Source organism: Phyllobates terribilis, unplaced genomic scaffold (genome assembly GCF_046119375.1).
Source record: "Phyllobates terribilis strain yellow unplaced genomic scaffold, ASM4611937v1 Scaffold_2__4_contigs__length_985480577, whole genome shotgun sequence".
NCBI lineage: Eukaryota > Metazoa > Chordata > Amphibia > Anura > Dendrobatidae > Phyllobates > Phyllobates terribilis.
The window spans coordinates 166528384-166672562 of NW_027362762.1; the positions used below are offsets into that span (position 1 = coordinate 166528384).

Sequence of the window (144179 nt, forward strand, 5' to 3'; positions counted from 1 at the left end):
ACTCTGTTAGTTTGCTTGGTCTACGGACCTCTATGTTCTATATATTTTGTTTGTTCGTCTGTCTGCTACTATTTCTGTTAGGAGGTGTCCCATTTTCCTCCCAGTCCTTAGTACTTGTAGGGATTCCTTCCCCACATCTATAGGTCTCCGTACAGACTAGCTTAGGACTTTAGCAGGTCTGATCGCAGGATCAGGTTCCCTGTTACATCGTAGGGATTCAGCTGAGTTCTATCGTAGGGACAGATCTCCTCTCTTTCCTTAGCTCTGGTAGCAGAGCATAACACCTTCCTCAAAATGTCTCCTCTTCATTCTGTCCCCCTCACACTATGCTCCTCATGCTGCCATCTATTAATACTATCTCCTCACACTGTCCCACCATACTGTGCCCTCACACTAACTACCCCTTCCATAGTCTACAATAACACTCCCTTATATCTTCTGCTCTATGAAGTGCTTGTCTTTCCGCTGTCTTTGTCTCCTTTGCTGCGCAGCAGTGAAGTCAGAAGTGTAATAACATCATACCGCTGCACTTCAGATGGGAAAATGAGCACTCCTCTTCCCTTGAGTGCTTACATTAATTTCTTTAATTCTATTTGCCTCTGACATATGCTGATGCAATTGAATGTAGACAGCAGGGTATCGGCCTTCTACAGGTGCCAGGAACCAGCTGTCGGTTTAACAACCTCAAAGCATCACTGTCTAGAAGACCCCTTAGACTGTTGTTTAGAGCAATATGGTTATCTTGGCTCATGGCAGAAGTAGCCCTGGGCAGCATGATAACATGCATAGGCAACTTCTTAAAGAGGACCTGTCACCAGGTCAAAAGTAGACAGTTTTTGCATTTGCATTACTTCCACTGCTCCCCTGAGTGTTAAATTTTTGTTGATTCCAAAGATATGGGCCTTTTAATTTAGTGCTAATTTTATGGTCTTTACCAAGGGGACATTGCTCACAGGAAAAAAGAGAGCAGCTTAAACATATGCTCCCAAAGAATCCTGTGAGTAGCACGCCCTTGGTAAAGACTAGGGTTGAGCGAGTATGTTCTGTCCGAGTATGCTCGGGCTGAGCTCCGAGTATTTATAGCTGCTCGGTGATATGGTTGAATCGCTCCCGTGTGCATGATTTGTGACTGTTTGACAGCTTTATTACATGTGAGGAATGTGTAAGAAATAGACATTTACATGTACAATGTAAATTAAGAAAAATCATTACTAAAAGTAACATTATTAATAATATGTTTACTTGGATAAATCAGACATGAAATACACAAATAGCTTAACATTTACTGTATATTTTACTGAACATAAAAAACGGCAAATTCAATTTGTGCAATTTTTCAATATATGTACTATTTTGCCCATAGGACAATGTCTTAATCAAGACATCCGCTATTTTGAACAAATTTCACGGAATGCAGGTGAACGTGTGGTAGGAGGCACCAATGCAGTAAAGAATGCCTGGCCCTGGCAGGTTGGTATTCACTTTTATGTACTAAAGATGATACATTATATACTATGAAGATTCATTTTTGTAAGTTGCTTCTAGCTTGTTATCATTCATTTCTAGTAATTGAAATCAGTTCTTGCGCTGACTTTCTGGTGAGCTTGTACTAATAAACAGCAGCCAATCAGAAGAGGCTGAGCTAAATAGTAAAGTATCAGGAAAAGTAGACAATCAGCTGTCTAAGCTTCCTTTCTATGAAGGTGCATCTCTCACACGAGCATATAACTCGGACGAATCTGATGTTTTATCGGATAGCACTTGGACCAATGTTATTCTATGGGGCAGTATAGAACTGCGTTTTTTTTTCTCATGCCGATTGGCATGAGAAAAGAAACGCAGCATGCTGATTGTGGCTTCCCAAATCAAACCACGTGCACCCATTCAAGTCTATTGATTCATGTAAAACATTGGACTGCACTCAGATGTCATCCGAGTGCAGACCGATTTATACGGACAAAGACAATGGAGAAGATGGAGAAATTAAGTTCTCCACTCCAAGTCTTCTCCACACCGGTGATACGATTCTCTCATCCGAGACAATCAGATCACAGTAAACTGACACTCAGCTTAAACTCTCATACAGTTTGAGCAGAGTGTAATTTACATAATCGATCCGATTTTCTCAGAAGAGAAAATCATTGATCGTGTGACCGTAGCCTGATAGACATAGTTGACCTGCTCTGTCACAAATAAGCAAACATAAAAGTAGTTAAGCAGTTGAGAAAATAAAAAGCAGATAAGCACAATCCAAAGGGATGTTTGACACAGTATGAGGATTAAGAAAATGATATCTTTTTCCTATACCACCAAACTTATACTTAAAAAATTGTTTGTCATGAGGCTGAGGCTCAGTGCCCACGATGCAGAAATGCTCCGGATTTTTTCTGCATCTCCCTGGCAGGATAAGCGCATGCGGATTTTACATGTGTTTTTCCCGCCAGGTAGAAGCGTTTGTCAAGTGTTTTTGCATGCATTTCTGCATGTGGGTTATCAAGCTCTTTTCCAAGCAATTTTAGCATCACTTGGAAAAGTGCTTAACAACTTGGTCACACTATATAAATCCATGCAACTAGCATGGATTTATAAAGTGTGACCAAGTTAATAGTTTAAAAAAAAAAAAAAAATGGTAAAAAAAAATAAAATAAAATAAAATTATACTTACCCTCCGATTGCCCCTGGTCTCCTCAGCGATGCGTCCTGGCTCCCCAGTGGTTCACGATGGTGTAAAAGGACCTTCCATGATGTCATTTAGTCATGTGACAGGTCACACGACCGCTGACGTCGGTGGTATCGTGACCTGTCACATGACTAAATGACATCATGGAAGGTCCTTTTACACCACCGCGAACCGCCGGGGAGCCAGGATGCATCGCTGAGGAGACCGGGGGCCATCGGAAAGTAAATATAATGTTTTTTTATTTTAATTCTTTTTAAACTACAGGTACTATGGTACCCGGGTCTGGAGGAGAGTCTCCTCCAGACCCGGGTACCATCCGCACATTGAATCGCTTAATATCCACATGTGTACATGTACTCATGCGGATATTATGCGATTCAATGCAAGTTAATGGCGACGATCACGCCGTGTTTCCGCAAAATTAATGGACATGCTACTGATTTTTCCGCAATGATAACCCGCAGCGGAACTTTCCGCAGCATGTGCACAGCACATGCGGATTATCATTGGGGACAATGGGGCACGTATTACCAAGAGTTTTTTAAGCGTTTTCGCTGCGGAAATTCCGTGGCAAAAACGCTTGAAAAACGCATAGTGGGCACGCAGCCTAAATGTTCCTTAGCATAGATGCCGTACTCCTAGGAAAGCCGTAAATACAATCACTATCTACTTCATTAGATATGGAAAAAAGATTTTCACAACTCAACAGAAGACTTTTATTCTACTCTATTTGTCTTCTACTTTAAAATGAGTATAACAGAATGTATGATCCACTTAAGTAAAAACATGGCATCAATTCATTTACATCTTAATAGTAAATGTTTTAATGTAACAAGGACAATTTTTTGTTATCTCTAATTTCTTAGTGACCCTTCCTCATAAGTCTGCATAATGTACAAGTGTATGAATCCCTGTCTGGTTAGGATACTGGTGTCACTCCACTAGAGCACGAAATCAAAATAAGAACACTGTCTATAACAATACTGCATACTCTAACATGTTCTTTATTATTGGCTTTCTCCAGGTATCTCTCCAGTACCTGTCCGGTGGTTATTGGTACCACACCTGTGGAGGCACTCTCATAAGTGCTAACCGTGTGATGACCGCTGCTCATTGTGTAGACATGTAATCACAATTTTTATGATTTGTTATTATTATATTAATATATATTGTATACTCAAAATTATTTATGCAATTTCATGAAAGGCATATATAACAGACGTGTAATACTACAGAACCTGATCAGCAATGGTTGGCTATACACCTAAAATTAGGGTCATACACAATGTAGCCCATCAAATACCCAATAATTATAGACTAAAATGCCAGATGATGGACATGGGCCATTTTTTATCAGTTTACAGCAGCTTTGGAGAAACTGCAAAATGTAAATACTGATTTTTTTCTCCAATTTGCAAAGCTAAAGTTTCAACTACAAATTTTTAATTAACAAGAATTCAACCACAGTACGTCTAACAGGTATCCATCAGACAGCTGATTATAAAAAGGCATTACTTAAAAAGAAAACTTCATCTTATTTCATGCTGTCAGCAATGGCACTACATGGCAAAGAAATGTCACAAGACCTGAGAAAGAAAATAATTTATTTACAGAAGAAAGGTGACAAGTAGATCAGCATAGCTTTATTGATCAGTCAGGATACTGTAGCAAAAGTGATATAGAACATTTTACAAAGATGGAACTGCAATCTTTTCACAGAAACATCTAGGATGACCATGAAACAGAAAGAGAAGCGTTTACTGATGAGAAAGGTTGAAAAAATTTGACATGCAAGTTCACTACAGTTAGAAAAAGAAGTAGAAAGCCTTCCCCGGTGGGTGTTTCCAGTGACACAATACAGTGTACACTGAAGAAGAATGGCATGTATGGGTGCCATCCACTAAAAATACCTCTCCTAAAGTCAATGCCCAAAAAAAGCCACCTCCAATTTGCCAGGGCATATGCTGAAAAATATGAAGACTACTGGGACTCAATACTCTGGAGTGATGAGACCAAGATAAATGTTTTTGGAACTGATGTTTTTAAAACTGTATGGTGTCATAAAGGTGAGGAATACAGAGAAAAATTCATGGCGCCTACAGTAAAACATGGTGGTGGCAGTGTCTTAAAGAGAAACTGCTCCATATTGAAAGAGAAGATGCTCCATCACTCCATGGCCTTGGTAGACATGCACTACGTGACAATTTCCCAAAACACATCTAAGGCCACTGTTGCATTTTTGAAGAAGAACAGGGTGCCAGTGATTCAGTGGTCAAGTGTCTCCTGACCTAAACCCAACTGAGACACCTATGGGAAATTCTGAAGAGACAAGTTGAGCATCAATCTCCATCCAATATCCAGGCTCTAAAAGAGGTCGTTCTTGAAGAATGGAAAAAGATATTGCAAGATGTCGCCAACTTGTTCATTCCATAGCTAGAATCATGGTGGTCATACAAAATACTAGATGTAGTAGTTTTACATGTGGAGTGTATTCATTTTTGCATCAACTAATTTGAGTAAAACAAAATTTTGTACTGAAATATACAATACAGACCAAAAGTTTGGACACACCTTCTCATTTAAAGATTTTTCTGTATTTTCATGACTATGAAAATTGTACATTCACACTGAAGGCATCAAAACTCTGAATTAACACATGTGGAATTATATACTTAACAAAAAAGTGTGAATTTGCCATTGTGCCATTTTATAGCACAAACCAGTTTTACTGTTGCATGCAAGATGTTACTACTTAAACTTTTCATGTCACTTTGAAAAATAACTGAAAGAACACTCACTAAATATAACTTTCTAATATAACTTTGTATCTCATCATCCTCTACAGGACAGCGGTCTTCCGTGTGGACCTCGGAGACTACATTATTGGTTATAATGATGGTACTGAGCAGTACATTTCCGTCTCTTCCATCAGGAAACACGCTAGCTGGAACCCCAACAATGTAGCTGCTGGGTAAGAAATTGACCTGTGTGCAAAAATGATTCAACTGCATGGGAAAGCACTTCAATGTACAGTATATACGTAAAATGCACAAATACCGAATTTTTTAATTCACAACATTGTCTGCACCAGTAAAGCAAATCTTTCCTATGAGAAGACATTTTGCCTCCAGCAATGTGAATACAGACAGGGCATGTGAATTATATATCTATGATTAAATCTCTCCGTGATGTGCAGGAAAACATTAGTCTCACCTCTCCTACAGATTCGACATTGCTGTCCTGTGGCTGGCCTCCAGTGCTAAACTGAACATTGCAGTGAAAGTGGCTACACTGCCAGCAAGTGGCGCTACCCTGGCCAAAAACTACAACTGCGTTGTCACCGGGTGGGGAAGAACCAGCAGTAAGTTTTTGTGTACAATATTTCTATACGGGGAGCTTGATTATATTTCAAGAGATTAAATGCATTACTTACTTATGTTCTTCTTTGCACTGAATTTTTTTTTATTGTTAATTTGGTTCCAGTTTCAGAAATTCCCTCTTTGCCAGCTGCAGTTTGTTTTAAAAACACAAACTTTGCTTTTCTCACCCTTCCAAGGTCCAGTGTTGAGTCTCCGCCGCTGTTCCTGGTGTCTGTTATTGTCTGCAGCATTGACATTAGCACAGCACTGCAGCCAATCAATGAGCTCAACAGCTCTGAGCGGCTCATGCTGTAAATTCTGGCAGAGCCACAGAGCTCAGTTATTGGCCGCAGCGCAGCAGACAATGATAGATACCAGGAGCATGGACAAGTAATCAGCCGTAGACCTGGGGAGGGTGAGTAAAGCAAGTTTATGCTTTTAAAATAAACTGCAGATGGGAAAGATGGGTTTTTCGAAACCTGTAGGGAACTCTCTAAACAGTCTGCATAAAAAATGTCCAATCATTTGCTGCTCCAGCATTTTTAATGGGAACCTGTCTCCATTTTTTTAATATGTAAACAAATTCCACCACCTCTATCTACCCCTTTACTGCATTACATAACCATGTATATCATTTACTGACTCCCCCTGTATATCCCCAAAAATACCATATGAATTTCTTCCGTGCAGTATGTATATTAGCATGGTCTGGTCTGATGGGTATCATCTCTGCGATCTCTGTGCCTCCTGTGACATAAAATAAGTTATAAATCATGGCACATGCCATTCTATGTCATAACTGGTTACATTCTTTACTTTTACTGCTGTTCACAGCAATTTTCAGAAAAAAGGTGAGCTTAGCAGTAGGTGGTGTGACTACACACAACCAACAAACTTATAGAATTTCTCACAAAAATTCCCAATTTTGGTGAATGGGTGGAAGAGGTTAACAATATTATGAAAATGGAAAATATTATTGCACATGATAACAATCGCCTCAAGGCTTTTCATCGGCAATGGACATGTTGGATATTATTCAGTGAGGGAAATGACCAGGCAATCTGGTTGTCAGAAAAAAATACTTAAAATAGAATATCATGGTAGATGTGATCTCCTCTGAAGTGCTCGTTTCCATAAGTCGTTGTTTTGTGGGGTTTCTTTGTTTGTCACACCCCCCTAAACCTGCTTTTTCTTCCCATTCCTTTTCTTTCCATCCTCCTTTCTTCTTTACATTCCTCTAGCACACACATAATTATTTGGTTCAAGTAAAAGCTTATATTAATGCTTCATCAAGCTGGTTATACTTATATTCTAATGTTTAACGATAACATAATATTAATAACCATCAACTTCTTTATTGTTATCATTGAACGTAATTGGAATGTTCTGTTTTCATATCAATGTTGTTAAAACTCAATAGAAATATTTAAAGTAAAAAAAAAAAAAGGATAGAATTTCCACCAGAAAGTAGCAATCTGACCAGCATTGTTCTGCAAATTTACAACAGCCCATGTCTGGCATAGAATTGTACTTCCGGCACATGCACAGTAAGCAATTCACCTAATTTATTAAAAGGGTCAGTTCTATACATCAGGTGCATCTTATGGCCCCACGTCTTACATTAAGAGGAGCGTGAAGTATGGCAGTCTTAATAAATCTCCCTCTGTGGGTTACCTTTCATTCCATTGTGGACACCATCAAAGCCATGTTTCAAATTTAGAATATTTCTTATGGGCCAAGTTATTACTAGTATTACTGATAGGTTTCCTCACATATAACACTTGATATTTGGGTGTCCCAACTATTGGACATTCTATGATCAACTTATTATTATGGAAAACTTTTAACAAAAGGGGATTATATCTGTGCATTACATATTCTAATGACAGTTTGATAATTGTTGCAAGGTACAGCAGCGAGATCTGTAAATGTAACCTAAATAACATGATACTATTATATTGAAATAATTATAATGAGAAACTGCATTTTTACACAGCCACTGGACCCGCTTCTGCTACTCTGCAGCAAGCCACGTTGCCCGTTGTAGACTACGCAACCTGCTCTCTCAGCAACTGGTGGGGCAGCACTGTGAAGACATCTATGATCTGCGCTGGAGGAGATGGGGTCAAGTCTTCGTGTTTTGTAAGTTGCATCTTCTTCCAATGCTATTCTTTGAAGGTTTTGTCTCTCCTTCAATAATACTTTGGATAACGCTGCAGACACGTTTTCTCCAGCGGTGCTCCAGGCGCGCCAAATGTCTGTGGAGAAAATCCATTTTGGCAGAAGATTTCATCAATTATAAGTTTATGCTTAAAACATATAACTGCTTTTCACATCTCCAAATAAGCCTACTTCACCGCTCTCACTATCCAACAATCTTAAACAACTTTTTGACACTTTTCATTCCCTCCTCAGTCCAAGACTGCAGGACCCAACCACCAACCTTAGTGCTGACGATCTGGCCAATTATTTCAAAGAAAAATTGACCATATCCGATTGGCAATTTTCCTACCGTCCCCTAATATCATGCATTCTCTTCCCTCCTGCACATCATCTAGCTCACTTCCTGTCTTTGAACCGGTCACAGAAGAAGCTACCAGGCACCTTGCATCTTCTACCCTACTACCTGTACCGCTGATCCTATTCCCTCACACCTCCTTCGCTCCCTCTGCCCAGCTGTCACCATTCACCAAACTAAAATATTTAATCTCTCTCTCATCTGGTATCTTTCTCTCCTCATTTAAACTCGTCAGCATACATCCATTATTTAAAAAACATCCCTCAACAAGAACTGTGATGCTAACTAAAGACCTGTCTCTAATCTCCCCTTCATCTCTAAACTTCTGGAACATTTGCTCTTCTCCCATCTAATCTGCTATCTCTCAGATAACGCTCTTCTTGACCCTTTACAATCCGGTTTCCACTCCTTACAGTCTATTGAAACTGCCCTTACTGAAGTCTAATGATCTATTAGCAACTAAATCTAATGGTCACTACTCCCTGCTGATTCTCCTGGATCTCTCCGCAGCATTCGACACTGTCAATCTCCAACTCCTACTCACTATGCTCCGCTCTATTAGGCACAAGGATACTACTCTCTCTTGGTTCTCCTCCTTCACTGTGTCTTTTGCTGGCCCCTCTTCCTCTCCTTTTCCCCTTACTGTTGGTGTTCCTCAGGGCTCAGTCCTAGGTCCCCTCCTCTTTTCTTTATATACTGCCTTTACTGGACAAACCATCAGTAGATTTGGTTTTCATTGCCATCCCTGTGCTGATGGCACCCAATTATACACCTCTTCTCCTGACATTACCCTCATATTACTACAAAATACCATTGATTTTTTGTCCACTATCTCTTACATCATGTACTCCCTCTATCTATAACTGATTTTGTCAAAAACTGAACTCCTTGTGTTTCCTCCCACTAATAATCTTCCTAAATCCCAAACAGCACTCTCGCTGTCTTGGAGTTATACTTGACTCAGATCTTTCCTTCACTCCCCACATCCAATTACTTGCTCACTTATGTCACATGCACCTCAAAAACATCTCTAGAATTCATACATTTTTTATCTTTGCCTCTGCAAAGACTCTTACTGTTGCTCTTATTCATTCTACTCTGGACTACTTCAACTCTCCACTAATTGGTCTCCCTCTTACAAAACTCACCCCTCTCTAATCCATCCTGAATGCAGCAGTCAGGATCATATTCCTGTCCAACCCCTACACCGATGCCTCTACCCTGTGCCACTCATTGTACTAGTTGCCGATCGACTACAGATATAAACTTATCACTCTGACCCACAAAGCGCTCCACAGTTCAGCATCACCTTATATCTCCTCCCTTATCTCTGTCTACCAACCTACCCATGCCTTTTGTTTTGCTAAATACATAAGATTAACATCCTCAATAATTCGAACCTCCCACTCCCATCTTCAAGACTTCTCAAGTGTTGCGCCAGTTCTCTGGAACGCACTACTCAAGCCAATTAGATTAATTCCAAATATCCACAGTTTTAAGTGTACCCTAGAAACACATTTATTTAGACTGGCCTATCGCCTCACCTCACTTATGTTACTATTCCCTTTTAGCCATTCAAAAACTTTTCCTCCAAATCTTGTCCCTTTTAGCATCTGTTTCCACACCCTCCATACACTTATTACCACTCTTTATCTATACTTGTACATATACTGACTGGTGACCGGTTCATGCAGTTATTTGAATATCCTATTTATTATATTGATGCCTTAACCATACAATACCATCACTTTTTACCATTTACCATTTGTGTATCTCCTATTTCCTCATAGACTGTAAACTAGGGCCCTTACTCCTCTTGGTATCTGTTGAGTTATGTGTTAATCTGTAATGTCTTTATTATCTGTACATGTCCCCTCTGAATTGTAAAGTGCTGCGGAAAATGATCCACAGAAATAAAATGATGATTATTGTCATTATTATTAATAGGTAAAATTGCAAAGATATTAAAAATCCTCTCCAATTGTAAGCCGAGTACCGAGGGGGTTCTCAGGATACTACAAAGTCACAGACAAGGAAGACGACCCAGACAGTTTATCCCCAGAAAATAAGTTTTTACTGAATCAAGAGGGAGCTATATTAAACTACACGCACAACGTATACAAATCCAAACACTCAGCCTAGAGTTGAGACTATTATGCTGTACGGCAGGGCAGCCCACAATATGTACTGCAGAATCTAAAAACTATTAATACTCGAACCAGGAACAATTTCAGGGCTGCCCGCGGTCAACACAGCAGTTTACAATCTTATAACTTCTAAATATCCCGGCTCCCCAAAGCGCTTAGTGTACACATTTACGTTTTAACAGCAGCTGCTCCAACAGGACTTTGGATCAGGGACTTTTACAATAGCAATGTTCATAGGTGCCTTTCAAGCACCTTACTATGTAAAACAAGTCTGTCCATAAGGTTCAAAGCTACTCAATTATATAGCACGTGAGGTATGGCCACACCGTACTAGATACTCAGGAGTCCAGCATAAAATAAAAAATAAAAGTCTAAATAACAACAAGCTTAGTGGGGAAAGTTCTGGCCTGCGCAAAAACACCGTCTAACTAACTGACTAGCTATATACAGGCCTCTGATCAGACTTTGGTTTAGGCGCCCAAAAAAATTAAGTTGAGTGCACGGTTACCCTCTACAATGATGCCGAGGGCCTTAAATCTCTTACAGACCCGGGTCTGACTCGTCAGGTGCTAGTAGGCAGCTAAGGGGGTTTCCTTCCCAAACGGGGGTATATCCATCCAGACGACCGTCACTCCTCACGTGGTCCTCCGGCTGTACTCGCCCACCTTTGCCATCTGCGGTCCTTTTCCATCCGACAAAATGGTGGCGCCGTCTCCTCTCTCTCCTCCTGCACTCACACTGATTAACTGGCAAAAAAAAACGTTGCAGAGAGTAGTAAGGAAACAGTAACCTCCTGTGGTCACATGATGCCATTGCAGCTTATACATATCATACATTAGCATATATAAATGGATGAGCTGATATCTGCAGGAAACAAAGTTTATATTCATGTGAACACTAGTGGGTCAGCATATATCTCCATCCCTGAAGCGCCGAACTGCTGTCCCACCATCCTACACATTCTCAATAACTTAAGGATTTCTAATTTTATTGAGTACAGTTCGTTGCCTAGATTACCAGCCACCCTCCAGTTTCAGAATGGCCGGTTACTAAGCAAAAAGCTTACACCATTTGAGGGGTCTATGCTGTAGAGCCTGGAAGCGCTGAAGTTTGTTGGATCATGGGAACCATGCACTTTTCCAATGCTGCAGAATCAATGCTGCCTCTGCTAGCAGCCTGAGTGCTTAATTTGGACTCTTAATCATTCAGAAGCACACTGCCCCCCGACTAACAGGAATGCAGGGGAGCAGCGCACTCCTGAAGAAAGAAATGAGACAAACCCTTCAATACAGAACTTCCAAAATAATTCTCAGACTGGATGAAATGTAATTTTACTATAAAACAATATATTGTTCTGTATAGTACACTACTGACATTTGTGCTTATTACTCATCACTGCACACTCAGGGTGATTCCGGTGGACCCCTCAACTGTGCCGTCAATGGTGTTTACCAAGTCCATGGTATCGTCAGCTTTGGATCTTCTCTTGGATGCAACTACCTTCGAAAACCATCCGTGTTTACCAAAGTCTCCTCTTACATCTCCTGGATCAACAGCGTAAGTGGCAGATATGAAAATTTTAGGTCATGCTTCCAAATACCTGCATACTGTATTATGCATATAATATTATGTCTGTGGAACTCACATTGAATTGCTGGGCTAAACACAAGAGATGCAATAAAACTGGGTGCACTGACGCCCTGAATAATGAATCCTATTAGTCTCTGTACAATAGACCTTGTAACTCAGCGGTATTACTCCATGTACAGATGTAGCCTTTCTTACAATGACAAAGGTCTCACAATGTCGAAAGATATCCAGGCACAGAAGAGTGTAACTCAACAGCCTAACAATACAAAGTCAATGGCTTTTGTTGTTTTAAGAATCGACTTTCTGCGCCGTCATCTTGTGTTAGCCTAAGAAAGGCTACATCTATATGTCCAACATAGCCACACAGCGATAAAGACAGGAGTATGGAAATAACTCAGTATCTGCTATAAGTTTCCAAATTTCATCAGATAAAATAATTGCAGCAAGTTAGAAGATAGTGCTGCCCGCCTGCTTCCAAGTCATTTACTTTAAAAATGGAGAATCTGGCTTTCCACCTGAAAGAACATCCACTTTTAGACTTTGAATTTTCAGACCGTGAGCTAGTATGATTTAGTGTATTTTGGGGGATTTAAGCTAAAGAGTTAAAAGATTGATCCGTTCTTGTAATTTAGAATGTCCCACTATAAAATACCCACCTTTTTCTTTTGCAGAACATCTGAATGGATCACTTCTTTCTACCAAAATGGAAACCTGACCCATCATACAGCATGCTTGTATTGGTTTAAATGAGAACAGCTTTGCTAATAAAAAACTTACTTCCAACAAATAAGTTTCATTCTTTTTTCCATATGTTATGCATAGGGTTATACATTTGACATCCCATTCAGCTTTTAAGGCAAACCTATCAGCCCTCGTAGGTTGGGTTCACACACGTGTATGCTAAATTGTCTCTTTTACGTCCAGAAAAAAACTGACTGTATTTCAGCCGTAGTGTCCTTTGAATGCAATTTGAATGCATCAATTTTTTACATGATCAATTTAATAAATAAGGTAATATACAGTTTCCTATCTTTATAATTGTAATTTATCCATGAAAAATGCATGATATACAGATGGAAATCCATAAGCGATTCCTATTTTTATGCAGTTCACATTTTTTTCAGTGCAGCCCTATGAGGCAGAAGTCTATTAAATGAAATGCAGGTTACTCTCTTTATCAATCAGTGATTGACAGTATTCTCCACATGTACAGCAACAGGGAGGAATATGTCAATCACAAGTGGGTGGAGGGACACAGCTTCCAGGTCTAGTCTTCAGAGATCTATCCTCCTAATTCTTTCTGTATAGCAGTTTATTTCTCCAAAAGATAGATGTGAAACCCCGGGACTGCTTTGCTGTCATTAGTACACATTGGAGACCTACCAATATTCAATTTGAATATGTATAATTCTGAAATTAATTACAACATGCCATGAGAGTGTGACACCCCAGGGGTCTGGTTGTCACAGTGATAGAGATATTACGTCTGAGAGCAGGTGGGAGGTCCTTTGGTCAGGGATCCTGTGCATGCCACACCTCCTGCCCAGCCTTGGGAGGGGAAGAACTTCCCCTGTATAAACCCGGGGCTGAGGCAGGGTTAGTGAGTCCAGGAAGAGTAGAGACAAGAGCAGCATAGGAAGCAGCAGAGTCACAAGGAGTCAGGGGCTGGCAGCTAAAGAGCTCGCCCTGACTAAGAAGATTCTTTACCGGACCCGGAGTCCGAGGCTGTGGGGACTAACTTCTACCCAGCAGCAGAATCCGTCAGGCAGGGGATTTCAGGTCCCCTGGCCCAGAAGCCCGAAGGCCCGGTCACACGCGTGGGACCAGCACCGCCATCGTGGAGCGGAAGCCATTAGAAGGCCCCGAGTCACCGGCCATACGGGTGAGCACCACACGGTACACTCAGGGACGTGGGCTACTTACATCAGCTTCTAGCAAGGTAGCCAGAAGAGTACAGTCAGCTTGGGAGGCCTACAACTACGCCTGGCCAGGGGAGATCCCATCTGCTCAAGGACTGACCAGGCCCCGTTCGCTAGCAAGTACTCCGGGAGGGTCTATCGTTGTTACCAGTAAAGACCCTGAACGCTACCATACCGTCTCTGAGTGGTTCCTGCTACCCCCATCATCCACGTCGGCTGCCCTGAGGCCATACCCCTCCCGTTGGGGGTTATACTATCACGCTGCACCATCCTTCCACCGGCCTCAGCGGTCTGCCCTGCAGCAGCAGCCCCCTGGCTGCATTCAACGGGTGGCGTAGTCATCAACCATTTTCTACCGCTAACAGACTGCCGTCCAGTTTGACTCCCTGGGCACGGACCGGGTCACCGCCACGAGACTACAACCCTAAACAGATCCGGCTCCGGGTAAGCTCCCGCGTGCGCAACGCAGCGCGACACAGGCCCAGGGGCGCGTCAACTTTGGCGTAGTCGGCAGCAACCACCGGGTACTGCGTGCCTGAAAAGCAAAGACTGTTCAAACTTACCAGTGGTGAAGATTCCCGCCATCCGGCGCCATCTTCAGCCTTCTTCCCGCCATCGGTGAAGTTTCCCGCCATCTTCAGCCTTCTTCCCGCCATCCGTGGAGTTTTCCCGCCATTGGACGCCATCTTGAGGACACCGCGCGGGAAGAAGAGGGGCGTGGACTCCGAAAGCGCGCGAGAACTGAAGCCCCGCCTCACGTCCGGACGTTGCGTAAGGTCCTGGAAGGAGCCCAGCAGACGCCGACGTCACAGGAGCGCGACGGAAGGTCCTCAACCCTGACGATCCACTGCGGAGCCGCGGCCTACGGAACAGGATCATCGCAAGGTAGGCCACGGTCCACTAGGGGGGAGGAAGATGTCGGATACGGAGGGGAGCTCCACTGCCTCAACCCCCGCCAGCGCTACCGCTGTTGCAGTTATGCCCTTCACCATGCCCTATATCCCGGGAGCAGCTTGGCTACCCCAGTACTCAGGGGAGTCACATACCCTGCATGACTTTAGAGAAAAGCTGGATAGCCTCTTCCAGGTGTACCCCCTCACAGAAGAGCAAAAAGTGAGCATCCTGGTGGCCCAACTAACTGGGGCAGCCAAAAGGGAAGTAAAATCCTGGCCACCTGGGAGGAAGACTGTCGCAGGGATACTAACCCGGCTGAAGGACACCTTTGATACCCGCACCTCAGCCGAGATTAAACTTAGATTCTACGGGTGCAAGCAGCGAGCGCATGAGAGTATAAGGGACTATGCACTCAACCTACAAGAGGCCCTGAGGGCCATTAAGCAGACCGACCCTAATGGAGTGGGAAACGAGGACAGGCTGTTGACCGAACAATTTATAGAGGGTTTATATTGCAATGCCCACCGCACCCAGTTGCGGGCAATGGCCTTACAGGACCCTCATCTAGAATTTGCACAGTTCAAGGACAGAGCCATCCGGGTGCTCCGAGAACCGGCACCAGGTGGCGTTGTGACCCACAGACGCCCCACTACCACTTACTACCAGGAGGCGGCGCCCTTGTCAGCAGGGCCTGTGGGAGCTGATGCGCAGGCTTTGGACAATGACCCGGCTCCAGACCTACACCATCAGGTCCAAGAGCTAGCTAAAAGCGTTGCTGCGCTAACCCGAACTGTGCAGTCTTTACAGGTTTCCACTCCAGGGAAGATCCAGCTGGCATCCGGACCGGAGGACATCCCGTGGCGTCGACCAAGGAGGACCCCACCGGCCAGAGGAAGACCCAGTGACCGATACAGCGAGGACGGACGACCCATCTGCCGCCGCTGCAATCAACCCGGACATATGGAAAGGTACTGTTCTTTAAGCGGGCACAACCTGGGGTAGAGGGCCAACCCCCAGGAAAAAGATCACCAGGCCCATCGAACTGGCGCGACAGATATGTGGGAGGACGTCCAGTCTTGCCTGTGGTACTGGATGGCATTCCCATGAGTGCCCTACTGGACACCGGGTCACAGGTCACCACCATCCCGTACGTGCTCTTCAAGCAGTACTGGAATGACTCGGATATTACCCGCTACCCTGACGACGACTTGAGTATCATCGCCAGCAATGGTCAGCCCGTGCCACAGATCGGATTTAAAGAGGTGACCATCAAAATTGGTAGAGTCGAACTGGCCGCACAGGGACTGATCATTGTAGATATTGACAAACATGAGAGTCACCCAAAAATAACTCTAGGAACTAATGTAATTGAAAATTGTCTTGCAGAGGTGATTTTCCTTTTACAGCAGGTTGCCAAGAATGCCAGCTCCGGCGAGCAGCGGGTGCTCCAGAAAGAGATCCGGGCACTGATGCAACGGCAACAAGTGGAACTCTCCGGCGGTGAGATTGGTAGCGTAAGAATGTGTGACCCTTTTCCTATTGCCATGCCCCCAAAAAGTGAAATGATGATTTGGTGCCGGGCAGCTATTGGTCTGAGAGGTAGAGATTACCAGGCAATGGTAGAACCAGTTTACTCAGACAGTAGGCCCACCATTTTGACAGCACGGGGGGTGGTCAATGTACGCCATGGGAGGGTGCCCGTTCGCATAATAAATATCGGGGAGAGGGAAGTGTACCTGCCCCGGTATGCCACGCTGGCCAAATTATATACCACTAATCAAAATTCTATACAATCTGTGGAACCCTTGCCTCCATCTCACCCGGAGGAAGGTAACGGCTCTAAGAAAGACATGGAGGACTGGTGTCAGCAACTACATCTGGGTACTGACTCCACTCCCTCACACCAGAAACAAGGAGTCTATCGGGTGGTTCAAGAGTATGAGAGAGTGTTTAGTAAACACCCGTTAGACTTCGGGCGAGTCAAGGGGGTAGAACACCGCATCCCCACGGGAGATCATCCTCCCATAAAAGAGAGGTATCGACCCGTACCCCCTGCACATTACCAACACGCCAAGGGGATGCTTAGAGACATGAAGGAGGCTGGGGTAATCCGGGATAGCTGTAGCCCCTGGGCAGCCCCACTAGTTTTAGTCAAAAAGAAAGACAACACCATGAGGATGTGTGTAGATTACCGGAAAATCAACCGTATCACACACAAGGATGCGTACCCCTTACCAAGGATAGAGGAGTCATTGGCTGCTTTAAGATCTGCTAACTTCTTCTCTACCTTGGATCTCACTAGTGGGTACTGGCAGGTTCCTGTAGCAGAGGCGGACCGGGAGAAGACCGCATTCACCACCCCGATGGGACTTAGCGAGTTCACCTGCATGCCGTTCGGACTCTGCAACGCCCCAGGAACCTTCCAACGATTAATGGAGTGCTGTCTGGGCCACAGAAACTTCGAGACGGTCCTGTTGTACCTGGACGATGTCATCGTATACTCCAAAACTTATGAGGACCACCTGAAACACCTGGCGGAGGTGTTCGAAGCTCTGGCGAGTTACGGCCTAAAGGTGAAACCCTCCAAGTGTCACCTCCTGAAACCAAAGGTGCAATACCTGGGACACGTGGTGAGCGCTGACGGAGTGGCTCCCGATCCCGATAAGATCACCGCAATCAAAGGATGGCCAAGCCCTTCCAGCGTAAAAGAAGTGCGGCAGTTCCTAGGGTTGGTAGGCTACTACCGAAGGTTTATTCCCGGTTTCACCAAAAAGGCGGCGCCTATGCAGGACCTCCTGATAGGCCAGTCCCGGAAGGCCAAGAACCAGAAGCCGCCCTTCAAATGGGAAGAGCTAGAGGAAGAGTCCTTCCGCCAGCTGAAGATGGCCCTCACGGGGGATGAAATCTTGGCGTATCCGGACTATAGCCAGCCCTTCATCCTCTACACCGACGCCAGTAACGTCGGGCTAGGAGCCGTACTGTCCCAGATTCAGCAGGGGAAAGAGCGAGTAATCGCCTATGCCAGCCGAAAACTGCGACCCACCGAAAGGAATCCCGAGAATTATAGCTCATTTAAGCTAGAGTTCCTGGCCGTGGTATGGGCAGTCACCGAGCGCTTTAAGCATTACCTCGCTTCTTCCCGGTTCACCGTATACACGGATAACAACCCGCTGACACACCTGGACACGGCAAGACTCGGTGCCCTGGAGCAGAGGTGGATGGCCCGTCTGTCCAACTACGAGTTCACAATTAAATACCGGGCAGGGCGCTCCAATACCAACGCGGACGCCCTGTCCAGGATGCCCAACCTGCCGGACGGAGGAGAAGATCCGGAGGGACTGGAAGAAGTTGAACTCCCTGCGTTCCACCGTCATGGGACTATCCAGTATTCCCACCGGGTAAGGAGTAAGCAGGCTGCTACGTTGAACCCCTTACCTCACTACAACTGGGCGGAAACGCAAGACAGCGACCCTGCCGTCCGACTGGTGAAGGAGATGCTGACTCGCCCGGAGGCTAGCCTGGAATCAGACGCTCCAGAGGAAGCCAAACAACTATGGGCAGAGAAGAGTCGACTGTTCCTTTACAAGGGGAAGTTGTGCCGCAGAATGGTTAACTCCAGGACGCATGAACTACTCTGGCAAGTAGTGGTGCCACGAAGAGACGCAGCCATGGTGATGGAGGCATACCACGACGGAGCTGGACACTTCGGGTGGAAAAAGCTGGAGTTCCTGCTGCGCGAGCGGTTCCACTGGGTAGGCATGAGGGGAACCATCGAGAAGTGGTGCAGAGACTGTGGCCCGTGCAATCTGAGAAGGAAGGACCGGGCCAGCCAGAAGACTCCCCTGCAGTCCATCGTCACCCGGCAACCGTTGGAACTGGTAGCCTTGGATCATGTAAAACTGACCCCCAGCAGAAGTGGCTACGTCTACGCGTTAACCATCGTGGATCATTACTCCCGGTTTCTGGTTGTCGTCCCCGTCAAGGACTTAACGGCTCGAACAGCAGCTAGAGCCTTCCAGCAGCACTTTTGCCGTCCACACGGGTACCCGGACCAAGTGCTGACGGACCAGGGACCTGCCTTTGAAGCGGAGGTCTTCCAGGAATTCTGCAATCTGTATGGCTGCCGGAAGATAAGGACGACACCCTACCATCCGCAAACTAATGGACTTTGTGAGAAAATGAACCAGGTGGTAATGGATCTTCTAAAAACGTTGCCCCTGGAAGAACGCAGTCTGTGGCCTGAGAAGTTGCCCGATCTGGTGGACCTATACAACCACATCCCGGTAGGTTCCACCAACTGTACCCCGGCTTACCTAATGAGGGCAAGACCAGGTAAGTTACCTGTTGACCTGGAAATGGGAGTCCTGACGCCCGAGGACACTTCACCAGAAACAGACTGGGACACAGAGAGGCAGCAGCAGTACCGGAAAGTACAGGAGAGCGTGGAGCGAAGTCTCTGTCAGGCTAGGGAAAGACAAGAGAAGACTTACAACCAGTATGCTCCCGCTGTTCCCCTGGTACCCGGAGAGCAGGTCTTGAAGAGGAAGAGACGGCTCCACAAGTTGGACGACCAGTGGGAGAAGGACCCGTACACCGTACTGCCCTCAAGCCACGAGAACCCGAAGGTCTGTACCATCAGTAAAGACGGAGGGGAAACCACAGCCATTGTATCCCGGGACCACCTGAAGAAGTGCCCCGAACAACTGAGGAACCCTGAGGAGGAACAGGAAGACCATCGACCCGTGGAAGAAAGGGAAGATATGGTTAGTACCGTGCTCGGGGACTTCCCTCGGTCTTGGACTCAAGTCAATGGTGCAGTTGTGGTACCCGTACTCACCTTCCTCCAACCATCATCCCAAGAACCTACGGAGCAACGGGTAGAGCTGGAAGAGCAGCCGGTCCAGGAGGCAGAAGACTCCACCCAAGCGGAACAGGAGAATCCACCCTCTGCTTATAGTGAGCCTGCCGTACCCCTAGTGAGACAAAGAGCCGGTAGACAGCTGCCCAGTTTACCCTTAACAGCTCCTACACCCTGTAGTTCAGGGCCAGACAGTCAGCTCCGTAGGTCCACTAGGGCCACTAGAGGCCAGTTACCCGCACGTTGGAGGATCTAAATGTTTAAGTTGTTTTACAATGTTTACCTGTTTATTGTTGCTTGTGTGTAATTTTGTGTTTCTAGTTGTTTTCAGGAGTCTTCGGTGGATTTACCGGGAATCCTTTGTATATAGTTGGAGCGTAACCCAGGATGGACTAGAGACTGTTAAGGACTCGGGGTAGGACAGACCCCTACCTGGTTACGTCTCCCTGTGTTGGTGAAATGGACACCTTTGCTTTTCTTCAAAGACTGCACCCGGTTGCGGACATCCGTGACCATCTTATTGTGTTTCCTTATTGTATTTTATTGTTCTTTGATATACCTTGTTATATTTTTCTAAAAAGTGTTTAGTCCCGGAGTACTAAATTTCACTAGGGGGGAGTGTGACACCCCAGGGGTCTGGTTGTCACAGTGATAGAGATATTACGTCTGAGAGCAGGTGGGAGGTCCTTTGGTCAGGGATCCTGTGCATGCCACACCTCCTGCCCAGCCTTGGGAGGGGAAGAACTTCCCCTGTATAAACCCGGGGCTGAGGCAGGGTTAGTGAGTCCAGGAAGAGTAGAGACAAGAGCAGCATAGGAAGCAGCAGAGTCACAAGGAGTCAGGGGCTGGCAGCTAAAGAGCTCGCCCTGACTAAGAAGATTCTTTACCGGACCCGGAGTCCGAGGCTGTGGGGACTAACTTCTACCCAGCAGCAGAATCCGTCAGGCAGGGGATTTCAGGTCCCCTGGCCCAGAAGCCCGAAGGCCCGGTCACACGCGTGGGACCAGCACCGCCATCGTGGAGCGGAAGCCATTAGAAGGCCCCGAGTCACCGGCCATACGGGTGAGCACCACACGGTACACTCAGGGACGTGGGCTACTTACATCAGCTTCTAGCAAGGTAGCCAGAAGAGTACAGTCAGCTTGGGAGGCCTACAACTACGCCTGGCCAGGGGAGATCCCATCTGCTCAAGGACTGACCAGGCCCCGTTCGCTAGCAAGTACTCCGGGAGGGTCTATCGTTGTTACCAGTAAAGACCCTGAACGCTACCATACCGTCTCTGAGTGGTTCCTGCTACCCCCATCATCCACGTCGGCTGCCCTGAGGCCATACCCCTCCCGTTGGGGGTTATACTATCACGCTGCACCATCCTTCCACCGGCCTCAGCGGTCTGCCCTGCAGCAGCAGCCCCCTGGCTGCATTCAACGGGTGGCGTAGTCATCAACCATTTTCTACCGCTAACAGACTGCCGTCCAGTTTGACTCCCTGGGCACGGACCGGGTCACCGCCACGAGACTACAACCCTAAACAGATCCGGCTCCGGGTAAGCTCCCGCGTGCGCAACGCAGCGCGACACAGGCCCAGGGGCGCGTCAAGAGCAACATCAAGTGAGTTATACAATGCGTGGGCAGTTTGCTAATCTACAATATAAAGATGAATTGGCTCAATCAAAGTAGATAGGAAAAGGCCAACAATGTGATGACAAAAATCTACCAAATTACTATTCTTCCACAATCCATGTGCATTATAGGAAATTATCACAATAACTACAGTGCCCTCTACCTGACGTTCCAACAAACACTGGTCTGAAATGAGCTATTACAAACTAAATAGTGTGAATAGGTACAGGTGAACAATGAGGTGCTAGGGTTGTCCCAGCTTAGTAAGTCATTATCTATCCACACAGCGGTTACTACTGCTGGGACTCTCATCAATCTTAAAGGGTGGGTCCATGGCCGTGCTTGCACTCAATTGCTCCATTCATTGTCTGTAGGACTGCTGGAAGCTGCACTTGGCTATCTCCAGCAGTCCCGTTGAGATAAAATGGAGCATTGGCTCACATGGGTGACCAATACTCTATTCAAACAGGGGACTTCAGAGTTCATTCTTGGGATCGTGTGCAGTCCCAGTGGTGGAACCATAGCAACATTCAATACCCGTACCCTAAAACAATAATTCTTCCCTTTATTTATCACTAGGGACAGATTGGGACTAATACTCAGTGCTGGCATTTACAAGCACACAGGCTTATGGTTATTCCATCCTCTTCCCGAGATTGGGCTCTGTATTATACATATTACCCTGCCTGTGGGAAATCAAGATTAGTTTTACTACAAGGCATATATTTCCAATAATACCGCTATATAAGATTTAATAATAATACTGAAATAATAATATTGTCTAACACGCCCCCTGGGCCGTGGGGTACTCGGCAGCCGGGCCTCTGGTTGCTGGGGGATATCACAGTGGCTGGCCTAGTCCGTGACCCAGGGCGGTCAGTGAAAAGGGGGATAGATATGGGAGATTTGGACAGTTCGTGACGCCACCTGTGGAATGCGGCTAAGGGGTGCCGCCGCTGCGGAGCAGTCCTCTGGAGCTGGTGTTAAGGCAGCAGGGATGGTGTGGCTCTCCACAGGTAGAGCTAGCTCCAGGGCAGCATGGGGTGTAATGGATGGTGGTGCAGGGGAGAGACGGCAGGACGGTCCCAGAGGAAAGACGGACACTCACACGGGGGTAAGCTTCAGTTGTTATGATCTGCTACAGAAACTAAGGAAAGGCAGGAGATCTGTCCCTACAATAGAACTAAACTAGATCCCTACGATGTAACGGGGAACCTGATCCTGCGATCAGACCCGCTAAAGTCCTCGGCTAGTCTGAACGCAGACCTATAGATGTGGGGGAGGGATCCCTACAAGATCTAGGGACTGGGACAAGTTGGACACCTCCTAGCAGAAATAGTAGCAGTCAAAGACAAACACACAACAAAAAGCATAGAGGTCCGAAGACCTAGCAAAACTAACAGAGAACGGCAATAGAGCAACAAGCTAGCTCAACAGTAGTAAATACAAATGAAGTCCAGCAAAGCCAGGAGGGCGGAGCCGGATTAAATAGGCAAAATGGTCATGTGACCAGCAAACTAAAAAAAAACTAACAGGAGAGTTGTAACAGTACCCCCTCTTCTAAGAGGATCCTCCGGATCCCCTAGGCCCAGGCTTACCAGGAAACCTCCTGTGAAACGCTCGGACAAGTCTGGGGGCAGAAACATCATCCGCCCTCACCCATGAGTTATCCTCAGGTCCGAAACCCTTCCAAGCGACGAGATACTGCAAACTCCCTCTATACCATCTAGAATTTAGGATGCGGGAAATTTCATATTCCCCGTCCTCCACCACCGGAGGAACAGTGGCAGAGGCGTCACCATCCGACACATCAGCTTTTTTCAACAGAGAAACATGAAACACCGGATTAATCCTCCAGGATGTAGGAACCTCCAGCCTAACAGCAGATTGGTTAACTATCTGAAGTACCTTAAAGGGCCCTACGAACTTGGGACCCAATTTTTTAGAAGGAATCCTCAATCGCAGATTCTTAGAGGACAACCAAACCATGTCACCAACAGCAAACAAAACCTCTTGCCGTTTCCTATCAAAGTACCTCTTAGATTTTTTGTTAGCCTCCTGAAGATTACCATGCACATCCGTCCAAACTCTCTCCTAATCACCGGAAAAACTCTCCTCCTCAGGCACAGCCGAAACCAATTTGGAGGATGACCCAAAAGACGGATGTCTCCCAGAACAGCAAAAAAAAGGCGAACACCCAGCAGAAGAGGATGTATGGTTGTTAAGAGCAAATTCAGCAAGTGGCAGAAACTCAGACCACCCCTCTTGATTGTCTGCCACAAAACAACGCAAGAACTGCTCAACATCCTGGTTCTTCCTTTCTGTCTGGCCATTAGACTCAGGATGATATCCGGATGAAAACGACAAATGAACTCCCAACTTGTCACAAAAGGCACGCCAAAAACGAGCCACGAACTGAGGTCCCCTATCAGAAACAATGTCAGTAGGAACACCATTTAGTCTGACAATTTCCTTGACAAAGGCCTTGGCGAGTGTCTTAGCGCAAGGTAGTTTGATGAAGGGAACCAAGTGACACATCTTTCTAAAACGGTCCACGACCACCCAGATGACCGTGAAACCTTCAGAGGGAGGAAGGTCAGTAATAAAGTCCATAGCCAGATGTGTCCAAGGTGCACAAGGAACCTCCAGAGGGCAAAGCAACCCCGCAGCAGGAGCATGCGAAGACTTGGATCTAGCACACACAGTACATTGGCGCACCCACTTAATGACTTCCTTCTGCCATCCAGGCCACCAAAAACTGCGACCCACAAGTCTCTTGGTCTCAGAAATTCCTGGATGACCTGCCAACCGAGACTCATGACACTCAACAAACAAATCTCTCCTAAAGGTCCTAGGCACAAACAACCTCCCATAGGGAGTGTTAGATGGGGCATTCTCCTGTGCTTTAAGAATCTCATCCTCCAAAGCGGAGTCCAAAGCAGCAATCACAACACCTTCTTGTAAAATGGTCTCCTCTTCCTCCTCAACACCGACCATGGGAGAAAAGCTGCGAGACAAAGCATCCGCTTTAACATTCTTGGTACCCGGGATGTAAGTAACGGAAAAATTAAACCGCGAGAAAAAAAGTGCCCACCTAGCCTGACGGGCATTCAAGCGCTTGGCAGCATCAAGATAGATCAGATTTTTATGATCAGTGAAAACCTGAACGGGAAATTCAGCACCTTCCAAGAGATGACGCCAGTGTTCAAATGCGAGTTTAATCGCCAGCAATTCCCGATTACCAATATCGTAATTAAGTTCAGTCTCGGAAAAATTTTTTGAAAAAAAGGCACAGGGAAGTACTCCATCCTTGTTTTCCTGAGACAACACCGCACCAACCCCCACCGAAGAAGCATCAACCTCAACCAAAAACGGCTTAGTCACATCAGGCTGCATAAGGATGGGAGCAGAGGTGAACCTCTCCTTTAAAAACACAAAAGCTTCAATGGCCTCAGAAGTCCACTGAACCGCATTAGCACCTTTCCTGGTGAGATCGGTCAGCGGTTTGACAATAATAGAAACATTTTTTATGAATTTTCTGTAATAATTGGCGAAACCCAAAAACCTCTGTATCGATTTCAAACCAATAGGCCTAGGCCATTCCTGCACAGCTTGAACTTTAACCGGGTCCATCTCAAAACCTTCACTGGAGATAATGTAGCCCAAAAAACTAATTCTCTGTACAGCGAACTCACATTTCTCCAGCTTAGCAAAAAGCGAATTGTCCATTAATAACTGTAATACCTCACGTACGCTCCAGACTCCAGATCCGGCGAATAAATCAAAATGTCATCCAAATACACCACCACATCTTTGCCGATTAAAGGTCTAAGGATATCATTAATAAGATTCTGAAAAAATGCTGGAGCATTGGTGAGACCAAAAGGCATAACCAGATTCTCAAAATGACCCACAGGAGTGTTAAAAGCAGTCTTCCATTCATCACCCTCCTTCATGCGCAATAAATTGTATGCCCCCCGGAGATCAATTTTAGAGAACCACTTGGCCCCCACTAACTGGTTAAATAAATCGGGAATCAATGGCAGTGGGTAAGGATTGCGTACAGTAATTTTATTAATCTCACGAAAGTCCAGACAAGGACGTAAACCGCCATCTTTTTTTTTCACAAAAAAAAACCCAACAGCCACAGGAGACTTGGAAGGCCTAATGTGACCAGCGGCCAAGCTTGTCTGTATGTATTCCTCCAAAGCCTTTCTCTCAGGAATAGTAAGATTAAATAAACGACTCTTAGGAAGAGTCGCTCCAGGGACAAATTCAATGGTACAATCATAGTCTCTATGGGGAGGCAAAACCTGCGACTCCTCCTCAGAAAAAACTCTCCAAAAATCCTGAATAGGTACAGGCAATTCCCCTCTATCCACAGCAGCAATGCGTCCGTTACAACACTTGTCATAACACTTAGGGCTCCAGGACTTAATTTCATTGGTAGACCAATCCAGTACAGGATTGTGCAATTTTAACCAGGGTAACCCCAATATTACTGGAGAAGGCAAATTATCCAATACCACCAAATCCAACTTTTCTTGGTGAATACCATTAATAGTGAGGGGAAATTCACAGACCTTGTGAGTAACACTCTTCAAGGGAGAGCCATCGACAGAAACCACAGCAATAGGAGATGACAAAGTTTTAGGTTCTAATCTAAGTTTTTCCAAGAATCCCCCATCAATCACATTCAGAGTAGATCCACAATCCACAAATACCCGAAATTCAATTAATTCATCCTGAGCAGCAGTAGTGGCAGATAGGAATACCCCCTTAGAATTTAAACAGGCAATACGAGCATGACTGACCATTTTTTTTTCTTTCTTCTTACGAAGCACACAGCTCTTAATAAAATGACCAGAGCTTCCGCAATAGAAACACAAGCCTTCAGAAAGTCGGCGGTCTTTTTCCTGAGAGCGGGGTGCCATCGCCCCAATTTCCATCGGCTCTCCATTGTCAGCACAGAACCTCTCAGGACTCGAAGCTGACATAGCAGAGGATTTGCTCTCATTAACCCTTGCACGCAGTCTCCTGTCCACCCGTATAGCTAATTGCATTGCCTCCTGCAAGTTTCCAGGTGTGGGATAAGCAATCAGTAAATCCTTAACCCTTTCACCTAGCCCTGCCAGAAACAAGCTTTTCAAAGCTGAATCGTTCCACCCTACCTGGGCAGACCACCGACGGAAGTGAGAACAATATTTTTCCACATTACCTGATCCCTGCCTCAAACGTCTTAATTCAGACTCAGCAGATGAGACACGATCAGGATCATCGTACAACAAACCCAAAGCAGAAAAAAAACTATCCACTGAACTAAAGCACGGATCACTAGGTTGGAGAGAGAAGGCCCATCCCTGAGGATCTTTGCGCAAAAGTGACATTATGAACCCTATGCGCTGTGATTCATCACCAGAGGATCCGGGTCTCAAACGAAAATATAATAGACAAGCATTTTTAAAAGAAAAAAAATCTTGTTGTTCGCCAAAAAATAGATCAGGCAGACGTACCTTTGGTTCCACAAAATGCGCTCCAGAACAGCTACTCACGTGTTGTTGGAGCTTGGTCACCTCCAGAGAGAGTCCCTGCAAGCGTTGAGCCAAATCTTGCACCGAGATCATGATGGAAAACTGGAGGTCTTTCCCCAGAGAAAATCCTTTCCTTTATTTATTTTTTTTTTTTATGGCTGGACTTACTGTTATGATCTGCTACAGAAACTAAGGAAAGGCAGGAGATCTGTCCCTACAATAGAACTAAACTAGATCCCTACGATGTAACGGGGAACCTGATCCTGCGATCAGACCCGCTAAAGTCCTCGGCTAGTCTGAACGCAGACCTATAGATGTGGGGGAGGGATCCCTACAAGATCTAGGGACTGGGACAAGTTGGACACCTCCTAGCAGAAATAGTAGCAGTCAAAGACAAACACACAACAAAAAGCATAGAGGTCCGAAGACCTAGCAAAACTAACAGAGAACGGCAATAGAGCAACAAGCTAGCTCAACAGTAGTAAATACAAATGAAGTCCAGCAAAGCCAGGAGGGTGGAGCCGGATTAAATAGGCAAAATGGTCATGTGACCAGCAAACTAAAAAAAAACTAACAGGAGAGTTGTAACATCAGTACCTTTACTGGTGATGCCGCAGGCACGGTCCAGGGTACTCCAGGTGAAGGGCGCACTTTTGGACTCTCCCCAGTGAGCGGGTATAGGGCCTCCAGATCCGTTGCTTTCCTCTCTAAGCTTCTGACCTGCCTGGAGCTAGGCCTAGCTTGGTTACTGTCTCTCTTAGCACCTGCTGACCTGGTGGTAGGGCCTTCTCTTTGGAGATCACTCTCCCTGGACGCTGGGACCTCCTTGACTCCTAGCCCTGGTACTGTAGCCAGCGTTTGGTGAACCTGGGACTTGTAGTCCTCCAGGGGTTCGGGTGGTTCCTACTGAGTATAATTGTCCCTGTAGGCGCGGACCCGGTGTCCAGTATATATATCGGGGTGAGCCTGGTATGCTCCTCTGCCCCCTTGCTACTTCTTCCTTCTCCTCTCGCCTTCGGCCCACTCAAGGCCCTCACTAGGCCTTCACACGTGCTGTAGGCCTTGGCTCGCCTAAGCACAGCAACCAGCTCGCTGCCTCTTCACTGCTCTCCGAGAGTCAGCACGCTCTCTGCTCACTCTGAGCTGTTTTTCTCTCTGTCTCTGAACACTAATCTGAAACTAAACTGAAACTGAGCTGCCTGGCTCCACCCTCCCTTTATATATCCCTCTCAGGGCTCCCTCTGCTGGTCTGAGGTGGTAGGGTGGAGGTGTGTGAATGTGTGAGGGCCTCTTGTGGAGAAGTCCATCCATGCACCCTTCTGGGTTCTGTGGCACCAATGCACAGCAGGGCTCCACATTCCCCCCTAGTAAAACTCAGTACTCCTGGACTGAAGCATTTTTCTCAAAACAGGTTAACAACTAACATTTCTTCCCTTTATGGGAGGCACTATTCTTGAACATTACAGGTAACATTATAATACAATAATTATAATTATAAATAACAATAAAGTTACAGCAAGTTCCGTAACTTGGTGTCCATTTCACCGATGAAGGAACATGAGGGACCCGCCTGAAAACCCTCAAGTAGGCCCTGGGCGTGGCTACAGGGCATAGGTGATCCAGGTGCTGGACCACGTCTTCGGCCACGCCAGATGGGTTTTTGTTCTGTGGTCACTTAAGGGGCACTCCAGGGAGTGCAACTATGTACATGACAGTTTTTGGGCTGCTCACAGTCCTCAGCCACTGAGTCCTTGTACCCTTATGAGTAATTAAATGCAACAAGAAAAGTGTCCATGTCACCTAAATTGTACATTGTAAGGCAAAAATACGTCAATACATACATGAAAATTACACAAGAACAATCATACCCCAAGGGGCAACTATTTATACTTTCAGAGTTTCTCTTCCTACTCTCTGTATCTGACAGAGGTCTGACCCTGCATGCTACGTGTTGACCTACGTAGTACTGGGATGCGTATGGTACTGGTGTTTGTACTACCTCCCATTCTGTCAGTTCTAGGTGTGGAGGGACTGCAAGACTGCCTTAACCTCTCTACGGGACTGGCAAGTGTACCATTCTTGCTCTGCTCCAACCGGGGATCCTTCTTCTGTGGATTCTTCCTGAGCAGGCTCTTCTGGGGCACCTACAGGTTCTACTTGCTGTGGAGGGTCTTCTGGCTGTTGGTAGAAGTGTAGCACAGGTATTATCACTGCTCCTCCTAGTTGGGGCCAATCTGCTGGGAAATCTCCTAATTCAGTATGTATTACTGCTTCTTTAGGCTCCTCCGGTACAGTGAAAGGCACTTCCTCCTGGGGCTTCAGTGGACTTGGGCACAAGTTCAGATGGTCTCTTGATACCGTTGCAGTTGTTCTTCCTAAGTCTTTGCTGATTAGACAAGTTTTCCTATTGTCGAACCTGGAATTCAACACAGTGTAAGGTTCCCTTTCCCACTGGTCGTCAAGCTTGTGGCTTCTTCTTTTTCGTTTCAGCACAACTTCTCCAGGTGTCAAGGGTTCAGCTGGTGCACTCCTGTTGTACTGTGCTTCCTGTTTGTCTCTTACCCTCTTCAGACTGTCCTCGACACAGGCTTGTACTCTCCTGTACTGTTCCTGTCGCGCCGTGTCCCAGTCTTCAGTGGACATATCTGCTTCGGGTTCTACTACACCAAGCTCCAGGTCAATGGGCAACTTTCCGGGTCTTGCTCGCATGAGATATGCTGGAGTACAATTGGTGGAACTCACAGGTATGTGGTTGTACAGATCTACCAGGTCAGGTAGCTTGTCTGGCCACTGGTTTCTTTCTTCTAGCGGTAAGGTCTTCAACAGGTCGATGACGATGTTATTCATCTTTTCACATAACCCATTGGTTTGGGGGTGGTACGGTGTAGTCCGGATCTTCTTACATCCGTACAGATGGCAAAACTCCTTGAACAATTCGTCTTCGAAGACAGTGCCTTGATCTGTTAGCACCTGCTCCGGGTATCCATGAGGCCTGCAGAAGTACGTCAGAAACGTCTTTGCCGCAGTTTCTGCCATCAGATCCTTGACGGGGGCGACCACCAGGAACAGGGAGTAGCGATCCACCATGGTCAGGGCATAGGAATATCCTGACCTGCTGGGTGACAGCTTGACATGATCCAGGGCCACGATCTCCAAGGGTCGAGTTGTCTTGATGGGTTGCAGGGGTGCCTTCTGGCTGCTGTAGTCTTTCCTTCTGAGGCTACAGGGTCCACAATCCCGGCACCATCTCTCTATGGAACTGCACATTCCAACCCAATATAACCGACCTTTCAGCAGGGTTTCTAGCTTCTTACAGCCAAAGTGTCCTGCTTGATCGTGGTAGGCCTCCAGCACCATCTGGATGTCGTCCTGGGCACTACGATCTGCCATACCATCTCATGAGTCCTGGGGTTAACATACCTTCGGCACAGCTTCTCTCTATAGATGAACAGCCGGCTTCTCTCATTCTACAGTTGCTTGGCTTCTGGAGACGCGTCCTTATCCAGGGAGGAACCTTCCTGGGTTATCAACTCTTTGATACGGCTGACAACCGGGTCGCTGTCCTGGGTCTCCTTCCAACTGTGGTGAGGTAAAGGGTTTAGTGTCTTACCACGATACCTCCTGGAGGTGCGCTGCTCGTGGACCATTCCATTACGGTGGAAGGCAGGTAGCTCAATCTCCTCCAGGTCATCCACTTCTTCTTCGGTGTCCGACTGGTGAGGCATCCTGGACAGGGCATCGGCGCTGGCATTCTTGTGGCCTGCCCAGTACTTAATGGTGAACTGGTAGTTTGACAGCCGAGCCATCCATCGTTGCTCCAAGGCTCCTAACTTGGCTGTTTCCAGATGAGTCAAGGGGTTATTATCAGTGTAGGCAGTGAACTTACTGGAGGCTAGGTAGTGCTTGAACCGCTCAGTGATGGCCCAGACCAGGGCCAGGAACTCCAACTTGAAGCTGCTATAGTTCTCTGGGTTCCTCTCGGTCGGGCGGAGCTTCCTGCTTGCATAGGCGATCACCTTCTCTCGGCCATTCTGCTTCTGACTTAACACAGCTCCTAATCCCTCGCTGCTGGCATCAGTGTACAGCAGGAACGGTTGGCTGTAGTCAGGGTAGGCTAGGATCTCTTCGCCGGTCAGGATCTCCTTCATCACCTCAAAGGATTCAGCTTGCTCCTTACCCCACTGGAACGGGGGGTTTCTGCCTCTTCCGGATTGTCCTACCAGGAGATCTTGCAAAGGCGCCGCTTTCTTGGTATAGTCCTTCACAAACCTCCGGTAATACCCGACTAGTCCCAGGAACTGACGTACCTCCTTGAGGCTCTTCGGCTCCGGCCATTTCTGGAAGGCAGTGACCTTCTCCGGGTCCAGTGCTACTCCTTCTGGACTGACGATGTGCCCCAGGTACTGTACCTTTCGCTTGAGCAGGTGGCACTTAGAGGGCTTCAGCTTCATCCCATACCGGGACAGCGACTCAAATACCTCTGCCAGGTGCTTCAAATGGTCCTCGTATATTTTGGAGTACACTATCACGTCATCCAGGTATAGCAGTACAGTCTCGAAGTTGCGGTGTCCCAGGCAGCACTCCATCAATCTCTGGAACATTCCAGGGGCGTTGCAGAGTCCGAACGGCATACTGTTGAACTCGCAGAGTCCCATCAGGGTAGTAAAGGCCATCTTCTCCCGATCTTCCTCAGCAACAGCTACTTGCCAGTACCCACTAGTGAGGTCTAGGGTGGAGAAGTAATTTGCAGACTTTAATGCAGCCAGGGATTCCTCTATACGGGGCATCCTTGTGTGTTATGCAATTTAACTGTCTGTCATCTATACACATTCTCATGCTTCCATCCTTTTTCCTGATTAGGACCAGGGGAGCTGCCCAGGGGCTACAGCTATCTCTTATTACCCCAGCCTTCCTCATGTCGTGCAACATCTCCTTCGCCTTCTGGTAGTGTGCTGGTGGTATGGGCCTGTAACATTCTTTGATGGGTGGATGGTCACCTGTGGGTATATGGTGTTGTACCCCTTTAATCCTCCCAAAGTCATGTGGGTGTTTACTGAATACCTGCTCGTATTCCTGAACCCCCCGGTGTACACCCTGTTTCTGATGGGCAGAAGTGGTGTCTGCCCCAACATGGAGCTGTTGACACCAATCCTCCACCTGGGTTCCCGGGTCATTATCCTCCACTTCGTCTGGTGAGGTTAAGGACTCCGCCGTGTGTATGGAGTTATTATCTACTGTGTACAGTTTGGCAACAGTGGCGTAGCGTGGTAATCTAACCTCGTCCTCCCTATAGTTTAGGAGGCGTATGGGCACCCTCCCATTGCGTACATCCACTAGCCCTCTGGCAGTCAAGAGTGTAGGTCTATGCTCCGAGCTAAGGGGCTCTACTACCGCCTGGTAGCTCCGTCCTTTGAGACCTATTGCTGCTCTACATCAAATCAGCATCTCACTCATCGGGGGAATCACAATTGGTATCGGGTCTGTCACCCGTACATTACCAATTCACCACTTGATAGCTTTACCTGTTGCTGGTACATAAGGGCTTGGATCTCTTTCTGGAGCACCCTCCTCTGCCCTGGTTTGGCAGTGTCGGCCATCTGTTGGAGCAAAAACAACACTTCTCCCAAACAGTTATCGATAATATTTGTGCCAAGTACCATATACAAGTCTGTATCATCAGGATTAGTCTCTACTACAATTAGTCCCTTGTCCTTCAGTTCCACTCTTCCCACCTTTACTGCCACATCCTTAACCCCGACTAGGTTAAGGGGAAGGCCATTGGAGGCATACACGGAAAGGTTTGGAGCTGGCGGGCGAAGTTCGTCTATGGACCAGAACCTTTTGTAGAGGACATCTGGCATTATGGTTACCTGAGATCCAGTGTCCAGCAGGGCAGGTGTCGCGATGCCGTCCAGCACAATGGACAGGAAAGGTCTTCCTCCCACGAACCGATGGTACCAGTTTGATGGGCCTGCTTGATTTACTCCTGGGTGTCGGCCCTCGGCCCTAGGGTTTGCTCGTTTGAAGGACAGTACCGCACTGTGTGGCCTGCCTTCTGGCAGCGGTAGCAGATGAATTCTCCTGGAGGGCGACGTTGGTCGTGGGTCCTCCCACGGGGTGGCGTCCTCCGCCGGGATGGCGTTGTCCTACTTCTTGTCATTCAGGGGACATCATCAGGGCTGTCGGCGAGTAGTATCCTTCCTTCCAGCTCGGGCTCCTCCTGTAGCTGCAGGGTGCTCAGGACTGTGGCCAGGGTTTTACTTAACTGGCGCACTTTAGAGCGCAGGCTGTCCAGCTCGCTAGGAGGCACTGTTTGCATCTTTGTTTCAGCCATTAGTGAAGGAGCAGTGGGTGCTGCGGGCACTGGGGTGGCCCCACCCTGGTAACGCTGGATAGCAGTATCTGATGTTTCCAGGGGTTGCAGACCCTTTATAGTCATGTCCTTAAGGGTGTCAAAGGTGGCATCTGGATGATCTAAGGCTCACCACCGTACAGTTCTGCTCTCTTCTTGGGACCTCAACCCCCGGATGAACTGTTCCGTCAGCATTTTATTTTCATTCTGTATGCTGGCTGCACTAACCTGTTTCATTGCCCGCAGGGCTTCCTGTAAGTGCCAGGCGTAGTCCCGGACACTGTCCTCAGGTTTCTGGACACAGTAGTAGAACCTCATCCGGAGATCTGTCTCAGTGTGGTCTTCAAACACAGTTTGCAGTCTCTTAAAGATGATGGATACCGATTCCTGGTCTGCTGATGGCCAGGTTTCAACTTCCCGCTCTGCGGCACCAGTCAATTGTCCCAACACGACAGCAGCTCTCTGTTTGCCAGTCAAAGAATACATATCTAGCACACCGCATATTCTTCTCTTGAATCCGGACAGGGTATCCGGTTTTCCGGTATACTGGGGGAGCCACTTCGCTCCAGGGATATACGGCAGGGCCATAGGTAATAACGCTGTCACGACCCCTGCTGATGTAGCAGCTGCTCCAGCCTGTGCAGCGCCGGGCGCAGGTTGGGCATCAAGAGCATTAACCGGTGCTCCGGCGGCTTGCTGGTCGTCGGCCATTGTTGCGCCCCCCTAGTGAACCGGAGCCTACCTTCTTCACTTTCTTTATCAGCTAGGCCACAGCTCCGCGGGCGACGGTCTTCTTCCAGGACCTTGCGTCGCTTGCGTCTGACGTCAGAGCGTCCTCTGGGCTCCTTCCAGGACCTGACGCTTCCTGGTTCGATGTCAGGGGCGGGGCGTGTCCTAGGCTTCGCGCGCTTTAGCAATTACGCGTCCCAGGTTCCCGCGGTTACGCCCCTCTTCTTCCCGCGCTGCAGCGCGATAATGGCGGCGATCCTCACCGCAGTTTAACACACAGTTCAGTTCAGTAAAGGCGCACAGTACCTGGTGGCAACGGGCACGGAATCCTGTTCGTGACGCCAAGTCTAATGCGCCCCCTGGGCCGTGGGGTACTTGGCAGCCGGGCCTCTGGTTGCTGGGGGATATCACGGTGGCTGGCCCGGTCCATGACCCAGGGCGGTCAGTGAAAAGGGGGATAGATATGGGGGATTTGGACAGTTCGTGACGCCACCTGTGGAATGCGGCTAAGGGTTGCCGCCGCTGCGGAGCAGTCCTCTGGAGCTGGTGTTACGGCAGCAGGGATGGTGTGGCTCTCCACAGGTAGAGCTAGCTCCAGGGCAGAGTGGGGTGTAATGGATGGTGGTGCAGGGGAGAGACGGCAGGACGGTCCCGGAGGAAAGACTGACACTCACACGGGGGTAAGCTTCAGTACCTTTACTGGTGATGCTGCAGGCACGGTCCAGGGTACTCCAGGTGAAGGGCGCACTTTTGGACTCTCCCCAGTGAGCGGGTATAGGGCATCCTGATCCGTTGCTTTCTTCTCTAAGCTTCTGACCTGCCTGGAGCTAGGCCTAGCTTGGTTACTGTCTCTTAGCACCTGCTGACCTGGTGGTAGGGCCTTCTCTTTGGAGATCACTCTCCCTGGACGCAGGGACCTTCGTGACTCCTAGCCCTGGTACTGTAGCCAGCGTTTGGTGAACCTGGGACTTGTAGTCCTCCAGGGGTTCCGGTGGTTCCTGCTGAGTATAATTGTCCCTGTAGGCGTGGACCCGGTGTCCGGTATATATATCAGGGTGAGCCTGGTATGCTCCTCTGCCCCAATGCTACTTCTTCCTTCTCCTCTCGCCTTCAGCCCACTCAAGGCCCTCACTAGGCCTTCACACATGCTGTAGGCCTTGGCTCGCCTAAGCACAGCAGTCAGCTCGCTGCCTCTTCACTGCTCTCGGAGCGTCAGCACGCTCTCTGCTCACTCTGAGCTGTGTTCCTCTCTGTCTCTGAACACTAATCTGAAACTAAACTGAAACTGAGCTGCCTGGCTCCACCCTCCCTTTATATATCCCTATCAGGGCTCCCTCTGCTGGTCTGAGGTGGTAGGGTGGAGGTGTGTGAATGTGTGAGGGCCTCTTGTGGAGAAGTCCACCCATGCACCCTTCTGGGTTCTGTGGCACCAATGCACAGCAGGGCGCCACAAATGCAATATAACAAATACCACCAGACTATAACCAACTATCACCAGCATATACAGTAGTGATAATACTAGCATATACTGTAGATCATTAACCAAAACCACTTTATTAGAACTGATATTACCACCATATAGTGACCATATAATGGTAATATCAGTTGTACACCAGTGATCTGCAGAGCTTATGTGTGTATACTCTACAGGTTCTCACCAGTAATGCTATTTATGATCATAGTCATGCATTTTCCCTTTTCTTTTCCATTTGGCTAAGAACTCTTCTTCCATTCATAACTCGTCCCTGCAAGATGTAAAACAGAGGCCACTTTGGCTTACTGCTTTTCCAGGACATTCCTCACATACCCCACCTCTACACACACCAAATAGTGCTATGACCAGTGCCCTAGACAGTAATAATAACCCTCTGTGCCTTATATACTAGTAGCAGTGCTCTCCTTTTGTGTCACACACATTTACAGTGCCCCCTAAGTGCCCCTACACTAAAATGTTCCCTCTTTACTTCCTCATAGTAATAATGCTCCCCTGTACCTCTTTATAATAATTCCCTTTAACACTTTATAATAATAATAATGGTGACTCTGTACCTCCTAATAATACAAACACCCCTGTGCTTTCTTATAATAATAATAATAATGCCTCCTATGTTTCCCCAATAATGATAATAATTCCTCGTTTTGTCTCCTTATAATAATGACTCCCAATGCCTCTTTATTTTAATAATGCCCTAAAGCAGGCGCATAGATAGAAATCACAGGGCTCCATAGCAAAAGTCCTATCAAAGCTTATAGGCACAGTTACAGAAGAGCATACCTCCCAACATTTTTTTAAGACACAGAGAGGGATATGTATTGCAAGGATAACACAGGAATTTTTCCCCTACTGAAGTCTTTTAGTGTTCTTACCCACTATGATACCGCTTCCATGGCCCCCATATAGTATGATGCCCAAAAAAAAGCCCCCATACAGAATTATGCTCCCACACTCCTCCACCTACAAAGTATGATGGCCCCTTAAACCCCACACAGTATCATGGTCAGCACTTCCCCGCTTATAATATGACAGTCACCCCTGCCCACAAAACAGTATGATGAGCACCACTGCCCCCCACACAGCATGATGGTCACCACAGCACCCCACATAGTATTATTTTCCCCCATAGCATGATGGTCTCCACAGCCCCCATACAGTATGATGGTTTCACCACAGTTCCCAACACAGTATGATGGTCTCCCACAACTCCAATACAGTATGATGATCCCCCACAGCCCCAATACAGTATGATGGTCCCTCTGCACAGTATGATGTCCCCCAGACAGTGTAATGATCCCCCACAAACACCCATATAGTATGATGTTGCCCCACAGCTCCCATATAGTATGATGTTTCCCCACAGCCCTCCTATACTATGATGTTTCCTCACAGCCTCCATATAGTATGATGGTCCCCCTCAACCCTCATATAGTATGATGTTGCCTCACATCCCCCATATAGTATGATGGTTTCCCGCAACCCCCATATAGTATGTTGTTCCCTCAAAGCCCCCATATAGTATGATGGTTCCCCACAAACCCATATAGTATGATGTTCCTCACAGCCCCTAAATAGTATGTCACTCTGGCAACTTTCACTCCTTTACAGCGCCGGCCTACTCACTGTGGTCACCGCTCTGCTTCTCCTCATCTCAGACCGTCTCACAGAGGTTGCCTCTTACAACATTCCCCTGCTGTTTCCACCTACCTATAGGGATGCATGGCTAGTCTCTGCAGGAATTTAACCCTGCTGTGTCCTGCAGAGATTAGCTTCCCTAGCCTATCCGCTGCCAGCAGGTGATATATAAGGTAGCTCCTCCCTCCATTTCTTGCCTGAACTTTGGTTTCAGTTTGTTTAGCACCTAGCTTCCAGTTAAGGCATTTTCTTGTTTATCTCTCCCGTTACCAACTTGGTTTCTCTTATTGTCCTGTCTGATCTCTCTGCTCCTGACATAGGCTTCGTACTTTGACCCTGTGCTGCCTGCCCCGACATCAGACTGTCTGACTACATCTCAGCCTGTGCCCTCAGTACCGCATATACCTGCCTTGATTAGCTGCTGCAGGTCCAGGCACTGCCCTGGAGTGGCACCTGGTAGCTATCCTGAGGCCCAAGTCTATGCTCACCATCAGAGGCTCTAGCGAAGACTAGGTAGCCACTTAGTCCTGCCTCTCCAGGGTATGCCCAGCCAGTGGCACAGTGGGTCCACACCACTCACCATCACATGTTCCCCCACAGACCCATATAGGATGATTGTTCCCCCAGCCCCTATATAGTTTGATGGTCCCCACAGCACCCATATAGTATGATGGTCCTCCACAGTCCGTAAAAAAAAAAAGTATACTTAGCTGATCCAGCTACAGCCTCCATGTCCTCTTCTATCCTATCTAGCTTGCAGTAGATGGGGGGTGGCACGATGCAGTAATATCATTTCGCCAACTGATGTCCCCCGAGGGGTGCCCACCTCCAGCAGGCTGCAGGTTGGAGTTGTCTTGCGGCCTCCTGAAGTTAAGTCCACAGCTGACAACAGTATCGACATCTTTACTTATACTGTTAATAGCGTTGCAATTGATGCAGCCCACGGCCGGACCGTCCTTTGCCTGATGGCCAGTTTGGCACTGTTTATCACACACCCCCAATTATTATCAGTATATGAGAAAAAGCCAAAGGTTCTCTATGTTGGATACCAAATCATGACTTGTTGGTATTCAAACACTGGAATCCTAACCTTTGCCCTCTGAAGTGGATTATGATCTTGCACATTTTTTAGTTTTAATGCTATTTGTAGCACAGTTATAGTTCTTTAGAAAGGATGTGTAAAAAAACAAATGAGTCCACTAAGGTCATGTAGGCAGCAAAGCACTCAGGATACCTACAGCTCTGTATTATGAAGTCTCAGGTTGCTGCCATATGGTGTCTTCACACTTCTAGAGGAAAATACCTCAACAGGAAGGCACAATTATTTTCTTATCTGTTTAACACATTTAATTATATACGCACTAACGACACACATAATGTCCATAATAGAAACTATATTTAATGGAAATTGATTTCACTAGAAACTATGCATTGACTAGAATTACAAGTAAAAGTTAAAGTAAGTCTGATAAACACATTAGGCACTGGAAATAGTTTGGTAACCTTTTTATCCAACCTTTTCACATATTTATTATTTTCCAATGGTGATATACTATTTGAAACAACATATTTATGTTATTTGCCCTTGAGGAAAATTGGAGACATTTTTTCACATTTTTGCCAACTGTTTAATCTACAACACCTGGTAATATTCTCACTGCTAATGGGCACTTTTCATTGGTATATAAAGGAAAACACTGCTGGTATTTTTTTTATAGGAGATTCTCGTGAAATCATATCACCATGTTGAGGCTTCTTGTACTTGCTACTCTTGTCCTTTGCGGTAAGTAACTAACCAAAAAGATTCACACGTAATAACGTTATCTCACATAGGGATAGGAAAATAAACTGAATGGCAAAAGAATTATAGCTCTATAACTGATCAGTGCCCTATTCATCTTGTTTATGGAAAGTAAATCCAGAAAACTCCTTATTATCAATGTCTGTATTATTCTACATGAAGGCTACTGTCATGATGATGACATCCGCTATTTTGAAGACAATGAAAATACACGTGTGGTAGGAGGAACTAATGCAGGAAAAAACTCCTGGCCTTGGCAGGTCAGTACTAAGACTCAATACGTGTTTAAATGTAACTAACTATACTTTTTACACTGTATATATATAAGAGGTTGCACTGGACTTGAACACTTATGGCCTATCCATACAATAGGCCATCAATGTCTGATCTGTGGAGGTGCGACACATAGTACCCTTCATAATCAGCTAATCATGCATATTTGCATGGAGAAAAAAATATTTTGTATTACAGTACCAGCAAAGTGGATGAGATTTTAGGAAATCTAATATATGCACAGCAGAAAAAAATCATTCCAGAAATTGACCAACAGTTCGCATCACAATGAGTTGCATCCATGGGTACATTGCAATACATTGGCATGGTTTATTAAATGGATAAGATGAGAGTTGAATAAATATTTAAATATAAATATGCCAATCCTTCTGGGTAAAAGTGTTGGCACAATGATAATAAGAACAACTGTCCAATTTTGTCTATATAATGACCTAGTTTATTTAAAGCCATATTAGCAGTTATTTTCTTAGCCAAAAGAGGGAATTTACTATTTTTATTGCCTTTTTCTAGGTTTCTCTTCAGTATCTGTCTGGTGGTTATTGGTACCACACTTGTGGGGCTTCCTTGATCCGCGCCAATCGAGTGATGACCGCTGCTCATTGTGTGGACAGGTAAAAAAAATTTGTGTGCCATCTGTTTTTTTCATACCCAAATAATATTGCATGGAAGTTCCCCAAGCTTCTCCTAGCAACCTATCAGTTACTTTTAAAAAGTGACTTTAAAAGTGCAACAGAAAAAAATATAATTCTTCTTCTTCAACAGAAATGTTTCTTTCCGCGTGGTCCTGGGAGATCACAATCTTAATAGTAATGATGGCACTGAGCAGTACATTTCAGTCTCTTCCATCAGAAAACACTCTTATTGGAACACCAACAATGTTGCTGATGGGTAAGTCAACCTCATCTAGCATTTTTTGTGTTTTGCTTTTACGGCATGCACTGTGCTGTAAAAATGACCTGGCAACATGATTTTCCAGGTCAGCATGATTACTATGGCACAAAACATGTGTAGTTTTTTATTATTATTTAAAAGAATATATTTTAATTAATAGATATTGTAATAAAATAAGTTCTACTATTAAGTGTTTTAAAACAGAATATTCATGTGCTGAGATAATCTTACAAATGTGCCCCTGCTTTGTACTGTTTTATTTTGCTGCATCCCACCATGCAGAGCTGCTTCAATTTTTGGGTGGCACATACCACAGCTCCTGACCAGGGAAGGAAGTGTTAGTTACTTAGGATAAGAAAGTATACAGACAACACAGCAGGGGCTCGCAGCTTCTCCTTTCTGTGAGGAAGAATACATTCCCTTGCCTGTTTTATCAAAAGAGTGAAAGTTTTTGCTGAATTACCAGCCCTTTAAAATCATCATAAATCAGACCGCTGAACTCCTACATCACTGACTTGATTCATGATGAGTACAGAGGGCTGGAGATGTAGCAGAAACATCCACTTTAGAAGATTACACTGATGCAATAGGAGCTAGCTCCAATCAACTCAGTTACTGAGTAACTCAGTTACTGTCAGGTACTGGATACATAACATAGCCGGTACACTTGCATGGAGTGAATTCAGCTCCTGAGCCCGCTCCATACATCGATAGTGCACAGCTGCTGTACATTTATGGCGCTCGTCACTAAGGGGTTAATTATGAGACATTGTTTTAAATAACCAGCGACAACTTCACAAAAATCCAGCATAGTCATTTAAGGTAGGTTTGATAGTATGGATCATTGCTCTATGACTAATTTAAACTGTTTTTCTATCTGTCTCCCATTTACTTTAAAGAGATTTTCCGACAACCAAATAAAAAAGCAGTTCCATCGTAGGTACCATATAATAGACTTTGTAGTGCAGGTGGAATTCAATCGCCTGATCCTTGAGTTCGGTGGGGAGATAAAATATTATTCAACTACATAAACAGTAAGAAGCTCAAAAATGATATTATTGGCCCCCTCAAAAATAGTCTGGGTGAAATGGTAGAAGAGGATGAGGGAAAGGCCAATCTATTAAATGCCTCCTTCTCTATGGTACTTACACAAGACATGACAGATGACATGATAAGGGGTATCATGAATTCTCAATTAAATGTCATCTGCTTAACCAAGCAGAAAGTACAGTGTGGTCTCAAAAACACTAAAGTAGACAAATCATCTGGCATTAACCCCCAATTACTGCAGGAATTAAAGAGTAACCATCATTTAAATTTTTATTTCCTAAATCAATAGCACACATGAAAATAAGAAACTTTATATTATATTGTATCAGATAAATCTACTTTTTTCTTCCCCAGGACTGATCATTCGTTTTCAAAATTCTCAATTTATGGTTAAAATCTGTATTCAGTGAAGACAGATTTTTATATTACTGAGATAGGAGGTGACACAGCCCAGCTCAATTAGCAAACACCTCAGATCACTTGAATTGGCAGGTGTGACATTGGTGCACCCATTCTCTTCACAGCTGAAAGCAGGTTCATATTGAGCACATGAGACAGATGTGAACGAGTCTGGAGATGCCAGGGTGAACCTAATGTTGTTCACAATATCATACAGTATGTCTAATTTGGTGGTGGATCAGTGATGGTCTGGGGAGGCATATTCTCGTAGGGTTGCACAAACCTCCATGTGATTTGCCTTTCCTTCCTCTGGATCAACATGTTATGTTTTCATAGAATCATAGAAGGTTAGAGTTGCAAGGGACCTCCAGGGTCATCGTGTCCAACCCCCTGCTCAATGCAGGATTCACTAAACCATCTCAGATAGATGTGTGTCTGTTTGAAGACTTCCATTGAAGTAGAACTCATCACCACCTCTCGTGGAAGCCTGTTCCACTCATTGAACACCCTCACTGTCAAAAATTTTTTTCTAATATCTAATCTGCATCTTCTCCCTTTCAGTTTCATTCCATTGCTTCTCGTGTTTCAACGTGCAAATGAAAATTAGGATAATCCCTCTACACTATGACATCCCTTCAGATAATTGTAGACAGCAATTAAGTCTCCTCGTAAACTTCTTTTTTGCAAGCTAAACATTCCCAGATCCTTTAAGACTGTGTGCTCACGATGCGTTTTTTAAGCGTTTCTGCAGCGTCAAAAACGCTGCAGAAACGCTTAAAAAACGCAAGGTAGAAGGCCTGCCATGTTCCCCAATGATGCTGTGCACATGCTGCGGAAATTTCCGCTGCGGATTATCATTGCGGAAAAAAACACAGTACTACCAATTATTTTGCGGAAGCGCTGCGTTTATCTTTTTTTGAAACGCAATTTATCATTTCCTGCAAAAATCCGTTTGTTAAGTATATTAGATCTTTTTTAAGATATATTGATGATATTTTCATCGTTTGGTCGGGTACCGCAGAAGATTTTACGGCTTTTGTTCAGTTTTTTGAACACCACAAATACAGCTAATATGAATTTTACTGCGAATTTTGGAGGACTTTTTCTTGATTTTCTGGACGTTTCCATTTCAATTGAAAATAATACCATTCACACAAAATTATTTAAAAAACCTTCAGCTGGTAACACTTTGTTACATTATAATAGTGCTCATCCAGTGCATATTAAATCTGGGGTTCCATACAGCCAATTTCTCCGTCTGCGCAAATTGAATACTTCTGACCAAACCTTTCTTGATCAGGCTTCAGAGTTGAAAAACAACTTTCTTGCTCGTGGTTATCCTAGACATGAACTAAATACCGCACTTGAGAAAGCACAAAAATTTACACGAGATAGTCTTTTATCAAAATGCTATAAGTCACCCTCCCATCATGCACAAATGGCTACTAAAAGGTTTGTTTTTCATTTCAAACATAGTCCCATTAATGACACGATTAAAAAAGCCATTTTGAACAATTGGCATCTTTTGGAGTCTGATCCAGATTTATTATCAGTGGCCAAAAACAAACCTACAGTATCCTACATGCGTAGTCAGAATATAGGAGACTTAGTCAGTAAACACAGACTTCCAGTGGAATCTAAAAATTGGTTGCAGAAAAACATTCCCTCCGGGAATTTCAGATGCGGTTCTTGCTCTTTTTGTAATCTGCACCTCACGACTAATCCCTTGCATATTGGCCCAATTATACATTTTGTTAAGGATTTCATTACCTGTAGGTCCAAGAATATTGTTTATGTAATTTTTTGTCCTTGTAATTTTTTTACATAGGGAAGACTATACGTTCTTTATTTATTAGGATCAGGGAGCATTTACATTCCCTAGAAACCCAAAAGGGCTCTAAAAGATTTATTAAGCATGTTACTGAATTTCATAATGCTAACCCTAAATCATTGAGATTTGCTGGCTTAGAACAGCTTCATTTTCCCAGTAGAGGCGGCAAACTGAATAAGCTGCTGCTTCAAATCGAAACTAAATGGATCATTCGCCTGAATGCTAATGGTTCATTGGGCTTAAATGATCGTCTGGATTTTTCTATGTTTTTATGATTCTGTTCTGATTTGTGTTTTTTTATTGTGATCATGTGTTCTTGTTTAATTTGCATATAAAGGATGTGATGTCATGTTTTGTGTGTAACACAGACCTGTAGAAGCGTCTTCATGTGAAACAGCTGTTGTCTGCTTTTTTCTTCCCTGCTCTCCCTGCCTGCCAAACTTTTTATTCTTATGGAATAAAGATACTGCTTTTAAGGACTGATGAGTGCAGCTAATTTTTCTTTCTTGTGGTTATTTTGGACTGTTTAAACTTTTTTATGAGCTTTTGCACCTGAAATGTTACCAAGTCCTATTTAGGTGTCTGCATTGTATATGTTCAGCTTTGCACTGACTATTGTAGCTGCTTGCAGGTGGTGCAGGTTTTCCACTTTCCTTGCTGTAAGACTGAGCCAGTTATGACTCCACCTAATGTCAAAGCGAAATAGAGGGGAAAAATAAAATTGAACCTTTAATGGTATATTGTAAAATAGTAAACAACACTTAAAAATTAGTTAAAAAATCTGAGCAGCTCTGAGGATCTCTGTTTAGTGTGACAAAGTCATTTGCAAAGTACAGGAGGGGAGATATGTTTCACTGAGGCTATTAGCTTCAGTGATGTGAAACCTGGAAGTATTCTCCTGCATGATATGAGCTGAGAGGGTTAATCAGCCATATTTAAAGAGCTTTGTTTTTTGTGAAGGGCCATGGTGCAGGTGGGAGGCCATTCACCATATCTCTACCCCATGGTGTGGTCTGGGGTTTAAATATTCAGCCTGCTGAGGCATTCAGTGTTCAGGGAGTCTGAGGAGGCAAACTCCGGACATGTTTGTGTTGAGCTGACCTGAACCACATGGAGTTGCTAAACTCTGAGCAAGCGGACCCCTGCTAACACAAGGACTGTGTTCTGTGTGACTACTTTGTTTTGTTTGTTATCCCGTTTTGCCCAAAGGGCTGTGTTTATTTTTATGGACTCAATATTGGTTTATGTCACATTTTAATAAACCAACAAGAGGTTTAAAGAGACAGCGTACCTGTGTTTACCTCTGTGTTCAGCTGAGTAAGCGATCTAACACAGTAGGTTCTACTTGTTTTGAACCATTCAGTTTTAGATATAGGGACAATTAAAGCCTATATGAGATTAGGATACACATATCACAATACCTCTTTATCTTATACAAAAGAAAGTCAATCTCAGCTATCTTCTTAGATCTGGGTGCAGATAACATAAAATATTACCATGCAGAATGATGTAATTTAGATAACAAAGCAGTCCTATCACATGGAAAACCTGTAAAAAAAACATCCAACACTTCTTAGTTTTTTTTAGTGCTAATGTACTTCTATCTATACAAATATGACAACACACAATTCATCTATAAAGTGTATCCAGATCAAATCCCAGCTAGCATGTATAAATCCATCATAGTATAATAACAAGTGCCTAAACTTGACATGACTCTTTGCTACAAACCCATGCTGGCTCTGGTTGATTACTATATTCTTATCCAAGTACTTAAGTACATGCTATTTAATCATTTGTTCAAAGATCTTTCCTAGTATAGAAGTTAGAAGTAAGGCTCACTGGCCTGTAATTTCCTGGCTCCATCTTCTATCTTCTTTCTTCTTTTAGATTTAACTAAGTGGACTTGTGTCTACTTTCCAACATAATAATCATAAAACTAGTAATACCTATAGTATTTTTATTTATTTATTATTTTACTCACTCATATAACAACATTAATTTCCACATCACTTTACCAATATCATCATCACTGTCCCCATTGGGGTTCACAATCTAAATTTCCTATCAGCATGTCTTTGGAGTGTTGGAGGAAACCGGAGAACCCGGAGGAAACCCACACAAACACGGGGAGAACATATAAACTCCTTGCAGATTTTGTCCTTGGTGGGATTTGAACCCAGGACCCCAGCGCTGCAAGGCTACAGTGCAATCACAAGATATGACATTATTTTCTTTAACAAGTATAATTTAGTTACCCGACCTCTCATGAATTACTACAGTCCTAAGTATGTTTCTTTTCTTTCTATACAGATATGATATTGCTATCCTGTGGTTAGCATCCAGTGCTTCCCTGAACAATGTTGTGAAAGTGGCTCAACTGCCAGCAAGTGGAGCTACCCTGGCCCACAACTACAACTGTGTTGTTACTGGATGGGGAAGACTCAGCAGTAAGTTCTACCTGTAAAATCTCTTCCCGTTTCATTCTGCTGTACCAAATAATCTGATTATGACGACTAACTGATGTATTGTACACAAAAGGACACATTTACTAAATGTGAAATCATATAAGAACTACATGTATTGGGTATGCTAAATGGACTTAGAGTGCCAATCACTTTGTAACTTTCTGCACATTTCAAAGTTTGCATTGTATGTGTAAGGGGTTAGTAATAGAATCATATATAGGCAGTCCCCGACTTACAAACATCTGACTTACGTACAATTCATAGTTACAAATGTAAGATGTAAAAAAATAACTAATACTCATCTAATCGCTTACTTCTCCATTCGCTGTTCTCTGCCCGTCAACCGGTGCTCTTTCCGCTGTTGTGCGCCGCATCTCTGTCCTCTTCAGTATACGCTAAGACTTTGGGCCATGTCCAAAGTTCAGAAATCACTGCATGACATGGTGTGACCTCCGAGACCTGGACATAAAGAAAAGTCCTGGATTATAGTGAAGAAGCCAGAGATACGACAGTGGAAAGAAGATGACCGACTGGTGGACAGTGAATAGCGTGGTGGAGAAAGAAGTGAGCAATTAGGCGACTGTTAGTTTTTTGTTCCATCTTACATTTGTAACATGGCTTGGACAGGTGAGCAATGAGGTATTGGTAAAAAAAAATAATATTCACCACTACAGTCACCCCTCTGCTCACTGCTCGCCATCCAGTCCTCTTTTTTCCAATGTCACGCACTGCATCTCTGGCCTCTTCACTATAGGCCAGGGCATTCGGTCGCATTCAGGTCTCAGAGGTCACTGCGCATTATAAGGTTACGGCGCAAGTCTTAACATCATAACGTCTCAACCTTAAAACATGCAGTGACCTCAGAGTCCTGAAAGCGGATGGAAGTTCTAGCCTATCGTGAAGAGGCCAGATATGCAGTTCATTATGGCGGAAAGAAGAGGACTGGACAGAGGGCAGCAAGCAGCAGAGCAGCCGATGAGGTCAGCAATGAAATGTTAGTTTGGTCTTTTTTTGGCGGCCCTGTACCAACTTACATACAAATTCTGGTTACAAACAAACCTACAGAACATATCTACTACATAATCGGCTTATCCCGTCTGTCTGTCCGTCCAGGAAATCCCGCGTTGCTGATTGTTCTGGCCGCGGCCAATCAGCGACGCGGGATTTCAGAACAAGATGGCGGCCGTTAGCGGCTCATCTGCCGCACGGAGGTCAGCGGCAATGCAGCCAGGAGATGACCGGCGCTAGCCAGTCATCTCCATGCTGCTCGCAGCGGAAGTACCTGCACAGGCAGCGCCGCTCCCCGGTCCTCACTAACACGGTTCGCTGATTGGTCGCGGCCGCCGGCCACGACCAATCAGCGATATTGGCGCCAAATTTAAACACCGCTCTGCACCACACCGCTCTGCCCGGCTGCTACCAATCAGCGATATTGGCGCCAAATTTAAAACACCGCTTCTCTGATTGGTCGCGGCCAGCCGTGCGGCCTCCCTTCACACTTGCCGTCAGGAGGGGCCCCGGGGGGATACATTGTGGGGTTAATTTAAAGTAGTGCACAACCCATTTAAACACTGCTTCGCTGATTAGTCACGCCTGGTCGGCGAATACATATTCTACGAGGGTCAGTCAATAAGTAATGCCTCCTATTTTTTTTCTCCTTTTAATTGGCAAGAAATTCAAATGCAATTAAATAGGTTGAAAACCACAACATTAACGATTAATTTGTCACTATATTCAATATAATCTCCATCCATTTCCACAGTCTTGGTCCACCTTTTAACAAGGGCATGTATTCCAGCATGGTAAAAAGCATTCTTGGGACCCACCGTGCACAAACTTTTCTGTATCCCAGTTGTCCAATAATTTTCATCACACTGCCTTTACTGAGGCAGATAATGCCACACAATTCATCTGCAGTCACCCGGCGGTCACCACGAATGATGTCATCGACTCGCTGAATGTTGCTTGGAGTCACTGCGGTTACTGGCCAACCACTCCGCATTTTGTCAGCCAACGGTGATGGCCCTTCAGCTGTGTTAAAGCGACAAACCCATCATCTAACAGTACTGACATCCACTGTTGCATCACCGTACACATTTTTCAGTCTCTCATGAATTCGAATGGGCGTTTCACCTTCTGCATGCAAGAATTCAATCACAGAACGGTGTCTAATACGAACATCGATGTCAGCCATTTTGCAAACGGATACAGTCCTGCCACCTGTTGGTGCAGGAAGTTGTAATTGCTGTGGATTGGAGAAGAAGGTTTGAGGAATTGTGCCAAATTTTAATATTTAAGATAACTACCTTATTTAAGGAGAAAAAAAATAGGAGGCATTACTTATTGACTGACCCTCATAGAATACCCGATGCGTTAGAATCGGGCCACCATCTAGTCTAGGTCATAACCTGGGGACTGCCTATATATTCAATATGGTGGCCAGGAGTTTTTTGCAATTTTTTTTTTGCGCCACATTCATCTTTCCATTTTTGTGTTTAGTGTTGCAGATGTTTTCACTTAATTCATCATTTCCTACTTTTCAAAAAGTAGCGAAATTATTTTTCAAATGTATGACTATATGTACACCTTAATTTGGTGCAATTTTTTTCTGAGTTTTTGCACTAAAAAGTCAAATAACAGTTTAAAAAAAAAATAAAAAGCAATTTTGAAAATCTATAAACAATGAACATCATTTTTATGAGTTTGGTGCAAAAAACCTAAACGTATCCCACAAGACAAAAAAGGAAAAGTGACTTTAAAAAATTGCAACCGATGAATCAGTCCATAAGTGTTTTACAATATGGACTAAAAAATCATGCTTAAATAATTGTGCTTATAATAAATTTTATGACTTTCGGATACTAGTTGCATATTACAGTCACCTAGTACAAGACTTCTCCATCTTTTTCTACTGGGGCCTCACCAGTCAAATATTCAGGCCTCACGACCCATGGTAAAGTGTACATCAAAATTAAAAATATTGCTCCATTTGCACTTTATATACCATTAAAAACATCCAAAATACGCCAATTACTCTATCTGTCTGAAACATAAACTAAAACAGCCAAAGAAAGCCCTCAACAGCTTATGATCACTTTTCTGAAAATTGCCTTAGCTGAGCTTCATCAAAAACTAGAGGACACCTCACTGGTGAGGCCCACCTCACAGTTTGAAAGTACTGGCCTTCTACATACTTGCCAACTTTTGGAAATGCTTGTTCGGAAGGCTTTTGGATGCAGTGTGCAAAGCGTGTTAACAGGTATGCAGATGCAACAGCGCAGAGAATGAGGAAACAGTGGTAATTAATCAACAACTAGTTATTTAATTAACACAAATAGATATACTGTATATATTTAGCGCCTATGACACAATATCAAAGGTAAATGTGAACAGTAGCAATGCAATAAATTATGGCACAATAAGAACACGGTAATACAGCTAAAACTGTTATGATCTGCTACAGGGACTAAGGAAAGACAGGAGAACTGTCCCTACAATAGAACTAAACTAGATCCCTACGATGTAACGGGGAACCTGATCCTGCCATCAGACCCGCTAAAGTCCTCGGCTAGTCTGAACGAAGACCTATAGATGTGAGGGAGGGATCCCTACAAGAACTAGGGACTGGGATAAGTTGGACACCTCCTAGCAGAAATAGTAGCAGTCAAAGACAAACACACAACAAAAAGCATAGAGGTCAGAAGACCTAGCAAAACTAACAGAGAACGGCAACAGAGCACCAAGCTAGCTCAAGAGTAGTAAATACAATGAAGTCCAGCAAGACCAGGAGGGCGGAGCCAGATTAAATAGGAAAAATGGTCATGTGACCAGCAAACTAAAAAAAACCTAACAGGAGAGTTCTAACAGTACCCCCTCTTCTAAGAGGATCTTCCGGATCCCCTAGGCCCAGGCTTACCAGGAAACCTCCTTCATGCGCAACAAATTGTATGCCCCCAGGAGATCAATTTTAGAGAACCACTTGGCCCCCACTAACTGGTTAAATAAATCAGGAATCAATGGCAGTGGGTAAGGATTGCGTACAGTAATTTTATTAATCTCACGAAAGTCCAGACAAGGACGTAAACCGCCATCTTTTTTTTTTGCAAAAAAAAATCCAACAGCCACAGGAGACTTGGAAGGCCTAATGTGACCGGCGGCCAAGCTTGTCTGTATGTATTCCTCCAAAGCCTTTCTCTCAGGAATAGTAAGATTAAATAAACGACTTTTAGGAAGAGTCGCTCCAGGGACAAATTCAATGGTACAATCATAGTCTCTATGGGGAGGCAAAATTTGTGACTCCTCCTCAGAAAAAACTCTCCAAAAATCCTGAATAGGTACAGGTAATTACCCTTTTTCCACCACAGCAATACGTCCGTTACAACACTTGTCATAACACTTAGGGCTCCAGGACTTAATTTCATTGGTAGACCAATCCAGTACAGGATTGTGCAATTTTAACCAGGGTAACCCCAATATTACTGGAGAAGGCAAATTATCCAATACCACCAAATCCAAATTTTCTTGGTGAATACCATTAATAGTGAGGGGAAATTCACAGACCTTATGAGTAACACTCTTCAAGGGAGAGCCATCAACAGAAACCACAGCAATAGGGGATGACAAAGTTTTAGGTTCTAATCTAAGTTTTTCCAAGAATCCCCCATCAATCACATTCAGAGTAGAACCACAATCCACAAATACCCGAAATTCAATTAATTCATCCTGAGCAGCAGTAGTGGCAGATAGGAATACTCCCTTAGAATTTAAACAGGCAATACGGGCATAACTGACCATTTTTTTTTCTTTCTTCAAACGAAGCACACAGTTCTTAATAAAATGACCAGAATTTCCGCAATAGAAGCACAAGCCTTCAGAAAGCCTGCGATCTTTTTCCTGAGAGCGGGGTGGCATCGCCCCAATCTCCATCGGCTCTCCATTGTCAGCACAGACCCTCTCAAGACTCGGAGCTGACATAGCAGAGGATTTGCTCTCATTAACCCTTGCACGCAGTCTCCTGTCCACCCGTATAGCTAATTGCATAGCCTCCTGCAAGTTTCCAGGTGTGGGATAAGCAATCAGTAAATCCTTAACCCTTTCACCTAGCCCCGCAAGAAACAAGCTTTTCAAAGCTGAATCGTTCCACCCCACCTGGGCAGACCACCGACGGAAGTGAGAACAATATTTTTCCACATTACCTGATCCCTGCCTCAAACGTCTCAATTCAGACTCAGCAGATGAGACACGATCAGGATCATCATACAACAAACCCAAAGCAGAAAAAAAACTATCCACTGATCTAAAGCACGGATCACTAGGTTGGAGAGAGAAGGCCCATCCCTGAGGATCTTTGCGCAAAAGTGACATTATGAACCCTATGCGCTGTGATTCATCACCAGAGGATCCGGGTCTCAAACGAAAATACAATAAACAAGCATTTTTAAAAGAAAAAAAATCTTGTTGTTCGCCAAAAAATAAATCAGGCAGACGTACCTTTGGTTCCACAAAATGTGCTCCAGAACAGCTACTCACGTGTTGTTGGAGCTTGGCCACCTCCAGAGAGAGTCCCTGCAAGCATTGAGCCAAATCTTGAACCGACACCATGATGGAAAACTGGAGGTCTTTCCTTAGAGAAATTTTTTTTTTCTTTTAGGGCTGGACTTACTGTTATGATCTGCTACATGGACTAAGGAAAGACAGGAGAACTGTCCCTACAATAGAACTAAACTAGATCCCGACGATGTAACGGGGAACCTGATCCTGCGATCAGACCCGCTAAAGTCCTCGGCTAGTCTGAACGAAGACCTATAGATGTGAGGGAGGGATCCCTACAAGAACTAGGGACTGGGATAAGTTGGACACCTCCTAGCAGAAATAGTAGCAGTCAAAGACAAACACACAACAAAAAGCATAGAGGTCAGAAGACCTAGCAAAACTAACAGAGAACGGCAACAGAGCACCAAGCTAGCTCAAGAGTAGTAAATACAATGAAGTCCAGCAAGACCAGGAGGGCGGAGCCGGATTAAATAGGCAAAAATGGTCATGTGACCAGCAAACTAAAAAAAACCTAACAGGAGAGTTCTAACAAAAACAAGGTATTTACACAATGTTATTTACTCGTTGTCGTTCTATAATCACCATTGAGCAACTACTATTATCAACTACGCCTCAGTCCTAATACCTTGACCTAGGGTACGTCACCATCACTAATGGGCCCGCCACCGTCATCACTCTCTAAGCAATATGAAGCGCCGTACAGGCCACAACAGGAGTCTACATTACTCCCTGTAAGGCCGCAAGTCCAGTATTGATAAGTCCCTTGGCACACCCGACACACTGCCTTTGTCTCCTGAAGCATGGCCCCAGCCCCTTTTGTACCGCTTGTCTACACCGGAAGCTACAGCTCACAGGAATGTCCCGCTTCTGCAGCCTGGTCGTCTCTCTCTTAGCCCTGCTCTGCTTACTCAGCTCAGATATCCCAGCCTGGCCAGTCTTTGCTTAGACCCTCAGGCCTGGCTACACTTATGCTTTCTTATCTAGTATAGATAACACTTGCTGTTGGTCCCCACTTTCCTGCTATGAAGGATTACTTTTGCCACTTGATACTCTATTACTTCAGAACTTGCTATTCGAATATGGTTTTCTCTCTCCTCCACACACAACACCCTTAACTAATGATTTTTTATAAAACGCTCCTTCTTCGTTTGGGTACTCTTCAACAATTAACTAGCAAACAGGAACTGAGCTTCTGTGCCCACTTAACTCCCCCCAATATGGGCAGACCTAACCGTTAACCCCATTTGCAGGCTTACTAAGTGCTGCAGGCCACAGAACAGATCAAACAACATACAACATATGTCGATGCATTATACTACAGTAAGATCCTCAAGGGGGGTGGTGTCAACAGCTCCTACACTCCTTCACACTTTGAGGCTATGTGCCCACGTTGCAGAAATCTGCTTCATTTCTGCAAGTCCTCTCCCGGAAAAACGCATGCGGAATTCCGCATGCGTTTATTGCGCGTTTATCACGCGTTTTCCACATGCGGAATTGCCTTGCGTTTTTAATGCATTGCACAAGGCAATTCCGCTTGCGGAAACACAAAATTAATGGACATGCTGCGGATTTTTGAACGCAGCATAAACGCTGTGGAAAAATCCACAGCATGTGCATAGAACCTGCGGAATCCCCTTGGGGACCATGGGGAGCGGATTACCTAGCGTTTCACATGCGTTTACGCTGCGGAAATTCCGCAGCATATACGCATGAAAAACGCTACGTGGGCACGCAGCCTCACAAACTGTTACCTGCCCCCTGAATGTGGGATTCAATATCAGAGTTAAATCTGATGACAGGGCATCCTGGAAGTATAGTTTTGTGGGAGGTTTTGGAAGTCTTCGCTTGTGACCAGCGAGATTTGCAAATTCTTTTGGAAGGCCATCTCTTTTACTGCGAGCCTTCAAGGACATTAAGGGACAGTTATCAAATATGGTGCAGCTCTAAAATGACAATTGTATGTAGTATGTGCAGTCTTTATAGTTAGTATAATAAAATCCTACCCATCTTATAATACTACTTTTTGCAGCCGGTGGATCTCTTGCTGCGATTCTCCAGCAAGCCACCCTGCCTGTGGTTAGCCACTCAACCTGCTCGCTCAGCAATTGGTGGGGAAGCACTGTGAAGACCAGCATGGTCTGCGCTGGTGGAGACGGAGTCAAGTCTTCCTGCAATGTAAGTTGTATCTTCTTACAATGTTTGACATCACTCTCATATCTTTTCTATCATCATTATAAACATAAAATTAAATACATGACTAACATGAGGACACGTAGTCATACTGTATATTCTGCTTTGTTTAAATGTATTTCTAGATAGTCCATTAGAGCAGACATTGATGGTATCACATACTTAGTCATTTTTGTTATAATTTGTATATCAGGGTGATTCTGGCGGACCCCTCAACTGCGCTGTCGGTGGTGTCTACCAGGTCCATGGTATTGTCAGCTTTGGATCTTCTCTTGGGTGCAATTACTACCAGAAACCATCCGTATTTACCAAAGTCTCCTCTTATATTTCCTGGATCAACAGCGTAAGTGCTGGAAATGAACGTTTCTAATTACATTGCCCAGGGTTTGCCTGTGAATTTAAAAAAATGTAAACTACAGATGTGATCACAATATATTGGTGGAAGTAGCCTCATATCTTCAAGCATATCAGTATATACATAGGTACCTCAAATTTTTATATTCTTGCTCAAAATCTGAATTAAGTAGAAAGGTCCGGTTTGAAGGCATAATTTATGGGGAATGTCTTTGGAAAACTTTCTTTGTAATTAAAGCTGTTCCCTGATGATCGGACTTTACACACAACACAACTCACAACAATCAGCTGTTCTAGCCACTGCAGAGAAATTGTACAGTAGTATTAGATGGCACGATTAAAATGAATGACTTGACATGGTAATATTAGGGACTTTCTACTTTTGCTCATACAGAGGTGACTCACAGAATCTAATATAATGTTATCTTCATAAGAAAAACCTCTTGAAATCTCATGAAAAATATGTAAATATGAAATACTGAGGCAAAAACTACATAGCAATTTTTTTGTCACCTGCACAATAAGGCAAACAGTATACAGCACATGGCCATATTTGTATCGGGAAACATTAGGGTATGTTAACACGTGGTATTTTTGCAGCATTCTTCTGCTGTGTTTTTTTCTGCAGCATATACGTTGCGTTTTACAGTACCAGCAAAGTGAATGAGATTACAAAAATCTCATGCACACACTTGTCTTTTTTCCTTGTGAATTTTGAGCTCCTGAGCATCCTTTCCGCATTCTTGAATCGTTTTTCACTCTTTGTAATGAAAAGTGGAGAAAAAAAAACACAAGCAAAAAGGCTGCAAAAATGAACGCAAAAAATGCACCAGAAAATGTGGCAAAAGCACACATATTTTACACATTTTTTTTCCTGCCAACAAAAAAAAACCTGTAAAAACGCTGCATGTGAACGCAGCCTTAAAGTGTCATTTAGCTAATGCCGCTATTCTAACGCAACACTCCCCATCCAAAAACGGCATATCTGGGCATGCAGGGTTTTGAAATGTAAATCCATCGACACCTTTAAGTCTTCTATCTGTTCCTTCATTCCACACAAATTAGCATTTTAATATTTAATTAAATAAGTTGTTAAGTGCTCTAGGCATAACAGAATACTTCCTACCTCCCACCCTGCATTAGGCAACAAGTTAAGAGGGTGGTGCTGTGCAAGAAACAACCTTGGGAGGCAGACCTGTATACCCATATGTGAGATTTGGGTGTGTGTGTGGGGGGATGATCTTACTGACAGATTTCCTTTAATGACTAGTCATCCTGTAGACAATTTTTAAAAGGACCAATAGATAGACAGCTTAAAGGGGTAGTCCAAAACCTAATAGCCAACTTAATGTCTTAATATGGAAATCTAAAAATTAAGCACTTTTGTAATATACTTCCTATTTTTACATTTCCAATGACGGTTCATTTGAGTCTTCCAGTATGCATTGTGGAACCTCATCAAGGGGCTGGGACTGGGGCGGTCACTCACCCGATTCTTACCCCACCATAAAACAGAATGTCATCAAGGGGATAACGCAGGGTCATTCTACACATGTGCTTTTTCCGCATCAGCGATGTCCTTTTCAAGGGCTGTTCTGGTCTCTTGTTGTACTGAGCAAGTGTGGGTTGTCAATCATGATGCATGCACAGTATGCTCTCCCTACTCACCATGTTCTCTCTATTTCAATGTGCACTGGTCACCGCCTCTAAAGAAAATTGACAAACTAGCAATGGAGCATGATGTCACTGCACACTGAAAGGGAGAAAGAGCTCTGAGCATTGAGAGCATGCTGAACATCCATCGGAAGTAACAACATGCACATGCTTAGTACAACAAATGCCAGACTTGCCCTTGAAACTGAAGTCACTGATGATGTCCCATATCAAGACGGAAAAAGCAGCTATGGGGAATAATAACAGTGCTATCCACTTGATGACATTCCATTTCAGTGCTTGGTAAGAATCAGGTGAGTGATCGTCTCAGGCTCCAGAGATCATTCTGGGAGACTCGAAAAAAATGGCTTAAGAAGTGTAAAAATAAGAAGTTAGTATAGAGAAGTAATGGTAGGAAATTTTTAATTGATGTAAATTACAAAAGTGTTTAGCTGTTAGAATTAGATAGCTAAACATAAAGTATTCTGTTAGCTATTAGGTTTTAGACAACTACTTTAAAAGCTATGTAATTAAAGTATTTATCTTTACATATCTCCTAAACATTTTAACTTCCTTTTTTTTTTAGAACATCTAATTGGAGAGCATCATTCAGCTTTGTCCTCAGAGCAAAACCTATTGTCAACAGCAAAACATAATTTATCTGTATTGGTTTGAATCAAAACAACATGCTAATAAAGAACCATCAAAAAATGAGAGTTTTATTCATTTATGTGTAGTACATGTGTAGAACTGGAAGTAGCTTTGTGTAAGCAGCCGGTCCTGGTTGCCCCCCGACTTTAAGAAGGAATTTGTACTCGAAACGGACGCCTCAGAAAACAGATTAGGAGCAGTCCTTTGTCAGGAGATACATGGAGATGGCGATGGACACATTGCAATACTATCTCTTAGGGAAAAAATTTAATTAGTGTTAGACCTTGCCCCACCCACGTGGACGAGGGAGAAAAAGAGGAAAAATGCTCATGTTACCCGCTGGTTTCTAGCCCTGCAGAATTTCCTCTTCCATGTGGAACATAGAGCCGGGAGTTACATGATAATGCCGATGCCTTGTCGAGAATCTCATGTCTAGTGGTAGGAGGTACCAAGCCCACGGCTTTAGGCTGATGGGGGAGGTATGTAAGGTGGCTGTAGGACACCTAGTGGATGGGAGATAAACCTTGAGTAATGCTTTTGTACATATAGGACTAAAAGGGGTTAATCAGCCATGACAGATTGATTGTGAGCAACTGAAGAGTTGGAGAGAAGGCTGCTCACCATATCTCCACCTCTGGGCATGGTTCACTTTGTAAAATGAGACCTGTTTCTCTCACACATGTCTGTGTGTATGGAAGCGTGCAGATTGAGTGCCTTTGCTAAAGGACATGGAAGCCGGTCTCTAAACCAGGCGGGTTAACCAGCTCTATTGTATGGACTTGTTACTTTATGTCTTACTTCGTCCTGGACAAAGGCTGTATTTTAAGTTTCCTGTGATGTGGTTTATCAGGACTGAAATAAACCAGTTGGACTTTAAATTGAAACGGTTCCTGTGATATCTCAAATCACTCCCAAGTGGGTAGCATTGTTACAATATATATATGTATATATATGTTGTGTTTCACTAATATATAAATATATATATATATATTAGGGTGACAATGCGTTCTATAGAAAAAAATAAAAATGTGTTTTATTCGAAGTCTCATCCTCTATAATTGTTACACATAATGATCTGTAAGGGGGTTTTCCCACGAACAAAAGTTAATTTTAATTAATAGATTTTGGAATAATAATAACTTCCACAATTGGATGTGTTTAAAAATAATATTCCTGTGCTGAGATAATCTTATACATGTGTTTCTGCTGTGTACTGTGTAATGGTTGTGTCTGACCGTGCAAGAACATGGTATGATCATATCACAGCTCCTGAGCAGGAGAGGAACGGAAAAAGCATACAGTCATTACAGCATGGTATCACAGTTGATTCCATGAAATCTCCGGCCCCTGTGGTCTGAAGATGCTCCTAAACTCTGTGCTTTTGGTGCATTTTTTCTCTATAGGCTTCTTCTGAAAAAAAACGCATGAACAAAAAACGCTGTTGCATTTTTAAGGGAAGAATCAAAGCTTTTCTGTACTAATAAAAAAGCATTAAAACTTTGCTTTATATCTGCACTGAAATCGCATCAAATAAGCGGGAAAATGCATAAAAAACGCAGTAGACACGCAATAATCAGAGAAGATTGTTATTGTGTTGTGTGGTGAAGAAACCTGTAGAAAAAAAGCAGCAGAAAGAATGCAACATTTACGCTACGTGTGAACACGGCCACAGCATTACAGTTTTATTAAATTTTTTATGAGTTTAATAGAGAAAAAATATCATAAAAAAATAACATTTTTTTACGTCATTTACCGATCCCTGTATCTGATTGCTGTGTTGTGCGGATCCTTACGATTATAGGGGCACCAAATATGTCCGTGTTATTTACTGATTTGTGATGTTTCTTATTTAAAAAAAAAAAAACACTTTAAAATGACTATTTTTTTCATTATCAAGTGTTTTTCATGATTATTTTTTAGTAATTTTACGCGATGCGCTACTGGAGCCAACGCACGCTCCTCTAAGGCAGCCCGTTTGGGACCCTATCCCTCTACCTACACCAGCAGTTCTACTGGCCAACTGAAGAAGATCATCATGACCGAAACGTTTTGTTGTATTATTGCTGTGTGTTTATCTTGCTAAAATAAATTTTCACATATAAAGGACGTTTTGAGTGCCGAGGTTTCTTGAACAGAGACCCATAGTGGACATGGGATTTCTAGAAATCCCATCCACAATCCTGTAACATCTGGCCACTGCAGGTTTGACGCTGCATAAACACGCAGCGTCAAACCCGCAGTGGCCCCTGACCATGTGCACATACCCTTAGATTGCACACAGGTGGGCTTCCTTTCACTACACTGTGTGCCGAATTATTAGGCAAATGAGTATTTTGATCACATGATACTTTTTATACATGTTGTCCTACTCCAAGCTGCTTAGGCTTGAGAGCCAACTACCACTTAAGTAAATCTGGTGATGTGCATCTCTGTAATGAGGAGGGGTGTTGTCTAATGACATCAACACCCTATATAAGGTGTGCTTAATTATTAGGCAACTTCCTTTCCTTTGGCAAAATGGGTCAGAAGAGAGATTTGACGGGCTCTGAAAAGTCCAAAATTGTGAGATGTCTTGCAGAGGGATGCAGCAGTCTTGAAATTTCCAAACTTTTAAAGCGTGATCACCGAACAATCAAGCGTTTCATGGCAAATAGCCAACAGGGTCGTAAGAAGCGTGTTGGCCAAAAAAGGCGCAAAATAACTGCCCATGAATTGAGGAAAATCAAGCGTGAAGCTGCCAAGATGCCATTCGTCACCAGTTTTGCCATATTTCAGAGCTGCAATGTTACTGAAGTATCAAAAAGCACAAGGTGTGTGATACTCAGGGACATGGCCACGGTAAGGAAGGCTGAAAAACGACCACCTTTGAACAAGAAACATAAGATAAAACGTCAAGAATGGGCCAAGAAATATCTTAAGACTGATTTTTCAAAGGTTTTATGGACTGATGAAATGAGAATGACTCTTGATGGGCCAGATGGATGGGCTAGAGGCTGGATCAGTAAAGGGCAGAGAGCTCCACTCCGACTCAGACGCCAGCATGGTGGAGGTGGGGTACTGGTATGGGCTGGTATCATCAAAGATGAACTTGTGGAACCTTTTCGGGTTGAGGGTGGAGTGAAGCTCAACTCCCAGACCTACTGCCAGTTTCTGGAAGACAACTTCTTCAAGCAGTGGTACAGGAAGAAGTCGGTATCGTTCAAGAAAAACATGATTTTCATGCAGGACAATGCTCCATCACATGCATCCAACTACTCCACAGCATGGCTGGCCAGTAAAGGTCTAAAAGAAGAAAAAATAATGACATGGACCCCTTGTTCACCTGATCTGAACCCCATCTTAAAATGTGAGATCTACAGGGAGGGAAAACAGTACACCTCTCGGAACAGTGTCTGGGAGGCTGTGGTGGCTGCTGCATGCAATGTTGATCGAAAACAGATCAAGCAACTGACAGAATCTATGGATGGAAGGCTGTTGAGTGTCATCATAAAGAAAGGTGGCTATATTGATCACTAATTTTTTTGGTTTTTGTTTTTGCATGTCAGAAATGTTTATTTCTAAATTTTGTGCACTGATATTGGTTTACCTGGTGAAAAGAAACAAGTGAGATAGGATTATATTTGTTTTTTATTAAGTTGCCTAATAATTCTGCACAGTAATAGTTACCTGCACAAACAGATATCCTCCTAAGATAGCCAAATCTAAAAAAAAACCACTCCAACTTCCAAAAATATTAAGCTTGGATATTTATGAGTCTTTTGGGTTGATTGAGAACATAGTTGTTGATCAATAATAAAAATAATCCTCTAAAATACAACTTGCCTAATAATTCTGCACACAGTGTAAGCATGGGATTTATAAAAGTAATTGCTTGCACTAGAAATTTTTAGGGGCTTCATAGCAAAAGGGGTTTATACATATGCACATGTCAATCTTTAGTTATTTGATCCCATAAATTCAGTTTATGCCTATATTTTTCTCACTTCACCAACTTAGACTATTTAGTACTGATGCATCACACACAAATCAGATTACAAAAATACTTCAAAGCAAAATAGGTAAAAAGCCAGGGGGGGTTGAATAATTTTGCAAGCCACGGTACAGAAAACTGAACTGGCTTTCACAGATAAGGATCTTCATGTTACTAATGTGTGTATTGTATGAACTTACCAGCATATTCATTGGTTCTCAGATTTTGTTGTTACTTCTTTTCCAGTGTAACATGATGCAATATTGTATTTTATTGCAGAATCATTTCATAACAATACAGAACTGAACCGTACTTTGGATAGTTTACTAATGCTAAAACTCCATTGTAATGCAACATAGGCAGCAATGCATTGTAAAATTATGTTAACCCCTTCGCAACCCTGGGATTTTCCATTTTTGCATTTTCTTTTTTTGCTCCCCTTGTTCCCAGAGCCATAGCGTTTTTACTTTTTGGTCAATATGGCCGTGTGAGGGCTTATTTTTTGCGGGACGAGTTGTACTTTTCAACGCCTTTACTAGTTTTACCATATCGTGTACGGGAAAACGGGAAAAAAATTCCAAGTGCAGTGAAATTGCAAAAAAAGTGCAATACCACAGATGTTTTTTTTTTTTTTTTTTACCACGTTCACTGAATGCTAAAACTGACCTGCCATTATTATTCTCCATCAAACACGCCGAGTTGTGTTTCTACCAAACAGTTCTACTTTGGTTTCATCTGACCATATGACCTTCTCCCAATACTCTTCTGGATCATCCAAATGCTCTCTAGAAAACTTCAGATGGGCCTGGACATGTAATGGCTTAAGCAGGGGGACAGGTCTGGCACTGCAGGGTCTGAGTCCCTGGCCACATAGTGTGTTACTGATGGTAGCCTGTGTACTGTTGGTCCCAGCTCTCTGCAGGTCATTCACTAGGTCCCCCCGTGTGGTTCAAGGATTTTTGCTCACCGATCTTGAGATCATTTTGACCCCATGGGGTGAGATCTTGTGTGAAGCCCCAGATCGAGAGAGATTATCAGTGGTCTTGTATGTCTTCCATTTTCTAATTATTGCTCCCACAGTTGATTTCTTCCACCAAGCTGCTTGCCTATTGCAAATTCAGTCTTCCCAGCCTGGTGCAGGGCTACAATTTTGATTCTGGTGTCCTTTGTCAGCTCTTTCGTCTTCACCATAGTGGAGTTTGGAGTGTGACTGTTTGAGGTTGCAGACAGGTGTATTTTACACTGATAACAAGTTCAAACAGGTTCCAGTACTACAAGTAATGAGTGGACGACAGAAGAGCCTCTTAAAGAAAAAGTTACAGGTCTGTGAGAGCCAGAAATCTTGCTTGTTTGTAATTGACCAAATACTTATTTTCCACCAAAATTTGAAAAAAATTTCTTTCCAAATCAGACAATGTGATTTTCAGGATTTGTTTTCTCATTTTGTCTCTCATTGAGGTCTACCTTTGATGTCAATTACAGGCCTCTCTCATCTTTTTAAGTGGGAGAACTTTCACAATTGATGGCTGACTAAATACTTTTTTCCCCCACTGTATGTGAAATTGGATAAGTGCGATCAACATCTCTCCTGACCATGAGTCGGCTGGCGCCCTCCTACACATTAGACCATCAGCTGAACCGGTCGATATCGGTGACTCCAGCCAAGGTGTCTAATGCATATGGAGGTCTTTCGGGCATGTGCATCGGGACTTATCTGCAGAAGCAAAATTTGCACCAAATCATGCAGATTTTGCTATAGATTTAATTTATCAAAATGGAAAGCCACAATTCATAAAACTTGTGGACCCATGGGATTATTGTGACAAATAGTTTTAAGACTATATGTATGCTAGTAATTAATATGTTATGCTGGTTTGAGTCTTTTAAAGGATTAACTGAGCCTGTGAGACTCCAGGTCATTACGAGTTCATAGATACCAAACATGTATAGGTTCTTTTTTATTTAAGTGGTGAAAAAAAATTCCAAAGTTTGGTATATAAAAAAAAAAAATGGCGCCATTCTCCAAGACCTGTAGCGGCTCTATTTTTCGGATCTGGGACCAGGTGAGGGCTTATTTTTTGCACGCCGGGCTGACATTTTTATTGATACTATCTTGGGGTAGATCCGATGTTTTGATCGCCCGTTATTGCATTTTATTGCAATGTTGCGGTGACCTAAAAACGTAATTCTGGCGTTTAGAATTTTTTTCTCGTTACGCCGTTTACCGATCGGATTAATTCTTTTTTTATATTGATAGATCGGGCGATTCTGAACGCGGCGATACCAAATATGTGTATGTGGTTTTTTTTTTATTATTTCATTTTGAATGGAGCAAAAGGGGGGTGATTTAAACTTTTATATTTTTTTAATTTTTTTAATATTTTTAAAAACTTTTTTTTTCACTTTTTGCTTGCTTCTATAGTCTCCACAGGAGACTAGAAGCAGCACTTGTCTGATCGCCTCTGCTACATACAGGTGATCAGCAGATCACCTGTATGTAACAGAAATGGTCCTGTGCTATGAGCACCGACCAATAGGTGGCGCTCATAGCGACCAGCTCATGACAACTACTGGAGTCTTCTGCAGACCCAGGGTTGTCATGCCCACCCATCGGTGACCCGCGATCACGTGACGGGGTCACCGATGGGCGGGGTAAGTGACGCACTTCCGTCGCGGCGATGTTAAATGCAGCTGTCAGAGATTGACAGTGGCATTTAACATGTTAACAGCCGTGGGTGGATCGCGATTCCACCCGCGGCTGTTGCGGGCACATGTCAGCTGTAATAATCAGCTGACATGTGCCCGGTTCAGTGCGGGCTCAGCGCCGGAGCCCTCACTGAACCGTGGGGTTACAGCCTGGAGCGTACTAATACGGCACAGGCTGTAAAGTGGTTTTAAAATTACAATCATTCAATGACAAAAAAGGTCATAAGCATTAGTATCAAACATTTTCCGATAGTCACAAGGTCACTTGTCAATATTTTATCCATGGAGAAGTTATAGTGCTATAGAGATTTTACCATGGCTTACAAGTGACATTGTGTTCTATAAAGCCTACCTGTACCATAGTTGAATGTCTGTAAATACTGTAGCACAGACCTATACCATGCCATTAGAAAGATATTTTCATACAATCCGACAGTCCCATCTCTGATATTGTAATCTGTCAATTACCAAAAAACATTATTCTTAATATTAAGAAACAATAGTTTTCTGTTGGAGATTATAGCAGTATATTCACCTAAAGTAAATTGCAACCATTGTTTGATTTTTTTGGTAGAAGTTGATTTTAACACATTATTGACCAGCCCTACTTGTGCCCTATGATGAAGCACATTGTGTGAAACTCACATCAAATGTGGTGAAGTACCAGTTGTTCTATGCCTCCACTTTTTTTTGCTGGGGTGGTGCCTTAGCATTCATTTATATATGTCTTCTAAATTCTCTTTATAGAGTTGAGCAAAAAATGATTTCCAGGACCCTGGTCAACTGGCCATGACAGAAGTCTGTGGCCACTAGACCAGAGAACTATGAACCTCCTGCTACCTGTGGCATCCCTGGTGACTCATCTGATTTGAAGGCCCCTGTAACATGTGTACACTGTGCTGCAACTTAATGATGTCACGGGAACCAACTAATCAGATGAAGCATCAGGGATTAGAAGATTGGCAAATCTCTGGTCTGGCTCCTTCGGACTACCAACATGGCTCTACACCTTTCTGTACTTCCACAAATGCCTGTTCCTACTTATATATATTGATATCCCATATGCCTTTTATGTATACTTCTGATACTACAATACCATCTTGCTCCCTGTTCCCCGGAGTGCCCTCTTTTCTTTTAAAGTTTTTCTTTTTCAATAAAGATGCATATCGTTTACCATATTCTTCGGTATTATTCAGCTCTTCTACTGGTGAAAGTGTGTGCTCTCATTCAATATCTTGCCATTTTGCCATTTTTTAGGGTTTTTATTTTTATAGCATTCACTAAAATATTATACAACTCAGGTTGAAACAATTATTGTGATAACAAGTTTATACAGATTTTTAATGTTAACTATTTGTTCACAATAAAAAAGAGTTTTGAAGAAAAAATAAATATTTTTGTGGAGTTGCATTCCACAATCCCTAACATTTTAATTCTTCTGTCCAAAAAATTGTGGGACTTATAATTGCAGGAAAAACTAAACATAATTTGTGGACTAATACAGTTTGTACATAGCAAAGACAAGAAGAATATCTCCCTATTTCTTTTCAATAAATGACAATAAGATTGGTTGTACATGGCCATGGACATAACAATTTCCAGTCAATATATACACTAAGGCATGACAGAAAAAAAAAATCTAAATTACACAACCTAATGTCTAATGTCAGATAATTTTTATTAGCATGGCATGGCATGTAACCACAGTCGTCAGTGGGAATCTCAGAAAGGATGACAATCATGAAAACCATATCTTGAGTATGCTTGAGATGCAGAGCTTTTGTGCATTTATGTTCTTCCTTAATACCTTTATTATAATCTGGCACTACTAAATGCTCACTAAAACCTTATACTCCTAAGGCTGGCCACACACAATAGATGGCTGTTGGCCGAACGATGCTTCTGTCAATCATTCGGTCGACAACCATCTTAATCAACTCTCCCATACACATAAGCGCAGTGGCGGCCCGAAGCAGAAGAGGGTCTCTGTGCAAGAATGGTATATGGGCCCCTCTTTGTATCTATGACGAAAGCCGTTTAGTGCTTTGGAGGTGGAAGTGGGTCTACTCATCTCTGGAGCCCCTGTGCACATGTTGCACCAATGGTCCATCCCTGCAGGAGCGCTTAATTGGCCGAGCGCTCCTGTGTGCTCTATGAGAAAGCTGCTGACTGACACATCGGAAGACAGCTTATCTCAGGGAGAACTACAGTGGGGAAAAAAAGTATTTAGTTAGCCACCAACTGTCTCCCACTTAAAAAGATGAGAGAGGCCTGTAATTGACATCATAGGTAGACCTCAACTATGAGAGACAAAATGAGAAAACAAATCCTGAAAATCACATTGTCTGATATGGAAAGAACTTTTTTTCAAATTTTGGTGGAAAATAAGTATTTGGTCAATTACAAAACTTCATCTCAATACTTTGTTATATATCCTTTGTTGGCAATGACAGAGGTCAAATGTTTTCTGTAAGTCTACACTAGGTTGACACACACTGTTGCTGGTATGTTGGGCAATTCCTCCATGCAGATCTCCTCTAGAGCAGTGATGTTTTGGGGCTGTCGCTGGGCAAAACTGACTTTCAGCTCCCTCCAAAGGTTTTCTATAGGGTGTAGATCTGGAGACTGGCTAGGCCACTCCAGGATCTTGAAATTCTTCTTACAAAACCACTCCTTCGTTGCCCTGGCAGTGTGCTTGGGATCATTGTCATGCTGAAAGACCTAGCCATGTTTCATCTTCAATACTCTTGCTGATGGAAGGAGGTTGGCACTCAAAATCTCACGATACATGGCCCCATTCATTCTTTCATGTACACGGATCAGTCGTCCTGGTCCCTTGGCAGAGAAACAGCCCCAAAGCATGATGTTGCCACCTCCATGCTTCACAGTAGGTATGGTGTTCTTTGGATGCAACTCAGCATTCTTTCTCCATCAAACACGCCGAGTTGTGTTTCTACCAAACAGTTCTACTTTGGTTTCATCTGACCATATGACCTTCTCCCCATACTCTTCTGGATCATCCAAATGCTCTCTAGAAAACTTCAGATGGGCCTGGACATGTAATGGCTTAAGCAGGGGGACAGGTCTGGCACTGCAGGGTCTGAGTCCCTGGCCACATAGTGTGTTACTGATGGTAGCCTGTGTACTGTTGGTCCCAGCTCTCTGCAGGTCATTCACTAGGTCCCCCCGTGTGGTTCAAGGATTTTTGCTCACCGATCTTGAGATCATTTTGACCCCATGGGGTGAGATCTTGTGTGAAGCCCCAGATCGAGAGAGATTATCAGTGGTCTTGCATGTCTTCCATTTTCTAATTATTGCTCCCACAGTTGATTTCTTCCACCAAGCTGCTTGCCTATTGCAAATTCAGTCTTCCCAGCCTGGTGCAGGGCTACAATTTTGATTCTGGTGTCCTTTGTCAGCTCTTTCGTCTTCACCATAGTGGAGTTTGGAGTGTGACTGTTTGAGGTTGCAGACAGGTGTATTTTACACTGATAACAAGTTCAAACAGGTTCCAGTACTACAAGTAATGAGCGGAGGACAGAGGAGCCTCTTAAAGAAAAAGTTACAGGTCTGTGAGAGCCAGAAATCTTGCTTGTTTGTAATTGACCAAATACTTATTTTCCACCAAAATTTGAAAAAAATTTCTTTCCAAATCAGACAATGTGATTTTCAGGATTTGTTTTCTCATTTTGTCTCTCATTGAGGTCTACCTTTGATGTCAATTACAGGCCTCTCTCATCTTTTTAAGTGGGAGAACTTTCACAATTGATGGCTGACTAAATACTTTTTTCCCCAACTGTATGTGAAATTGGATAAGTGCGATCAACATCTCTCCTGACCATGAGTTGGCTGGCGCCCTCCTACACATTAGACCATCAGCTGAACCGGTCGATATCGGTGACTCCAGCCAAGGTGTCTAATGCATATGGAGGTCTTTCGGGCATGTGCCCTCGGGACTTATCTGCAGAAGCAAAATTTGCACCAAATCATGCAGATTTTGCTATAGATTTAATTTATCAAAATGGAAAGCCACAATTCATAAAACTTGTGGACCCATGGGATTATTGTGACAAATAGTTTTAAGACTATATGTATGCTAGTAATTAATATGTTATGCTGGTTTGAGTCTTTTAAAGGATTGACTGAGCCTGTGAGACTTTAGCATGTATTTAAGATTTTAGCGAGCAATGTCCTGGATTCTGACTGGTTCCTGGGTCCAGTGGCAGGAAACTCAAATCTACTTATAGACTATATTCCTGTCAGGAGCTGACCGGTTACTTCTAAAGACTATAGCTTGAAGAATCATATCAGTATGGAAGAGCTGAGGAGATTTTTGAAAAGAGCTGGTGGGGAAGAATGGCTGCAACGCTGCCTTCTGGAACAGGAAGGAGGAGGTTGTGTGAGCTGAGGTGGAGCTTGTATATCAAGAGCCAGAAGAGGTTGTTATGGAAGAAGGTGAGACAAAATGCAGTCTGGAGGTGAGGCATAGCAAGAGTAGCAGAAGATCTAGGAAGATATGATTCATCAATGCGCGGTGTAATGAAATCTATAGCAGAAGCATTTGCTAAGGCTGTGCCTGCTGCTGTGTATCAGCGCCCTCTAGTGTTGCTTCGGTGTCTCAGGTTCGGCTGTCTTTCCTCCAGTATTGACTAAGAATGTGTATGACTCCTGTTTGAAGGAAGCATTGCATTGTGACTTATTTCTACAGGGGTTTCGTTTTCCTCTAAGTTTGAAAAAAACATATGGAGTAATGAATTTATAGATATCTTGTCAATGTTGCCTTTTGCTAAGGAAGCTACAGCTGAAAAGAAAAGTGATGACAAGGATAATGAGCGTTGGACATTTGCACCAAAAATATTTAATAATTGGTTGCAGAGTTTTTGCATACTGGCTGCTATTATGGTGGAAAAATACCTAGATAAATGTAGTGGACACTTCCAGCATGTAGATATCATTTTGGAAGCCTGGAAAAATGTTAACAGCATGTCATGGTTCACCTATGAGGAGCAATTTTGCCAAAATCTTTAATCCAAAATGGGACATTAACCACTTCGCACCAGAGCCTGTTTTTGCCTTCGTGACCGGGCCAATTTTTTCAATTCTGACCACTGTCACTTTATGAAGCAATTACTCTGGAACGCTTCAACGGATCCCCCTGATTGTGAGATTGTTTTTTCGTGACATATTGTACTTCATGATAGTGGTAAAATTTCTTTGATATCACATGCGTTTATTTGTGAAAAAATCGGAAATTTGGCGAAAATTTTGAAAATTTTGCAATTTTCAAACTTTGAATTTTTAAGCCCTTAAATCAGAGAAATATGTCACACAAAATACTTAATAAATAACATTTCCCACTTGTCTACTTTACATCAGCACAATTTTGGAACCAAAATTTTTTTTTGTTAGGGAGCTATAAGGGTTAAAAGTTGACCAGCGATTTCTCATTTTTCCAACAAAATTTACAAAAACATTTTTTTAGGGACCACATCATATTTGAAGTCACTTTGAGAGGTCTTTATGACAGAAAATACCCAAAAGTGACACCGTTCTAAAAACTGCACCCCTCAAGGTGCTCAAAACCACATTCAAGAACTTTATTAACCGTTCAGGTGCTTCACAGAAATTTTTGGAATGTGGAAGAAAAAAATTAACATTTAACTTTTTTCACAAAAATGTTACTTTAGACCCAATTTTTTTTATTTTCACAGGGGTAACAGGAAAAAATGGACCCCAAAATTTTTTGTGCAATTTCTCTTGAGCGTGCTGATACCCCATATGTGAGGGAAAACCACTGTTTGGGCGCACGGCAGGGCTCGGAAAGGAAGGAGCGCCATTAGACTTTTTGAATGTAAAATTTGTCTGAATAATTAGCAGACACCATGTTGCGTTTGGAGAGCTCCTGATGTGACTAAACAGTGGAAACCCCCCACAAGTGACACCATTTTGGAAACTAGACCCCTTAGGGAACATATCTAGATGTGTGGTGAGCACCTTGAACCCCAAGGTGCTTCACAGAAGTTTATAATATTGAGCTGTAAAAATAAAATTTTCACATTTTTCCCACAAAAACGTTTTTCATCCCTTAATTTTCCATTATCATAATGGTAATAGGATAAATTGCACCATTAAATTTGTTGTGCAATTTCTCCTGAACACGCCGATACCCCATATGTGGGGGAAAACCACTGTTTGGGCGCACGGCAGGGTTTGGAAGGGAAGGAGCGCCATTTGACTTTCTGAATGTAAAATTTGTCTGAATAATTAGCAGACGCCATGTTGCGTTTGGAGAGCCCCTGATGTTCCTAAACAGTGGAAACCCCCCACAAGTGACACCATTTTGGAAACTAGACCCCTTAGGGAACTTATCTAGATGTGTGGTGAGCACCTTGAACCCCAAGGTGCTTCACAGAAGTTTATAATAATCAGCTGTAAAAATAAAATTTTCACATTTTTCCCGCAAAAACGTTTTTCATCCCTTAATTTTGCATTATCATAAGGGTAATAGGATAAATTGCACCATGAAATTTGTTGTGCAATTTCTCCTGAACACGCCGATACCCCATATGTGGGGGAAAACCACTGCTTTGGTGTACGGCAGGGTTCGGAAGAGAAAGGAGCGCTATGTTGGCTGGGATAGGCAGCAGACACCATGTCACATTTGAAGAGTCGCTGACATGCAGAAACAGCAGAAACCCCCACAAGTGACCCCATTTTGTAAACTACACCTCTCAAGGAATTCATCTAGGGAAGTAGTGGGTATTTTTTAATTTTTAAATTTATACCATTGGGCAGTGAAAAAAGCATAATTATATTTTTACCACAAAAAAATGTTTTACCCTCAGATTTTACATTTTCACACAGGGCAATGGGTAAAAATGGTGCCGAAATGTGTCACACAATTTCTTCTAAAAGTGCCAATACCCCATATGTGGCTGTATCGTACCGCTCAGTCATACGGCGAGATCTGGGGGGGACGGAGTGCTATTTGACAATTGGAGAACAAATTATTGTAGAATAGGCATTTGGATTTGGGAGCACAAAATTTTTTGAATTTCTTTTGGGGGGCAAGGGCCATTTCGCTTTTCCAGAGCCTTTCTGCTACCAGTAACTTGGAAGTCCCTTATATTTTTAACAGATGACGGACCTGAGTGGGGACTAGCTTTTTTTGAGGACTGAGTTGAAGCTTTTATTGGGAACATTTTACGTAACATTTATCCGGCGCTCTAGGCTGAGCACTTACATCGGGGTTTCCATCTAAATTTCCAAGTGATGTAATTCAGATGAAACCCCTGCGGGATCCATTCACTGTAATGAGGCAGCAGAGTTACTCTGGACTCCGTCTGGCCTCTGTTTAGCGGTGTCCTTTTTTTCAGAAGTGCACAAAACTGTGGCCAACCGCACTTTTATGCACGCCTAAAACAAATGACACCGTGGGATCACAGGCCAGACGGCATCCACAGTGGCCTATATCTGCCTCATTACAGGGAATCTTCCGTCATGGGTTCCGGCTGAATCACATATTTCAGAGATTTACATGGAAACTCTGGCGTAAGTGCTCAGCGCAGAGCACAGGATAAATGTTGGCAGAGCCTTACTGGGATCTTTGGGAGACATAATAAACAAATCAGTAGCAGGTGAAGAATTGGTTTTATTTATTTTTTTACGCCGTTCCTAGTGTGATATAACTGATTAGATTACTTTATTCTTCGGGTCGGTGCGATTACAGAGATACCAGATTTATATCGGGTTTTTATGACTGACAGCTGTCACACACTAAGAGACGCTTTTTTTTTGCAAAATCTAGTTTTTGCATCGCCATATTTTGAGAGCTATAATTTTTCCATATTTCGGCCGACAGAGTCATGTGATGGCTTGTTTTTTGCGGGACGAGTTGACATTTTTATTGGTACCATTTGTGGGTACGTGACATTTTTTGATCGCTTTCTATTCCGTTTTTTTGGGAGGTAAAATTAACAAAAACCAACAATTCAGGAATTGTTTTTTGAGGTTTTTTTTTATGCCGTTCTGCGTGTGGTAAAAGTGATCAGGCAGCGTTATTCTTCGGGTCAGTACATTTACAGCGATACTACACTTACTGTATATTTTTTTATGTTTTGGCGCTTTTACACAATAAAACAATTTTAAAGAAAAAATATTTTTTTTGCATTGCTTTATTCTGAGAGGTATAACTTTTTTATTTTTTGGCTGATGGAGCTGTATAGTGGCTTGATTTTTGCAGAACAAGATGACGTTTTCAGCGGTACCATTTCTATTTCCATTTTGCTTTTTGATCGCATTCTTTTCCACTTTTTGTTTGGCGATATGAGGAAAAAGCATAGGTTTTTGCTCCGTTTTTTATTTATTTTTATTACGATGTACACATAAGGAGTTAATTAGTGTGACAGTTTTATAGCTCGGGTTGTTTCGAACGCGGCAATACCAAATATGTGTACTTTTTTTATTTTTGCATAACTATATGGATTTATCGGTTTAATATTTTATTTATTTATTTTTATTTATTTTGTATTTTTTTTTTAACAGTTTCAAAATATTTTTTTTTACTTTTTTTACATTTTTACTTAGTCCCTGTATGGGACATTAATTTTTATTTTTCTGATCCCTGATCTCATGTAATGTAATAGACATATATTACATTACATGAGATCTTCACTGACTCTTTCAGTTTCCTGTCTGGCATCAGCTACATACAGGCTGAAGTCAGACAGGAAGGACACCATATATGGCAGAGCTGGAGGCGGTCATGTGACCTCCAGCTGCCATAGGAACGCCAGGTCCTGAAAGCAATCAAGGGGTCGTCAGAGAGGTAAGTGGACGACCCCCTCTCCTCCTGCAGTCTCCTATATGCCGCGATCACTATAGATCACAGCATATAGAAGACAGCAAAGGGTTAACATCACTGGGACCTGATCTAATCAGGTCCCGATGATGTTCCCTGTCAGAGCTAACGCTCTGCACCGCTCTCACAGCGCTTGCAGGACCCAGGGGGTCCTGAGCACTGCGAGACCACCCACCGTTTTTAAACGTCCGTGCTGCACAGAGCCCAGGCAGCGCGGACGTTTATCTACAGTGGGCGGTCGGGAAGCGGTTAAAGATGTAAAGTGGCATGTAATTGTTTGGGCACCTCTGGTCAAAATTATTGTTATTGTGAACAGTTAAGCAAGTTGAAGATTAAATGATCTCTAAAAGGTCTAAAGTTAAATATGACACATGTCCTTTATATTTTAGGCAAAAAAATATATACAGTTGAAACCAGAAGTTTACATACACTATATAAAAACATACACATGCATGTTTTTCTCAATATCTGACATGAAATCAGTATAAACTTTTCCCGTTTTAGGTCAATTAGGATTACCATCATTTTTACTATTTGCCAAACGGCAAAATAATGAGAGAGAGAATGTTTTAAGACATTTTTATTACTTACTGTAAAGTCAAAAGTTTACAAACATTTCCATCCCATTTCTTTCTGTCGGTCCACAGGACTTGTTTCCAAAATGCATCAGCCTTGTTTAGATGTTCTTTTGCATACTTCTGACGATGAATTTTATGGTGAGGACACAGGAAACAGTTTCTTCTGATGACTCTTCTATGAAGGCCTTATTTGTGCAGGTGTCTCTGAACAGTAGAACAATGTACCACAACTCCAGAGTCAGCTAAATCTTTCTGAAGGTCTTTTGCAGTCAAGTGGGGGTTCTGATTTGCCTCTCTAGCAATCTTATGAGCTGCTCTCATTGAAACTTTGCTTAGTCTTCTAGACCTTACCTGTTGCTGTTAACTGCCATTTCTTAATTACAGACGCTCGGCGTATGGAAAAAATAGAAAGAGCGGTGCTGTGCCCAGAAAAACACGCCTCTTTCACTCGTCTGGCCTGCCCTTGTATTACCTCCTTCTCAGATTCCTTGTATTACCTCCTTCTCAGATTCCTTGTATTACCTCCTCTCAGATCTCGCTCCTGAGGACTGCAGTGAAGCGGCGCAGGCGCCCATGTGCGAGATCTGAGAGGCAGAGAAGGAGGTAATACAAGGGCGGGCCAGACAAGTGAAAGAGGAGTGTTTTTCTGGACACAGCACCGCTCTTTCTCTTTTTTTCATACCCCGGGCTTCCCAGACGCCTACAGCTTGCTTCACTTACACCTTCCCGGTGAGGCGCCCCCTCACCTCGTCACTGCAGTCCTCAGGAGTGAGATCAGAGAGGCAGAGATGGAGGTACCGGTAATAGGATACAAGGGCGGGCCAGAGGGATGTGCTACCGCTCTGATAGTCTTGGAGACAGGGAGGGCTGGGCAGGCAGGGAGAGCTGACCAATCCAAGCAGGATTTGTATACAACAACCAGCCAATCGCTGGTAATGTTCATCACTTCCCGTGATTGGCTGGTTGTTGCATACTGGGCATCACATACATACAGTACATCACCAGTATCTGTACCTGTTCATACAGTATAGCACCAGTACATACAGTACAGTATACAAATGTCCAACAATCAAAACCCCATCATGGTTCCACCAGCAAGAAGAAAGAAATATGAAGCCAGTTTCAAATTAAAGTTGTAAACTTTGCCATGGAACATAATAACTGCGCTGCTGCAAGACAATATGGAGTAACAGAAAAGATGGTTCGGGACTGGAAAGCAAATGAAAAAGCATTAAAGAGTATGCCAAGGGGTAAGTGTGCATTAAGAAGAGGCATCCCACATTGGCCAGAACTCGAACATGTAGCAGACATGGTGAATGAGCATCGCCAAAACGGTTATGTAGTGACACGAAACTCAAGTACCCTGTTCGTTGTTTTGTACATGTGAATGAAAAAGGCTGGATGGATGAAGAAGGGGTAAAGCTATTGCTTGATAATGTATGGAGCAGCCGACCTGTTGGACTTATTCAAAAATCTAGTCTACTTGTGTGGGATATGTTCAGGGCTCATTTAACTCCCAGCACCAAGTAAATGCTTGCAAGACTAAACACACATGCGGCAGTTATTCCTGCAGAATTGACATCGTTGGTACAGCCACTGGATGTGTGCCTAAACAAGCCATTTAAAGATCGCATTCGAGAACAGTGGAATGAATGGATGGTTAGAGGCGAAAAGTCATTCACAAAAGGAGGAAACATGCATGCCCCACAGTTGGATGTTTTGTGCAAATTTGTCATAAAAGCCTGGAATGATATTGATGCAGAAATAGTGATCAAGTTTTTCAAGAAGTGTGGAATATCAAATTCATTAGATGGTATGGAGGACGACTACTTGTGGCAAGATGTAGAGGAAGTCGAAGCTGAGACCACACCATCTGATACGGAATTCGATCCATACGATGACTGCTTTACAAATGTATCACAAGATGTCATTGATGTACTTTTGATATCAGATGACAAACAGGAGGATTTTGAAGGCTTTTAAAGGGAAATTGTCACGCCTGCAAAACCTGTAAAAATACAGTAGCTTGCAGTTATGATGGGTGTTGCTAACTCGCCAGGGACTTGCCCGGCACTTGCTCTCTCTCTATTGTTTGTTATCTTCCTCCTATCATCATCAGTTCCAGTTTGGTTGACAGCTTAGAAAACAAACAGCATGGCAGCGCCCATGGGTTTATTGTCTTATCCTTAAGGATGTGTGCTCACGATGCGTTTTTTAAGCGTTTCCACAGCGGCAAAAACGCTGCAGAAACACTTAAAAAACACATGGTAGAAGGCCTGCCATGTTCACCAATGATAATCCGCATGTGCTGCGCACATGCTGCGGAAATTTCCGCTGTGGATTATCATTGCGGTAAAAAACGCAGCACTACCAATTATTTTGCGGAAGCGCTGCGTTTTCGCCACCATTGACTTGCATTGAAACGCATGATATCTGCATCACTGCATCTGTACATGCGGATTCCATGCATTTCAGTGTTTCGGATGGTACCCAGGTCTAGAGGAGAGGAGACTCTCCTCCGGACCCGGGTACCATAGAACCTGTAAAAAAAAGAATAAAATAAAAAATAAATATTATATTTACCTTCTGATGGCCCCCGCTGCGCTTGTCCTCCCTTGCCGGCAAATCGCGATGGACTGAAGGACCTGCGCTGACGTCATAGTCATGTGACGGCAGGTCCTTCAGTGCAGTGTACCGCGAGCTGCCGACAAGCCAGGACGGAGCGAAGCAAGACTGTGGGGGCCATCGGAAGGTAAGTATAGATTTATTTTTTTAATTTTTAAACATTCTTTAAGGTCACAATATATAAATCCATGCCGGTTGCATGGATTTATATAGTGTGACCAAGTTGTCAAGCACTTTCCAAGAGATGCTAAAATCACTTGGAAAGCGTTTGTCAACCCGCATGCGGAAATGCAAGTGAAGAATGCTTCACATCCGCATGTCCCTGGCAGCAAAAACGCATGTACAATCCGCATGTACAATCTGCGTGCGTTTTTTTCTGCCAGGGAGATGCAGAAACGCTCAGGAAAAAATCCGGAGCATTTCTGCATCATGGGCACATAGCCTTAGAGTGAATTAGGAAAAGTTGAATCCACTTGCACTGTTTTATGTTTACATGTTTGAAGACAAACAGCCTTATGTTTATAAGTGACAGATTTTCAGCTAAGTGCCTGCATGTCATAAGCATTTGAATTAAAATTACCATATTGAAATCAAATCTGATTTTTTTTAAATTTTTACCATATGTGCGTTAGAAGAGGGGTAGTCTTATACGGCGAGTATATCCCAAACTCTATATTTTAACTGGAACAGTTGGGGGTCTTCTTATACTCCGAAAATACGGTAAATAAAAATCTTATGACTATGGGAGAAGAGGAGAAAAAGAAAAAAACAAAAGTGCAGAAATGGAAAATCACCCTGTTGAGAAGGCATTAAAAAAGAGGCAGCAATTAGGTTATCCCGCTCTTGCGTTAATAGTTACCCCTATGGGTAAAATATTTTCTAAACATCTTTATTTTGCTTTTAGGGATCTAAAACATCCATATTCTCATATATCTTTAACCAGAACTATTAATGGCGATTTATCCATGTGGTTTGAAGTTTTGGACAATTTCATTGGTTATTTGGTTTGGCAGGAGGATTTTGTTGTGAACCTTTATCATTTTTTACCGATGCTTCATTTGGTTTTGGCGCTTGTTGGGCTGGCAGATGCTGTTCTTCTCCATTTCCTGATTTTTAGGCACTGATTTTAGACATATGCTTTTATTGGAGTTATTTCCGGAGGTTGGGTTGGTTGTCATTTGGGGTACATTTTTCGCCTGTAAGAGAATTGTTCTTTTTTTCTGACGATATGGGCATTATCTTTGCTGTAACTATTTTGAACTCTAACATTTAATTTAGTGGTTAGAATGTTGTGAGATTTAGTTTTAGTTTCTCTTCAATTCAATATTTGATTAAAAGCCAAACATATTGCAGGATATACAAATAAGATTGAAGACTCTTAATTTCGAGCTCAATTTCATAAAATTCTGGGAGCTGGATCCATTAGTAGGAGCAGTTGGAGCAGTGTGTCCGGAGCATCTTTGGGGAATAATTTGGAATAATTATGCATAAAATCAAAGCATCTGTGTCATCTTCTACGTGGAAATATTATTCAATTTCTTGACAAATTAGGTGTGAATTCTGCTTTAACACTGTCCTCATGGGGTGCGCTTGTCTAATCTAATACAACCCCTGGCAAAAATTATGGAATCACCGGGCTTAGAGGATGTTCATCAGTTGTTTAATGTTGTTGAAAAAAAGCAGATTACACACATGGCACAAAACTAAAGTCATTTCAAATGGCAACTTTAGGGCTTTAAGAAACACTAAAAGAAATCAAGATTAAAAATGTGGTACTCAATAAGGGTAATTTTTTTCACACCAAGCAGAGGGAAAAAATTATGAAATCACTCAATTCTGAGGAAAAAATTATGGAATCACCCTGTTAATTTTCATTTCCAAAATTAACACCTGCATCAAATTAGATCTGCTCGTTAGTCTGCATCTAAAAAGGAGTGATCACACCTTGGAGAGCTGTTGCACCAAGTGGACTGACATGAATCATGGCTCCAACACGAGAGATGTCAATTGAAACAAAGGAGAGGATTATCAAACTCTTAAAAGAAGGTAAATCATCACGCAATGTTGCAAAAGATGTTGGTTATTCACAGTCAGCTGTGTCTAAAATCTGGACCAAATACAAACAACATGGGAAGGTTGTTAAAGGCAAACATACTGGTAGACCAAGGAAGACATCAAAGCGTCAAGACCGGAAACTTAAAGCAATATGTCTCCAAAACAGGAAATGCACAACAAAACAAATGAGGAACGAATGGGATGAAACTGGAGTCAATGTCTGTGACCCAACTGTAAGAAACCGCCTAAAGGAAATGGGATTTACATACAGAAAAGTTAAACATAAGCCGTCATTAACACCTAAACAGAAAAAAACAAGGTTACAATGGGCTAAGGAAAAGCAATCGTGGACAGTGGATGACTGGATGAAAGTCATATTCAGTGATGAATCGCAAATCTGCATTGGGCAAGGTGATGATGCTGGAACTTTTGTTTGGTGCCGTTCCAATGAGATTTAGAAAGATGACTGCATGAAGAGAACATGCAAATTTCCACAGTCATTAATGATATGGGGCTGCATGTCAGGTAAAGGCACTTGGGAGATGGCTGTCATTACATCTTCAATAAATGACATTATCACCACATTACAGACATTATCACCACTGTCCCCAAAGGGGTTCATACTCTAAATTCCTTATCAGTATATCTTTTGGAGTGTGGGAGGACACCCACACAAAAATGGGGAGGACATATACACACTTTTTGCAGATGTTGACCTTGGTGGGATTTGAACCCAGGTCCCCAGCGAATGCTGCAAGGCTGCAGTGCTAACCACTGAATCATCATGCTGACCATTTTGAGCTTGAAGGTTTTGAATGAGGAATTTTTAGGAATGACCTGGTCCACCTATCTGAGGTGTGATTAGACGTTTTATATTTGGGTTTTCAAAATTTCATTGAGACTATGGCACTGGGGAAGGTGGGGTGGGCATGCCGGTTTTTAAACTGTCATGGCTGGTGGGCTTACTCACCCATTGTTCTGTCTAGCAGCAAATTCTGCTATCTGGAAATTTAGTCATATTTTATGTTTATTACAAGTTCAATAGTCATACTTCCTATATATTGAACCCTTTGTATTTTCATATTGTTTGGTAACAGTACCATCTGCTGCTGATTAAATGTTTTCATTCTAGTTTAAGTTTGTAATGTACTGTGGGAGGTTCCTAAGGCATTCTGGGATTGTTCCTGTTGCATTGTGGTCTTGTTATGACACTGTGAAAGAAGCAGCAGCCATTCCCTGCATTCTCCTGAACAGAAACCACATCACTTGTTGTTCTGTCTTGTGTGCCTTGAAAACAGAATGCTCTAAGCATAGTTGGTAAGCTATGATCTATGTTTTACTGCAGTGTTTCTGCAAGTATTTGATGTATTAAATAGGTAATCATCAGCTTGTATATTACATCATGTTATGCTGTGTATTGTACAGTTATATATTCTGAAATACCCCTGTTATTACATCCTATAGTTTCACTCTTTCCTGTCAATCTCCAATCAATAAAAGATAGTTACAACTTCACAGCCTCTTTTCTTAAAGAAGACAGGGGATTTAGCTACATGTCTCACTGCATACCGTGCTAACGTGTGAGGACAGTGTACCCATCTTAAAGGGAATATGTCAGCAGGTTTTTCCTATGTAATCTGAGAGCAGCAAGAGACACTGAGTCTAGCTATACATTTCTTACTGGACTGCTTGGTGAAGTTTTGATATCATCCCTGTTTTATCTGTTGTAGATATAGGGGTGGTTAGAATTAGTGTTGAGCGAGCACTAAAATGCTCGGGTGCTCGAAGCTCGGGCCGAGCTCGCCGTGATACTCGGGTGCTCGACCCGAGCAACGAGCCCAATGTTAGTCTATGGGAGACTCGAGCATGGGGATCGCCCCAGGAAGCATTTCTGACCCCCAGGTCACTGCTGTCAACAACGTGGTCAGAGGTATTAAGCCACTTTTACAGGCTCACAATAAAACGAAAGTGAAACTTTTTTCCTGTGAAATATGTTAAGGAACATCCTTTCCAGGGAAAAGACTTGTGTATAAGTTAAAATAAATGACCAAAAACAAAAATACTCCTCCACACCTTCGGCTATGTTCACAAGTAGCATTTTTTATGCGTTTTTGCACTTTTGTATTGCTTTCAACTATGACAAATGCATTCACCGGGAAATGTCATTTTAACATTTTACAACCTTATCTGGCCATGTGCTGTGTGACACATGCATAAAGTGCTGAAAAGACATGGGAACAGCATGGGGAAGACCCCTGGAAGCATCTCTGACTCCCAGGTCACTGTCTAAAAGTGTGCCCATCATAAGTGATCCTTGCCGCATCAGAAGATGCAGACTTGCAACTATCCCCATTCAAGTCCTAGTCCCAGGGCAGTGTTCAATTGTACCTCCCCCATTCCTTGCAATACAAGCGCAAGTATGCAGCCTGCCACCCACCCACCCCCAGGCTGCAATACCATACTGCTTGCTTGCTTGCACTTTAAATTGGGCCTTTTAGGCACGTGGAGGCGGAATCTGGCCACCACGCCATGGCTGTGTCGGCGGCCTGGTATCCATACTCAGTCCCCAGCCGCCTGGTGGCCGGGTGTCCCCGCTTGCACCCCAGCCTCCAGGGGGTGGCCAGGTGTCCATACTCGGTCCCCAGCCACCCCTATTTGTACCGGTAACCTTTCACACACTTTTCTTAGCCTGGCCTGCTTTAGGGCAGCATTGGCCGAGCCCACCGGACTATCAGACTCTTCCGGTGGGCCCTGGCTTCTCCATCAGGGGAGTTGAGAGTGCCAAGGTGAGGAGCATGATGAGGATGATAGAAGTTAGCATCTGCTTTGTTTTGTTGTAATGCAAGCGCATGGATAATGACACTTGGGACATTGTCGCCCCGTGGACTAAACGAGTCCCTCTCTTTTTCCTCCTTTTTGTGATGTTGGGTTATTTTTGGTTAACTTTAATTCATACAATGACCCTCTCCTTGTCACCCTCACTGTGTTCGAGGGACATATATGCTTAGTCTGGGGTTATTTTTGTGTTGTTTCTTCGTTTTGGTTTTAATTTAATTTTAACTGTATATATTTTTCAGCTTTTTTTCAGACAATAACATAACTCCTTTCTTTGCACCTTATTGGATCAATCTTTATTTACTCAAAATGATTGTGCGATGCAGATGTTCCATAGTAATTAAGGATGGGAAGACAGAAATATGGAAAAAGACAAAGAAAAGGGCCTGATCGACAAATTGTCATGGATATGCTGTCATAATATGATATTCCCTGTTTAATTCCTGCTCTGTCCTCCTCAGCCTCTGTGTATATGTACCTTTTATGCGTGCACTGCTGCCCTGGAACGTGGTGCGCATGCGCCGGCCTCTCTCCTGTTGGGCGCGCCTCCGGCTGTCTGTGTGACGTCCGCGCGCGGTCGGGCACCTCCGCTCTTTGACCGGCGTGCCCGCGCGTGCGCGGTGGTGTCCTGACGGCTTGGGGGCGTGGTCTGGCGCGGGTTATGACGGGCGCATGCGCCAGCTTCGCGTCGCTAGGGCACCAATGCACGCCTCCATCACACATGAGACCGGTCACGTGATTGGCCACGTGACCGGCGCTAATGATTCAAAAAGGGTGTTTGCTTCCCATTACTGTTACCGCCCCTTGAGAAAGCGGCCTCAGCTGCCGCGAAACGCGCGTCGGGGACGCATGTGGTTTGTCCTTTAAGCCCACTGACTGCCCACCACCACCCCTGGTAAGAACGATATCCCCCCCACTGCCATCTTGAGTGACATGCCCTTTTTGGCACTTTATCTCAATATGCTTGAGAGGTTATTCTCCTCTCCTTTCATTCTGTAGGAGTGGGGGATCGGGGGAAAGGAGGGAATGTATGGAGATGCTCGTCCATTTGTCTAAATTTATATTTTATATTAATATGCACGCTGCACTTTAATTAATGGGCCTGTCTTTGATGCTTGTGCTCTATTCTCAATATACCACAGTGCGCCACTAGGTGCTCTACTTAATGACAGTTCACCAAGTTTGTTATTTCATTGAGATAAATTATAAGCTCATTATTCATACAATTTTCACTGTATTGGTTGAGAATTTTAGGTGCAGCGGTCTTTCTACTTTGATGAAAAAACCCCCTTTTTTTCAGTCATAAGAGTTGTGTCTATTCTCTGAGCATCTAATATTGAGGCAAGTCTGTTTTGGGCTTATTTGGATATCTCATTATTCACCTTGCTTTTTACTTGCTCTTTACTAATTTCTCTCTTTTGATTACGACACTTGTCCTAACTAATTGTTAATAAAATATGTGTTCTTTTTTAAACCATGATGACTCTGTTTTTCTCTTAGTAAAAAAATGTTGCCTTGGAGTCGGTATTTGAGAGTGTCGGGGGGGATTTTGTTCCCTTACCCACACTCAATTTGTAGTACTTGGGCTATCTTTCTAATTATAAGCGCATGTATGCAGTAGCGGCTAGGCCTGAGGAGGTCAGCGTTTTGGCGCATATCCTACCTCCTCCAAGGATTGCTGGATGTTTTCCTGCTACTATCCCAGTTCTATGACTCCCGTTAAAACAAAGCTTCAGGTGATAAATGATGGATGAGGTAGTGGCAAAGGAGAAAGAGCAGGAGGAACAGGGACCATTCACATCAATATCAGGCCAGTCAACCAGATATGTCTTGTAGGATATGTTTCTATAACAAAAGGAGCGGTTCGGCTACACAGTTATAGGGCATACAGTGAGTGCAATGCCTACCAAAAATTTCGAGGCACTCCAATGCCCCTTGGAAATGACATGGAGGTCAGAGGGCGTTAACTAAACCTTTTTTTCCATTTATAGCAACTGGGTCTACTGTGCACTGTTGGCCTAAGCAGTGAATGGAATGCTTTCCAAAAATTATGAGGTACTGCAATGCCCCTTACAAGAGCCAAGTGTGGCACCCCAGGGGTCTGGTCACCACAGTAATAGAGATTACGTCGGAGAGCAAGTGGGAGGTTTCCTGGTCAGGATCCCTTAAACATGCAACATCCTCCTGCCCCAGTCCTGGGAGGGGAGCATTCTGCCCTTATAAACTGGATCTGGGGTGAGGTTGAGTGAGTCAGAGAACAGTCAGAGTCAGAGTGAGAGCAAGGGAAAGTAACAGCAAGGAGCTCTGTAGGAGCTAGGAGCTAAAGACGAGGGGCTGGAAGCTGAGCAGAGCTCGCCCTGGCAGAAGACAATAGGAACCGGACACAGGAGTCCGAAGCTGTGAGGACTTATATATCCAGCAGCAGAAACCAGCCGGCAGGGGATTTCAGGTCCTCTGGCCATAGAAGCCCGGAGGCTCAGTCACAAGCAAGGGACCAGCACCGCCGTCGTGGAGCGGAGGCTAACAGAAGGCCCCAAGTCACCAGCCATACGGGTGAGCACTACACGGTACACTCAGGGACGTGGGCTACTTCTACCCGCTTACAGCAAGGTAGCCAGGAAGAGTGCAGACAGACGGGGAGGCCTACAACTCCACCTGGCATGGGGAACTCCTGCTTGATCACAGACTGACCAGGCCTCTTATGCTAGCCAGTACTCCCGGGAGGGTCTACCTTATAATCATCAGTAAAGACCCTGAACTGCACTGCAAAGACTCTGAGTCATTCCTGCTGCGCTCGTGCACCATCACCCCCATCATCCACACTCACTGCCCTGAGGCTATACTCCTCCCGAGGGGAGTTATCCCATTTTATGCTGCGCACACAACACCAGCCTCAGCGGTCTGCCTCGCAGCGGTGGTACTCCCTGACCGCAATCCACGGGTGGCGCAGTCGGACAATTAACCTCAAAACCTAAGAAAGATTGCCACTGGTTTGACCAGCCTGAGCCACGGGACCGGGTCACCGCCACGGAGACTACAGACCCCAGAGACCCGGCACCGGGTATCCCACACACGTGTACACACGGCCCAGGGGGCGCGTCACGTGCAGTACAGCATATTACAAACATAAGTCCCATTATTGGGGAGTGGGTGTCCCATAGTATTTGCTTATGCCTTGCAAGCAAAAGCTGCCAAAAATTATGAGGTACTGCAATGCCCCTTACAAGAGCCATGTGTGGCACCCCAGGGGTCTGGTCACCACAGTAATAGAGATTACGTCGGAGAGCAAGTGGGAGGTTTCCTGGTCAGGATCCCTTAAACATGCAACATCCTCCTGCCCCAGTCCTGTGAGGGGAGAATTCTGCCCTTATAAACTGGATATGGGGTGGGGTTGAATGAGCCAGAGAACAGTCAGAGTCAGAGTGAGAGTGTTATGCACACGCCCGGACTGACTGGCGTGTGCGGGTGTTGTGGTTCCACTGGACCATGAACCGGAGAGTGCCTGGAGGGGCGTGACTAAGTATCTGGCCGATCCGACCAAGATGGCACGACGGCATACGACGCCAGTGCACCAGGGAGAAACCGGGCAGAGGGACCAGGTGCTACTCCAGGTCAAACTCCGGACACGAGGGTTGACCCACACAGGGATTACTGGAACAGGCTGGTTAGGCTGGCGCACAGACTGGAGGGTATAGGCAGGCACGACTGGTATGCAGGCAGGCGGGTAAAGGCAAGCGCAGCTAGAGTGCAGACAGGGAGGCACTAGCAGGTAGGAACATAGGCGGGATAGGACCCAGTACACACTGGGACTCAGGAACAGGCAGGTTAGGCTGGCACAGACTGGTGGATGTAAGCAAACATGGCAGGTATGCAGATGGGTGGATACAGGCGAGTATGCAGGCAGGGAGGTACTGGCCGAAAGGACGGGCTGGAGCACAGAAAGGTTAAGACCCAGTACAGACTGGGTCACAGAACCGCAGATGCGGTAGACAACCACAGCAGAGAGGGAACGCCCGAAGCGGTGGGCAAGAACAGAGCAGGACGGGGCTGCAGGAGCAGCGAGCACAAGCAGGGCAGGACAGGACTGCCGGAGCAGCGGGCAGAAGCAGGGCAGGACAGGACTGCCGGAGCAGCGGGCAGAAGCAGGGCAGGACAGGACTGCCGGAGCAGCGGGCAGAAGCAGGGCAGGACAGGACTGCCGGAGCAGCGGGCAGAAGCAGGGCAGGACAGGACTGCCGGAGCAGCGGGCAGAAGCAGGGCAGGACAGGACTGCCGGAGCAGCGGGCAGAAGCAGGGCAGGACAGGACTGCCGGAGCAGCGGGCAGAAGCAGGGCAGGACAGGACTGCCGGAGCAGTGAGCAAAAGGGTCAGAGCGGAGCAAGGCTGCCGGAGCAGTGAGCAAAAGGGTCAGAGCGGAGCAAGGCTGCGGAGCAGTGAGCATGGAGTAAGAGCAGGCTAGAACCGCCGGAGCAGTAAGCAAAGGAGTCAGAGCAGACTAGAACCGCCGGAGCAGTGAGCAAAGGAGTCAGAGCAGGCTAGAACCGCCGGAGCGGTGAGCAAAGGAGTAAGAGCAGGCTAGAACCGCCGGAGCGGTGAGCAAAGGAGTCAGAGCAGGCTAGGCTGAGTGGGGGGGACAGGGCTCTGTTCACACGGAACAGACAGGAAGGGAAAGGCAGAGCCAGACACCCACAGGGTACTAGCAGAGAAGTAGCGAGTGGACCACAAACTCACAAACGGGAGTACAGAGACAACAAGCAGGAGTTAGGTACGAGTTCAGACTCTGCAGAAAAAGGAAGGGAACGGACATAGAGGCAAAACAGGTAAAGGATAGGAGAGAGTTCAGACTGGAACTGAGTGTACGGAGGAGACCAACACTGCAGCGGAATACAGGAGCGGGTCTGGGAATACGGCCCCCAGAGAGGCAGGACGAACAGGCAAGGAGCGTGTTCAGACAGGACAGACAAGATACAGGAGCGGGTCTAGGTAATCAGCCCCTAGAAGGCGGGAGGAACAGGCTAGGAGCGTGTTCAGACAGGTCAGACAAGATACAGGAACGGGTCTAGGTAATCGGCCCCTAGAAGGCAGGAGGAACAGGCTAGGAGCGTGTTCAGACAGGCCTGGAAATACAGCCTCCAGGATAGGCAGACAAGAGAACAAAGAACGGGACCTGGCACCTTCAGAGTGCAAGCACACACTGAATGAAACACTATGCTCAGGCAGGAATAGATGGGAGCAGCTGAGCTATATACCAGGTGACAGACAGCAATAGGCTGAGGACGCACAAGGGGTGTGACCCACAGCAGGTACAAAAAGCAGGAAGTGATCGGGCGCCGCCCTTAAGCAGCAGAAACAGACACAAACAGACAGCATGGAGGGAAGCCAGAGAGACATTCTGGACTGGAGATCAAGTGCGCGCTCTTGCACAGTGGGAGATGGACCACCATGCAAGGACGCCGCCAGGTATGTTACAGTACCCCCCCCCCTTACGCCCCCTCTTCTTCAGGCCTGCCAGAATCTTCCGCAGGGAATTCGAGGTCCAGTCGTTCACTTCAAGGAGATCACTTCCACTGTCCACAGGAAAAACTGATCTCATCTGGTTAGCTAGGATGCTACCTCCTATCCAGCCATCCTCAGCAACAGACGAAACGGGTGGAGTACCAGGAACAGCACACAAGGAAGTCTCTCTCCACATATTTTCAGGTGGCACCCCAGAGGGTACAGGAGACAACTGGAAGTCCTTCACCGGGTTGGAGGGGGACAGAGACTTGGGGGTAATCTCTGCTTCGAGGTACATCTTGTCAAGCTCACAGGAAGAAATAGACGGGTTATCAGGTACATAATGAGGAAAAGTCACTGTCTCTTTGTTATCTGGTGGTACCCCGGAGGATTCAGGAAACAACTGGAGGTCCTCCGCCGGGTCAGAAGAGTGCAGAGGCTCAGAGAAAACATCTGCTTCAGAGTACACTAGGTCGGACTCACTGGACGAAGCAGGCGAGGTATCGGGTACCGAGTATAGGAAAGTCTCTGTCCATTCACCACCAGGTGGCACCCCGAAGGGTTCTGGAGATAACTGGCGGTCCTCCGCCTGGTCAGAAGGGTGTAGAGACTCACGGGTAACCTCTGCTTCAGAGTACACTAGGTTGGACTCACTGGACGAAGCGAGCGAGGTATCAGGTACAGAGTAAAGGAGAGTCTCTGTCCTTTCGCTACCAGGTAGCACCCCGAAGGGTTCTGGAGACAACTGGAGGTCCTCTGCCTGGTCGGAGGGGTGTAGAGACTCGGGAGTAACCTCTGCTTCGGAGTACACTAGGTTGGACTCACTGGACGAAGCGAGCGAGGTATCAGGTACAGAGTATAGGAGAGTCTTTGTCCTTTCGCTACCAGGTAGCACCCCGAAGGGTTCTGGAGACAACTGGAGGTCCTCCGCCTGGTCGGAGGGGTGTAGAGACTCGGGGGTAACTACCACTTTGGGGTACCGATTGTCAGGCTCACAGGACGAAGCGGACAAAGTATCGAGTACCGAGTGTAGAGAAGTCTCTCTCCATTTGTCATCGAGTGGTATCCCGGAGGATTCAGGAGGCAACAGGGGGTCCTCCGCCAGGTAGTAGAGGAGCACAGACTCAGAGGTAACCACAGCTTTGGAGCATCCTTGGACATGCACACCGGTTAAAGTGGGTGAAGCATCTGATGCCGGGTGCAGGAAGTTCTCCTGTGTGGAGTCTGGATGGGCAGAAGTCTCTTCGGGCAGGAGAACCGGAGCACTACCCACGCACATTACCCGTTGGGGCTTCTCCGGGATACAGGGAGATGAAGCTTCAGTAGGGACTTCAAGGTTGGGGTCAGGAGGTCTCAGGGAGGACAGACCCTGGCGTGACGGCTTGCCTCTACGTCTAGCACGTCTGGACTGCCTCTTGAGGTTGGGAGATGTATTCCGGAAAGCGTAGTCACCCTGTGAAGATTCTGGGTGGACAGTAGTCTCATTGGGCTGGAGGACTATTGCGCTACCCACACACATTACCCATCGGGGCTGCTCCGGGATATTGGGAGGTGAAGCTTCAGCAGGAGCCTCCGGGTTAGGATCATCGAAGACCATTAGAAAGGCCACCAGGAAGGCCATTAGGTCCAGGAGGATCGGATCCTGTGTTTCATATAGGGGGTTGATCCATTCCAAGGCATCACCCGCCAGGTAAGACATAATGAATGCTACCTTAACCCGATCGGTGGGAAAACATAGAGGGTAGAACTTGAAGTGTAGCATGCATTGCACCACAAATGCACGACTTTGTCTTGGATCCCCATAGTAACGTGGCGGATCCGCAGGAACGAGAGCAGATAGATCCATCTGGACGGGTGCGTAATTCGCCTGGAACTCAGCTGAGAAAAAAAATAAATAAATTTTATTTATTTATTTTTAATGCATGTATTCGCTGGAAAACTTCTCAGAGAGCGAAGGCCGTGGGGCTCAACGGGAACCATGGCCTGAGCATGCTGTTATGCACACGCCCGGACTGACTGGCGTGTGCGGGTGTTGTGGTTCCACTGGACCATGAACCGGAGAGTGCCTGGAGGGGCGTGACTAAGTATCTGGCCGATCCGACCAAGATGGCACGACGGCATACGACGCCAGTGCACCAGGGAGAAACCGGGCAGAGGGACCAGGTGCTACTCCAGGTCAAACTCCGGACAGGAGGGTTGACCCACACAGGGATTACTGGAACAGGCTGGTTAGGCTGGCGCACAGACTGGAGGGTATAGGCAGGCACGACTGGTATGCAGGCAGGCGGGTAAAGGCAAGCGCAGCTAGAGTGCAGACAGGGAGGCACTAGCAGGTAGGAACACAGGCGGGATAGGACCCAGTACACACTGGGACTCAGGAACAATACAGGCAGAGGGGTACAGGCAAGCACAGCTAGAGTGCAGACAGGGAGGCACTAGCAGGTAGGAACACAGGCGGGATAGGACCCAGTACACACTGGGACTCAGGAACAGGCAGGTTAGGCTGGCACAGACTGGTGGATGTAAGCAAACATGGCAGGTATGCAGATGGGTGGATACAGGCGAGTATGCAGGCAGGGAGGTACTGGCCGAAAGGACGGGCTGGAGCACAGAAAGGTTAAGACCCAGTACAGACTGGGTCACAGAACCGCAGATGCGGTAGACAACCACAGCAGAGAGGGAACGCCCGAAGCGGTGGGCAAGAACAGAGCAGGACGGGGCTGCAGGAGCAGCGAGCACAAGCAGGGCAGGACAGGACTGCCGGAGCAGCGGGCAGAAGCAGGGCAGGACAGGACTGCCGGAGCAGCGGGCAGAAGCAGGACAGGACTGCCGGAGCAGCGGGCAGAAGCAGGGCAGGACAGGACTGCCGGAGCAGCGGGCAGAAGCAGGGCAGGACAGGACTGCCGGAGCAGCGGGCAGAAGCAGGGCAGGACAGGACTGCCGGAGCAGCGGGCAGAAGCAGGGCAGGACAGGACTGCCGGAGCAGCGGGCAGAAGCAGGGCAGGACAGGACTGCCGGAGCAGTGAGCAAAAGGGTCAGAGCGGAGCAAGGCTGCCGGAGCAGTGAGCAAAAGGGTCAGAGCGGAGCAAGGCTGCGGAGCAGTGAACAAGGAGTAAGAGCAGGCTAGAACCGCCGGAGCGGTAAGCAAAGGAGTCAGAGCAGACTAGAACCGCCGGAGCGGTGAGCAAAGGAGTCAGAGCAGGCTAGAACCGCCGGAGCGGTGAGCAAAGGAGTAAGAGCAGGCTAGAACCGCCGGAGCGGTGAGCAAAGGAGTCAGAGCAGGCTAGGCTGAGTGGGGGGGACAGGGCTCTGTTCACACGGAACAGACAGGAAGGGAAAGGCAGAGCCAGACACCCACAGGGTACTAGCAGAGAAGTAGCGAGTGGACCACAAACTCACAAACGGGAGTACAGAGACAACAAGCAGGAGTTAGGTACGAGTTCAGACTCTGCAGAAAAAGGAAGGGAACGGACATAGAGGCAAAACAGGTAAAGGATAGGAGAGAGTTCAGACTGGGACTGAGTGTACGGAGGAGACCAACACTGCAGCGGAATACAGGAGCGGGTCTGGGAATACGGCCCCCAGAGAGGCAGGACGAACAGGCAAGGAGCGTGTTCAGACAGGACAGACAAGATACAGGAGCGGGTCTAGGTAATCAGCCCCTAGAAGGCGGGAGGAACAGGCTAGGAGCGTGTTCAGACAGGTCAGACAAGATACAGGAACGGGTCTAGGTAATCGGCCCCTAGAAGGCAGGAGGAACAGGCTAGGAGCATGTTCAGACAGGCCTGGAAATACAGCCTCCAGGATAGGCAGACAAGAGAACAAAGAACGGGACCTGGCACCTTCAGAGTGCAAGCACACACTGAATGAAACACTATGCTCAGGCAGGAATAGATGGGAGCAGCTGAGCTATATACCAGGTGACAGACAGCAATAGGCTGAGGACGCACAAGGGGTGTGACCCACAGCAGGTACAAAAAGCAGGAAGTGATCGGGCGCCGCCCTTAAGCAGCAGAAACAGACACAAACAGACAGCATGGAGGGAAGCCAGAGAGACATTCTGGACTGGAGATCAAGTGCGCGCTCTTGCACAGTGGGAGATGGACCACCATGCAAGGACGCCGCCAGGTATGTTACAGAGAGCAATGGAAAGTAACAGCAAGGAGCTCTGTAGGAGCTAGGAGCTAAAGACGAGGGGCTGGAAGCTGAGCAGAGCTCGCCCTGGCAGAAGACAATAGGAACCGGACACAGGAGTCCGAAGCTGTGAGGACTTATATATCCAGCAGCAGAAACCAGCCGGCAGGGGATTTCAGGTCCTCTGGCCATAGAAGCCCGGAGGCTCAGTCACAAGCAAGGGACCAGCACCGCCGTCGTGGAGCGGAGGCTAACAGAAGGCCCCAAGTCACCAGCCATACGGGTGAGCACTACACGGTACACTCAGGGACGTGGGCTACTTCTACCCGCTTACAGCAAGGTAGCCAGGAAGAGTGCAGACAGACGGGGAGGCCTACAACTCCACCTGGCCAGGGGAACTCCTGCTTGCTCACAGACTGACCAGGCCTCTTATGCCAGCCAGTACTCCCGGGAGGGTCTACCTTATAATCATCAGTAAAGAACCTGAACTCCACTGCAAAGACTCTGAGTCATTCCTGCTGCGCTCGTGCACCATCATCCACACTCACTGCCCTGAGGCTATACTCCTCCCGAGGGGAGTTATCCCATTTTATGCTGCGCACACAACACCAGCCTCAGCGGTCTGCCTCACAGCAGTGGTACTCCCTGACCGCAATCCACGGGTGGCGCAGTCGGACAATTAACCTCAAAACCTAAGAAAGATTGCCACTGGTTTGACCAGCCTGAGCCACGGGACTGGGTCACCGCCACGGAGACTACAGACCCCAGAGACCCGGCACCGGGTATCCCACACACGTGTACACACGGCCCAGGGGGCGCGTCACGTGCAGTACAGCATATTACAAACATAAGTCCCATTATTGGGGAGTGGGTGTCCCATAGTATTTGCTTATGCCTTACAAGCAAAAGCTGCCAAAAATTAAGACGGAGCAACTTGCAATGCCCCTTACAAGAGCCATGCAGTACAGCATATTACAAACATAAGTCCCATTATTGGGGAGTGGGTCTCCCATAGTATTTGCTTATGCTTTCCCAGCAAAAGCTGCCAAAAATTAGGACGGAGCAACTTGCAATGCCCCTTACAAGAGCCATGCAGTACAGCATATTACAAACATAAGTCCCATTATTGGGGAGTGGGTCTCCCATAGTATTTGCTTATGCTTTCCCAGCAAAAGCTGCCAAAAATTAGGACGGAGCAACTTGCAATGCCCCTTACAAGAGCCATGCAGTACAGCATATTACAAACATAAGTCCCATTATTGGGGAGTGGGTCTCCCATAGTATTTGCTTTTGCTTTCCCAGCAAAAGCTGCCAAAAATTAGGACGGAGCAACTTGCAATGCCCCTTACAAGAGCCATGCAGTACAGCATATTACAAACATAAGTCCCATTATTGGGGAGTGGGTCTCCCATAGTATTTGCTTATGCTTTCCCAGCAAAAGCTGCCAAAAATTAGGACGGAGCAACTTGCAATGCCCCTTACAAGAGCCATGCAGTACAGCATATTACAAACATAAGTCCCATTATTGGGGAGTGGGTGTCCCATGGTATTTGCTTATGCTTTCCCAGCAAAAGCTGCCAAAAATTAGGACGGAGGAATTTGCAATGCTGGCACCCTGGTGGTATAGTGGTGGTGGAGGCTGAGGATAAGGAGAAGAAGATTAAACAGCCGAAACGAGGAAGCGTATACCCATGTGTGGGTGTGAAACGGTGCATGTGAATACACCTCCCGAAATAACACGGTGGATTTGACTTTATGTTACTCTGCTGTCATTTGGTGGTGATGAGAAGTCTGGCCCAATCCAGCCCTTGTTCATTTTGATAAGGGTCAGCTTGTCAGCATTGTCAGTTGACAGGCGAGTGCGCTTATCAGTTATAATTCCCCCAGCGGCACTAAAAACACGCTCCGATAACACGCTAGCGGCAGGGCTGGCCAGGACCTCCAAGGCGTACAGAGCGAGTTCATTCCAAGTGTCCAGCTTGGATACTTAATAATTAAAAGGCGCAGAGGAATCACAGAGGACGCTGGTACGATCGGCAAGGTACTCCCTCACCATCTTTTGAAACTTTCCACTCCTTGTGAGAGTACCCCGCGCCTCAGGGCCTGTAAGCTGGGCGGGTGTCAGAAAACTGTCCCAGAACGTTGACAGTGTTCCCCTGCCTCTGCTGGATTGGAGTTGCATCACTTTCGCCTGTACGCCTTGGTTGGGCAACGAACTGTGACCTCTGCCGCTAGCGTGTTCAGATGGGAATTTTTTTAAGAGTTCTGCAGCAAGGGCCTTCTGGTATTGCCCCATTTTTGTAGACCTCTCCACTTCAGGAATAAGAGAGTGAAAGTTCTCCTTGTAGCGGGGGTCTACAAGTGTCACCAACCAGTAATGACTGTCACCCAACATTTTGACAACGCGAGGGTCACGGTTAAGGCAGCGTAACATAAAGTCAGCCATGCGTGCCAGACTGGTAACGGGCAAGATTTCCGTGTCCTCACCAAGATGACGACTGACCATGCTCTCCTCCTCCTCCTCTTCCTCCTCCCCCCTGTCCTCAGGCCACCCACGCTGAACCAACAGTATGACACTTGTACAGGTACTACCGTCTACAACGCATGATAGCAGCTCCTGTTCTTCCTCCTCCTCCTCCTCCTCCTCTCCCTCATTGTTCCCCAATGCACGTTGGGATGAGATGAGGCTGGGCTGTGTGTAATCGCCCGCTACGGCTTCTTGATCCCTCTCATCATACTCTGGCTGCAATGCCTCCTCTTTAATTCTCTGCAGAGAGCATTGCAAAAGACAGACAAGTGGGATGCTGACACTAATGATGGCGTCATCGCCACTCACCATCTTGGTGGCCTCCTCAAAGTTTGTCAGGATGGTACATATGTCAGACATCCAGGTCCACTCCTGAGGTCTTATGTGTGGAGTCTGACCTGAATATCGACGGCCTTGTTGCTGCTGGTACTCCACAACTGCTCTCTTCTGCTCACAAATCCTTTGCAACATGTGGAGGGTAGAGTTCCAATGTGTGGGGACATCACACACCAGTCGGTGTGCCGGAAGCTGCAAACGCTGCTGCAACACAGCAAGGGCGGCGGAAGCTGTAGCCAACTTGCGAAAATGAGCTGACAGGCGGCGTACTTTCACGAGCAGATCTGGCAACTCGGGGTACGATTTAAGAAACCGCTGAACCACGAGGTTAAGCACATGAGCCAGGCATGGTACGTGTGTGATCTCACCTCGCCTCAGAGCCGCCACCAGGTTACGGCCATTGTCACACACGACCATGCCGGGATGTAGGTTCAGCGGTCTCAGCCACAGATCTGCCTGCTCTTTCACAGCTGTCCACAACTCACAAGCAGTGTGAGGTTTATCACCTAAGCTTATGAGTTTCAGCACAGCCTGTTGCCGCTTGGCGGAGGCAGTACTGCAATGCTTCCAGCTTGTAACTGATGTGGTGATATCTGAGATGGAGGCTGAACATGAGGAGGAGGAGGAGGATGCGCAGGAGCTGTACACTGTGGGGGCAACTCTGACTGACATAGGGCCCGCAATCCTCGGTGTGGGGAGGATGTGTTCCGTCCCAAGGTCCGACTGGGTCCCGGCTTCCACTATGTTTACCCAGTGTGCGGTCAGAGAGATGTACCGTCCCTGGCCACAAGCACTTGTCCACGTGTCTGTTGTCAGGTGGACTCTCCCAGTAACTGCGTTGTTGAGGGCACGGCAGATGCTTTGGGACACGTGCTTGTGTAGTGCGGGGATGGCACACCGGGCAAAATAGTGTCAGCTGGGGACCGAGTACCGAGGGACGACCACCGCCATAAGATTGCGGAAGGATTCCGTCTCCACCAGCCTAAAAGGCAGCATTTCCAATGCAAGCAGTCGTGAAATGTGCGAATTTAGGACTGTGGCCTGTGGGGCGTTAGCTGCGAATTTCCGCTTTCGTTCAAAGGCCTGGGATATGGACAATTGAACGCTGCGGTGGGACGTGGACGTGGACGTTGATGCTGTTTCTTGAGAAACTGCCATAACAAGTGAAGACTGAGAGGAGGGGGCATCTTTACATGCAGTATGGACAGGGGATTGCCTTGCACACACAACAGGGGGTTCTATTGCACGCACAACAGTGGAAGAAGCAGTAGTGACACCCGCTGACACTGGTCGTGCACCCTGGGTTTCGCCCTACAAAGTCGGGTGCTTTGCTGCCATGTGCCTGATCATGCTGGTGGTGGTCAGGCTGGTAGTTTTATAAATGAAAAACTCACCGCACAGCTGTTGAAGAGTGGTGCTCGAGTAGGGGCCGAACCCGTAATATATAAGAATAACCTCGGCACTCAAAGGATATGCAAGTAACAAAGGTAATTTTATTTATGCAGTCCACACAATGAAATAAACGTTTCGGTCACAGTTGACCTTCATCAGTATTGCTGCAAAATATAAGTAGATGCAGTAAGAAAATAAAAATAAATTGAATACATGATAATAAATCCAAGGATTATGATGAATCCACATCATTAAATCTAAATGCAACTCAATGGGATATCGGAGGGAAAGAGGAATAAGGGTAGAAGAAGGTGTAGCCAATAGAAGCGGAAGAAAACAACTGGAGGAAACATACCAGATAATAAGAGAAGGTGTACGAGGCTGGATGGCCCGGATGGGAGATTTCTAGAGCTACCTGTGCAAATGTATATATGTAAAGGTGAGACGCAAGGTATAATAGAGTAACAAGGTCTAAAGGAAGCAGTACTATACCTGAGTAGTAAAACTGTACTACGCGGTATCCCCCGCTAGTGTACGTAACAGGACGGTACGGACTGGAGGTCTCTAAACTACCTGTGAGAATGTATACAAAGGTGAGACGCTAGTAGAAGACCAATGTTAAGTCTGGAAGGAGCAGTACTATACCTGAATGGAGAGGTGAGCTACGCGGTATCCCCCGCTAGTAGAAGGCACAGGCATGTGGGGTAGAGGGTCCCTATATATATATGTAGTAAGGATGAATAAAGACGCTGCAGGGCGCGCTAGAGCGGAAGCGGAAGTGACGTCACCGGATGTGACGGTGGTGGAGATGCGTGCGGTCCGGAGGCTTGCGTTCCACCGACAGGAAGTGACCGGCAGAGAGAATCAGAAGATCTGGGCAAGCGCAGTAGTCATGGAAACGGAGGAGGGGACTGGAAGGGGGAGCAGGAATGGAAGGCAGGGCTTTCTAGGGAGAGAAGAAACAGAGGATGAGTGCATGTAAATCAAACACAGTACGTCATACAATATAGACATATTATGGTATGCAAGAGACACAGTTAATGCCAAAATATATCGAAGTTACAATCACATTGTAGGAAACAGGAGAAAGGGTATGGCTCGTACACGGACAGGAGTATCTGGACAGACCCTTGTGTGGCTGAGCATGAAATCACGATGCTGACCAGGGTATTATGTATAGCGCATCCTTTTTATATAAAGGCGGATAAATCGTATTCCCTGTTCAGGCCTTTGGGGGTTCTGGAATCCAACTCGTGGATCCAGAACGCTTCCCTTTGTTTGAGAAGTGAGATCCGATTGCCACCTCTACGTAAAGGTGGTACCTGTTCCAGTTTTGTCACCCCTGCTGATGCTGGCATGGCAGGTGGAACATATGGCCTTTTTGGGGTTATCAGCAGAGTCTTTAAAAAAATTCCAGACTCTGGAAGACCTACCGCTTGTACTGGCAACGTCCCTTGTGTTGGTGTTACGGGGAACCGTTGCCTGCCTTCTGTCTGCGGCCACCACACTGCTTCTTCCTGCCTGTTGGGGTACTCTGCCTCCCTCCCCCTGTGTGCTGCTGGCCTCACTCAGCATGTCCTCCTTCCACGTTGGGTCAGTTACTAGATCATCCACCACCTCCTCCTCTTCCACTTGCGCACCACGATCCTCCTCCTCACTTCCTGGCAATTGTGTCTCGTCATCGTCCACCTCTTGTGACAGATTGCCAACGTCGACTTCCTGTGGCCGTGGCTGTTCAAATATTTGGGCATCGCAACATGGGATCTCCTCTTCCACCACTTCAAGCGTATCAGGAGAGGGGCCCAAATATGGAAATGGACCAGTGAACAGCTCTTCCGAGTATCCAAGTGTGGGATCACTTGCTGTCTGACGACACTCGGCATGGTGGGAGGAAGGAGCATCAGGGTGAGGAGGAGTATGCGGTCGAGACTCACGGCTACTAAGAGTTGACCATGTGGAAGACAGACCGGAGGTGGTGGTGCCCAGGTAACTGGAAGTATTGTCTGCTATCCAATTAATAACCTGTTCACACTGATCAGTTCTCAATACTGGTGTTGTTCTGTGCTTCCCTAGGAATTCGGTCAAGAAGTGGGAGCGAGAAAATGTGGCTGTTGGTTGTGGCACATTTTCACCTTGGCCACGGCCCCGTCCTCTGCACGAACCATCACCAGAACGTCCACTTCCACGTCCCTTGCCACGCGCCTTGCCCATTGTAAATGAAGTAAAATAGCTTACACTTGCACTATCAATGGAAAAAGGGTAATAAAGAGTAGATTAGAACAGTGGAAGAGGAAAACCACAGTTATTGTTTACTGGGGTATACCACACTTTTTTAAATAGAGATATTTGCGGCTGAACAGTGAGCGACACACTCAAACTGCTTTTTTTTTAGATACCAAAGGCCCAAAACTGGATAGTACAGCGATTTGACCCGTGGAACTGCGAAACCACACTGGGATGTCGGGCCTACACAAGACTATTTTCAACAGATATATTTTTGTGTCACAACAGTCAGGAGACACTACTGTTTTTCTTTATGGAAAAAACTACCAAAACCTGAATAATAGAGATTTTTTACCGTGGAACAGCAAAACCACAGTTATAATTTACTGGTGTATACCAGGCTTTTTAAAATATATATATTTGCGGCTGAACAGTGAGCGACACACTCAAACTGTTTTTTTTAGATACAAATGGCCCAAAAGTGGATAATACAGAGGTTTGTACCGTGGAACTGCAAAACCACACTTGTATTTCTCGGGCCTACACCAGACTATTTTCAACAGATATATTTGTGTCTGAAAAATCAGGGAGACACTATTTTTTTTTTTTTTTACAGCAAAAAATGCAAAAAGCAGGATAATAGAGATTTTTTACCGTGGAACAGCAAAAGCACACTTCTGTCTCTCTGGCCTACACCAGACTATTTTCAACAGATATATTTGTGTCTGAAAAATCAGGGAGACACTATTATTATTTTTATACAGCAAAAAATGCCAAAAACAGGATAATAGAGATGTTTTACCGTGGAACATCAAAACCACAGTAATAATTTACTGGTGTATACCAGGCTTTTTAAAATATATATATATTTGCGGCTGAACAGTGAGCGACACACTCAAACTGTTTTTTTTAGATACAAATGGCCCAAAAGTGGATAATACAGAGGTTTGTACCGTGGAACTGCAAAACCACACTTGTATTTCTCGGGCCTACACCAGACTATTTTCAACAGATATATTTGTGTCTGAAAAATCAGGGAGACACTATTTTTTTTTTTTTTACAGCAAAAAATGCAAAAAGCAGGATAATAGAGATTTTTTACCGTGGAACAGCAAAAGCACACTTCTGTCTCTCTGGCCTACACCAGACTATTTTCAACAGATATATTTGTGTCTGAAAAATCAGGGAGACACTATTATTATTTTTATACAGCAAAAAATGCCAAAAACAGGATAATAGAGATGTTTTACCGTGGAACATCAAAACTACAGTAATAATTTACTGGTGTATACCAGGCTTTTTAAAATATATATATATTTGCGGCTGAACAGTGAGCGACACACTCAAACTGTTTTTTTTAGATACAAATGGCCCAAAAGTGGATAATACAGAGGTTTGTACCCTGGAACTGCAAAACTACACTTGTATTTCTCTGGCCTACACCAGACTATTTTCGACAGATATATTTGTGTCTGAAAAATCAGGGAGACACTATTTTTTTTTTTTTTTACAGCAAAAAATGCAAAAAGCAGGATAATAGAGATTTTTTACAGTGGAACAGCAAAAGCACACTTCTATCTCTCTGGCCTACACCAGACTATTTTCAACAGATATATTTGTGTCTGAAAAATCAGGGAGACACTATTATTATTTTTATACAGCAAAAAATGCCAAAAACAGGATAATAGAGATGTTTGACCGTGGAACATCAAAACCACAGTAATAATTTACTGGTGTATACCAGGCTTTTTAAAATATATATATATTTGCGGCTGAAGAGTGAGCGACACACTCAAACTGTTTTTTTTAGATACAAATGGCCCAAAAGTGGATAATACAGAGGTTTGTACCGTAGAACTGCAAAACCACACTTGTATTTCTCGGGCCTACACCAGACTATTTTCAACAGATATATTTGAGTCTGAAAAATCAGGGAGACACTATTTTTTTTTTTTACAGCAAAAAATGCAAAAAGCAGGATAATAGAGATTTTTTACCGTGGAACAGCAAAAGCACACTTCTGTCTCTCTGGCCTACACCAGACTATTTTCAACAGATATATTTGTGTCTGAAAAATCAGGGAGACACTATTATTATTTTTATACAGCAAAAAATGCCAAAAACAGGATAATAGAGATGTTTTACCGTGGAACATCAAAACCACAGTAATAATTTACTGGTGTATACCAGGCTTTTTAAAATATATATATATTTGCGGCTGAACAGTGAGCGACACACTCAAACTGTTTTTTTTTAGATACAAATGGCCCAAAAGTAGATAATACAGAGGTTTGTACCGTGGAACTGCAAAACCACACTTGTATTTCTCGGGCCTACACCAGACTATTTTCAACAGATATATTTGTGTCTGAAAAATCAGGGAGACACAATTTTTTTTTTTTTTTACAGCAAAAAATGCAAAAAGCAGGATAATAGAGATTTTTTACCGTGGAACAGCAAAAGCACACTTCTGTCTCTCTGGCCTACACCAGACTATTTTCAACAGATATATTTGTGTCTGAAAAATCAGGGAGACACTATTATTATTTTTATACAGCAAAAAATGCCAAAAACAGGATAATAGAGATGTTTTACCGTGGAACATCAAAACCACAGTAATAATTTACTGGTGTATACCAGGCTTTTTAAAATATATATATATTTGCGGCTGAACAGTGAGCGACACACTCAAACTGTTTTTTTTAGATACAAATGGCCCAAAAGTGGATAATACAGAGGTTTGTACCGTGGAACTGCAAAACCACACTTGCACACTTGTATTTCTTGGGCCTACACCAGACTATTTTCAACAGATATATTTGTGTCTGAAAAATCAGGGAGACACTATTTTTTTTTTTTTACAGCAAAAAATGCAAAAAGCAGGATAATAGAGATTTTTTACCGTGGAACAGCAAAAGCACACTTCTGTCTCTCTGGCCTACACCAGACTATTTTCAACAGATATATTTGTGTCTGAAAAATCAGGGAGACACTTATTATTTTTATACAGCAAAAAATGCCAAAAACAGGATAATAGAGATGTTTTACCATGGAACATCAAAACCACAGTAATAATTTACTGGTGTATACCAGGCTTTTTAAAATATATATATATTTGCGGCTGAACAGTGAGCGACACACTCAAACTGTTTTTTTTAGATACAAATGGCCCATAGAACTGCAAAACCACACTTCTATTTCTCTGGCCTACACCAGACTATTTTCAACAGATATATTTGTGTCTGAAAAATCAGAGGCACACTTTTTTTTTGGGGGGGGGGGCACCAAAAGGTTAATAAGATGGGTATTTGTACATTGTGAAGGAGGAAAAAAAAAAGAGGATTTAGATAAAAAAAAAAAGGATTTTTCCTGGCCCCCGGGACCTGGAGCTAAGTCCAGCAATTTCAGCAACAGGAGCAGCACACAGGACTGTAATGCAGCGTTTGCTGGTATAACCACTGCGTCTCCTATACAGCCTGCCTGCCTGCCTGCCTGATATACCTGGGATGGATATTAGTCCTGAGAAGGACTGTTTGTTTGATCTGGCAGCCTTTACAGACCCTACACTAACTATTTTGCAGGATATATCTCTCCCTAAATCAGCAGCGCTGTCCCTACACTGTCTGATCCGGAGCGACTGTGTCCAAGATGGCGGCGCCCGGTTTCAAATACTCGAGGTGACGCTGTGCGGCCAGCCAATCACTGTAATGCCCACAAACAACATGGCTGCGGCATTACAGTGACTGGCTGGCAATCCCTGCATGTTCATTGGCTCTGTAAAGAGCGCCAAACATGCAGGGCGGAGACCCAAGCTCCCACCCGAGTAACCCGGAAATGCTCGGTGCTCGCCGAACATCCCGAGTAGCGTGATGCTCGGGCGAGTACCGAGCAGTGTCGAGCATGTTCGCTCAACACTAGTTAGAATGCTAAGCTATGTATAGCCCCGTACACACCCCTGATTCGCAGCTTACTATGTACATTGTCAGCGAGCTGCCAATCAGTGGTGGGGTTGTACAGATTAGCTGGACTGCCATGCACATGAGACCTAGTCACTCAGTGATAATTTCCTGCTGATAAAATACTATTTCAATTGAAGCTATAACACAGTCTAGTAAGTGACACATCACTGTAATCAAGCTATCTTGCTAAATATTATGCTATTCTCAGATTAAATAGCAAAAACTTGTTGACAGATTATTTTTTTTGACAGATTCTCTTTAATGCTTGGTGGATATGTTTACATTTATCTTTGGTTGATAAACTGGAGTCGATTTGCTGAGTTGTTGGTGATATTAATTTATTTCAATGTAATCCATAATAAAGCACTGGGGCCTTATTCATCCACACTTGGTGTCAGTGTAGTCATTTGTTTATTATTAAAGAAGCACTCCCACTAACATTTTATTAAATGTGTGTGTAAATGCATGTAGTGTAGTGTGAGTGTGTTAATATACTCACCTACCGCCACTATCTCCCGTTTCCAGGGCCGTTCTTTTGCTCTTCTCTGTGATGTCACCGCAAATGAGACCTGTAGACTCATTCTACACTATGCGTGAGCCGGAAGTGGCTGTTATAATGAAGGTCTATGCAGCCTTGTTCTGACACTCCATGGCTTACACTGTAAAAGTCACTTCCGGGTCACACAGAGCTTAGCGTGACCCAGAGGAGTCTGCAGAGCGGTGATGCCATTCAGAAGAGCAGAAGACCGACCCTGGACGAAAGATTGAGCTCCCTCCACTGAATCTAGGATGTTCTTGAAGTCAGATCACACAAGATCATGAAGGAATAGTATTGTTCAGGCTTCTGTTAAATTTTAAGCTAAGAAACAATTAATACACTTTAAAATTAAAGCATCAACAAACTACAAACAACATTGATGACAAATGATTTGGACAAAAGGGAAAGTCAGGGGCAGGCGGAGTATGGAAGGAGGATCCAAATATTCTGTTTGGCCCAGAATTAATCTGATGGGTCCCAAATTGTCTCGAATGAGTCAACCTTAGCATTTAGTGTGGCAGTCAGATGTTCCATATGGTGAATATCACAAATTCGTCCAAGGTATTCTTGCTGGGAAGGAGGAGAAACCTGCTTCCAGAGGCAGACTATCAGACATTTGGCTGTCTTAACAAGTGCAAAATTAGTTTAAAGACGTTTTTGCCCATCTTTCTAGGAGAAATGTTAAGAAGACAGACAAATGGGTCCAGGGGAACCTGTGTAAATAACACAACCTGTATCAAGAACTTGACTATTTCCCAGAATGGAGCTAAATTCGCACATGACCAGAAGATAAAGTAGCAACTGTGGACCCATAGCGCAAGCAGACATTTGTAATTTGGGGATACATTTTATTTAAGTGTTCTGGGGTATTATACCAAAACATGAGAATCTTGTATTGATTTTCTTAATACAGGGTACAAATCGAGGTCTTAGTCCTTTAGACCAAATTATCTGCCAACGTAGGTAGCACAAGTTTAATATGGCAGCTATGTGTACAGTCATTTCTCACTGCTTCTATTTATACTGTTCCTAATATTTTTCATCTGTATGTCAATGTTTGTGAGATGATCTAAAAAAAGTAACAGTGAAAGAGCAAATATACTTTTAGGGACACCTGCAAATGTTCTCATTAGTCATAATATGGAACTACCACCTTATAAATACAGGCTCTCCTATGCCATAGAGCATTTTACAGATACAAGCCGCAAAATGTTTCGTCTACTGTTATTAGCTTCTCTTGTCCTCCTCGGTAAGATTTCTTTTGTGGAAACATACAGAGCAGATACAGTTAGGCTTCTTAACAAATCCTCAAGGTGCTGTTATAGATAGGTTTTATCCAGGCTGCTTTGTAGCACTTATGAATGGCTATTTATAGGTGTTATGGACTTTACATAGATAATTAGTAATTCCTGTCTTACATGCTGGGAAAGGCAACGCTTGACTTCTGCCGCCAGTGCCCTCAGCACAATGCCAGTCTGAACAATGAGTGGCACTGTTCACTGTGGACACAAGACTGCATGCTACACAAGGTATCAGGTGGCACATCCCTTGCCACTAGTGTGGCTCATGGTCATTGATATAAGGGGCAACAGTAGTATTTAGCATTCCTATATGTCTGCCATAATACTTCATTTTTAGCAAATTAATTTAGGTGGGAATCTGGCTTTTATTGTACAGGTGTTTATGACGGCTACAAAGTTTGTCATGCCTAGTAAATATTTACTGAGCCCATTCTTGATCTTGTTCCCACTTCTGATCATTCTTAAGAGTATGTGCACTAGACGTCCTTACCGGATGGATTCTGCCCAAAACACCCTTGAAAAAAAGGCCAAAAACCCTGCCAAAAATGCACGTGTGCACTGCAATGTCAAACCATCTTGCAGTGCATATGTCCTATCTTTTCTATTTAGTACTATTTCTGTTGTCAACAGTGAAGCAGCATCTAATTGCTTCACATCATTGATCACAATATATAGTGGAAATTTCATAGAAAATATACATTGAAGCCTGCATAGTCCTGGAATTGACTTAAGTCAGTTATTTCTCATTGATAGAATATTTAAGTTTAGTCAAAAGTAAATGTAGAAATTCTCTATTTTCTCCTTAGGTCAATGTCAAAAAGACTTTGCAGACCAAAATGGACGTGTGGTAGGAGGAACGGATGCTGTCAAAAACAGTTGGCCTTGGCAGGTAAGTATCTAGTCTATCACTGAATTTAAGGTTATAACGTAGAAGGTATTACATTATAACGTAGAAGATCTTTCTGACATACTGATAGGCATTTATATCATGAGTCCCAATGAGAACAGTAATGTCTGTAAAGTGCTGTGGAATATAATGGCGCTATATAAGCAAGTATAATATATAATAATAATAACCCAATGGAAGTAGGTTGTGTTAGGCTATCTGTCGAAAAAAAGATCAGAATTAAGATATCATATGGACTGTGACCGAATGTGACCAAAAGATCGCATGTTTAAGGCCTCATTTTTGGAACTAGTAAGCACGGTAAAAAAAATAATATTTTTAAATGTGAAAAAAATGTAAGAATATAAAAAAATACCAATTTTAGTAATAAAAAATGTTTTTATTGAGAAAAAACAAACACTAATAAAAAGATACATATTTAGCATTGCTGCATTCGTAACAACTAGTGTACTAGTGTACTCGGTACTCGCCTGAGCATCTCACTGCTCGAGATGCTGAGCAAGTATTTCCCGGATGCATGGGCGGGAGCTCGGGTCCCCACCCTGCATGTTTGGCGCTCTTTAGAGAGCCAATGAACATGCAGGGATTGTCTGCCACTCACTGTAATGCTGTAGCCATCTTGCTTGTGGCATTACAGTGATTGGCTGGCCGCATAGCGTCATCGGGTCTATATAAGACCTGGTGACCCTATGCTCGTCACATTGTACCCCGGAAACAGGCAGAGTAGGGAGAGCTGCTGCTGTGTGAGGGACAGAATTGGCAGTGCAATAGTTAGATATAGGTATTCCACAGCAAGATACATATCCATGTGAACTAACAGTCCTTCTGAGGACTAATCCATCAGCATACATTCAGTGGTGATAGCAGGACACTATACAGCACAATAGGGTCCATTGCACGTTCTGTCTGGTGCTGCTACTGCTGCCTGTTACAGATAGTGATTGGACTAGATATCAGGGCTTATTTATTTTTTTTGCTCTTAATCCTGATTATTTTCTTAAAAAGCAATAGTCCAACATTTTACTGCTCCATTTGCATGTTAGCATTGCAAAATACAGCCAGATCTTTTCCATCATCAGACGTGAACCCATATTACTGCTGTATAAATGCAGAAATTTATAGGGAACGTGTAAAATATTCTACTCCATTTAAAGTTTAGCAAAAGTGTGTTGGTGAAGCTATTCACATGTGGTCGCTGCCAATAATAGTAAACTACAAGGCCGGTATTTAAATCCGTGGGCATCCGTCAGACGTATCACATATTACTGCAGTACAAATCCAGCAATTTGTAGGGACAGTGCAAAATAATTTCCTTCATTTACAGTTTGGCAGCAGTGTGGCAGTGAAGCTATTCACACGTGGTCCCTGTCAATAATAGTTTTGTCAGAGCTTGTTTTTAGTGCCACCAGCGGCATTATAACTGACAGTTGCATCCGCCTGTCAGCTGAAAATGCTGACAGGCTGACTCTTAAAAATAAACAAGGGCTGGATTGGGCCAGACTTCTCAACACCACTGAATGATAGCAGCGGAACATAAACTGAAATCCAGTGTCTTTTTTTTTAGAGGTCTATTCCCATGCACTTCTTCACACCTAGACATGGGTATACGCTTCCTGATTTGGTCTATTTTCTGTTGTCCTCCTCCTTCTCCTCATCCTCCACCACCTTATCACCAGGATGACCATGATGCAACACCCATGTAATTTTTTTAAGGGTGTTTATGATACCCATAGGGAATTTTTTTAGAGGCCTACCACTAACATTCTGTATGATATACAGCATGTTCATGTATACCCCCTAGGGCAGTGCCGGCATCAGCACCCGGCGCACCTGGGAAAGTGCCGGGGCCCTGGACCATCAGGGGGGCCCACTGACCGTCGGGGCCCGGGCCGCTCTCCCAGCAGTACAGGAACTCTAGCGCTGCTTGATTGCCGGCACTTCACCAGACAAGGTCGCGCGCAGTGCGCTGTGCGGCTGTGTCTGGTAGTAATGACACGACGGCGAGTGGGCCCCCAGATGGTTCAGGTGCATGTATGATGTGAATATCTGTGTATGTCAGTGTTATGACTATGTATATATATTTATGTCTGTTTTATATGTGTTTTTAAGAATTTGTGTTCAAATATGTATTTATGTCTGTATGTTTGTGTATGTGCGGGTCTGTGTATTCTATGTGTGCATATCTGTGTACCATATACATGTGTGTATGTGTGCGCATGTCTGCGTACTGTGTGTGTGTGCATGCCTGCCTGTGTGTGCATGTCTGCGTACCGTGTGTGTGTGCATGTCTGCGTACCATGTGTGCATGTCTGCGTACCGTGTGTGTGTGTGCATGTCTGCGTACTGTGTGTGTGTGCATGTCTGCCTACTGTGTGTGTGTGCATGTCTGCATATGTAAAGGAAGAGGGGGCAGCCTGGGCCATGTTTTGTTTACCTATATTTCTCTGCCGTATCTGTGCATCATGATTGGTGGTATGTGTTAAAGGGGCCCACTGAGACGCTTTCGCCCGGGACCCAGGAAAACCTGTAGCCGGCCCTGCCCCCGGGGTAAATGTTTTCCAGCCCATACACTTAGTGCATGGGCATTACTATTATAGGAGAGCCACTCCTTAACAATGGTGACAATTTTTTGAATGAGGATCTCCTCTACATCACTTCAAAAGGGTATTGGAGTGCGTCCAATTTTTTGGCAACCCTTGCATTCACTGCATGGGCATTACCACTATAGGACACCCACTCCTTTATAATGGGAACATTTTTTTTTACTAAGGTCCTCTTCTACGTCTCTTCAAAGGGGTATCAGGATGCGTCCAAATTTTTGGCAGCCCTTCTATTCACTGCATAGACAATAACACTATAGGAGACACGTTTCCTAATTATGGGAACATTTTTTTTTACTGAGACCCTCCTTTTATGTCTCTTCAAAGAGGTATTGGGATGTGTCCAAATTTTTGGCAGCCCTTGCAGTCACTGCATACGCAATACCAGTATAGGAGACCCGCTCCTTTATAACGGGAACATTTTTTTTTTACTGAGGTCCTCCTCTATGACTCTTCAAAGGAGTATTGGAGTGCGTCCTAATTTTTGGTAGCCCCTGCAGTCACTGCATATGCAATACCAGTATAGGAGACCAGCTCCTTTATAATGGGAACATTTTGTTACTGAGGCCCTGCTCTATGTGTTTTTAAATTGGTATTGGGGTTTTTCCTAAATTTAGGCAGCCGTTGCAGTCACTGCATAAGCAATAACTGTATAGCAGAACCGCTCCTGTATAATGGGAACATTTTGTTACTGAGGCCCTCCTCTATGTGTCTTCAAAGGGGTATTGGGATGGGTCCAAAATTTAGGCAGCCGTTGTAGTCACTGCATACGCAATAACTATATAGCAGAACCGCTCCTTTATAATGGAAACATTTTGTTACTGAGGCCCTCCTCTTTGTCTCTTCAAAGGGGTATTGGAGTGTGTTCAAATTTTTGGCAGCTCTGCCACTCACTGCATATGCAATACCAGTATAGGAGACTCATTCCTTTATAATGGGAACATTTTGTTTTCAGAGGGTCTCCTCTACGTCTTTTCAAAGGGGTTTTGGAGTGCGTCTTAATTTTTGGCAGCCCTTGAAGTCACTGCATACACTATAACAGTATAGGAGACCCGCTCCTTAATAATGAGAACAACAAAGCATAGTCAACTGATGGCCCTCTAACAATAGTGAGGGCCGACTGCTGGCCCTTTAACAATCGTAAGGCCGCCTGCTTGCCCTATAAAAATAGGTTTTGTGACTTTCAGAGTCCCTCCTTCAAAAATGAAACAGGATGTCTCTGATCATGTCTCACATACCACATGGCCAGATAAGGTAGTAAAATGTTAAAATGACATTTACCGGTAAATGTATTTTTCATCGTTAAAAGCAATGCAAAAGTGCAAAAATGCATCAAAAACGCTACGTGTGAATATAGCCCATGTTGTTGAGGAGCATTTTTGTTTTTGGTTATTTATTTTATCTTATATACAGTCATGGCCAAAAGTATTGAGAATGAGACAAATAGTAATTTTTTCAAAGTTTACTGCTTCATTTTTTGTAATGGCAATTTGCATATACTCCTGAATGTCAAAAAGTGATCAGCTTAACAGCAATTACTGGACTTGCAAAGTCAATATTTGCCCAGAAAATGAACTTTAACCCCCAAAACACATTTCAAGATCATTGCAGTCCTGCCTTAAAAGGAGCAGCTAACATCGTTTTAGTGATTGATCCATTAACACAGGTGTGGGTGTTGATGAGGACAGGGCTGGCGATCAATCAGTCATGATTAAGTAAGAATGACACCACTGGACACTTTAAAAGGAGGCTGGTTCTTGGTATCATTGTTTCTCTTCAGTTAACCATGGTTATCTCTAAAGAAACACGTGCAGCCATCATTGCACTGCACAAAAATGGCCTAACAGGGAAGAGTATCGCAGCTACAAAGATTGCACTTCAGTCAACAATCTATCGCATCATCAAGAACTTCAAGGAGAGAGTTTCCATTGTTGTCAAAAAGGCTCCAGGGCGCCCAAGAAAGACCAGCAAGCGCCAGGACCGTATCTTAAAACTGTTTCAGCTGCGGGATCGGACTACCAGCAGTGCCGAGCTTGCTCAGGAATGGCAGCAGGCTGGTGTGAGTGCTTCTGCACGCACTGTGAGGCGGAGACTCTTTGAGCAAGGGCTGGTTTCAAGGAGGGCAGCAAAGAAGCCACTTCTCTCCAGAAAAAACATCAGGGACCGACTGATATTCTGCAAAAGGTACAGGGAATGGACTGCTGAGGACTGGGGCAAAGTCATTTTCTCTGATGAATCCCCTTTTCGATTGTTTGGGACATCTGGAAAACAGCTTATTCGGAGAAGAAGAGGTGAGCGCTACCACCAGTCTTGTCTCATGCCAACTGTAAAGCATCCTGAAACCATTCATGTGTGGGGTTGCTTCTCAGCCAAGGGAATCGGCTCACTCACAGTCTTGCCTAAAAACACAGCCATGAATAAAGAATTGTACCAGAATGTCCTCCAAGAGCAACTTCTCCCAACCATCCAAGAGCAGTTTGGCGCCCAAAAATGCCTTTTCCAGCATGATGGAGCACCTTGCCATAAAGCAAAGGTGATAACTAAATGGCTCATAGAACAAAACATAGAGATTTTTGGGTCCATGGCCTGGAAACTCCCCAGATATTAATCCCATTGAGAACTTGTGGTCAATCATCAAGAGACGGGTGGACAAACAAAAACCAACAAATTCTGGCAAAATGCAAGCATTGATTATGCAAGAATGGACTGCTATCAGTCAGGATTTGGTCCAAAAGTTGATTGAGAGCATGCCAGGGAGAATTACAGAGGTCTTGAAGAAGAAGGGGCAACACTGCAAATATTGACTTGCTGCATTAACTCATTCTAACTGTCAATATAACCTATTGGTACTCATAATATGATTGCAATTATATTTCAGTATGTGATATAAACATCAGACAAACACTAATAAAAACCAGAGGCCAGCAGATCATGTGAAAATATAATTTTGGTGTCATTCTCAAAACTTTTGGCCATGACTGTACTAGTCATTACCCTGGAAAGGATGTTCCTTAACATTTTTCCTAGGAAAATCCATTTTGGTTTTGTTTTTGTATGTTTTATTGTGAGCCTGTAAAAGTGGCGTAATACTCTGACAACATTGTTCACAGCAATGACCTGGGAGTCAGAGATGCTTCCAGGAGTCTTCCCCATGCTGTTCCCATGTCATTTGAGCACTATTCCCATCGATTAGGTCAATTTTTAGGCCCCTGCAGACCTCCAGGGGGGGCCGCCGGAAAAATGCTCGAGTTTTACATAGACTTACATTAGGCTCGTTGCTCTGGTCGAGCACCCGAGCATTCCAATTTGCTAGACCCGAGCAACGAGCACCCGAGCATTTTAGTGCTCGCTCATCACTAGTAACGACCTGTTCTATAAAACTTTATTATTATTTATCCTGCACAGATGCCACCACTAAAAAATATGAAAAACTATGCCATAATTTCTGTATTTGCGCATCTCGCTTCATAAAAGAGGAAATAAAAAGTGGTTAAAAACTCATAGGTGTCCCAAAATGGTACCACTAACAACTGCAGGTAATTATGCAAAAAATAATTCCTCATACAGCTCTGTAAAGAAAAAAAATAAAAGTTAGGGCTCTCAGAATATGACAACAAAAAAGGTAAAAATGGCACCACTTATACTTACCGATTAAAATTTGCACATATATGCATTTGTAAGACATATCTCCTTTAATATTAAATAATTATACATTTTGATACACCAAGGTTATTTTTATACTAGAGGAGTTTTGCTACTTTTTATGCTTAGTCTTATATATACCTGGTGTCCCTGTTTCTGTACTTTACCTTTCCTGCTACATTTCAATACCATTATGTGTGTTATTTTTGTCTTTTCTGTTTTTTAATCAAATAAAAATGACTTTATTATTTTTTAGCTTGCATTTTATCTTTTTGGGGGTTATCATGATTGTACAAAGCAGCACAACAAATAGTGCAAAATTTAAAAAACAATAAAATGTACCTCAAAATGATGTCACTGACAAACACAACTCATCCCGTAAATAACAAGCCTTCGTATGACTATGTTGCCAAAAAAAAGTTATGACTCCTGGAACGTGACAATAAAAATTAAAAAAAAAAAAAGATTTGTCATAATTGTTAAAACTGTCTATAATGCTAAAGAGTATGATATTTAGATAATGTGATGACTTTCCATATCCATATATTTCTCATAAGGTTAGTCTGCAGTATCTTTCTGGTGGTTATTGGTACCACACCTGTGGGGGCACCCTGATCCGTACTAACTGGGTATTGACAGCTGCTCATTGTGTAGACTGGTGAGTTTTGTTGCTTTAGATATCCCTTTTTAAGCCATTTTGTGTCTGGAATCAGTTTTCAAACCATGTTTTTAACCCATATTTATCTACTAGGTCAGGAACTTTTCGTGTGGGTCTTGGGGATCATGGTCTGTACCAGAATGACGGTACTGAGCAGTTTATTTCTGTGAATAAAGTCATCTACCATTCCAGATGGAACGCAAATAATCTGGCTGCAGGGTATGGACAATGTCAATCTTCATCGATCAGTAGTCAACCCATAAGGGTTAGGTGTGAGAATCAGGTCAATTATGCAAATGACGCTCTGACCAAACTCTGATCAGAGTGTCAGCATAGTGTGATCCGATTCTCTCGGACAAGGAGAAGATGGAGAAAAAATATTTCTCCATCTTCTCTATTTTGTCAGTCCGTGGAAATCAGACTGCACTCAGATGTCATCCGAATGAAGTCCAAGATTTTCCACGCACTTAGCCTTAGCCTTAGGCAGAACCTATAGGAGAACCGACATACAATAACGGTCATAGGGATTACACACAGCAAGCATTTTTATCACATAAATAGCATAAATCACATAACACATATAAAACCACAACTCAGTAACCCCTTGTTGACTCGGCGTCTTCTCAGCCCCCCACCCTCCTACATAAGCATCACTGTCTTATTTTCCTTGTAGGTTTGATATTGCAGTGCTCCGTTTGGACTCTGAAGCTGTACTTAACAAAGTTGTCCAGCTTGCCAATCTACCCGGTGACGGTGTCATCCTTCCCAATGATCATCCGTGCGTTGTTACTGGATGGGGCGCAACTGACAGTAAGTTTGCTCCAATGCTTAAGATGTATTGGCCATAAAGAGTTAATGGGATTGTATAGTCTTATCCAAATATAACTTGCATAATGAAAATGTATTTTAAACAACTAGTCCTAAGTGTAATTAATGCATACCATGAATACAGACAATACAGCATATTGGTTGTCTATGTATAGTAATGTTGTGAGTGGGGTCAATATGCAGAGGACATACAACAACACTGATATTTAATATATAAAAAAAACACTATATATCTAGTATATGGTCTTGCTGTCCTCTGCTTTTTTACCTCTACCTAATTTATGAATAGCATTGGCACTTTATATTTATTTCTATATTGCCGCAAATCTTTTCATATCCACTTTATTCCACCTATCCTGTACGGGAAGTACCATGTGTATCTTCATTCTTCATAATTCATGGTCATCATATTAATGTATGGTATATATATTTAATGTTTGTAGCCATCAGTGGTCATGAGAAACACTTTTGTTTTCACTTCATCTATTTTACTACATATGTACCGCTTTTTTGAGGAGGTTACACCTGTTTTTTATATATATGATTTTTAATAATTTTCAAATAAAATGATATATTTTTTAATATAGCACATATATATATATATTTTTTTATCCTGGGGCTATACGTGTACCTAGGTTGTGTTTATTCATAATGAAAATGTATGCAGCATAACTCCTCCGGGCTTCGGTCACACAGCTGCTGAGTTTGTTACAGTGTATCAGTTTGGGTAACAGCAGTCAGCCTTATAGTCAATTCTTGGATTTAATTTTTGTATTACAGCAAATGGATCTGTTGCGCCCATTCTTCAGCAGGCCCCTCTGCCTGTGGTATCATATGAAGTTTGCTCTACCGGCTCCTACTGGGGGAGAACAGTCAAGACCACCATGGTGTGTGCTGGAGGCAATGGAATCCACTCCGGATGCTTTGTAAGATTTTATCCTGTTATTATGTATGGCAACGTTTTATGGTACATATAATATTCATATCATATTCAATGCATATTTCAGAGTACAAATTGGTAACCCAGACCTTGACGTCTGTTTTAGCGAAGACATGAATTTACTTTGAAATAACAATTCTGGAGCAACTGCAGAACTCCATGCTGTGCTATGGTTCTGTTATTTCTCCCCAAAACTTAAGAATAAGTTTACAACTGGGTGTTATTATTTTCCCTACTTAACCTCTTCCTGACATGTGACGTACATGTACATCCCCTCTCCAAAAAAAAAAAAGAATTAAGATATTTCAACCATTTCACCGCACTTGGATTTTTCTATCCTGTTTTCCATTACATTGAATGGAAATATGAATGACGTCATTAAAAACTACAACTCGTCCCGCAAAAAAAACAAGTCCTCAATTAGCTTTGTCTATAGAAAAGTAAAAACGTTAGGACTCTTGGAAGATGGGTGGGGGTGGGAGATTGGGCAGAAACAGAAAATCGCCCTGGAGAGAGGGGTTTTTGCTTCAAATCCTATAAGCACTGATCGGACAATGACAGAGGAGTGGAGGGACACAATCCCAACTGGTAACACCCAGGTGCCAATTTATTCAAAAAGAGGAACAATATAATGCACAGATCTAAGAGAAATTGTTGGTAATTGTTATTATATAGGGAATATAATTATTTACTAGAACAAACTCGTTCAAAGAGTTGATAAGACCACTTTAAGAAAGTATGTTAACCAGTGACATTCTTTTCAGAAGAAAAAGCTTGGGATGTTAAGAATCTTCACAAATATATCTAAATTGCCATAATGACTCCATGCATAAAGTGACAACTCAACCAAAAAGTCACAACACACAGAAACTATTTATTACATTTAAAGATTATCTACCACTAAAAATCTGTTTATGTTAAAAAATAAAAAAATGTAATTATATTTATGGAATTATTTTAGATAGATACTGACTGTCAAAACAGTCAGTATCTATCTAAAAACCTTTGTTTTATGTATCTACTTTTTAATGGAGGCACGCAGCCATTTTGTGGATCGCACGGCTGCTACTCACTGATCACTCTGCACCACGCATGCTACTGATGCGCATGTGACGCGCCCCCTGGGCCAGTGCTGTAGTGCGGCGCGCGTGCGCGCGGGGAATACCCGGAGCCGGATCCGATAGGGGTAGTAGTCCTCGTGGCGGTGACCCGGTCTGTGCCCAGGGTGTCAAACTAAGTGGCGTTATTGGTATGATGGTATTAGTGTCCGACTACGCCACCCGTTGAATGCGGCTATGAAGCCGCCGCTGCAGGGCAGTCCGCTGAGGCCGGTGGTATGGATATGCAGCGTGGATGGTATAACCCCCAACGGGAGGGGTATGGCCTCAGGGCAGAGGATGTGAATGATGTTGGGAGAGATGGTGTGAATGTCCCAGCACGGATGGTGCCGGTGCGACGAGGAATCACTGAGACGTGCAATTGCAGTTTTCACAGCTTTACTCACAGTTCTTTATCAGGTCCCTTGTGCACAGTTAGGACCACCCGAGCCGTGCTGCGTCCACCAGGTGCGGGACTCGGCCAACTCCCAGGCAGTTCCAGAGCGTGGTCCTGAGCTCCCCTCTCTTCCTTCCTACTGGCCGTCCCCACCAGGGACCCACCTTTGTCCGGCTCCCTCGGGCCTTCTGGTGGTGAAACCTTTCCCGGTTTCCCTGACCCTATATGGTATGCCTTCCTGGTGGATGTGGTGAGGGGTCGCACCAAAACTTGACCACGACCTCCGGTTCCTGGCTAAGGATGATTTGCCTCCACCAGTTTGGGATCCGGTACCCTGTTCTGCCAACCCTTCACCCGATATTCCGTGGGATCTTAGGGTTCCCTCTTTTCTTGCGTCTCTGGGCCTTTCCTGGTGTTTCTGTTCCTTCTTCCTCTTACTTCTCTCTCTCCCTCTCTCTGCTTCAGGCCTCCACTCCAGGCCTGGCTCTGGAGCTGGGCCCAGACTGAGCCACAGCTCCCTGTCAGCCCTCTCTGGCTGAGCTCCTCTCTTCTTCTCCTCCTCTCTGAACTCCACCGGACTGAACACTGATCTAAGATGGTGCCTACCTTATATACCTCCTTCTGACACCCGAGCCCAGGTGACCAGCAACCAATGGGCTCCTACCTATGCCCAGAGTCCCTCCCCTATCTGCTCCTACACCACTAGGATATTCCTCCCCCCTCCCCACTCCAGCCAGGGACAGACGCTGTCGTACCTGCACATCTATCTGGTGGGAGTACCGTTGATCTGTCCCCCGGAAGTGGGGTGAGTGTAGTGCATGCAGCTATCTGAGCCCCGTTCCACACTCCATCCTTACCCGGGAGTGGAATACCACACCTCTGGATCGAGGTGCAATACCCCTGTAGCAGCCGAGTCCTCGGGGTGCTACATTCCCCCCTGGTAAACCACAGCACGTCCTCGGGCTGGAATAGAATAAAACAATTAGACATACAAAATTTTTTTTTTTTTTTTTAAGTGCACTCACATATAAAATATTAACTATGAACTCATCCCTTTATGGGAGGTACTCTTCTCCTAGAACGTTACAGGTATAAAACATTTTCCTATGACATTATAAAATATCTGGCTAATGCCACCGGAACTCTTTTGTAAAACATTATGCAAGATTTTGGCATTACTGTTTTAGCAGCATAATAAACTTTCTATTATAAGACATTTTCACATACAACGTTTTCAGAACATATTCTTGATCTTCTGGCCACGGTGCAACTTGTGACCAGGTAAAGTGCAACAGTCACCAATTCCGTAGTAGAAAAACAGTTCCTTATAAAACCAGTAGGGGGCGCTTTAAGAAGCGCAACTATTTACAGGGTGTTGACCGCTCTCAGTCCTCGGCCAGTGGGGAATAAGGAAATGGCTGCTCACAATCCTCAGCCTGGTTAGGGATAGGGGCACACAGGAAACAGTTCTTTAACAGTTCCACACTAGTCCCAACGGGGACCATACTCCAATTAGCAGCATGACAGGTACCCTTACGGGTAACTATATACAGTTTCAGTTACCGTTCATTAGTAACGATGTCCTCCTGCTCCTTCCTGAGGGTAGTCTTCAGACCCGTCCGGGTCCTCTTGGTCTTCCTCATACTGCATCTCCTCCTCAGTCAGCCGGTGTACGTGAAGGGCGTACGGTCCTTTAGCACACTGATGCCGGGTGAAGGCGACCACATCACCCGGGTAGAGGTCACGTCCGCGGTGTCCCTCCGGCAGGTGGCTCTCGACATCCCTGCGGGTGACAAAGACGTCGCCGGGGGTTCGGTGATCCCGGATAAAGCCCCAGCCGTTCTCCAGTTGAAACTTTATTACGGTCCCGTTGGCGCGGGGACCGTGGGCCGTACGGGGGTTTCGTCGGGCCTGGCGTTTCTGCTCCGCGCTTTGGGCCTGCAGCTGTTCCTCGCGGATCCGCCTCTCTCGCCGTTCTCTCCCAAAGACCTCTAGCTGTTGACGGCAGCACTCCTCACGCCGGACTGCGGCCGCCCGGGTCTCCTTGGTGAACCCCATGAGGTCCTCACCGGTCGGATCCCATGCGAATTGGGCGTCCTCCAACGGGAGCGGGACAATTTTGGCGGGCGCCGGTGCCGGGATCAGAGGCTCACACAGGGGCCGTTCCCTCCGGAGTCGGGGGTTGATGTACTCCGGTGGCCACACGAAGGGCAGCCCGTCCGGGCTAGTATGCTGCGCGAAGAGATCTTCGCCCAGGGGCAGCACTGTGGAGGTCGAGGGCGCTGTGGGGGCAGCGGTGCCCGGAGGTACTCGGCCTTGCGTCCAGGCCGGAGGCATCCTCTTTGGGTCCAGGTATGGCACCTTTGGGGAGGAGGGCGCTGGAGGGGCAACGGCGCCCGGATGCACCAGGCCTTGCGACCAGGCCGGTGGCACAGTGGAGGTAGAGGGCGCTGTGGAGACCGCGGCGCCCGGGGGTACTCGGCCTTGCGACCAGGCCGGTGGCACTTCCTGTTTTGCCGCTCTCAGGGTCGAGGGGCGTGGCGTAACAGAGGGCGCGACCGCGGCTCCTGCCGCTTGAGGCCTAGTTGGGAGCGGCGGCGGTGCGGCAACGGGCGCGGTGAGTATGACTTCGGGCTCTGCGACGGGGAGCTGGGGCAGGCTTACGGCTACTGGGCACGAGGTGATGACGTCCCCATTACCTGCTTCCATCCCTGCGGCTCACTCCGCGGCGGCGTCTCCGGCCTTCGTCCCTCCTGCACCATCCTCAGGGGCAGACATGCCCCATGTTGCGGGTGGCGTCCTCTGCTGGCAGGTTCCAGCCTGCTGGGCCATCTCCCTTCTCCATTCGGCCAGTGCTTCCTGCTGTACTCGGGCCATCTTCCGGGCCAAGGCCTCCAGCGCGGTCTGTGCATGCTCCCGATCTCTGGGGAGCTGTGCCAGGATCTCCACCAGGCCTTCTGGGGTGGCGGCCTGCAGCAGGCCCCGGACCACGGGGTCGGTACCGCTTGTCTCTTCCTCCATCCCCGGGTGCGATCTGTCCAGACTCCTCCAGGCCGCACCCATCTTCTCAACTTTGTTCTCTATCCGCCCCCATTGGGAGTGGCCCCGGGGCAACTTGGCGACTGTCAGTCTCAGGGGCAGCCCCCCCACGCTGATGGACATTTCTATCATTGCAGTCTCTGCTGGTGGGGGCGGTTCCCGCTTTTGGCGCCCTTCTGGGATCACGCCCACGATGGGAGGTGGTCTCTTGCCACCCTCTGGCACGCCCATAATGGCGTTCGCTCTGCTAGGGCGGGAAATCGTCTCAGATGGCGGGAATCGTCTCCCAATGGCGGGAAACTCCGCGGATGGCGGGCAAAGGCTGCAGATGGCGGGCAAACGGCGGGAAACAACCCGAGATGGCGTCCGATGGCGGGGACCCTCTGGAATTGGCGGGAGACTTCTTTTTGAGGTATATATGAACTTTTCTTCAGGCACGCAGTACCCGGTGGTTGCGGGCACGAGATCCTGCCGACTACGCCAAAGTTGACACGCCCCCTGGGCCATGTTGTGTAGCGTTGCGCACGCGGGGAATACCCGGAGCCGGATCCGATAGGGGTAGTAGTCCTCGTGGCGGTGACCCGGTCCGTGCCCAGGGTGTCAAACTAAGTGGCGTTATTGGTATGATGGTATTAGTGTCCGACTACGCCACCCGTTGAATGCGGCTATGAAGCCGCCGCTGCAGGGCAGTCCGCAGAGGCCGGTGGTATGGATATGCAGCGTGGATGGTATAACCCCCAACGGGAGGGGTATGGCCTCAGGGCAGAGGATGTGAATGATGTTGGGAGAGATGGTGTGAATGTCCCAGCACGGATGGTGCCGGTGCGACGAGGAATCACTGAGACGTGCAATTGCAGTTTTCACAGCTTTACTCACAGTTCTTTATCAGGTCCCTTGTGCACAGTTAGGACCACCCGAGCCGTGCTGCGTCCACCAGGTGCGGGACTCGGCCAACTCCCAGGCAGTTCCAGAGCGTGGTCCTGAGCTCCCCTCTCTTGCTTCCTACTGGCCGTCCCCACCAGGGACCCACCTTTGTCCGGCTCCCTCGGGCCTTCTGGTGGTGAAACCTTTCCCGGTTTCCCTGACCCTATATGGTATGCCTTCCTGGTGGATGTGGTGAGGGGTCACACCAAAACTTGACCACGACCTCCGGTTCCTGGCTAAGGATAATTTGCCTCCACCAGTTTGGGATCCGGTACCCTGTTCTGCCAACCCTTCACCCGATATTCCGTGGGATCTTAGGGTTCCCTCTTTTCTTGCGTCTCTGGGCCTTTCCTGGTGTTTCTGTTCCTTCTTCCTCTTACTTCTCTCTCTCCCTCTCTCTGCTTCAGGCCTCCACTCCAGACCTGGCTCCGGAGCTGGGCCCAGACTGAGCCACAGCTCCCTGTCAGCCCTCTCTGGCTGAGCTCCTCTTTTCTTCTCCTCCTCTCTGAACTCAACCGGACTGAACACTGATCTAAGATGGTGCCTACCTTATATACCTCCTTCTGACACCCGAGCCCAGGTGACCAGCAACCAATGGGCTCCTACCTATGCCCAGAGTCCCTCCCCTATCTGCTCCTACACCACTAGGATATTCCTCCCCCCTCCCCACTCCAGCCAGGGACAGACGCTGTCGTACCTGCACATCTATCTGGTGGGAGTACCGTTGATCTGTCCCCCGGAAGTGGGGTGAGTGTAGTGCATGCAGCTATCTGAGCCCCGTTCCACACTCCATCCTTACCCGGGAGTGGAATACCACACCTCTGGATCGAGGTGCAATACCCCTGTAGCAGCCGAGTCCTCGGGGTGCTACACATGCGCAAGCGAGGAGACTGGAATAAAGATTTTCCCCTGCCACTTCTGAGTTTCACTATCTAGCAGCAGGGAAAAATCTTCTAAAAAAGTGTCAGTATGTCCCCTGGAGCAGCGGGCACTCACTCCACAACACTGAACAAGGTATCTGCTCCATCGGTGATATAAGTGTTCAATAACGTAGTAAAAATTCAACAACCTGTATCTAATACTAAATGTAACTTGAAGCTCAGTTGACCAATACATGAGTTACTGTATATACAATTGTGGATTGTGAATACTTATGTAGAGCAGCATATAGGTAACTAGGCTGATAGTTCTCCCCTCTCACACGTACATGAAAGGGTTTCTGACTATTCACAGACAGGCAGAGAAAGGAAAACCACAAAACCACATTCTGCTGGAAGGTAAGGAGATGACACTCTCAACTAATATATACAGTATCTATATGTTCTACAGAGTTATGACAAAAAATTTTACAAAGTATACACTTTAATCATCTGAGTCATGTAAACTCCACTTTGTTATTTTAGGGCGATTCTGGCGGACCCCTCAATTGCCCAATAGGTAGTGGTTATGAAGTTCATGGTGTGACCAGTTTTGTGTCATCTCTTGGATGCAATGCCTACCTTAAACCAACAGTCTTCACCAGGGTTTCTTCCTACATTGGATGGATCAATGATGTAAGTCTACAATTTACAATAAAAGTTTTCTAGTTCAGGAATCCAATCTATGATTTCTAGCTTGGGAATCACCGGTGCCTTGTGGAGGTTTCATCAGTGTAACAATAAGCCTTATGAACTCATGTATTACACGTTGCTTTTTGTACTATGCCATAATGGGTTACAATTCAGGTACAGGGGGTCTTTGCTGTACCTATATGCCACCAATTTGATACTCAGGCAAACAAAGGTTCTGTTTTGTTGGATTCCATATGCCCCACCACCTACCATGTATACTGAGGTATTCTTCCTGAGTAGCATTGCTTCTAGAGGAGGATATCCTCACACATAGGCACCTAACAAAGCCTATACAGTAGTATGTGGAGAAAGTGGCACTATACTAGTGAGCCATATTACCATATGTATGAGCCTTTATGTAATGTCTACAGGTTTTTCAATCATTTCAACATTGTGTACTGATCAGCATGGCTAGTCTCAGCTATGTGCGACCTCTGTGGTCACACAGGACACCAGTCATGTCTAAGTTACCCTTTCTTTGCTCACCAGTGGCTCACCTCACTGGACCTGCATCAGCTTCAGTCTTGGACCCCTCTGTCTAGTCATAGATTAGTGACATCATGAAGCCACTCATGATGTAAGAATGGGCGTGGGTCATCAAGAAAAGGCTCTTCTCCATCTTCTTCCTCTGTGAATCTCTGCTGCAGTTGAACAGGGACTTGAGAGCTTACTGCAGGCTAAAAAAGTGGACATTTTTTTCATATAAAAATCACTGCAGGCAGCAAATCAATAACAAAATGGGTACACCTAATCACTGAAGGGGCTGGCACCAATAGGAGAATAAATGGCAAATAGGCTCATTTGCTATTCTTTGCCCATTTAATGCCATATTGTTCAGTGCCCACTTTTTGTACAATATACATTTATTGATCCTTTGGTGTCCTTCCATTCAGCACCTTGTTTTTCCCTCTCGTCATTCATTGCCACTTATAAGCTTCTGCGAAAAAAATGCACAAGCGAGAACTAACAAATGGGCACCAAAGGTGCATTGGAGGTAAATGGTCCCTAAATCCCTAAATGTAACTCAGAAACTATAGAAGAGTACTAGTTGGGCAGTGAACGGTCTCAATGAGTTAAATACAAATAAACTATTTGCTTGTTGTGCTATGGAAAATCTCATAGAAATCAATGGTAAAAAGCACTCGCATGCATGGCTCTCTATTCCCAGCTGGGAAGTGAAGTGGGGACTCACTGAGTATAAGTCAAAAAAAGTGTAAGACAAATATTAATCAAATTCACCGACTTCACACCGACTGGTAAATATCTGTATTGCCTTGACTTGGAGGTTGGCACCCTACACAGTAGGCAAACGGCGCCCCCACTCCACGACAGCTTTCCCTATGAGGCCCTATCACAGGTCAAAAGTACTAACATCCAGACAAAATTTTTATTCCAATTAACTTGCCAGGGTGAACCACATATACAGGTGTATATTTAATTCATATTTTCATATAATTAATAAACACAAAGTTTCATTGGTATCCTGTGTTCTCATCAATTAATGCAAAAGGCCTAATGGCTCCAAAAGGTTCTTAGATATAATATGCTTAATTGCAGGTCAATATTAAATGCACTTGTTCCCCCAGGAATAGTGTGTTATGCTAAATAAATACATGGATAAATCACAGATAAACCTCTTTCCCGAGTATGCCTTATTCTCGACGCGTTTCCCCTAAATAGGTTCATCAGGAGAACAGACTTAAGGCCCCGTCACACTTAGCAACGCTGCAGCGATCCCGACAACGATATGACCTGTCAGGGATCGTTGCTGCGTCGCTAATACATCGCTGGTGAGCTGTCAAACAGGCAGGCTCACCAACGATCAGGGGAGCAGCGACATCGTGGAAAGAATCTTTCCACGATGTCCTACTCCTGGTTACGAGCCTGCTGAAGCAGGAGCAGGCTGGTAACTATGGTAAACATCGGGTTACTAGGGGCACACACGCTCCTAGTAACCCGTTGTTTATCATGGTTACCACTCTGCTACAGTGAGCGGGAGGTTACCGCTCACTTTAGCAGGCTCGTAACCATGATAAACAACCGGTTACTAAGTGCGCGTGTGCCCCTAGTAACCCGATGTTTACCATAGTTACCAGCCTGATCGCTGCTCCCGCTGGTCACACACAGCGATGTGTGCTGACCAGCGGGAGAGCAACGACCAAAAAATGGTCCAGGACACTTTGCAGCGATCAGCGACCTCACAGCTGGTGCCTGATCGTTGCAAAGTGTCACACATAGCGACATCGCTGGTGAGGTCGCTGTTGCGTCACCAAAACCGTGACACAGCAGCGATCTCGCTAGCGATCTCGCTATGTGAGACGGGGGCTTTAGTGTCCAAAAGAGCGGGGGCCTTATTTGCGTACTGTGTAGGGTGCCAACCTCCAAGGCAAGGCAGGGATAATACAGATCAGGGTCACTAGAGCCCCTAATATTTTGCATGTGGTGTTCCCAGACATATATATTGGCCTGTTGTATATGTTTTTATTTTCACTTTTTGAGATTTTAGAGATTTATAATAAAAGTGATGTTTTATCATGACCATTTGAATATAGTGTGAAGTCGGTGAATTAGAAGTAGCGTGGGGGTCTCGCCTCATCATAATGTACAGAGGAGGGTCCCAGTCGTGAGACAAAGCCTTTTGAGACTAAGGCCACAGCGCCACTATCAGTATTTGGTCAGTATTCTTTCTCAGAAGTGGGAGCCAAAACCAGGAGTGGGTGATAAATGCAGAATTGGTGACTTGTTTCTATTATACCTTTTCTCTGATTGCTCCTCACCTGGTTTTGGCTCCCACTCCTGAGAAAAAATACTGACCAAATACTGATAGTGGGGCCGGGGCCTTATGAGAATATACGGACAACATTGTCAACATACAGCAGAGAGAAGTTTTAGGCTGAGTTCGCACATTTTTGCAAAAAAGCCATTTTTTGTATTGTTTTTGCAGGCATTTTTGCAGCGATTTTAGTTCTAAAAACTGCATCCATATATTACAGTTATAAAACACAATATAAATGTTTAAACCCTTTCTGACTTGTGCCGTATTAATACGACACATATCAGGTCCCTCCCTTTGACGTGGGCTTTGGCACTGAACCCGCACCTTTCCGGGCACATCACAGCTGATCTATACAGCAGACATGCTCCCTTGACAGCCGCTGGTGGAATCGCGATCCATCTGCGGCTGTTAACTAGTTAAATGCCATTTGCAATCACTGACAGCGGCATTTAACTTGAGATTACAGGAAGCGAGTCACTGGCTCAGTTCATCGGCGACCCCGTCACATGATCGCAGGTCGCCAATGGGTCGGCATGACAACCCAGCGTCTGCAGGAGACCCCTGCAGTTGTCATTGCCAGATTGGTATGAGCGCCGCCCAGCGGTCGGCGTTCATAGCAAGTGAGCAATTCTGCTACACACAGGCGATCTGATCATGTGTGCAGCAGAGGCGATCAGACAATCACAGCTTCTAGTCTCCCATGAAGACTATTGAAGTATGCAAAAAGTAAAAAAAATGTTATTAAAAAATATACAAAAGTTAACATCACCCCCCTCCCTTTTTTGCCCTATTCAAAATAAAACAATAAAAAAAATCAAATCTACACATATTTGGTATCACCGTGTTCAGAATCGCCCAATCTACCAATATATAAATAGAATTAATCAGATCAGTAAACAGCGTAAAGAGAAAAAATTCACGCCACAATTACGTTTTTTTGGTCACCGCAACATTGCAATAAAATGCAATAACGGGCGATCAAAACATCGGATCTACCCCAAAATAGTATCAATAAAAACATCAGTCCTCACCCGGCCTCAGATCCCAAAAAGTGGAGATGCTACGGGTCTCGGAAAATGGTGCCTTTTTTTTTCTTTTTTTTTTTTTTAATAAACTTTGGATTTTTTTCAACACTTAAATAAAAAAAGAACCTATACAACCTATACATGTTCGGTATCTACAAACTCGAAATGACCTGGAGAATCATAATGGCAGGTCAGTTTTAGCATTTAGTGAACATGGTAAAAAAAAAACAACTGTGGAATTGCATTTTTTTGAAATTTCACCGCACTTGGAATTTTTTTTCACATTTTCCAGCACATGATATGGTAAAATCAATGGTGTCGTTCAAAAGTACAAGTTATCCCGCAAAAAATATTCCCTCACATGGCCATATTGACGGAAAAATAAAAAAGTTATGGCTCTAGGAAGAAGGGGAGCATAAAACGAAAACGCAAAATGGCCCGGTCATGAAGAGGTTAATATCATTTTGTGCGTTAGTGTTTATTTACATCACAGCATGCTATGGGTGTGTTTTTTTTCATTCTTATTCCTGTAGATTTCACTAAAGAGAAATAAAAAACAACAGAAAATGCCATCAGAAAAAATAAACACATTTGTAAAAAAAAAAAAGGATTTTATTGCATTTTCACAAGCCCCAAAAACGGCAGAAAAAAACTGTATTAAGCAAGTCTAAAGGTATGCGCACACGGTTTATAGAAGCCAGCATACCCACATTCTTTTTCAGTGGCGTAACTTGAAGCTCAATGGCCCCAATGCAAAAGCTCCAACGGGGACCCCAATTATTGCATATGTTTAATAGTATTGGTCTTTTCATATAGGCCAAAGAGACTTTTGGGGCCCCTTAGGCGATTGCAACCCCTGCACCTATTGTAGTTACACTCATGTTGTTTTTGCTATAGTAAGATGCTTAAGGAAAACATTTTTGTTTTTTTCTATTTCTATATATAACATAGTTGCGGCTTCCAAGAGGAGGCCACCAGAAAAACAGACCAGTCCCTCCTTTTTGTTGCTTCTTGGCTTACAAAACCTGAAGTGGTTAAAATAAGTTTAAAAAGAAAGACTATAAACACAGCAAGTCATTTTAACATTGCTCTACATATTTTCATTCTTTTTGACTTTTTTTTTAGCGTTTTTCCAAGCAGGTTCCAGGCGAGCTACCTGAAAAAGATGTTGTGTGCACATATCCTAAATCAGTTTTCCTGGGATATAAAATAAAGCTTCCAGACCATGCATTTTCCCTGAATTTGTAAAACAAAAACCTTGTTGTGGGGACACCAAAGGACAATTTTGCACAAGGCAATATTCATTCTCAGGCAGTCCTGATAAGATAACCAATAGTTGTAACATTTCTCCAGGCCATCATTCTAGGATCGATAACATATACAGTATGTGTTTGTATAGTAAGTGTGGCTGTTTATAAACAGTTTTATCCTTTGAGGGAAAAAAAAGATCTTGTTATACAATAGGAAAGTTTTATTTGTATATTCATTTAGTTACTACTGGGCATCTCATTCTTTTATTTGTTTCAGAATATCAACGCCAACTAAAAATGATGAAGAGGCAGCTGCTAAGAAGTCTCAAAAATGTGTTTATAAAAGTAAATAAAAATGTAATTCTAAGTTCCTCTCAGGTCTTTGTGTGTCATTTAGGTTTTGCAGTTATTTTTTAAACATTGACATTCATGTAAATATTATCCAGTTAGGGATTCTTCATCATTAAAGAGGACTTTTCACATCATGGAATAGTGGCTGCTGAGCTAAGTAAACCGTAGTTTTTATTTTTGAATTCCTCCTCTCTGTTGTGGAGATATTAGCGTGTACAGTTTAGAATTTAATTTATGCTAAGTTCAAGTGGGTGTTTAGGGGGCATATAATTTTTCCCCTGCATGAGGATGATCAATCATAAACCGGCAGCATCATGCAGGGGAGAAAAGAACACACTCTTCGCACTGATCTCTGCAGCTACTGTGTAGAGATTCAGCTGAGCTGAGTTGTGTATCAATACAAATGCTGGTTCCCACCCTGGCAAATGCTCCCCCATCCTGGTCTATGATCCCCCCATCCTGGTCCCCCATCCTGGTATATGCTATACCATACACCCATCCATCTAGTCATCAATTTAAAAAAAAAAAAATAACACTCCTACTCACCTTTCCACTGCTCCCCCACAGAGCGTCGCCTGCGTTATTTTACTAAAATGACGCCAGAATCAGCGCCTGCACATAGCGCATGTCCGATGCCATTTTATTGTAGACACTGTGCAAATTTGTCTTCACTAAAATGGCACTGGATATCACGCTAGGCACAAGGGGCTGATTTCGGCGCCACACTCCTTCCTCCGCCTCTCTAGAGATGACAGGCCCGAACAGGACGGTATGTGTTTATGGCGCAGGACATCGCGGTATGTGCACAGTGCCTACGCATACCGCGATCTCTGGCGCCACACTCCTCATCCCTGTCTGGAATGTGGATATGTCTTTCTGTCAGTATTCAGTCAGTATTTTTTCTCAGGAGTGGGAGCCAAAACCAGGTGAGGAACAATCAGAAAAAAGGTATAATAGAAACAAGTCACCAATCCTGCATTTATCTCCTGGTTTTGGCTCTCACTCCTGAGAAAAAATACTGACTGAATACTGACCAAATACTGATAATGGGGCGGTGGTCTAATATAAATAATAATGACCCCCAATCTGGGGAAGGGAATGGTGCCGGCATGAGCCTGTGTGTGCTCAAATGCCAGAGATGAATATTAATTCCAGTCCGACCATGGTAACCTATAGTTTTTGCTTTCTACTCTCCTGATCTCACTGCAGAGCTGTGTGGATTATAACTGACACATCTATAGGTGTAATCTCAGTGCTTCAGCAGAGCAGAGCTGTGACAGCTGCAGCTGTTAATGTGTTTGTAATAAGACAAAGTTCAATTCTACTGTTCTGTGTTAGTTACACATCTCACACTGGTATCACCTTTCATTTAAAATAATCCCAGGAGGCAGATTCTCATGCAGATCAGTGTTCGGCCTATAGATCTTAACTAGTGTTGGACGAGCACTAAAATGCTCGGGTGCTCAAAGCTCGGGCCGAGCTCACCATGATACTCGGGTGCTTGACCCGAGCAACGAGCCCAATGTTAGTCTATGGGAGACCCGAGCATTTTTGCGGCGGCACCCCCGGCAGTCTGTAGAAAGCCTAAAAAGTGCCCAAAACGATAGTGACAGTGCTCAAATGACATGGGGACAGCATGGGGATCGCCCCAGGAAGCATTTCTGACCTCCGGGTCACTGCTGTCAACAACGTGGTCAGAGGTATTAAGCCACTTTTACGGGCTCACAATAAAACGTTCAAAAACGAAACTGAAATAAATAAGCAAAAACAAAAATACTCCTCCACACCTTGGGCTATGTTCACAAGTAGCATTTTTTATGCGTTTTTGCACTTTTGTATTGCTTTCAACTGTGACAAATGCATTCACCGGGAAATGTTATTTTAACATTTTACAACCTTATCTGGCCATGTGCTGTGTGACACATGCATACAGTGCTGAACAGACATGGGAACAGCATGGGGAAGACCCCTGGAAGCATCTCTGACACCCAGGTCACTGCTTAAAAGTGTGCCCATCAGAAGTGATCCTTGCCGCATTAGAAGATGCAGACTTGTAACTATCCCTGTGCAATTACTTGTCCCAGGGCAGTGTTCATTGTACCTCCCACATTCCTTGCAATGCAAGCGCAACTATGCAGCCTGACACCCACCCACCCCCAGACTGCAATACCATACTGCTTGCTTGCTTGCACTTGAAATTGGGCCTTTTAGGCATATGGAGGTGGAATCTGGCCACCACGTCATGGCTGCGTCGGAGGCCTGGTATCCATACTCAGTCCCCAGCCGCCCGGCGGCCGGGTGTCCATACTCGGTCCCCAGCCACCCTGTGGCCGGGTGCAAACACATGGTCCCCAGCCGCCTGGGGGCAGCCGGGTGTCCATAAACGGTCCCTAGCCGCGACTATTTGAAGGACAGCCTAACCACAAACACGTGGACAAGTGAATGTGGCCAGGGATGGTCCATCTGACTGACGCCGTCACACTGGGTTAATATTGTGGAAGCCGGGACACAGTTGGACACTGGGATGCAACACGTCCTCCAGACATAGAGGATAGCGGGTCCTGGGTCAATCAGGCTTCAACACAAAGTTCAGAAGGTAGACAGCAGCAGTGGTCAGCTTCCTACACAACGAGTAAATTATTCATGATCATGAGGCCATCCATCTCCTTAGCTTTCTGTTCCTTGGAATGCAAGCGCATGTATGTAGTAGCGGCTAGGCCTGAGGTGGTCAGCGTTTTGGCGCATATCCTACCTCCTCCGAGGATTGCTGGATGTTTTCCTGCTACTATCCCAGTTCTATGACTCCCGTTAAAACAAAGCTTCAGGTGATGAATGATGGATGAGGTGGTGGCAAAGGAGAAAGAGCAGGAGGAACAGGGACCATTCACATCAATATCAGGCCAGTCAACCACACATGTCTTGTAGGATATGTTTCTGTACCAAAAGGAGCGGTTCGGCTACACAGTTATAGGGCATACAGTGAGTGCAATGCCTACCAAAAATTTCGAGGCACTCCAATGCCCCTTGGAAGTGACATGGAGGTCAGATGGCCAGCCCTTAACTAAACCGCTTTTTCCATTTATAGCAACTGGGTCTCCTGTACACTGTTGGCCTAAGCAGTGAATGGAAGGCTTTCCAAAAATTATGGGGAACTGCAATGCCCCTTGAAACAGACGTCGATTACAGCGTACTAAAAACCTTCTACCCATTATTGGGGAGTGGGTCTCCCTTACTGTTCGCCTATGCATTGAAAAGAAAAAGCTGACTAAAATTAGGAGGAAATCCAATGCCCCTTGAAAGAGCTGTGGAGTTCAGAGTGGTTTAACAAAAGACTTTTAATGCCCCTTGGAAGAGATGTGGGGGTCAGAGTGGTTTAGCAAGACGGTTTTAATGCCCCTTGGAAGAGACGTGGAGGTCACAGTAACTTAACAAGACAGTTTTAATGCCCCTTGGAAGAGTGGTGGAAGTTGCAGTGGAATAAAAAGACAATATAAATGCCCCTTGGAAGAGTGGTGGAGGTCACAGTAGCTTAGCAAGACAGTTTTAATGCCCCTTGGAAGAGAAGTTGGAGTTCAGAGTGGTTTAACAAGATGGTTTTAATGCCCCTTGGAAGAGTGGTGGAGGTCACAGTAGCTTAACAAGACGGTTTTAATGCCCCTTGGAAGAGACGTGGAGTTCAGAGTGGTTTAACAAGATGGTTTTAATGCCCCTTGGAAGAATGGTGGAGGTCACAGTAGCTTAAGAAGATAGTTTTAATGCCCCTTGGAAGAGACGTTGAGGTCACAGTAGCTTTACAAGACGGTTTTAATGTCCCTTGGAAGAGACGTGGAGTTCAGAGTGGTTTAACAAGACGGTTTTAATGCCCCTTGAAAGAGACGTGGAGTTCAGAGTGGTTTAACAAGACGGTTTTAATGCCCCTTGGAAGAGAGGTGGAGGTCACAGTAGCTTAACAAGACGGTTTTAATGTCCCTTGGAAGAGACGTGGAGGTCACAGTAGCTTAACAAGATGGTTTTAATGCCCCTCGGAAGAGTGGTGGAGGTCACAGTAGCTTAACAAGACAGTTGTAATGCCCCATGGAAGAGTGGTGGAGGTCACAGTAGCTTAACAAGACGGTTTTAATGCCCCTTGAAAGAGTGGTGGAGGTCACAGTAGCTTAACAAGACAGTTTTAATGCCCCTTGGAAGAGTGGTGGAGGTCACAATAGCTTAACAAGAAGGTTTTAATGTCCCTTGGAAAAGACGTGTGTAACATACCTGGCGGCGTCCTTGCATAGTGGTCCATCTACCACTGTGCAAGAGCGTGCACTTGATCTCCAATCCAGAATGTCTCTCTGGCTTCCCTCCATGCTGTCTGTTTGCTTCTGTTTCTGCTGCTTAAGGGCGGCGCCCGATCACTTCCTGCTTTTTGTACCTGCTGCAGGCACACCCCTTGTGCGTCCTCAGCCTATTGCTGTCTGTCACCTGGTATTTAAACTAGCTTTGCTCAGCCCTGTCCACCGCGTCTGCGGTTTCGCTTTGCTCAGCCCTGTCCACCGTGTCTGCGGTTTCGCTTTGCTCAGTTCTGTCCACCGCGTCTGCGGTTTCGCTTTGCTCAGCCTTGTCTACCGCGTCTGCGTTTTTGCTCTGCTCAGCCTCGTCTACCGCGTCTGCGGTTCTGCTCTCCTCTGCCTTGTCTACCGCGTCTGCGGTTCTGCTCTGCTCGGCCTTGACTACCGCACCTGCGGTTTCGCTTTACTCTGTTTGTTTACCGCATCTGCGGCTCCGAATTTGTCTCCCAGTCTGTACTGGGCCCTACCCAGCCTGCGCTCTAGTCTGCCTGTTCCTGTATTCCCCGGTGTGGGTCAACAGCCGTGTCCGGAGTCTGACCTGGAGTAGACCCTGGTCCCTCTGCTCGGTTCCTCCCTGGTGCACTGGCGTCGTATGCCGTCGTGCGACCTTGGTCGGATCGGGCAGATACTTAGTTTCGCCCCTCCAGACACTCTCCGGTTCATGTCACAGTGGAACCACTAAACACGCACACGCCAGTCAGTCCGGGCGTGTGCATTACAGCATGGTCAGGCCATGGTTCCCGTTGAGCCCCACGGCCTTCGCTCTCTGAGACGTTTTCCAGTGAATACGTGCATTAAAAATAAATAAAAAAAAATATATATATTTTTTTTTTTTTTCTTTAGCTGAGTTCCAGGCGAATTACGCACCCGTCCAGATGGATCTTTCTGCTTTCGTTCCTGCGGATCCGCTACGGTACTATGGGGATCCAAGACAGAGTCGTGCATTTGTGGAGCAATGCATGCTACACTTCAAGTTCTACCCTCTTTGTTTTCCCACCGATCGGGCTAAGGTGGGATTCATGATGTCTTACCTAGCGGGTGATGCCTTGAAATGGATCACCCCCCTATGGGACGCACAGAATCCTATCATCCTGGACATAATGGCCTTCCTGGTGGCCTTTCTAATGGTCTTGGATGATCCTAACCTGGAGGCTCCTGCTGAAGCTTCACTTCCCAATATCCCGTAGCAGCCCCGATGGGTAATGTGTGTGGGTAGCGCACTAGTCCTCCTGCCCGAAGAGACTACAACCCATCCAGAATCCACACAGGATGACTACGCTCTTCGGAATACTTCTCCCAACCTCAAGAGGCAGTCCAGACGTGCTAGGCGTAGAGGCAAGCCGTCACGCCTAGGTCTGTCCTCCCAAAGACCTCCTGATCCCAACCTTGAATTCCCTGCTGAAGCTTCATTTCCCTGTATCCCAGAGCAGCCCCTATGGGTAATATGCGTGGGTAGCGCACCGGTTCTCCTGCCCGAAGAGACTTCTGCCCACCTAGAATCCTCCGGGATACCACCTGATGACAAATGGAGAGAGACTTCCCTACACCCAGTACCCGATACTTCGTCCGCTCCGTTCTGTGAGCCTGACAATGGGTACCTCAAAGCGGTAGTTAACCCCCGAGTCTCTACACCCCTCCGACCAGGCGGAGGACTTCCAGTTGTCTCCAGAACCCTTCGGGGTGCTACCTGGTAGCAAATGGACAGAGTCTTCCCTATACTCTGTACCTGATACCTCGCCCGCTTCGTCCAGTGAGTCCGACCTAGTGTACTCCGAAGCAGAGGTTATCCCTGAGTCTCTACACCCCTCCGACCAGGCAGAGGACCTCCAGTTGTCTCCTGAACCCTTCGGGGTGATACCTGATAGCGAATGGACAGAGACTCTCCTATACTCCGTACCTGATACCTCGCCTGCTTCTTCCAGTGAGTCCGACCTAGTGTACTCCGAAGCAGAGGTTATCCCCGAGTCTCTATACCCCTCCGACCAGGCGGAGGACCTCCAGTTGTCTCCTGAACCCTTCGGGGTGCTACCTGATAGCGAATGGACAGAGACTCTCCTATACTCGGTACCTGATACCTCGCCCGCTTCTTCCAGTGAGTCCGACCTAGTGTACTCCGAAGCAGAGGTTACCCATGAGTCTCTTCACCCCTCCGACCTGGCGGAGGACCTCCAGTTGTCTCCTGAGCCCTTCGGGGTGCCACCTGGTAGCGAAAGGACAGAGACTCTCCTATACTCTGTACCTGATACCTCGCTCGCTTCGTCCAGTGAGTCCAACCTAGTGTACTCCGAAGCAGAGGTTACTCCCGAGTCTCTACACCCCTCCAACCAGGAGGAGGACCTCCAGTTGTCTCCAGAACCCTTCGGGGTGCCACCTGGTGGTGAATGGACAGAGACTTTCCTATATCCTGGATCTGATACCTCGCTCGTTTCGCCTAGTGAGTCTAACCTAGTGTACTCCGAAGCAGAGGTTATTCCCGAGTCTCTACACCCCTCCGACCAGGCGGAGGACCTCCAGTTGTCTCCAGAACCCCTCGGGGTGCCACCTGGTGGTGAATGGACAGAGACCTTCCTATACTCGGCACCCGATACCTCGCCTGCTTCGTCCAGTGAGTCCGACCTAGTGTTTTCTGAAGCAGAGGTTACCCCCGAGTCTCTGCACTCCTCTGACCCGGCAGAGGACCTCCAGGTGTCTCCTGAACCCTTCGGGGTGCTACTTGATAGCGAATGGACAGAGACTCTTCAATACTCGGTACCTGATACCTCGCCTGCTTCATCCAGTGAGTCTGAACAAGTGTACTCCGAAGCGGAGGTTACCCCCGAGTCTCTGCCCCCCTCCAACCCGGTGGAGGACTTCCAGTTGTCTTCTGTACCCTCTGGGGTGCCACCTGAAAATATGTGGAGAGAGACTTCCTTGTAAGCTGTTCCTGGTACTCCACCCGTTTCGTGTGTTGCTGAGGATGGCTGGATAGGAGGTAGCATCCTAGCTAACCAGATGAGACCAGTTTTTCCTGTGGACAGTGGAAGTGATCTCCTCGAAGTGAAGGATTGGTCCTCGAATTCCCTGCGGAAGATTCTGTCAGGCCTGAAGAAGAGGGGGCGTAAGGGGGGGGTACTGTAACATACCTGGCGGCGTCCTTGCATAGTGGTCCTTCTCCCACTGTGCAAGAGCGCGCACTTGATCTCCAATCCAGAATGTCTCTCTGGCTTCCCTCCATGCTGTCTGTTTGCTTCTGTTTCTGCTGCTTAAGGGCGGAGCCCGATCACTTCCTGCTTTTTGTACCTGCTGCAGGCACACCCCTTGTGCGTCCTCAGCCTATTGCTGTCTGTCACCTGGTATTTAAACCAGCTGCTCCAATTAACCCATGCCTGAGCATTGTGTTCTGTCAGTTGGCTTTTGGTCACTGATATGCCAGGTCCCGTTTATGTTTCCTGCCTTCGGTATCAGTTCCCGTGTCTGAACTGTGTCCTGTCTGTATTATCTTCTAGCCTGTTGTCTTCTGCCTATCCTGGAGGCTGTATTTCCAGGCCTGTGTGAACACGCTCCTGCCTGTTCGTTCCGCCTTCTAGGGGCCGCATACCTAGACCCGCTCCTGTATCTTGCTGCTGTGTCTGTTTTTGTCTGAATACTCTCCTAGCCTGTTTTGTTTTTCTCTATGTCCGTACCTTCCCTTTTTCTGCAGAGTCTGAACTCGTACCTAACTCCTGCTCGTTGTCACTGTACTTCCGTTTGTGAGTTTGTGGTCCACTCGTTACTTCTCTGCAAGTACCCTGTGGGTATCTGGTTCTGCCTTTCTCTTCCTGTCTGTTCCGTGTGAACTGAGCCCTGTCCCCTCCGCTCAGCCTTGCTTGCCGCTTCGGCGGTTCTTGCCTGCTCAGCCCTGTCCACCGCGTCTGCGGTTTCGCTTTGCTTAGCCTTGTCCACCGCGTCTGTGGTTTCGCTTTGCTCAGCCTTGTCCACCGCGTCTGCGGTTTCGCTTTGCTCAGCCCTGTCCACCACGTCTGCGGTTTCGCTTTGCTCAGCCCTGTCAACCGCGTCTGCGGTTTCGCTTTGCTCAGCCCTGTCCACCGCGTCTGCGGTTTCGCTTTGCTCAGCCCTGTCCACCGCGTCTGCGATTTTGCTTTGCTCAGCCCTGTCCACCGAGTCTGCGGTTTCGCTTTGCTCAGCCCTGTCCACCGCGTCTGCGGTTTCGCTTTGCTCAGCCCTGTCCACCGCGTCTGCGGTTTCGCTTTGCTCAGCCCTGTCCACCGCGTCTGCGGTTTCGCTTTGCTCAGCCCTGTCCACCGCGTCTGCGGTTTCGCTTTGCTCAACCCTGTCCACCGCGTCTGCGGTTTCGCTTTGCTCAGCCCTGTCCACCGCGTCTGCGGTTTCGCTTTGCTCAACCCTGTCCACCGGGTCTGCGGTTTCGCTTTGCTCAGCCCTGTCCACCGCGTCTGCGGTTACGCTTTGCTCAGCCCTGTCCACCGCGTCTGCGATTTCGCTTTGCTCAGACCTGTCCACCGCGTCTGCGGTTTCGCTTTGCTCAGCCTTGTTCACCGCGTCTGCGGTTTCGCTTTGCTCAGCCCTGTCCACCGCGTCTGCGGTTTCGCTTTGCTCAGCCCTGTCCACTGCGTCTGCGGTTTCGCTTTGCTCAGCTTTGTCTACCGCGTATGCGGTTTTGCTCTCCTCAGCCTTGTCTACCGTGTCTGCGGTTTTGCTCTGCTCAGCCTTGTCTACCGCGTCTGCGGTTCTGCTCTGCTCTGCCTTGTCTACCGCGACTGCGGTTCTTCTCTGCTCGGCCTTGACTACCGCACCTGCAGTTTCGCTTTACTCTGTTTGTTTACTGCATCTGCGGCTCTGAATTTGTCTCCCAGTCTGTACTGGACCCTACCCAGCCTGCACTCTAGTCTGAATGTTCCTGTATTCCCCGGTGTGGGTCAACAGCCGTGTCCGGAGTCTGACCTGGAGAAGACCCTGGTCCCTCTGATCAGTTACTCCCTGGTGCACTGGCGTCGTATGCCGTCGTGCGACCTTGGTCGGATCGGGCAGATACTTAGTTCCGCCCCTCCAGACACTCTCCAGTTCATGGCACAGTGGAACCACTAAACACGCACATGCCAGTCAGTCCGGGCGTGTGCATTACAACGCGGAGGTCACAGTAGATTAACAAGACGGTTTTAATGCCCCTTGGAAGAGACGTGGAGTTCAGAGTGGTTTAACAAGACGGTTTTAATGCACCTTGGAAGAGACGTGGAGGTCACAGTAGCTTAACAAGACGGTTTAAATGCCCCTTGGAAGAGTGGTGGAGGTCACAGTAGCTTAACAAGACAGTTTTAATGCCCCCTTGGAAGAGTGGTGGAGGTCACAGTAACTTAACAAGACAGTTTTAATGCCCCTTGGAAGAGTGGTGGAGGTCACAGTAGCTTAACAAGACAGTTTTAATGCCCCTTGGAAGAGACGTGGAGGTCACAATAGCTTAACAAGACAGTTTAATGCCTCTTGGAAGAGACGTGGAGGTCACAGTAGCTTAACAAGACGGTTTTAATGCCCCTTGGAAAAGACGTGGAAGTCAGAGTGGTTTAGCAAGATGGTTTTAATGCCCATTGGAAGAGATGTGGAGGTCACAGTAGCTTAACAAGACGGTTTTAATGCCCCTTGGAAGAGACGTGGAGTTCAGAGCGGTTTAACAAGACGGTTTTAATGCCCTTGGAAGAGTTGTGGAGGTCACAGTAGCTTAACAAGACAGTTTTAATGCCCCTTGGAAGAGTGGTGGAGGTCACAGTAGCTTAACAAGACGGTTTTAATGCCCCTTGGAAGAGTAGTGGAGGTCACAGTAGCTTAACAAGACAGTTTTAATGCCCCTTGGAAGATCTGTGGAGTTCAGAGTGGTTTAACAAGACGGTTTTAATGCCCCTTGGAAGAGTGGTGGAGGTCACAGTTGCTTAACAAGATGGTTTTAATGCTCCTTGGAAGAGTGGTGGAGGTCACAGTAGCTTAACAGGACAGTTTTAATTCCCCTTGGAAGAGTGGTGGAGGTCACAGTAGCTTAACAAGACAGTTTTAGTGCCACTTGGAAGAGTGGTGGAGGTCGCAGTGGAATAAAAAGAAAATATCAATGCCCCTTGGAAGAGTGGTGGAGGTCACACTAGCTTAACAAGACGGTTTTAATGCCCCTTGGAAGAGCTGTGGAGTTCAGAGTGGTTTAACAAGATGGTTTTAATGCCACTTGGAAGAGTGGTGGAGGTCACAGTAGCTTAACAAGACGGTTTTAATGCCCCTTGGAAGAGTGGTGGAGGTCACAGTGGAATAAAAAGATAATATCAATGCCCCTTGGAAGAGTGGTGGAGGTCACAGTAGCTTAGCAAGACAGTTTTAATGCCCCTTGGAAGAGCTGTAGAGTTCAGAGTGGTTTAACAAGACGGTTTAATGCCCCTTGGAAGAGTGGTGGAGGTCACAGTTGCTTAACAAGATGGTTTTATTGCTCCTTGGAAGAGTGGTGGAGGTCACAGTAGCTTAACAGGACAGTTTTAATGCCCCTTGGAAAAGTGGTGGAGGTCACAGTAGCTTAACAAGACAGTTTTAGTGCCACTTGGAAGAGTGGTGGAGGTCGCAGTGGAATAAAAAGACAATATCAATGCCCCTTGGAAGAGTGGTGGAGGTCACACTAGCTTAACAAGACGGTTTTAATGCCCCTTGGAAAAGCTGTGGAGTTCAGAGTGGTTTATCAAGACGGTTTTAATGCCCCTTGGAAGAGTGGTGGAGGTCACAGTAGCTTAACAAGACGGTTTTAATGCCCCATGGAAGAGTGATGGAGGTCGCAGTGGAATAAAAAGACAATATCAATGCCCCTTGGAAGAATGGTGGAGGTCACAGTAGCTTAACAAAGCGGTTTTAATGCATCTTGGAAGAGGGGTGGAGGTCACAGTAGCTTAACAAGATGGTTTTAATGCCCCTTGGAAGAGACGTGGAGGTCAGAGTGGTCTAACAAGACGGTTTTAATGCCCCTTGGAAGAGACGTGGATGTCACAGTAGCTTAACAAGACGGTTTTAATGCCCCTAGGAAGAGACGTGGAGGTCAGAGTGGTTTAACAACATAGTAACATAGTTTTTAAGGTTGAAGGAAGACTAAGTCCATCTAGTTCAACCCATAGCCTAACATGTTGATCCAGAGGAAGGCAAAAAAAAACATGTGGCAAACACTAAGCTCCACATTGGGGAAAAAAATTCCTTCCCGACTCCATACGACAATCAGACTAGTTCCCTGGATCAACGCCCTATCAAGGAATCTAGTATATATAACCTGTAATATTATACTTTTCAAGAAAGGCATCCATGCCCTTCTTAAATATTAGTAGTGAATCACTCATTACAACATCATGCGGCAGAGAGTTCCATAGTCTCACTGCTCTTACAGTAAAGAATCCCCATCTGTGATTATGATTAAACCTTCTTTTCTCCAGACGTAGAAGATGCCCCCTTGTCCCCGTCTCGGGCCTCAGAGTAAAAAGATCAGTAGAAAGGTCTTTGTACTGTCCCCTCATATACTTGTACATAGTAATAAGATCACCCCTAAGCCTTCTTTTTCCCACAGTAAATAACCCCAAGTGTAATAACCTGTCTTGATATTGCAGACCCCCCTGTCCTCTAATAACCTTGGTCGCTCTTCTCTGCACCCTCTCTAGTTCAGCTATGTCTTTCTTATACACAAGACGGTTTTAATGCCCCTTGGAAGAGACGTGGAGGTCACAGTAGCTTAACAAGGCGGTTTTAATGCCCCTTGGAAGAGACGTGGAGGTCACAGTAGCTTAACAAGACGGTTTTAATGCCCCTTGGAAGAGACGTGGAGGTCAGAGTGGTTTAATAAGACGGTTTTAATGAACCTTGGAAGAGACGTGGAGGTCACAGTAGCTTAACAGGGCGGTTTTAATGCCCCTTGGAAGAGACGTGGAGTTCAGAGTGGTTTAACAAGATGGTTTTAATGCCCCTTGGAAGAGACGTGGAGGTCACAGTAGCTTAACAAGACGATTTTAATGCCCCTTAGAGGAGACATGGAGTTCAGAGTGGTTTAACAAGACGGTTTTAATGTCCCTTGGAAGAGACGTGGAGTTTAGAGTGGTTTAACAAGACGGTTTTAATGCCCCTTGGAAGAGACGTGGAGGTCACAGTAGCTTAACAAGACGGTTTTAATGCCCCTTACAAGAGCCATGCAGTACAGCATATTAAAACATTATTGCCACTATTGGGGAGTAGGTCTCCCATAGTCTTTTCCTATGCGTTCCAAGCAAAAGCTGCCAAAAATTAGGACGTAGGAACTTGCAATGCTGGCAAACAAGAGCCATGCAGTACAGCATATTAAAAACATTATTCCCATTATTGGGGAGTGGGTCTCCCATAGTCTTTGCCTATGCCTTCCAAGTAAAAGCTGCCAAAAATTAGGACGGAGGAACTTGCAATGCTTGCAACACGGACCACGGTCACCCTGGTGGTATAGTGGTGGTGGAGGCTGAGGAGAAGGAGAAGAGCAAAATACAGCCGAAATGAGGAAGCGTATACCCATGTGTGGGTGTGAAGCGGTGCATGGGAATACACCTCCCGAAATAACACAGTGGATTTGACTTTATGTTACTCTGCTGTAATTTGGTGGTGATGAGAAGTCTGGCCCAATCCAGCCCTTGTTCATTTTGATAAGGGTCAGCTTGTCAGCATTGTCAGTTGACAGGCGAGTGCGCTTATCAGTTATAATTCCCCCAGCGGCACTAAAAACAAGCTCCGATAACGCGCTAGCGGCAGGTCAGGCCAGGACCTCCAAGGCGTACAGAGCGAGTTCATTCCAAGTGTCCAGCTTGGATACCCAATAATTAAAAGGCACAGAGGAATCACGGAGGACGCTGGTACGGTCGGCAAGGTACTCCCTCACCATCTTTTGAAACTTTCCACTCCTTGTGAGAGTACCCCGCGCCTCAGGGCCTGTAAGCTGGGCGGGTCTCAGAAAACTGTCCCAGAATGTTGACAGTGTTCCCCTACTTCTGCTGGATTGGAGTTGCGTCTCTCTCGCCTGTACGCCTTGGTTGGTCAACGAACTGTGACCTCTGCCGCTAGCGTGTTCAGATGGGAATTTTTTTAAGAGTTCTGCAGCAAGGGCCTTCTGGTACTGCCCCATTTTTGTAGACCTCTCCACCTCAGGAATAAGAGAGTGAAAGTTCTCCTTGTAGCAGGGGTCTAAAAGTGTCACCAACCAGTAATGACTGTCACCCAACATTTTGACAACGCGGGGGTCACGGTTAAGGCAGCGTAATATAAAGTCAGCCATGCGTGCCAGACTGGTAACGGGCAAGACTTCCGTGTCCTCACCAAGATGACGATTGACCATGCTTCTCCTCCTCCTCCTCCCCCTGTCCTCAGGCCACCCACACTGAACCGACGGTATGACAGTTGTACAGGTACTACCGTCTACAGCGCATGATACCAGCTCCTGTTCTTCCTCCTCCTCCTCCTCTCCCTCATTGTCCCCCAATGCACGTTGGGATGAGATGAGGCTGGGCTGTGTGTAATCGCTCATTACGGCTTCTTGATCCATCTCATCATACTCTGGCTGCAATGCCTCCTCTTTAATTCTCTGCAGAGAGCGTTAGAAAAGACAGACAAGTGGGATGCTGACGCTAATGATGGAGTCATCGCCACTCACCATCTTGGTGGACTCCTCAAAGTTTATCAGGATGGTACATATGTCAGACATCCAGGTCCACTCCTGAGGTCTTACGTGTGGAGTCTGACCTGAATATCAACGGCCTTGTTGCAGCTGGTACTCCACAACTGCTCTCTTCTGCTCACAAATCCTTTGCAACATGTGGAGGGTAGAGTTCCAACGTGTAGGGACATCACACACCAGTCGGTGTGCCGGGAAGCTTCAAACGCTGCTGCAACACAGCAAGGGCAGCGGAAGCTGTAGCCGACTTGTGAAAATGAGCTGACAGGCAGCGTACTTTGATGAGCAGATCTGGCAACTCGGGGTACGATTTACGAAACCGCTGAACCACGAGGTTAAGCACATGAGCCAGGCATGGTACCTGTGTGAGCTCGCCTCGCCTCAAAGCCGCCATCAGGTTACGGCCATTGTCACACACGACCATGCCTGGATGTAGGTTCAGTGATCTCAGCCACAGATCTGCCTGCTCTTTCACAGCTGTCCACAACTTACAAGCAGTGTGAGGTTTATCACCTAAGCTTATGAGTTTCAGCACAGCCTGTTGCCGCTTGCCTGAGGCTGTACTGCAGTGCTTCCAGCTAGTAACTGATGTGGTGATATCTGAGATGGAGGCTGAACATGAGGAGGAGGAGGAGGATGATGCGCAGTAGCTGTACACTGTGGGGGCAACTCTGACATAGGGCCCACAATCCTCGGTGTGGGGAGGATGTGTTCCATCCCAAGTTCCGACTGGGTCCCGGCTTCCAATATGTTTACCCAGTGTGCCGTCAGGGAGATGTACCATTCCTGGCCACAAGCACTTGTCCACGTGTCCGTTGTCAGGTGGACTCTCCCAGTAACTGCGTTGTTGAGGGCACGGCAGATGTTTTGGGACACGTGCTTGTGTAGTGTGGGGATGGCACACCGGGCAAAATAGTGTCGGCTGGGGACCGAATACCGAGGGACAGCCACCGCCATAAGGCTGCGGAAGGATTCCGTCTCCACCAGACTAAAAGGCAGCATTTTCAACGCAAGCAGTCATGAAATGTGCGAATCTAGGACTGTGGCCTGTGGGGCGTTGGCTGCGAATTTGCGCTTTCATTCAAAGCTCTGGGATATGGACAATTGAACGCTGCGGTGGGAGGTGGACGTGGACGTTGATGCTGTTTCTTGAGAAACTGCCATAACAACTGAAGACTGAGAGGGGGGGGCATCTTTGCATGCAGTATGGACAGGGGATTTCCTTGCACATACAACAGGGGGTTCTCTTACATGCACAACAGTGGAAGAAGCAGTGGTGACACCTGCTGACACTGGTCGTGGACCCTGGGGTTCGCCCCACAAAGTCGGGTGCTTTGCTGACATGTGCCTGATCATGCTGGTTGTGGTCAGGCTGGTAGTTTTGTCACCCCCTGCTGATGCTGACATGGCAGGTGGTACAATCGGCCTTTTTGGGGTTATCATCAGAGTCTTTAAAAAGATTCCAGACTCTGGAAGACCTACCGGTTGTACTGGCAACGTCCCTCATGTTGGTGTTACAGGGAACTGTTGCCCGCCTTCTGTGTGCGGCCAATACACTGCTTCTTCCTGCCTGTTGGGGTACTCTGCCTCCCTCCCCCTGTGTGCTGCTGGCCTCGCTCTGCGTGTCCTCCTGCCACGTTGGGTCAGTTGCTAGATCATCCACCACCTCCTCTTCTTCCACTTGCGCACCACGATCCTCCTCCTCACTTCGTGGCAATTGTGTCTCGTCATCGTCCACCTCTTGTGACAAATTGCCAGCGTCGACTTCCTGTGGCCGTGGCTGTTCAAATATTTGGGCATCGCTACATGGGATCTCCTCTTCCACCACTTCAAGCGGAGCAGGCGAGGGGCACAAATATGGAAATGGACCACTGAACAGCTCTTCAGAGTGTCCAACTGTGGGATCAGTTGCTGTCTGACGACACTTGGCATGGTGGGAGAAGGAGCATCAGGGTGAGGAGGAGTACGCGGTCGAGACTCACGGCTACTAAAACTTGACCGTGTGGAAGACAGACCGGAGGTGGTGGTGCCCAGGTAACTGGAAGTATTATCTGCTATCCAATTAATAACCTATTCACACTGATCAGTTCGCAATACTGGTGTTGTAGTGTACTTCCCTAGTAATTCGGTCAAGAAGTGGGAGCGAGAAGATGTGGCTGTTGGTTGTGGCACATTTTCACCCTGGCCACAGCCCCATCCTCTACACGCACCATCACCAGAACGTCCAGTTCCATGTCCCTTGCCACGCGCCTTGCCCATTGTAAATTAAGTGAAATAGCTTACACTCGCACTATCAATGGAAAAAGGGTAATAGAAAGGAGATTAGAACCATGGAAGAGGAAAACCACAGTTCTATTTCTCTGGCCTACACCAGAATCTTTTAAACAGATATATTTGTGTCTGAACAGTCAGGGAGACAGTATTACTGGGTTTTTTTACGGAAAAAATGCCAAAAGCAGGATAATACAGAGATTTGAACCGTGGAACTGCAAAACCACAGTTATAGTTATGTGGCCTACACCAGAATCTTCTAAACAGATATATTTGTGTCTGAACAGTCAGGGAGACACTATTACTGTTTTTTTTTACGAATAAAAGGCCAAAAGCAGGATAATTCAGAGATTTGAACCGTGGAACTGCAAAACCACAGTTCTAGTTATCTGGCCTACACCAGAATCTTTTAAAGAGATATATTTGTGTCTGAACAGTCAGGGAGACACTATTACTGGTTTTTTTTACGGAAAAAAAAACAAAAGCAGGATAATACAGAGATTTGAACCGTGGAACTGCAAAACCAAAGTTCTAGTTATCTGGCCTTCACCAGACTCTTTTAAACAGATATATTGGTGTCTGAACAGTCACAGACACACTCATTTTTTGGGGGGAGGAGGGGGGGGGGATACCAAAAGGTTAATAAGATGCGTATTTGTACAGTCTGACTGAGGAAAACAAAAATACAGGATTTAGATGCAAAAAAAAGGATTTTTCCTTGCCCCTGAGACCGGGGGACAAGTCTAGAAATTTGACCAGCAGGAGCACACAGGACTGTAATGCACTGTTTGTTGGTATAACCACTGCGTCTCCTATACAGCCTGTCTGCTTGATATCTGGGATGGATGTTAGTCCTGAGAAGGACTGTTTGTTTGATTTGGCAGGCTTTAGAGACCCTACACTACCTATTTCGCACTATATATCTCTCCCTAACTCAGCAGCACTGACCCTACACTGTGTGATCCCGGGCGACTGTGTCCATCATGGCGGCGCCCGGTTTTAAATACTCGAGGTGATGCTGTGCGGCAAGCCAATCACTGTAATGCCCACAAACAACATGGCTGCGGCATTACAGTGACTGGCTGGCAATCCCTGCATGTTCATTGGCTCTGCAAAGAGCGCCAAATGTGCAGGGCGGAGACCCGAGCTCCCGCCCGAGTAACCCGGAAATGCTCGGTGCTCGCCGAACATCCCGAGTAGTGTGATGCTCGGGCGAGTACTGAGCAGTGTCGAGCATGCTCGCTCAACACTAATCTTAACAGCTCATTTACATAAGAAAAACGTGGATTCTTCTGGAATAATATATCGAATTGCAGATATTAAGGTATCATTTTATTCAGCTTCCTATGACCTGCATTTCCCTATAGACAGCTTGGGAGGGTTGATGCTACTGACAGATTCCATTTAAAAATCCATGTCAGAATAGCTGTAAAATAATTTTTTAAAATTTTCCTGCCTAATATTAAAATGAGGATTTTATATTATTAATATATGTTTTCTTTTTCCATCTCTACCTGGACTCATTTTTATATATATTTCAAACAAGTGTATTTACAGTATTATTTACTAGGTCCAACACGTCTAGTTATTTATATATGTAGTTTTTATTGTGAAGTCTGGTGACAAATACCCTTTAGAAATTGGAAAAAATAATGTTATTACACAAAAATGTGTATTTCTTAAAAATTAGCAACTCATTCAGAATTCATGCAAATCTTTTTTTAAGAGAAATGATGAATTGCAACACAATGAGGAAACAGCCCCAGCAACACTACGGCTTCTTATAGGCTGTGGTGGTTGGGTAAATTGAAACACGCATCATCACAGGTTGTAGCATATCACAAGCTGCAGCGGACCCTTGACTGGTTGAACTGTTACAGTGTCTAAATGAGTAACTGCAAGCGAACACCGCCATCTGCTGGGCAAAGGCTATAGAGAAAGTGAAAGTAAAAAGAATTGTATTAGTAAGAACCCAAGAGTGTGTACATGTTCCCATAGGGAGGAGATTGGAGAAGACACCGGGTCAGGTGATAGTTGAGTAGCAATTGAAAAATATAAAAGGCCTGGCTGGGCCGAGAAGAGGGCAGTTAGCACCAGAGCCTGTACCAGGCAGCTCGTGACGCCAGTCACTACTCACGGACAGACTGTGAGGAAGAGAAGTCAGACATTCCAGGGTCAGTAGCAAGAAAGCACATTGAAAACCAAGGGGATAGACAAAGGCATAAGTCAGATGAAAGTCCGGCGATAAAATACCAAGAGATAGGGAATCAAAGCAAAATGACAAGGCGAGGGAATAGTCAAAACACGATCCAAAGGGTCAGACTGCAGGAGATCAGAACTCAGCACAACAGAATCAGGCAAACACTCACCAGGAAGCACAAACTACGTCTGGCATGGATCAGAGGCAGACAGCTCAGTTAAGTAGCAGGGAAATCTCCCAAACAGAGAACACCCGGAGAAAAGCCCAGCATCTCACAGCTCAGCAAGCCCATCACAAGATTGGACAGCCGAGCTGTCAATGAAAACACAGACAACTCAGCATGACCCAGATTCCATAGGGCAGCAAAAGAATCACTCACTGAACAGAGGAATCGTGACACCGAGAGCAGTCAGATCCCGGAGAAGGCCTGAGCTATGAAGAAGATCGGTGACCTGAGCTGAGCGGAAGATCCGTGACCTGAGCTGAGAGGGAGATCAGTGACCTGAGCTGAGAGAAAGATCGGTGACCTGAGCTAAGAGGAAGATCCATGACCTGAGCTGAGAGGAAGATAATGACCCCCTCCAGTAGAAGACTATGACATAAGCCGAACTAGGTTTGAGAGACAATCCAGCTATAGCAAAGGACTGTTTCTGTTGGCCATTCCCATGGACATACAGTGTAGGGTGTGGGCCGGGGCCATGCTTCAGGGAACAAAGATGGCCAGTGTTATGAGCACACTGTGTACCAAGTGACTCATATATCTAAGACTTTTGGCCTAGCGGTAAAAACCAGTGAGCCCCCGTTAGGGCCAGTGTAACAATCAGAATCACTTAAAGAGAAAAAGATGGTGACGGGCTTAGTACTGAGAGTGACGCCCATTAAGCTGAGGAATAAAGGCTAGGCATTACTCATCAATAGAGATGAGCATTGTTCGACTCGAACTGTTCGCCAATCTCAAATTCGAGCTGTTTTGGGCGGTGTTCGAGCCGTTCGGCGAACACGAACGATTTGAAAAAAATTCGGCTGTTCGAGGTTATGTTCGATAACTGTTCATGCACCAAAATCATAACTGGATTTTTTCTCAGTAATGATGAAAATTAATGTTAATACGCAGTTTGCGTGTACAGCGGGGTGGGGGGAGGGGCAGTGGATGGATCTCTGCAGGAATAATGAAGATCTCCATTTTTTTTTCTCTTTCCCGCATTTACAGTGGGGAGGTGCAGTCTGTCAGCCTATCAGCAGCGCACACACGGACCAAAGTGCTTTTTTTCACACAAGCAAGGGCATGTGTCATTGGCAGTGTATGTCACATGTCCTTGCCCTATAAGACCCAGCCATTTTCCCCGTCGCCACCATTTCCTCACTGCTGCAGCTGCATGTTAGACGGCACCGCTGTTGCTGTGTGCGCTATGCCTTGTTAATTTCAAGCCAATTTTCGCACAAATCTACAGATAGCTTGGGAGTAGGGAATAGTTGTGATTGCAGTCCCTTTAAGGACTAGGTTACAGCATTTCCTACGACTTTTATCAGGCAGGTCTGTGCTCTTAAATAGATAGGTTGGGAGTAAAGACTAATTGTAATTGCAGTCCTTTTCAGGACTAAGTTACATCAGTTCCTATCAGTTTTTGACAGGCAGGTCTGTGCCAGTGCTGTGCAAG

General features: G+C 45.3%; 3 protein-coding genes and 1 long non-coding RNA gene across 4 annotated transcripts in view; all 4 read left to right on the forward strand.

Moving 5' to 3' along the window:
• Nucleotides 1-12624, forward strand: part of LOC141245004 (chymotrypsin-like elastase family member 1) — a 20137-nt gene extending 7513 nt beyond the window's left edge. The window contains exons 2-8 of the mRNA XM_073669029.1: nt 1364-1470; nt 3705-3805; nt 5526-5651; nt 5905-6041; nt 8036-8181; nt 12112-12287; nt 12474-12624. Coding sequence (XP_073525130.1) covers nt 1364-1470; nt 3705-3805; nt 5526-5651; nt 5905-6041; nt 8036-8181; nt 12112-12287; nt 12474-12624 — 944 coding nt within the window. The remainder of the gene's footprint in view (nt 1-1363; nt 1471-3704; nt 3806-5525; nt 5652-5904; nt 6042-8035; nt 8182-12111; nt 12288-12473) is intronic.
• A 26364-nt stretch (nt 12625-38988) lies between these two features.
• Nucleotides 38989-58567, forward strand: LOC141199663 (chymotrypsin-like elastase family member 1). Its single transcript, XM_073663229.1, has 8 exons — nt 38989-39109; nt 39290-39387; nt 39932-40032; nt 40184-40309; nt 45906-46042; nt 53643-53788; nt 53997-54146; nt 56397-58567. Exons 1-8 carry the CDS (start codon nt 39070-39072, stop codon nt 56403-56405), a joined length of 807 nt encoding a protein of 268 aa, XP_073519330.1. The 5' UTR covers nt 38989-39069; the 3' UTR covers nt 56406-58567.
• Nucleotides 58568-71876: 13309 nt separating this feature from the next.
• Nucleotides 71877-81484, forward strand: LOC141250796 (uncharacterized). The gene is made up of 3 exons (XR_012312887.1): nt 71877-71964; nt 72645-72713; nt 80333-81484. It is a non-coding gene; the product is annotated as an uncharacterized lncRNA (long non-coding RNA).
• A 20381-nt stretch (nt 81485-101865) lies between these two features.
• On the forward strand, nt 101866-124060 carry CELA1 (chymotrypsin like elastase 1). Its single transcript, XM_073670093.1, has 8 exons — nt 101866-101944; nt 102803-102885; nt 109703-109803; nt 109897-110022; nt 110477-110613; nt 111412-111557; nt 118432-118581; nt 123967-124060. The coding sequence occupies exons 1-8, from the start codon at nt 101905-101907 to the stop codon at nt 123982-123984; spliced, it is 801 nt and encodes a 266-aa protein (XP_073526194.1). The 5' UTR covers nt 101866-101904; the 3' UTR covers nt 123985-124060.
• The last annotated feature ends 20119 nt before the right edge of the window (nt 124061-144179 follow it).

Coding starts and splice junctions, on each gene's coding strand:
- CELA1 (XM_073670093.1), top strand. CDS start 101,905: ATGTTTCGTCTACTGTTATTAGCTTCTCTTGTCCTCCTCG. Junction 101,945..102,802: donor AGCTTCTCTTGTCCTCCTCG/GTAAGATTTCTT, acceptor TTTTCTCCTTAG/GTCAATGTCAAAAAGACTTT. Junction 111,558..118,431: donor GAATCCACTCCGGATGCTTT/GTAAGATTTTAT, acceptor TTGTTATTTTAG/GGCGATTCTGGCGGACCCCT.
- LOC141199663 (XM_073663229.1), top strand. CDS start 39,070: ATGTTGAGGCTTCTTGTACTTGCTACTCTTGTCCTTTGCG. Junction 40,033..40,183: donor GCTGCTCATTGTGTGGACAG/GTAAAAAAAATT, acceptor CTTCTTCAACAG/AAATGTTTCTTTCCGCGTGG. Junction 53,789..53,996: donor GAGTCAAGTCTTCCTGCAAT/GTAAGTTGTATC, acceptor TTTGTATATCAG/GGTGATTCTGGCGGACCCCT.